General features: G+C 42.4%; 1 protein-coding gene and 1 long non-coding RNA gene across 2 annotated transcripts; both read right to left on the bottom strand.

Annotated features, from left to right (window-relative positions):
• Positions 1 to 31,217: 31,217 nt before the first annotated feature.
• On the bottom strand, positions 31,218 to 99,073 carry si:ch211-163c2.3. Its single transcript, XM_087260162.1, has 15 exons — positions 98,850 to 99,073; positions 98,580 to 98,665; positions 89,600 to 90,685; positions 88,429 to 88,662; positions 88,127 to 88,348; positions 86,833 to 86,890; positions 86,449 to 86,595; positions 86,284 to 86,343; positions 74,083 to 74,259; positions 73,617 to 73,799; positions 68,706 to 69,079; positions 42,452 to 42,689; positions 41,858 to 41,991; positions 41,167 to 41,347; positions 31,218 to 34,164 (listed from the first exon to the last, which is right to left on the bottom strand). The coding sequence occupies exons 1-15, from the start codon at positions 99,004 to 99,006 to the stop codon at positions 33,884 to 33,886; spliced, it is 3,618 nt and encodes a 1,205-aa protein (XP_087116288.1). The 5' UTR covers positions 99,007 to 99,073; the 3' UTR covers positions 31,218 to 33,883.
• Positions 44,646 to 46,354, bottom strand: LOC110439926 (uncharacterized). Its single transcript, XR_015495248.1, has 2 exons — positions 46,170 to 46,354; positions 44,646 to 45,045 (listed from the first exon to the last, which is right to left on the bottom strand). It is a non-coding gene; the product is annotated as an uncharacterized LOC110439926 (long non-coding RNA).
• Positions 99,074 to 131,402: the final 32,329 nt, after the last annotated feature.

Here is a 131,402-nt window from a genome sequence, read left to right on the forward strand (position 1 = left end):
GACTTGACAAAAAATGTGACATTGGCTCACCCAGATTTTGACCAACCTTTTATCTTGGCTGTCGATGCATCTTTTGATGGTGTTGGAGCTGTATTGTCGCAAGTTTTGCCAGGTGAGGATATTGCCAGACCCATAGCCTTCGCTAGCCAAACTTTATCTCGCTCGCAAATGAACTATCCAACCCACAGATTGGAGTTCTTTGCTTTAAAGTGGGCAATCACAGAGAAATTTAGCCACTGGTTGAGAGGAAGACACTTTACGGCATGGACTGACAATAATCCTCTAACATATATTTTAACTAAACCACGACTTGATGCATGTGAGCAAAGGTGGGTGGCAAAACTTGCTTCTTACAGCTTTGATCTAAAGTATGTCCCAGGAACAAAAAATGTTGTTGCGGATGCTCTGAGCCGTGAGCCATTTGTTGAGTCTTGCATAGGACACCGCCTCATTACTGAACCATACTTATCTCTCTTGAAGGATGTCAGTGGTGTTGTTGATAATTCAGTCCAAGATGCTTTCAAGTGCGTAAATAACCATCAATCTGTAAAGAAAGTTGGTGAAAATTCATGTGACTCTACCAGTGATGAATCCTTGCATTCAGGATCTTTTGGAAGTCAGGAAGTTTCTGCTGTACTAGCAGCACATTCGACTGGTGGTTTGAGTGAAGTGATGGGGGCAGTTCCTCCTCTCTTTCAATCACAACAGGATAGTCCTCCTTTGCTACACAGTACCATCATTAGTGAGCAGGGGCAGGATACCACTTTGCATCGGATTCTCTATTATATTGAGCGACGTCGAAAACCATCTAAGAAAGAAAAAGCAAAGGAGACTAAAAGTGTTAGACAACTGCTAAAACATCATGACAAACTGGCTATTTGTAATGGAGTGCTTTATAAGGAGAAAAGAGATCCAAAACTAAACAAGAAATTGTACCTTGTTGTTGTACCTGCTTCATTGAAGGCTCAAGTTCTTCATGGAATCCATGATGCAGCAGGACATCAAGGGCGTAGTAGATCACTATCACTGGCAAGACAACGGTTCTTTTGGATCGGAATGAAAAAAGATATTGATGATTATGTGAAGACCTGTCATCGATGTGTAGTTGGTAAAACCTCAGAACCCATTGCTTGTGCTCCATTGGAAAGTATCCGAACATCTGAACCCTTGGAACTAGTCTGCATTGACTTCTGGTCGGCAGAGCTCAGAGATGGGAAATGCGTGGATGTGCTAATAGTGACTGATCATTTTACAAAAATGGCCCATGCGTTCCCATGTCAGAATCAGTCGGCCAAGCAAGTTGCGAAGAGGCTCTGGAATGACTTCTTTCTGGTTTATGGATTCCCCAAAAGAATTCACTCTGACCAAGGGGCTAATTTCGAGAGTAAACTAATCAAGGAACTATTGACCATGGCAGGTGTAGACAAGTCACACACTACACCATACCACCCCATGGGTAATGGCATTGCAGAAAGGTTCAATAGAACACTTGGAAGTATGATTAGGACATTGCCTCCTAAAACAAAGTCAAAATGGCCACAAATACTACAGCAACTTACCTTCTGTTATAACTGCACAGAACATGAGACAACGGGTTTTGCACCATTCTTTCTCATGTTTGGCAGAGTTCCTCGTCTCCCAATTGATGTTTTATTTCAGAATGTGCTTCTTAATGAGGATGTTGTGGATTACAAGGACTTTGTGTCCACACTGAGAAGTGACTTGCGAGAAGCAGCTCGTATAGCTCAGATGCACACTCTGAAAGAAACGGACAGACATGGCAGACTTTACAACAGGAAGGTGAAGGGTTGCCCATTAGCTGTTGGGGATAGAGTGTTGGTTGCAAACAGAGGTGAAAAAGGAAGAAGAAAAGTTGCTGACAAATGGGAGTCATCTCCATATGAAGTCATAACGGTGTATCCTAATATCAACGTTTACAGAATTCGGGAAATCAGCTCTGACAAAGTGAGGGTAGTTCATAGAAATCTGCTGTTACCTGTGAACTTTCTTCCAGTTGATGAACCCCAAGAACAGGATGCACAGGAGGATGACAGGAATGATGAAATTGTTGCCTGTGGAGAGGAATCTGATATTGATGGCAGAACGGCAAACTGGATATTGAGTAATCCAGAGGATTTTGTTGAGGACGTTGATCAATCAATGGATGCAAACTTAACCAATGTGTCGGACTGTTCTCTAGATATGTTGGACTCTGCAAGCCTTGATGCTGGGAATTTGAATGAAAATGATGTTGAAGAGATAAATACTGTTGAAAGGAGTGATGCAACTGTGACAGGTGATGTTGACTTACCTGAAGAAGGAGGTCAAAATCTCTGTAATTTGACTGAAAGAGAGCAGTTCACAAAGGCCACTGAGGAACTTGTGGTGTGCACTCAACCTAAGTGCTTGGACTCAGCAGTAGCTCAAACCAGAGTTGGTAGAATCATTAAGCCTCCTAAAAGACTAATTTGTGAAATGAATGAACAACACATGGACAGTTCTGACTCTACTGTGAGTTCTTTTGTTTATTTAGTTAAAAGCTTTTTCACATAGAATTGATACAAAATTTTTTTTTTAAAGGAACAAAGGAGAAACAGGTTGAAACAGATTTAGGGATCTAGCAAGGAGTTAGTATATGATGAAATATTTGAGGTGTAACAGGCATCTCTTTAGTCTGCTATAAGATTGGGGTTAGGCGCCTCCCTTATCTTATCGTACTCCTCATAGGAGAACATATTGATTGACAGAATCATACTCCATATGTTTTTCCCCTTCTTCCTTTATTGATTGAATATGTGAAGTAGATGTCCCATGTATTGAATTTTTTTTCTTTTCTTTTCTTCAATGTTAGTTTGTTTGGTTGACATACATATCCCCATTAAGCAGGATTTAAGGGGGGTGTATGTAACGAAATAAATATGTACCATGTTAATAGTTTATTATTAAATCCTGCTTTAATGGGAGTGCAGTTCCTGCTAGTTCGCCGGTGGCGCTATTGCGCACAGAGTCTGTGTATAGACTGCAGCAGAGTTAGGGAGTTGCTGTGGGTGAGTCGGGTTTGTGTTAGCTCCACACTAAAATATAAAAATATCATTTAAATTATTGATTGAATGCAGCTTTAAAAGTCTATCACACTTTATATACATTTATTGATCGACAGAGTGGGTTTTCTTGTCATATTTGTTTGATTTTGATACTTTTAATCTCATCTTGATATTTTCCCCCATGTGCTTATACAGCAAGCGCTAATGGAGTTATATGTGTTTTAGATGTGGATGCTAAGTTAAACCGTGTTGATCTCACTGTTACTGCTCTGTGTGCAGGTAATTTTCTATTATATTTTGTGTTAAGGTATTAAATGTGTTTATTCAGTGATATTAGTTAAGCATTTTCTGTATTTTTATATTTCTGTCTTTGTTTTATATAATAATAATATAAGCTTTCAGTATAGACTGCAGCAGAGTTAGGGAGAACTGCTGTGGATGTGGATGCTAAGTTAAACCGTGTTGATCTCACTGTTACTGCTCTGTGTGCAGGGCAAAATAAAATCCTCCTCATCCGAGTCCAGTGTGTGTGTATTGCTGAAGGGTGAATGAAGTGGGTTCGGGAGTGAAGTATAAAGGTCACATATGTAATATATTTTTGATTAAGGATTGAGAGAAAAAGCGTCATTTGTATATGAGAGTGAAATCTGCACACGAGTGCCACCTGGAGTTTTCCTGGGTTTTCGCTTTGATTTTGAGTGATTTCCTTGGTGAGTTTGTGTTTATTTTTGTTTTCATTTTAACATGATTTCAAGTAGTGTCAAAAATGTGGTATTTGAGGAATGTTATGATCAATGTGTGTATATATGTTGAGTAAATGTGCATATGAAGAGTGTACATATGAGATTTATTGTTAAAGACATTCTATTAATTGATATTTGCCTTGTGTTTTGCAAGGCTGGGTTTTTTGTGTGTGTCGAAGCATCTGTGATGAGTCCCTAATTCACGTTGGACTCGAGGAGAAACTTACAGCGAGCCACCCACGGAACCGACTCTCCTGTTAGAATGTGTGTTTGTGCCACCGGACTGGTAGGAGAGTTCTTTTGATTGTTTGGAGAAACGAGACTCGGACTCATCGCGACCTTCCGGTTTTCCTTCTTACTTTTCCTAAAATCCTCAACGGAAAACCTTTACTGGAACTGAGCTAAGAGAATCAACAGTTCTCTTTTACGAAATCCTTGGTATTGAACTGTGAACGGCAAACGGTGGAACGAATCATCTAAAAGCGAAACAAATCTTTTGGACAGCAAACCGAATCTTTTGAGTAGCGAACAATTCATTTGAACAGAGTAACGATCTTTTGAACAGGAAGGTGATTCATTTGAACTGTGTATTGATTCTTTGAACAGAGAGGTGATTTATTTCAGCAGATTAATGATTTATTGAGTTAAAAGTGTGAATATTGAATTATAGCCTGCATTTGAGTAGAGTTGGTATATTTATTATTGATTTATTGATTTATTTTCTTTTATTTATTACATTTGAGAATACAGAGTATTTTTTAATCACAATTTATTGCCTTCTTTACTTTGTTTTATACAAAGGCTAACACAGTGTTGTAGCTTTCTAAGATTTTTATTTTCATTTTGTACAAGTGTTTGAAATTTCTCAACTGTCTTGATCACAACTTTGTTTTAACTGTATATTGACTTCACGTTCATCTGTGTAAAGAAAAAAAGAGAAAATTATTTACTTTTCATTATTATAATTTATAATCGAACCTATATATACATAAATACTTATGCTTATTGGACAGAAATTCACAAACTTATAACATATTTCTAATTATATAAACTATATTGAAGGAAAAAACTGACTGTGTCTGATTATTCACTCACCTGCTGTGCTGCTTTTCTCTCTCCAGTAGCCGTTCTTTCTCTTCTGACTAATTGGCCCACATTGAAAAATACGCTATCGCGACAAATCAATCGTACTTGCTACAATCTTGGCGAGCCAGCCAGGAGCGAGAAAGCAGCAGCTTTTGAGGTGAATAATTATTGAAATATGCATATATAGTGAAAATATAACATTACAATGGATGTCATAGAACGAGAAGACGTTAAAATAGAAAATGCAGTGATTATTAGTGGTTTAACCCTAACTGAAACAGATGAAGTCGTAGAATCCTACCTTTTGAGATTTGGTTCTATACTGCAAAACTTTCTGATTGATGATCCGCAATCTGTATTTCATCATAATGCAGTTGTTGAGTTTTCACACAACTCCGCCATTTGCAACATTGAGCCTCAATTGCCTTTGACTATCGTAAGCCTTACTGATATGAGCGTTATATTCCGCATACACAAATTGAGTACTGCTTACAGCACCGCCACATCTAGCGACACAGCAAAGCAACTGAAGTCACTAGAGGATAAAAATGTAGAATCCCAACAAGATATCATTAAGCAAAATTCAATGAAAATGAATGGAGTGACACATTTGGATGATGCATCACACAGAGAAGATTGTGGACTTGAAATTTTAAAATCCAGCACAAAAGTCTTGACAAGTGTAACTAACACCCCTCAGCAAACTGGAAGTTTCAAGCCATCTGCTCTAAAAATTGATAATAACAACCCAGCCAAGGTGAACATGAGTACTACATTGCCCCATAGTTTAACAGAAGCCAATTCTGTATCTGTGAGAATTCCTATATCCTCTATGCACCCCCCAGACATTTAGAGAGTAATTATGGAACATGTTGTGAAGATGAGTGAAACAGTGCCCCAACACAGTGCTTCTTTCCGCTTAAAAGCCTTTTCTGGAAGGATGCCTCGTCCAGGTAATGAGCCTGACTTCGACACATGGCGGACAAGCGTTGACTATTTGTTGAATGAGTTATCCCTTTCTGAGTCACATAAAATGCAAAAAATTCTAGACAGCCTGTTACCGCCTGCTTCAGATGTCATTAAGCATGTGAGCCCCACTGCTCCAGCATCAGAGTGTCTGAGGTTACTAGAGTCTGTTTACGGTTCAGTGGAAGATGGAGATGAATTATTAGCAAAGTTCATAAACACTCTGCAGGATCCTGGTGAAAAATCATCTGCCTATCTTCATAGATTGTATGTGCTCTTGTGCACTACCATTAGGCGTGGAGGGATTGCGGAGAGTGAACGAGACCGTTATCTCCTGAAACAGTTCTGCCATGGCTGTTGGGACAATGCCTTGATAGTTGAATTGCAGCTAGAGAGAATAAAAGCTGATCCACTCTCCTTTGCTGAGTTAGCAGTACTCTTAAGAACAGCTGAGGAGAAGAAAACTTCAAAAGAAGAGAGAATGAGAAAGCATCTTGGTTTGGGCAGACCCTCACAACCCCACTCAAAATAAGAACAATAACTCACCAACAGTCTGCTCATTTTGATAACTCACTTGAAGTGGATGCTACTAATATTCCAGCATTCGACAATCCAAAACAGAAAGTTTCTAAACAGAAAAGTAAAACCCAGTATCCTGAAACATCTGAAGCTGATGCTTTGAAAAAAGAGATTATGGCTCTCCGAAGTCAAATCACTGCCATTAAAACAGCAGCTGACCAGCAAGTAAGGGAGAGAACTGAGGCAAGTGAGCTTCAGCAACTAAAAGGACAGATAGCAGAGCTTAAAGTCCAACTTGCCACTTCTGGAGCACAGAGAAAGCAGTTTGAGAAATCCCCTCAACAGAGTAATAATCCTAGTGATTTTGGTGTCAGTCGAGAGAGAAATGGAAGGCAAAAAACCACTGAATTAAGAACCAATCGACCCAGACCATGGTATTGCTTTCGCTGTGGAGATGATGGTCATCTTGCCATTTACTGTGAAAATGCACCAAACCCATTAAGAGTTGAAGAAAAGAGACAAAATTTAAGAGAGAAACAAGCTGAGTGGGATCTTAGAAATGGAGGAGCCACAGTGCCTTTAAACTAAAATCAGTCTCCATCGCAGGGCGGATGGGGACTGAGAGAAAACAAAGCCCAAATAATCAACAGGCACTTAATAAGCATACAGATACCAGGAACTCCTTAAAGTTACCAGCCGGACTAGTGGGAATGAAGTGTACTGCTAGAGTCAAAATTGAAGAAAAGGAAGTGAACTGCTTGCTAGACACAGGGTCTCAAGTCACAACAGTCCCCATGTCTTTCTACAACCGCTACCTGTCACGACATCCTATGCAGCCATTGAATCATCTGTTGGAGGTTGAAGGGGCAAACGGCCAAGCCGTTCCTTACCTTGGATATGTTGAACTGACTCTAAAGTTTCCACAAGAGTTTTTAGGAACTGAGGCAGAAGTTCCAACATTGGCCCTAGTTGTCCCAGACCTAACACAAACACCCCAAATCCTTATTGGCACTAACACCCTAGATGTCTTATATGCTGGTCATGCTCAAACAGTCAAGCCCAGAGTTATGTCACGTTATCAAGGGTATCAAGCTGTGATAAGAGTTCTAGAAGCAAGACTGCAGCAGGCTGGTATGAATGTCCTGGGCCAAGTGAAAGTAAAAGGAGACATGCCTGAAGTGATAGCAGCTGGAAGTACTGTAGTTCTTAATGGATGCGTCAAAGTTATTGGGCCACTCTCAGAGACTTGTGTTACAATTGAAACCTCAGTATCGTCATCTTTGCCTGGTGGATTACTTGTGGCAAGCAGTTTGCATTCTCTACCTGCAAAACGCAATGTCCAAATACCAATAGTGCTAAGAAATGAGACACAAATTGATTTAACTATTCCTCCAAAAGCAGTATTGGCCGAAGTACATGCTGTTCAAAGTGTGATTGAGGGAAGAAAACCAGTAAATGCTTCTGTGAGCAAAGTTACAAGTCCTGCACAAAATAGAATCATCCCTGACTTTGGTGACTCTCCGTTATCAAATGATTGGAAGGAAAAGATAACTGATCTTGTAAACTCCATGCAGGATGTATTTGCACTTCATGACTTGGATTATGGCCACACAAACAAAGTAAAACACCATATCCATCTCAGTGATAGCACCCCATTCAAGCAGCGTGCTCGGCCTATCCATCCCCAGGATGTCGATGCTGTAAGACGGCATCTTAAAGAACTCCTTGATGCAAACATCATCAGAGAATCTGAATCCTCTTTTGCTTCTCCAATTGTAGTAGTAAGAAAGAAAAACAATGATGTACGCCTCTGCATTGACTTCAGAAAGTTAAACTCGCAAACTGTAAAAGATGCATATGCCCTGCCTAATTTGGAGGAAGCCTTTTCTGTTCTATCTGGCTCCAAATGGTTTTCAGTTCTCGACTTAAAATCAGGCTTTTATCAAATTGAGATGGAAGAGGCTGATAAATCAAAGACTGCATTCGTCTGTCCTTTAGGATTCTATGAATTCAACAGAATGCCTCAAGGCGTCACTAATGCACCAAGTACATTTCAGAGGCTGATGGAGCGATGCATGGGTGATCTTAACAGAAAAGACGTCCTAGTTTTCATAGACGACCTTATTGTCTTTTCCAAGACATTAGAAGAGCACAAAGCCAAACTCTTGCAAGTCCTGACACGACTAAAAGAATACGGATTAAAGCTTTCTCCCAAGAAGTGCAAGTTTTTCCAAACATCAGTCCAGTACTTAGGCCACATAGTCTCTCAGAATGGTGTTGAAACAGATCCAACCAAAATTGAAGCTCTCAAAACCTGGCCAAGACCTAAAAACCTTAAAGAACTGAAATCTTTTCTTGGATTTGCAGGATACTACAGAAGGTTCGTTCAAGACTTCTCAAAAATCACAAGACCCCTTAACGACCTTACTATTGGATATCCCCCACAGCAGAAAAATCAGAAACGAAAACCCACAAAAAGTACACCTTACCTGGATCCTAAAGAACAGTTTGGAGAGCGATGGAACCAGGATTGTCAGTGGGCATTTAACAAAATCATAGAGAAGTTGACCTCTGCTCCAGTCCTAGGATACGCAGATCCTAGACTCCCCTGTGTTGACCACTGATGCCAGCACTGTTGGACTTGGAGCAGCTCTTTATCAAGAGCAGGAAGGTCGAATGAGGGTGATTGCCTTTGCAAGTAGGGGACTAAGTAAAAGTGAAGCAAAGTACCCCGCTCACAAATTAGAGTTCCTTGCACTCAAGTGGGCAGTCACAGCCAAATTCAGTGACTATCTGTATGGAGGAGAGTTCACTGTGATTACAGACAGCAACCCACTCACCTACATATTAACATCTGCAAAACTCGATGCAACCAGTTACAGATGGCTGTCCAGCCTGTCAACATTCAATTTTAAGATCCAGTATCGTGCAGGCAAAAGAAATCTAGATGCAGATGGACTCTCAAAACAGCCCCATGATGAACAGATTGATGACTTCGCCTCTCAGAAAGAACGTGAAAGAATCAAACAATTCACTCTCCATCACTTGGCTGAGACAGAACAACAAGTTATCTTGCCCGATGCAGTAAAAGCCCTCTGTGAACGACACCAAGTATATCAGAGCTGTGGTGATTCTAACCTACCATATTCTCAACTTACTGTGGTAGAATCACTGTCCCAAAGTGTTGATGCAGTACCCCAAGAATTCCAGCAGGAGGCAGGAGGCCTTCCAGTACTTCCCCAAATGTCAGAGGAAGAGTTAAAAGAATGTCAAAGAACTGATCCAGTGCTTGAAAAAGTAATTAGGCACCTTGATTCTGGAAAGAAACCTCATGGGAAAGTAGAGCCTGCAGAAGTAGCTTTGTGGCTAAAAGAGTGGGACTGCTTTGAGTTCAAGAATGGAATCTTATTTAGAAAGAGACAGGACCCAAGAGGCGTATTGTATCAGTTGGCCTTACCCAAAAAGCTCAGAGGAAATGTATTAAAAAATCTGCGCAATGACATGGGGCATCTCGGAATTGAAAGGACTTTGGACCTGGCTAGAGCCCGTTTTTACTGGCCAAAAATGGCAATAACTGTGGAAGAGAAAGTAAAGACCTGTGAGCGATGTGTAAAACGAAAGACCCCTCCTGAGCGGGCTGCACCCCTGGTTAATATCACAACCAGCAGACCCCTTGAACTAGTCTGCATAGACTACTTGTCACTAGAGCCTGATCGAAGCAACACTAAAGACATCCTTGTAATTACTGATCATTTCACCAAGTATGCTGTTGCAGTGCCCACTAGAAACTAGAAAGCTGAAACTGTGGCCAAATGCTTATGGGACAACTTTTTCATCCATTACGGGTTTCCTGAAAGAATTCTGAGTGATCAGGGGCCCGACTTTGAGTCAAGAATAATCAAAGAACTGTGTGGCATAGCAGGAATACAAAAAGTAAGAACTACGCCTTACCATCCCAGAGGCAACCCTGTAGAACGTTTCAACAGAACATTGCTCCAAATGTTAGGGACCCTGGAGGACAAACAAAAGACCTATTGGAAAGACTTTGTTAAACCATTAGTCCATGCTTACAATTGCACTCGTAATGACACAACAGGATTCTCACCTTATGAGCTGATGTTTGGGAGACAGCCTCGGCTGCCAGTAGACATAGCATTTGGTTTACCTGCTACTGGGTCATCCCCATCTCATTCCATTTATGTGAGAAATCTGAAAGATCGCTTAGAGGAAAGCTGTAGAATAGCTACTGAGAATGCCTCAAAATTAGCAAGAAGGAACAAGTAACGATTTGTTGAGCGAGTAGTCACCTCATTCCTTGAGGTTGGAGATCGTGTTCTAGTACGGAATGTCAAGCTAAGAGGAAAGCATAAATTGGCTGATAAGTGGGAGAAATAAATCTATGTTGTGTTAAAGAAGGCGGGAGACTTACCTGTTTATACTGTTAGTCCAGAAGGCAGCGATGGCCCACTTCGCACACTGCATCGAGACTTGCTGCTGCCCTGTGGATTCTTACAAGAAAGCATGCCTGAGCCAGTAAAACCTAAACCACCCCGCAGACCTAGAACTCGAGCAAACACTAGTGCAAGAGAACCTGATACTATGACTGAGAGTTCTGACTCTGAGGATGATTCAATGGATCACTACTCACGTAGACACTTACCAAAAGTAGAGAGCAGAATCCTCTTCAATCCAAGACATGTTGAGCCTTCAAGAGACAGGCCGATTGCAGAACTTTCTAGTAAAACAAGAGTCGTGAAAAGTAAAATCAATGACTGTCCTGCAATAGAGATACCACAAGAGAACTTAGCTTACTTACCTGAAGATGAAAACTGTCCAATGAGTGAACCTGAAAGAGGGAACACACCTGTAATGGATTCTGTTAGACCAGATATGTTGAGAAACGTACCTGTAGTAAATGATCAAGAACTATTGGAACAGAGAGATGAACTGGAAATATTGAGTGAAATAGATGATGAAGCTGATCAGAGAAATATTCACAGTGGCCAGGCAGTGATCGACCAGGTTGAAAGAAATACATTGAGACGTTCGCAAAGACACCGTGAGCCACCACAAAGGCTACAGTACTCTCAATTAGGGAATCCTCTTTCTCTGGTTATACAATCCTTACTACAAGGTCTCAGTACAGCAGTCACTGCATCTTTAGAGGAGTCTGATTGCCCCAGAGAAGCCTCTCTTTTAATGCAAAAAATGTTCCCTTCTGCTGCCGTTACGCAGCCTAAAAGATGCAGAGAGACCTGCATAGATTCCAGGCGGGGAGAATGTAACCCGGATAACCCAGGTTACTAGTTGGTAGTACACAGCAATAGAAAAAATAGAAATACCCTTATAAATATGAGAAAAAACACTGGCAGAATACTCGATTAAATAATATACATTAAAATTATTTATTTATATAAATAATTTATAAAAGAGTATTATACAGCATTCAAGGGAGTAGTGCTTTAGAATGACATCATCGTGCCTTACACTTTAGCAGCAGATCAGCTTTCCAAACAATAACAAATCTCGCTTGTCTGTTAGTTTGTGTTTACTGTTGCTATGGTGATACAGTGTTTGCAAGGGAGTGAGAGAAGTAAGTTGTTATTGTATTATCAGTAGAAAATTATTAGATTTATATCTTTTAATGTTCTAAATTCGTATTAACTGTGCAATTTTACCATTAATAAGATGCTGCAATGATTTATGTAATATATTTTTGATTAAGGATTGAGAGAAAAAGCGTCATTTGTATATGAGAGTGAAATCTGCACACGAGTGCCACCTGGAGTTTTCCTGGGTTTTCGCTTTGATTTTGAGTGATTTCCTTGGTGAGTTTGTGTTTATTTTTGTTTTCATTTTAACATGATTTCAAGTAGTGTCAAAAATGTGGTATTTGAGGAATGTTATGATCAATGTGTGTATATATGTTGAGTAAATGTGCATATGAAGAGTGTACATATGAGATTTATTGTTAAAGACATTCTATTAATTGATATTTGCCTTGTGTTTTGCAAGGCTGGGTTTTTTGTGTGTGTCGAAGCATCTGTGATGAGTCCCTAATTCACGTTGGACTCGAGGAGAAACTTACCGCGAGCCACCCACGGAACCGACTCTCCTGTTAGAATGTGTGTTTGTGCCACCGGACTGGTAGGAGAGTTCTTTTGATTGTTTGGAGAAACGAGACTCGGACTCATCGCGACCTTCCGGTTTTCCTTCTTACTTTTCCTAAAATCCTCAACGGAAAACCTTTACTGGAACTGAGCTAAGAGAATCAACAGTTCTCTTTTACAAAATCCTTGGTATTGAACTGTGAACGGCAAACGGTGGAACGAATCATCTAAAAGCGAAACAAATCTTTTGGACAGCAAACCGAATCTTTTGAGTAGCGAACGATTCATTTGAACAGAGTAACGATCTTTTGAACAGGAAGGTGATTCATTTGAACTGTGTATTGATTCTTTGAAGAGAGAGGTGATTTATTTCAGCAGATTAATGATTTATTGAGTTAAAAGTGTGAATATTGAATTATAGCCTGCATTTGAGTAGAGTTGGTATATTTATTATTGATTTATTTCTTTATTTTCTTTTATTTATTACATTTGAGAATACAGAGTATTTTTAATCACAATTTATTGCCTTCTTTACTTTGTTTTATACAAAGGGTAACACAGTGTTGTAGCTTTCTAAGATTTTTATTTTCATTTTGTACAAGTGTTTGAAATTTCTCAACTGTCTTGATCACAACTTTGTTTTAACTGTACATTGACTTCACGTTCATCTGTGTAAAGAAAAAAAGAGAAAATTATTTACTTTTCATTATTATAATTTATAATTGAACCTATATATACATAATTACTTATGCTTATTGGACAGAAATTCACAAACTTATAACATATTTCTAATTATATAAACTATATTGAAGGAAAAAACTGACTGTGTCTGATTATTCACTCACCTGCTGTGCTGCTTTTCTCTCTCTAGTAGCCGTTCTTTCTCTTCTGACTAATTGGCCCACATTGAAAAATACGCTATCGCGACAAATCAATCGTACTTGCTACACATGGACAACAGAAATGCCAACAAAAGTGATTTCAAGAGTTCACACTTAGCTGATGATTGGTAATAAGCTAGTTTGGCATGCTGTCCCGGGAGAGAGCCCCGAGCTCAAAAGATCCTCGAGCCCGGAGCTCCCTTCCGTTGCAGGGCGAGAGGGGAGTTTGAATCTAAGGTGATGTGTTGCTGACAGAATTGAATTTGGTGCTAATTTGGTTTAGTCAATTTACTTAGTCTCATGTTTTTGGGGGTGTGGGAGGAAACCGGAGGACCTGGGGAAAACCCACGCAAGCACGGGGAGAACACGAACTCCGCACAAAAATGCTGACCGGTTGGGTGGATACCCGAGTCGGAGGCATTTTTTGCTGTGAGGCTGCAATGCTAGCCACTGGGCCGCCGTGCTGCCCTGTAGAAAAGAGGAGGAGATGGGGTGGAAGGGGGGATTCTTCAAAACGAAGATGACTAAAGGTAGGGTGTTTGGTTATTGTTACGTAGCGGATGCACCCCGCTACGCACATAAGTTTAAGGATGACCACTATAAAAAGTGGTCACCCGGAGTCCCCATTCCTGTTCCCCAAGCACACACACACAGGCCAAGTTGTCAATAAGGGGTATCAGATTTATTAAACAAAAAGATCAAAATCAGAATCAAGGAACAAAAAGGCCAAAACAACAAACAAAACAAGGTACGCTACCTAATATTAAACCTCTTACCTATACCAAAAATAAAATTCCATAAATAAAGCATACAATTCTAACCTCCATAACTAACCACAAAACAGGAGAAAACTGGACAAAAGAAAAAGGGCCTTCCCGTTGATCATTCAGCATTAAGGTAAATATTAGCCACAGCTAACACATGATACCGTCCTAGTACCGTATTTAACAGAGTATCTCACCAGATGACTTTGAAACAGGGTTGGAGAAAGGCATTACACAATCAGCCACCGCTAATGCAGGTTACCGTCCTATTGCCGTATTTAACAGAGTATCTCACTGGATTAATTTGAACAAAAGGTTTCAGACAGATCACTGCCGCACAGAGAACTCAGAGCGAGCTGCTCAGACACACACAAAAGCGAGGGGAATCAGGAAGAGAACTCGATGAGGAGCGTCAACGGCGTGCCTTTATAGCTGGCGCCGCCCCTCTCACAGCTGCACCTGATCTCCCCTCATGTGGAGAGAGAGAGAGAGAGAGAAAGAGATAGATAATGGAGGAAACACACAGGAACAATACACACTTGCATTGTCACAATTAATGTTACTCAATATGTAACACTCCTCCCCACCCATAGTAAAAAAAAAAAAAAAAATTACACCAAATTTTTTTTTTTTAACTTTACACAGAGCTTTCAACACCAGGAGCTCTGGACAGCGCGTCCGCGATCACATTCTCAGTCCCGCGCTTGTACACAATTTCAAGATTAAATTCCTGCAGTAAAAGTGCCCAACGCATCAACCGTTGATTCGCATTAAACATGCGGTTTAGAAACACCAAAGGGTTGTGGTCGGTGTAAACTTTGATCAGGAAACTTGAACCACCCAAATAAACTTCGAAGTGTTTCAAAGCTAGTAACAAAGCAAGGGCTTCTTTTTCAATTGTGCTATAGTTACACTGGTTTCGATTAAATTTCTTTGAGAAGTAGCACACGGGTTTTACAATGCCAGTTTCAGCACTTTGTAAAAGGACAGCTCCCGCTCCCACAGCGCTTGCGTCTACCTCCAGCTGAAATGGGCGCTCAAAGTTCGGAGCAGTGAGAACAGGTGCGTTGCTCAGCAGAACTTTTACACCATTAAAAGAAAGTTAACACTCAGGAGACCAGCGAAATACGTTGGAGGGCCGAAGAAGATCAGTCAGGGGAGCCACCAGGCTGGCAAAGTTGCGGCAAAACCCTCTGTAATACCCGGCTATGCCGAGAAAACGGCGCAGCTCTCGCTTGTTAGAAGGCTTGGGAAAATTCATTATAGCCTCTACTTTAGCATTGACAGGGGAAACTTGGCCCTGCCCCACACGTTTACCCAAGTAGGTGACATAAGCTTTGGCAAATTCGCATTTAGCGAGGTTTACAGTCAATGACGCAGCTTTCAATCTTGAAAATACCTCACGTAAGGTTTCAATGTGCTCCTCCCACGTGGAAGAGTACACCACAATATCATCCAAATACGAGTCACAGTTTTTGATGTCTCGTAAGACAATATTCATAAGTCTTTGGAATGTGGAAGGGGCGTTCCTCATCCCGAACGCCATCACAGAGTACTGACCAAAGAAGTCTGGGGTGACAAAGGCAGAAATTTCAGCAGCGCGTGCACTAAGTGAGATTTGCCAATACCCTTTAAGCAAGTCAAGCTTTGTAACAAACTTTGCAGGTCCAATTTTGTCTATACAGTCATCCATCCTCGGCAACAGAAAACAGTCAGGTTTGGTAACTTTATTTACTTTTCTAAAATCAGTGCAAAAACGAAAAGATGCATCAGATTTCGGAACTAAAAGGCAGGGCGAACTCCATGCACTCTGAGATGGCTCTGCAAAACCATGAGCGAGCATGTACTCCACTTCCGTTTTCATAATTTTGCGTTTAAAAGGATTGACTCTATACGGGTGTTGCTTGATTGGAGATGCGCTGCCAACATCAATATCGTGACTCAAAACGTTAGTGCGGGACGGAACATCTGTGAAAATCTCTGGGAAACTGTGTATCAAGTTTATCACACTGTCTTTTTGACCATCACCTAGGTAAGACAGACGGGAATTCAGGTCCTTTAATATTACGGAGTTTTGTAAACTCCCCACACACACTGCGTCACAAATTTCCACATCCATATCACTCTCTTTTGAATCAGCTGGCACTGCCACTGCCACTGCAGATTTACCTTTCACTTCGCTAGGGTTTCTTGAGTGATAGAGTTTCAGCATGTTGATATGGCACATTTTGATTTTCTTACGACGATCAGGAGTTTTTATCACATAGTTTGTGTCATTGATTTTTCTTTTTATCACATACGGGCCCTCAAATTTAGTCTGGAGCGCGGAGCCTGGCACCGGCAGTAAGGCGAGCACTAAATCACCTGGCTCAAATGAACGGGTAACACTCCGTTTATCATAATGCTCCTTCATAGACGCTTGAGAATTGGTAAGGTGAATTTTGGCAAGCTCACATGAGCGCGACAAACGTTTACGTAACGAGTCCACGTACTCCGTTACTGGTACAGTAGAAGACTCACTCGCTAGTAACTGCTCATTTAAAAGCTTCAAAGGGCTGCGAAAAACATGGCCATAAACGAGCTCTGCCGGACTATATCCGAGCGAATCTTGCACGGTTTCTCTCACAGCAAACAATAAAAACGGGAGGCTCTCTGCCCAATCTTTGTCTGCATCGACACAGTGAGTACGCAACATTGTTTTAAGCGTTTGGTGGAAGCGCTCTAACGCTCCCTGTGATTGAGGATGGTACGCGCTGGAGACTTGATGTGACACTGAAATTGCCTCGAGCGCACGCTTAAACTGAGTTGACATAAAATTCGTGCCACGATTGGTTTGAATTACGCGAGGCAGACCAAAGAGGGAACAGAATTTAATCAGCTCCTTCACGATAGACTGAGTTTTAATGTTGCGTAAAGGTACAGCTTCGGGAAATCTAGTGGCCGCTCACATTAGAGTTAAAATGTACTGATAACCCTGTTTAGATTTTGGAAGGGGACCAACACAATCCAAAATCAAACGCTCAAAGGGCTCACCCATCACTGGTATAGGATGCAAGGGAGCCGGCCACATGACTTGATTAGGCTTCCCGGCGACCTGACACGCATGACATGAACGACAGTAATTCCCGACACTTGATCTTAGACTAGGCCAAAAGAAATACTTAGTGATGCGACTAAAAGTTTTATTAACACCAAAGTGTCCTGCCATGACGTGGTCATGCGCTAATTTCAACACTGCCGACCGGTAACAGGCTGGCAACACAATTTGATAGGTGGGCGGTGTGTCTGGATCAACCACAGACACTGATGTCCATTTACGCATCAGAATATCACCATCCCAAAAGTATCCAATTCTAACTCCGTCTAACTCCGACTTGGTTTGGACAGCAGAGTCAATACAATAAGACAATGACAGGTCGGATTTTTGCGCTTCACTCAATTGTTTACGACCAATTTTAATAATTTGATTGTTCAATTTTATTTCATTATCATTCACCACTTTGTCATCCACTGACAGAACGAACTCGGTAGGATCCGAGCGCAGCAAAAACGAATCAGACAAATTAACAGTATCTTCAAATTTCCGTGACTGCAAGCGTGTAATCGCACAGGCTGGGAAAAATTTAGACGTGTCGGTTACCTCAGCAATATTATTATCGGGGAAATCGGACACAATTGGACAGGGAAAAACACTACCTCCGGCCAAATCGTTCCCCAGATTAAAATCTACCCCTTCAACGGGAAATTGTGCGCACACCCCGACTTTAACTGCTCCAGTGACAAGTGCAGATTTTAAAAACACAGAATGAACCGGAATTTTCACACAACCCAGTTCAATTCCGCGAATTAAAACATCTGAACCAGTATAAGTCCTCTCCGACAAATGCAGAATGCTCTCCCGAATGAAGGAGTGGGCGGCACCAGTGTCCCACAAGATGGATACGGCTTTCACGGTCTCCCCTGGAGACGTGGAAACCCAGCCCTCTAGCAGAAAAGGCTTGAAGACATCATTGTGCAGCCCAGTGTTCGCAGCTTTCATCATTCGAGGTTCAATTACTGCATGTGCGACACTTTTAGTTCTACCGGACGCATTCTTTAATTTCCATGCCTTGCACTCCGCAATAAAATGATTCGGATCAAGGCAATAAAAACAAAGTCATTTTTCTGTACGACTATTCACTCCACCCACAGGTGCTCGCGTGCGGGCAGTCTCTGGCTTCACGGGACACGTATTTGTGAAATCTTTCTCACTATCCACTTTAAAATTTCGATGCGGGCGGGCTGCAGGAATGACAGCGCGGTGAGTGAGTAAGTACTCATCGGCCAGTGTAGCGGCTTTAGACAGGGTAGTGACTTTTTGTTCGTTCAAATACAACACCATATTCTCAGGCAAACCATTCTTGAAGTCCTCCAACAAAATTTTCAAGTTACAAAACCTTCAAAAGTGGTAACCTCAGATGCCGTGCACCATTTTTCTAACATGGTCTTTTTATCACGAGCGAACTCTAAAAAGGTTTGTTGCGCTTTTTTAATATGGCCCCTGAACTTCTGCCTATATGCCTCTGGCACTAATTCGTAAGCCTTCAATACAGCAGCTTTAACCACGTCATATTTGAGCGAATCTTGCATGGACAACGCGGAGCACACCTCCTGCGCCTTGCCCACAAAACTGCTCTGCAGCATAATCGCCCACATTTCTTTTGGCCAGCCCAATTTGCCTGCCACTATCTCGAAAGCAATAAAATAAGCATCCACTTCCGACTCTCTAAATTGAGGAACGAGTTTCATATATCGACTTGGATTGAAACGACTACTCTCAGCAGTTTGTACTTCTCTCGCTTCCTGGCGTAGTTCTAATTCGCGAATACGTAACAAGTGAGTCTCATATTCTTGTTGTTTAATTTTAAACTCGAGTTCTTTTAACTTCAGTGCCACATTCACGTCATAATCTGCTGCAGGGGAAGCAGCGGCTTCGAGCTCCTCTGAACAGACGCCTTGTGATGTCAGTTCAGAGAGAAGTTCGGCTTTAATTTCAGCTTTCGCTGCACCAGATGAAACGGATATTTTATAGATTTCTGCCACTTGCAGCAAATCTTTTTTTCGGAAGCGATCTAATTGCTCTAACGACGGAGAATCAATAAAAGCTTTCACTTCAGCTTCCATATTTCCTACCCCCACACCCAAAGTTTTAACACAATTCACGACACGATGTAAAGAGAAAAGTTTTACTCACCTAACTTGATGCGCAGACAAACAAAAGGCAGACGAGCTTTCACACGAAGTTTAGGACGAGCCCCCAATTATGTTACGTAGCGGATGCACCCCGCTACGCACATAAGTTTAAGGATGACCGCTATAAAAAGTGGTCACCCGGAGTCCCCGTTCCTGTTCCCCAAGCACACACACACAGGCCAAGTTGTCAATAAGGGGTATCAGATTTATTAAACAAAAAGATCAAAATCAGAATCAAGGAACAAAAAGGCCAAAACAACAAACAAAACAAGGTATGCTACCTAATATTAAACCTCTTACCTATACCAAAAATAAAATTCCATAAATAAAGCATACAATTCTAACCTCCATAACTAACCACAAAACAGGAGAAAACTGAACAAAAGAAAAAGGGCCTTCCCGTTGATCATTCAGCATTAAGGTAAATATTAGCCACAGCTAACACATGATACCGTCCTAGTACCATATTTAACAGAGTATCTCACCAGATGACTTTGAAACAGGGTTGGAGAAGAGCATTACACAATCAGCCTCCGCTAATGCAGGTTACCGTCCTATTACCGTATTTAACAGAGTATCTCACCGTATTACTTTGAACAAAAGGTTTCAGACAAATCACTGCCGCACAGAGAACTCAGAGCAAGCTGCTCAGACACACACAAAAGCGAGGGGAAACAGGAAGAGAACTCGATAAGGAGCGTCAACGGCGTGCCTTTATAGCTGGCGCCGCCCCTCTCACAGCTGCACCTAATCTCCGCTCATGTGGAGAGAGAGAGAGAGAAAGAGATAGATAATGGAGGAAACACACAGGAACAATACACACTTGCATTGTCACAATTAATGTTACTCAATATGTAACAGTTATTTATACTGGGTTAGGAATTGCCTGATTGGTGGTTCATTCGTTAGCTTGACTCTGGGCCAGCCGTGTCAATCATAAGCACGTGATCCTCTCCAAATTAGTTTATGAATAAATTTCAATTCAAGAGTTCACACTTAGCTGATGATTGGTAATAATCTAGTTTGGCATGCTGTCCCGGGAGAGAGCCCCAAGCTCAAAAGATCCTCGAGCCCGGAGCTCCCTTCCGTTGCAGGGCGAGAAGGGAGTTTGACTCGGGTAGATCTCGAGGACCCCCCAAGATGCTTTTTGCTCGGGACAGCAGCCGCGTATTGAAGAACCCCCCACAAGGCAAGAGATCGCTGCCATATCCGGCTGCTGGAAATAACATAGAGAAGATGAAAAACAGGGAGGTGGGGGGGTGGGGGGCGAGTCTAGCGGGGATTGCTCCTGCTGGAGTCAAGCTTGGGGAACTCCTGCGGAGTTAGCTGCGGGGTGAGTCTCCCGCTGGAGTCGATTTTTTGGGCAAGGCTGGGCGGGGCAGTGAAGACTCCGGCGGGGAGGGCCATGGGCTCCTGCGGGAGCCAAGCTCAGGGACGACACCGGCGGGTGTCGGAGCTGGGGAGTGAGGGTCTATGCAGGAAGGAGAAATGAAGCTTGAAGGCTTGCTAGAAGGTAGAGAGTTGCGAAGTAACAGTGTTGAGAAAAGAAAAGGGGGAAGCAGGGAAGCAAAGGGACTTATAGCTGTAGGAAGCAAGCCCTTGTTGCTGAGGGGGAGAAGCGGAGTACTTCTATGCTTAAAGGAAGCAGAGCATCACGCTAGAATAAAAGGAGCGGAGTACTACGACGCTAAAGGAAGCGGAGCATCAACGCTAAAAGGAAGAAAGAGCGGAGTACTACGACGCTAAGGGAAGCGGAGCATCGACGCTAGAAGGAAGAAAGAGCGGAGTACTTCAACGCTAAGGGAAGCGGAGCATCGACGCTAGAAGGAAGAAAGAGCGGAGTTCTTCAACGCTAAAGGAAGCGGAGCATCGACGCTAGAAGGAAGAAATTTTTTTTTTCTCTCTAAGGGCCGGGCGGGGGCAGTAACTGATTCCTGCGGGAATCGATGCTCGAGGGCACTCCTGCTGGAGTTAGAGCTGCGGGGCCAATCTCTCGTTGGAGTCGGGAAAGGGATGGGGTACTCTACACTGGGTACAAAGGGTACTCTACACTGGAGTGTAGCTAGGGTCGGTGTCCTGCAGGAGTCAGGAGGTTGGGGCAGTGAGGACTCCTGCAGTAGGATTAAGATGGGAGAGCAGAAAAAGGGGGGGGGGGGAGCTAGGAGAAGACAGAACGCTAATGGCTTAATGGCTTGTGGGGGTGTGTTAAGTGCTATTGCTTAGCTACTGGAAGGATGGTGGCGGCTGATGAGGGTCTGCTGGGCGGCTTTGAGGTGAAAGTGGCTAAATCGGATGTATGATTTGAAGGCGTCTGAGGACCATCGGCCCAGTGTTTGAATTTGCTGTTGTGAAAGCCCTTTGTGGGCTGCTGTGGTGGCGGCTCCGATTCTAAAGGAATGGCTTGAAAAGGAGTCTGGGGGGAACCCTGAAAGGCGGAGGACGTCTTTTAAGTGTTTTTGGAACTAGTAGCGAGTAGCTGGATGGTTATTTTCGTCCTCAAACAGCGGGGGCAGGGAGTTGGAATTCTGACTTTTCCTGTAGTGAGAAAAAGCTAGGAGTGTTTGGAAGGGGTTAGTGGGGGAGGGGAGGTCGAATATGTAGATGAAGTGTCCATTTCTGGACTGATCGGTTTTACTTTGTTTAATGAAGAAGGAGAAGGTTTCTCCGTCCAACAAAGTTAAATCTGAAATTGTGGGGTGGATGCTTGGGTTGAAACTGGAAGTAATAGTTATCTCAGAGCACCTGAGAAATCCAAAGAACGCTAGATCAAACATAGCGTCGAGCGTACGGGCTGTGTGTGGGGACTGATAGCCTTTGCGGAGGGTAGAGATGCATTTAGAAAGTATACTGAGGGTAATGGGCTGTCTGGGATCTGGGGAAGATGGATTGATTTTCTAAATGCTTTTTTTAAGAAGGCTGGTTTGTGTGTTAGTGATGGCATCAGAAGGGGCTCCGTGAATTAATTTATCGAAGAAATGTATGCCACTTAGGTAACTTTTAATAGAGCTTGCTTGGATATTCTTAATGGTGTGCAAGTAGGAGATAAATGAGGTTATGGAGAGAAGGGAAAAATCTGGAAATTGGGCTTGATACGTGGAGTGGAAGTACTTAAATGTATTCCATGCTGACAGGTATGACTGCAGGGTCCGGGGCGCTATAGCTTTAAGAATGAGGGACAGTGAAGTTTCACAGAGCTTGTAGAGGGGGTGGTTTATGGTAATATCAGTTGTGAATAGTGAGGGACTGGGGTTGGGTGAAGATCCGCTTCTGGTGCTAACAGCCGAAATTTCTGGAAACAAAAGCAAGACAGTGAGTCAGCAACTTGGTTTTTAACACCAGGAACATGTTTAGCAGTTATAATGAATTGTTTTCTGGCTGCTGTACAGATGAGCCGGCTTAATAAAGGCATTAGCGCCGTGGAGTGAGAGCGCCCTTTATTGATGCACTGCACGGTGGCTTCGTTATCGCAATGAATGAGGATGCTGGAAGAGGTCCATTTGTCTCCCCATAATATAGCGGCGACTACTATCGGGTATAATTCGAATAGAGCGGATGATTGTGCGTGTTGGTACTGTCAATCATTTCTTGGGGCCAGGTGGAGGTGAACCAGCGTCCCTGGTAAAATCCTCCAAACACGATGGAGGGAGTGGCGTCCGTAAATAAGTTAATATCTACGGGCGATGAGATTAGATTGCTGTAGAAAAAGGAGCAGCCGTTCCAGAGTTTAAGGAAGGAAATCCATAAACTAAGCTCCTCGCGGCTGGATTTGGATAGGGAAATGAGATCGTCTAGACCGGCAACTGAATTAGCGAGCTGAAGGAGATGAGTAATGAAGGGGCGACCTTGGGGAATTATGCGCATGGCGAAATTTAGGTGTCCGAGAATGGAAAGGAGTTCGCGTTTTTTGCTTTCTTGTTTATCGAGAAGGCAGGCTGAATCGGTAATAATGCGGTCGCTTTTCTCTTTGGGGAGAGAAGCTTGGAATTTCTTGGAATCTAGGTTGATTCCTAGAAATTCGATTGAAGTGTCAGGTCCGGAGGTTTTCTCTGTGGCGAGTGGGATGCCAAGCTCGGCGAAAACCTTTTGGGTGATCTCGAGGTTTTTAGCTGGAAGCGCGGACGGAGGGGAGATAATAAGAAAGTCATCCAACAGGTGGATAAGGTAGGGAATGCCGTAATTATTTGACAAGATCCAGCATAAGGCTTCGGATAGCATGTCGAATATTTTAGGGCTACTTCTACAACCGAAAGTTAAACAGACTGCGAAGTAAAATTTTGAGCGCCACTGAATGCCGAAAAGGTGCCAGAAGTCGGGGTGGATCGGCATTATTTTGAATGCTGAAGTGATGTCTACTTCAGCAAGCCAAGCGTTGCGACCGGCGGTTTTGATTAGGGAGATAGCTTGGTCTATGTCGTGGTAATTTAGAGAAAATTCGTCTGGCGGGATAGTGCTGTTAATGCTCGGGTAGTATGAATTATGGGGAGTTGACAGGTCGATAATTAAGCGTTTTTTACCGGAGAATTTGCGGGTGGCGATGCCTATTGGGCTAATTCGGTAAAAGCTAAATGGAGGAGCGGAGAAAGGCCCAATCATGAAGTTATTTTCTACTTCTTTTTTAATCAATTGATCAACGATTTCGGGCTCGGCTGTAGCGGAGAGCAGATTAGGGCAGACCAGATTGTAAGAAGGGAGAGCTGAAATGCCTGGGTTGAATCCGTGAGACAGACAGGAGTCGAAAGGTAATTTCTAGATTTTTTATTTGCTCTTGATACGGGGCAGACGGTGCGCGCGTGCGCGCCGCCGCAGTAGTTGCATGAGTGCAAGAATTTGCAAGGGTTTCTAAAGCATCTGCCTATGTTAAAATTTTGGCAGTTTTGAAAAAAAGAGAAGGGGAAAGGAGAGAGGGAATGTTAGAAGTGGTGGGGCGAGGGACGTAACTTGTGGATCTGGGAGCTGGGCTGGCTGAATCGGAAGAGGGAGTGACAAGCGGGCATGAAGTGGTGGGGTGGAGTAAGGAACGGCAGACCGCGCAGGTTAGATTGCGGCATCCTAAAAATACTCTATTATGTAGATCTGTATCAATAGCGCCCCAGTAAACGAGCTGTTTCCACTGGGTGAGGCGTATTGCACATTTTGCGGAGAAAAGTTTATGGTATGTATAGAAATGAGTTCCCCCATAAGAAAGTTCCCCCATCGTTCAGCTCGCGCCTCCTATGGGGGAATACTGAACAGATGGTTTCGGTGAAGCAAGAAAAGGCTATGATGAATTCTGCTAAAGATAAGGTTCATGATTGTGTGCTAGTGGGTGGTTTTAGTGTGATGGAAAATTCGCCGCAATCTACCTGTCGTTCTGCCGAGGGAGGTGTTATGGGTGAAAGGAGGGTGAAAAGGTCCACGTCAGCACCTGAAAGGATGTGAGCTCTTGCTGAACTGGAGACTGAGGGAGGTTCCAAAGCCAGTGCGTTGGGCGGGGTAGGGAGGAGTGAAGCTGTGTAGAGCGTGTATATGGGGCGTGCGACTGGAACGGGTGCAGGACACTGGGAAGCGTCTGTGCTAGGGAGTGCGGTGAGAGGTGGAGGGGGAGGAAAAGAAGAGAGAATATTAGCTGGAGGATGAGGACCGGTAGAGATGGAAGAAGAGACGAGGGGAGGGTTAGGAGAAAAAGAATGGGTTTGGGCAAGGGGGTTAGAAGTATAAGATACATTTTGTGTTTGTGGGAGAGTTAGAGTCGCAGGAAGGGGTGGGCTTAAAGAAAGGTTAGAAGGGGGTGCTGGTGGCCAGTTGAGAGATCTATTGTCCGGTTGGAAGTCTTGTAGTTGAGAGCTGGAAGGGTGAATGAATGTCTGAGTTTCTTGCTGGTTCGGTCCTGGTGATGTGCGGCTGGGGGCGTGGCTTCTTTTGGATGCTTTCTTTTTAGCAGTTTTCCCAGGCTGAGCGAGTGAAGGCTGCGGGTAAGGGGCGTGACGTGTGCTGCTACTCCGGGAATTTCCTCTTGGAGTTGACGTAGAAGGTGGGTTTCTCTAGCGACTGTGTGGTACAGATCTAGGAGTTGTTGTTTATGTAGTGTGTGGGGGGTGTTGATTCCGTTGTCGGCAAGGAGCTTCCGAAGTTCTGGTATGGTGAATCTTTTGTTTATGTCCAGTGATGATATTGCGGAGGCGTATGATGAAGCGGGAGAAGTGATGTGTTGTCTCGATGCAGATGGAGAAGGGGATCCTTGGTGGCTCAGTAATCGGGAGGAAGTAGACCGAGTGATTCTTCGGCCTCTAATCGGAGCCTCGGATTCGGCGAGGGAGCCTGGCGGGGCTGGATTAAGGATTCCAGGAGAGCGGGGCTCTAGGGGTTGGTGTTATTGTTATTGCTGCTGCTTTTGCTGCTGCTTTGGTTGTCCATTTTTGTTCTTCGACGGAGCTAGCTGCAATGGAGCTGCTTCTTCAAAACGATGATGACTAAAGGTAGGATGTTTGGTTATTTATACTGGGTTAGGAATAGCCTGATTGGTGGTTCATTCGTTAGCTTGACTCGGGGCCAGCCGTGTCAATCATAAGCACGTGATCCTCTCGAAATAAGTTTATGAATAAACTTCACTTAAAATGTACAAAAGTAGAAACCATATAAATGCAGAAATATACAAACAAAAAAGATAAATATTTACAATATAATTTTTTTTTAAATAAAATAGCAAGTTTAAAAACAAACAACATATTAGTATGAGTAAAGAGACAAGTAAAGTCAAATAAAAAAATACCAAAACTATTCTAACTCATGAATAACTCCTTACCTAGCAAGAAAGCATATGCAAATAAAAGAAAACTCTTCAGCACCGTGCGCCGTATTCTTCCCCATTCTCAACTGATGATTAAATAAAAACAAAAGATGGCTTTCACCTCTTACCTGGGGTCTCTAACAATAAATTTCCAACGTGTTTGCAAGATAGAAGTCGTACGGCATCTTCCATATCCACCTTGCTCTGCAAAAAGAGTTGAACTTGAGAGGTTCAGCTCAAGATGACTGGAAAGAGCTGAGCCATCAAAGTAACAAACAAATCAAACGAAATAAAAAAACTTTACAGAAATCAAAGAATTCTTAAAAGTGGGCAATGTGGTGCAAAGGAATTTTACACAAACGAAAGTTAATCAAAAACATCGAAAATCCAAATCACGTCAGCAAAAATACACACAAAAAAATTGAAAAATGCGCTTCCTTTCAGCTCTTCGCACCACGTAGAGAATTAGTCATCGGAACGATGGATTTAGGAAACGACAAATCAACGAACAATGTTTGTAATGATGCAACTTGCAACTATTTGGCAATCGGAAATGCACCACTGATAAGATATACGTGCTAGAGAGCAAATCAACCTTAAAGTATTAACACTTCTGCTGTATGTTGCGTGTGTGATTCTCTTGATCAGTAATGACAATGCTAGTCCAACAATTGATTAGTTTGATTTATTATTTCATTTAACAATCCAAATACTTTTATTATTGATAAAAATCATAATGTTCCCATACATGCAAGTAATATGTAACTGAAACAAAGTGCCCCAATAACCAACCACCTCCATCACCACCACAACAATAACAATCATAATTTATGAATTGGTTTTGGATTAAGGATAAACTTCATTTATATTCCCTCATTACAACATTAAAAACAAGTATAGCTGAGAATAAATGTGAATTATGAGTTTACAGTACATTCAGAATTACAAGAAAAAAAGTCAAAATTCATGATATGAATATGCAATTAACTTTTTTTTAATTCTGTGTAAGAAATATGATATGGTATTCTGAATTATATTGGCAACTCAGTGTAATAACTGCATGTAAAAACTTGACATAATGCCATACCTGTTACATTATAATTGTAATGATTATTCATTGACTGTTCATTGTTACATCCACACCGTCTTCCTTTATTTCGCCCTCACGTTAGTTAACTTTAGTCACTTTTTGTGACTCAGAATTTGACAATTAATTTATTGTCTCCATCCCTTCATCTTTTAGTCTGTTTGTTTTCCTCAATATATATGCCATTTTGTGTTAGTCTCTTGTTGTCTGTTGTTTTCGTTACCCCTGTGATATCTGTTAGTTTCCCCATTTCATTGGTTGGTTTTGTTTCTCTTGCATGGACTGTTTAATTAACATGTTTGGACAGCATTTGGATCTATCCTGTCTTTTATTCCATCAAACTACTCACATTTTGTAACATTTATAATGTACTAATTTTCTCAAAATGTAATCAAATCTTCATTATGTAATAATTTTTTTGTATTAACAATTTAATAGTCTATTTAATACTTTTTCAATGTATTAAATAAACAAATGTTAAAGATGTGTAAATGTGTAAAGATATAGGGGAGCACGGGACCGAAGTAATGCAGGGTAAAATGTAACACAGAGTTTTAGGGTATTTACTTGGGGTTAACCATGGCATGCTTCCAAAGTTTTTACCAGTGTCAGCAGATGTCTTCCTGCCAATTATTGCAAAAGTTTGCACAGGAGAAAGCTTTTTGCAGCATAATAGTATTTTTTATTACAGTCAATATATTTTTTATTTTGAAAAATCTGTAAAAGTAATATCTAATATCGTTGTGATAACCGCCTTCTAGGCTAAAAGATTAAACCATTTTGAAAGATGTAAAATACACACAGTGACTGCTAGGCAGTTTTGAGGAAAACATGACACAACGGGGTTAGTTGTAACAGGGTGTTACAAATAAGCCACACACAGTTGGACACAAATTAAACCAACAAAATAATTTTAGAATTTTGAGTGTAATGTTAAGAACTTATAATATTTTTTTACAGAAAAAAATGATATTTTAATGCTAAAACATGCAAATAAATGCATTGTGTAATAATGGATAATAATGCAAATAAATCCAAATGTGTTTATGCATAGATAAACAAATAAATAAGTAAACGTGCTGTGCTATGTAGAATAAAAAAGAGCCAAGTACTGAGGAAATATAGCTACTATTTAAAGTAAACTGAATTGAAATTAATTGTGTGAAATCTGCCTTTATATGCATGTTTTACCCTCTGTCTGTTACAACTTGCCCTGCAGGTGGGGTAAATAGTAAATTTTTTCTCCTGACACTTTTAGAGGTGTCTGGATGCAGTTCTGGTGCAGTGCAATTTGGGCTGCATTCAATGCTTCTTAATGGGCTCAACTAACCCCACTCCTAACCCTACCCCTCACAATGATGTCACTAGCTCCATTTGAGTGCATTGTGTCTGACATTGCATCGCTGAGTGATGCAATCTCAGCATGCACCATAAAGGCAGCATCCAGATACTATTGGGCACTTTTGGCAATACTGCACAGAAACCATAAGTCCGGCGATCATAATCTCAGTGCTCATTTGTAGGAGAGGCTTGTGTTTTGTTGGTAAAATAATAGGGTTTGTCTAACCCTATTACTTTATTATTTGGCCAAAACCAAAAAGTGTTACTTTGTGCCCCACTCTCGCCTATGTAGCTTTGTGTCCTGTTTTTTCACATGAATTTTCCCACATACAGTTTTAATTAAATTTTTCTGCATAATTAATAATGTTGTATTAAATCCTCACAGTCTTCCCCCTAAAGTTTGCAGTTTTACTTCCTCGCCATTGTACACGTGCCTTGTATATGTCTAGTTGTTATTATTATTAGAAGCATATTTATATCTGGTACTTAAGGTAGCTTAAAGAAAATGTTTAAATGATTGTTTCATTTTGATCTTGAGAGAAGAATTACATAATGTGCCCACAATAAAGCCCACAAAATCACTCATTAGTTAGTTCTTAAACATACAATATCTCCAAAAACTAAATCTAATGTAACTAACTAAACCTAGACTTTTAAATAAAAGTGATTATATTCAAAAATACACGCAAGTATATGACTATCAACATACAGTTGTCAGTCATCCTAACTCTCCCAGTGGCTGCCGCATATTTATAGTGGCTCCCAAATTAGATATAATGTTCCGGTAAATATATGGGTTTCAAGGGCCTTCCTCTTCAACTTAATATACAACCCTTCTTTCGATCTCATTAATTTTGTACCAACCCACCCTACGCCCCAGCCTCGGATGCTGACTTCACATAGAACAGCACCTACCTTCTCACCCCCTAACTACGTAACAATCCACGATTTGCCCCCGCACTTCTACCTCATGTCAAATCCACTATTCACCCCCAGCCTCAGACTTAGGCCCCGTTTACACTAGTGCGTTTTAGTTTGAAAACGCATAAGTTTTGCTACGGTTACGCCATCCGTCCACACTACGCCGGAGTTCTCGAGCGCCGAAAACGGAGCATTTTGGAAACGCTGGAGAGGCCGTTTTCATTCTAAAACGCTGCTGCTCCGTCTCAGTGTGGATGGGGAAAGATGGAGACATCTGAAAACGGAGGCGGGGCTGCAAACGTTCGCCTATCTGATTGGGGCTTTTCCTCAATATTAAGTAGCCCACACACAGTTCAGTCTCGCATCCTCTTCTTGTAAGTTAAGACTTCGCAAGTTTGATCAAGGCTGCAGTCTCCCCCTTCTCAGTTTGATATGGAAAACATACAGAGGACACGCGTAAATCTTCAAAGGGAACAGTGTACTTTATAACTTCATTCACATCACCTTGGCTACGTTGTTTCACTTTCTCAACAATAAAATGTAAACATGATTTAAGGAACTGCCTATTTTCTTTTTAATATTAGCAACTTAACAGACAGCAGACATGTTGAGGCGCCGTGCTATATATATGAGCGTCATCTTCACTGTGTGGATATTTATAACAAAACGGAGCCGATAACAACAGCCTCCTTTCAATTTCAGTGAAAATACGAAACGCACCCTCTTCTGCTGAATATCAGTTTTAATAATCGATAATTATAAAAGTATAACATACAATAAGTTTATACATTGTAGGAAATAAAGGCAAGCGATCAGTCAATGTACCTGGATTAATCATTAACTTATCTTTGCGCTTAACCAAAACATGTTACCCGTGAACAAGTAACTTAATAGATTCCAATGACCAAAGTCAGGGAATTGGCCTATGTCGTTAGATAAAGACAACAACATGAATGAAATATCACGTTTAGCAAATATAGTGAGATTAGATCCAGCGGGAGATGCGTGATGAGCAGTCCGACAAGCAGAGCTCTCATCTGGGTAGAAATGCTGGAGCGCTTGCCCGAGTGTGTCTGTGTGGTCACGTGATGTGCGTTTTCAGCGTTTTGGTGTGGACGGAGAGCAGTTCAGAAACGCTGGGTAAAACGCTAGTGTGGATGCGGATCGTTTTCATTCTACAACGCCGTTTTAAAACTAAAACGCAATAGTGTAAACGGGGCCTTAGACTTCATATAAAACACACCCTCTCTCTCACTCCCCAGCTTAGTTATTTGCCCTGGGTCCTGGACATCGACTTCAACCCACCCCATCCCTCCCTTACCCTCTCATACCCCAACTACGTAACAATACACTAACCCTCCACCCCCACCCCCCAACACACACACACACACACACACACACACACACAAACACACAAACACTTCTACCTCATATCAAACCCATCACTTGCTCTCAGCCTTGGGCTTTGACTTCATATAGAACACCCCCCCACCCTCTCATCTCCCAACTACGTAACAATTTACTACCCCCTCCCCCCACCCCCACCCGCACTTATACCTAAAACCCATCATTTGCCCCCAGCCCTGGACATTGATTTCTTATTGAACCCCTCCCCAATAAAGTTTGTATTGAATACACCATGCCTCCCCCACCCTTCAACTTTGTATAAACCAACCATCCCCCCTAGTGATCTCACCATCATGAAAAAAGTAGAAACTGACACAGGCTAGGAAACCTAAATAACCTATCCAAGACACTTCAAGAAATCTCCCTTTAATACATTACTTTTTAAAGTTTTAATATATTTTCTTGTTCACCTTTGAATTATTCTCAACCTTTATGAGTTTCTTTCTTCACTTGATCAAAAACTGCATAAATCTATATGCAAAAAAATGGTTTGAAAATGTAATCATAGGTCTCAAACTCAATTTCTGGAGAGCTACAGCTTTGCACAGTTTTGCTCCAACACTAATCAAGCACAGCTCATCCAACTAATCAAGGTGTTCAAGATTAATGTTGCAAATCATCTGAAATCCTCTACTACTTAGTAGGTAATACATTTGAAATTTACTACTCAACCACTAAAAAAGTGTGTTCTATACAGTATGAATGTGAGCAGTATGAATGGAAATCAAACATACTACACTGCCATTTTGTCATGATCACATTACCTGCCCACGTCAGTTGCGTTGATTCAATCAAACTCATGAATTCTCTCTTTTTGAATGTTATGAATTCGGACGTACTACTCAGCTTGCATACTGTTTTTATTGTAGCCTACTATTTATTATGTAAGTATGCGTTTACAAATGCAGCTAACGCCAAGTTCTGACTGCATGATTTTAGCCCCGATTTTGACTTGCTGACAGGTTTTGAGAAATCGCAGTTAAATGCCTGAAATCACAGGCAAATTGGTGCTTGTTCACGCGAGTAACAATCACACAGTATGAACTATCAATGACGCCATTTTACAGAATCGCAAACAAATCGCAGACGTCATGCTAAAAATCTAAAGTTGTCTGCCATGTGAAATGAGTTTTAACTGAATATAATATCAGCGACTACCTATAGCTATTGAGGGAGCAGAAAGCACTAGTGTGGGTATCTGCAGGCCAGCAGGAGTTTGAAGTTGAAGTAAAAAGTGCTCATTTTTAGTTTATTTGGACCCAATAAATGAAGAAAAAACTATCAGAAATTTGGCAGCAGCCCCCGTGTCTGTTTGACTTGAAATTTGAGCAATTTCACAACCGGGTCAAAAAAGAAAAAAGTTGAGGAGAAATGGCTAATTCCCTTCAAACCCAGGTGAGCAAATAAGTAAATTTTTCACCCCATTAAAGGCTTCTTTCTCGTTATGTAGTTAATGACAAAAGATATACTATGTTTTGGTTGTGAGACGTAGTTTAGACAATGTTGTCCGTGATTCTTCCAATTGTAAAGTCATGCAATGTGAAACCCTGTCGCCGAACCATCTTGCAATGTAAACAAAGCAGCGACAAAACGCTAGCCTAGATAGTCATACAGTGTGAAAACATCCATGACACGATTACTTTGAAAATCATGCAGTCTGAATTTGCCATTACTAGTGTCCAGTAGTCTTGAACAGCTCAATTATTTGGATCAGCTTGTATGGTAAGGGTTGGAGCAAAACTGTGCAAAGCTGCAGCTCTCCAGGAATTTTTTGAAGTTTGAGACATGATGTAAACTGATATTTCCAGACTCATTAAACCAATAGAAATAACTGACATAATTTTAGCTGCTGAAAAAACTTTTTTGTAATAAATTTGCTTTTCCTACTATGGAAGTCAACCGGTTTTACTAATTACCATTTTCAGCGTTTTTATAAATATATATATCTTCTTTTGTTTTTAAGAGAAGAAAAAAAACTCGTAAAGGTTTGATCCACTTGAAGGAGAATAAATAATTAATACATTATCATGTTTGAGGAAACTGTCAATTTACAATTTTCTCAGTGGCTTTGGTGCATTTATCAAAACACTATTTACATTTGCACAACAGTTTCTCATTCCTTCCAACAAATTGCAAATGCTTTTGGACGTGTCAATTGCTTTCATACAACTCTCTGCTGCTTTCTAACATTATCATCTGCTTATGTCGTGTCAGTCAAAATTAACTCAACTTTTGAAGCCTGAATAGTCATTTCATATAAAATAGTCCTCATTTCACTACTTGAGTCATTACATACAAAAATGCTGAACTAGTTGTCAAAATCTGTCAAGCAAATTTTATAAAACAAATTTTAAATATTTTTTTTTCCTGAAAATGGTTTCTAAGTTGAACAATTTGATGAATGATTTACAGACCTGTGTATGTTGTAGGTTCAGTTCAAATATGTACTGCAATATTGCATACAGTTGTGCACAGCTCTACCTAAAGGGAGTTTATGTTTGTTGTAAATAAGGGTGTGTTTATTATTTTGCACAATGCTGTGAGTAAATTAGAATGACAAAAAGCAAATGCAGTAAAAATGTGACACATACATATTCAGTGTCTTGTACTCAGATATCTCACTAAATGCAGTGATGTCTAACTTTACTGTAGTTTTCAAATGACTGTGCAAATAGTCTATAGTGCTGTCTTTGATCTCACGTTTTTGCATTGGAAAATTTTTAGAGTAAACTTTCATAATGAAAACATGACAAAGCCATTTGACTATCTTGTTTATAAACAATGGTGTCAGGACTTTTCATCTTGATGACACTTTCATTGACATCAAAACTTGTTTTTAGGAATGAGCTCTCCATTTTGAGCATCTGACACACTTTTGCAGGTTATCAACTAGGTTTTGCAGTTTGTAATTGTTTTGAGAAATACAATAACTGTTGTGCAAATGTAAGTAGTGTTGTCAGAAATGCACCAAAGCCATTGAGAAAAACTGTAAGCTAAGGCAGACTGTTTTAGAAGTTCATTTAAATGTAATGAGGTAGTCTGGATAAGCCTGACAGTCATGGAAAACCACAAACATTGTGGGATTCTGAGTGTAATCTACCACACTGTCATAGAACTGGTCTGGAACAACACGGACAGGGGCCGTCCTCATATCCCCAAAACCCATTGTATAATGACCCGTAAGCACACGAGCCACAAACATCTGCTGAGTCCCGTCTGCTGCAGGAACCGCATAGTTCACATTAGCAGAGTAGCTGGCGTTCACTGCAAAGTAGGTCCCTTGACCGTAGACAGTGCCTGTGGAATATATAAAAATCATCAGTGTCCATCAGACATCAGTATTGGTATATTATATATCATATAAGTATGAGTTGCTTATTCTACAAACTGAACAACCAAACAGACAATAAACAAAAGATAAGTTACAATATATACTGTCAATTAAATATGAAGAGTATATTTAGTGTAATGAAAGTCAAGTTCACCCAGAAATATAAATTATGTCACACCTTTTTGTTAAAACCCCAAAATTTTGGGGAATGTGTGTGAACAAATTTGGATGAGTATGAGTGACTATCACTGACTTTACTTTATAGTGCTTTTTGCCATTTTTGGGCCTTGAAGTAATGGTAAAACAGTCGAGGTTACAGAAGTAACCCTTCGTTCCCCGAGGAGGGGAACGGAAGTGCCATAAAGTGGATTGATTGAAATCCACGAATGGGAGATTCGGAACAGAAGCTGCTTGTCTGGAAAGTATTGAACGGGCCAATGAATGAAAATGAATTGGCAGCGTAAGCTTGCGCAGGTGTGCTGCATCGCCAATTATCCCAGCATATAAGCACACCTGAAGCGAGCAAACGCCATCCTTTTAAGCTGAAGAGACTTTCAAACAGCTAAGGGACAGTCATTATGGCGACGGAGTATGGCACTTCCGTTCCCCTCCTCGGGGAACGAAGGGTTACTTCTGTAACCTCGAACGTTCCCCTTCGGTTGGGGAACTTCAGTGCCATAGAGTGGATTGATTGAAATCCACGAATGGGAGAAGTGGAAAGCGCCATAATGACTGCACCAAACCAACGCCCCCGATGAGGGAATAGTCAAGCAAGCGTGACGCACCCACATCATGGGAGGCGCGGTCCTCCAACGTGTCCCTGGCCCTAATTTATCCTACTTCAACAGAAGTCTTACGGATTTAGATATATTTTTTGGGAGTCGTGAGCATCTAGATAATTCTAGGAAAATACGATAGTACGTTGGGAAGCGTGCAATCCCGATAGGGAGGATGCTGCGGAGGCCATCCGTTACCCAAGGGGGGATAGATGGCAAGATTACATATGGACTAGCCCTAAAAAGGGGGAGTACGCATAGCAAAAGAGTGGTTAGCGGAGAGGGAAGACACTGGTCCGCCCAGGGGGGGGACTTAACCATGGCGGAATAAGCATATGGGATCGCCTAGAGGGGATCACGCATAGCAGGCACCTATACCCAAAACGCGGGCTGACCAACGGGCAGACTTACAACGTAGTGGGCCAGCAAATGACTCCTCCGCTGAGTCAGTGCTGGGGGCCATGGAGGAATCTGCAGGGCTCACCTGACGGGGAACTTTACTGACAGATAAAAGGGTGCACGTATCTCCGTGTTAGGGGAAATGGCGCAGCAAGCGTGTACAACACCTACCGAGTTGTTTCCTCAATCACTAAAGGGTTACCTAATACCCTTGAGGAAACCAGCTCCACTCGCAGATTGTAAAACCTTGCAAATGTGTTGGGTGTCGCCCAGCCCGCAGCTCTACAGATGTCTGTTAGAGAGGCGTTGCGTGCACGCGCCCAAGAGGATGCAACGCTCCGAGTGGAGTGTGCACGCACTCCCGGGGGACACGTCTGACCTTGACTCGAATAAGCAAGTGAAATGGCATCCACAATTCAGTGGGATAATCTTTGTTTTGATACGGCACTTCCCTGCTGCCGACCGCCATAACAGACAAAGAGCTGCTCAGATGATCTAAAATTCTGAGTACGGTCCACATAAATGCGCAGAGCGCGAACTGGACAAAGTAAAGAAAGGGCTGGATCTGCCTCCTCCGGGGGCAGCGCTTGCATGTTCACTACCTGATCTCTAAAGGGGGTGGTATGAACCTTGGGCACATAACCCGGGCGAGGTCTCAGGATGACGTGAGAGTAATCCGGCCCGAATTCCAGGCACGAGTCACTGACCGAAAATGCCTCCAGGTCCCCGACCCTCTTGATGGAGGCCAACGCAACCAGCAGAGCTGTCTTCAGGGACAGATATCTTAGATACTGATTCGAGAGGCTCAAAGGGATCGGCTCGCAAACTCGTGAGAACGAGGGCGAGATTCCAAGAGGGCATGAGAGGGGGGCGAGATGGATTAATTCTAGCATCCCCAAGGAACCGGATGATGAGGTTATGCTTTCCCACGGTGCCGCCAGCTACCGCGTTATGATAAGCGGAGATGGCGGCCACGTAAACCTTGAGAGTGGAGGGCAACAGCCTGCTGTCCAACTTCTCTTGAAGGAAAGAGAGCACAACACTAATCTGGCAGTTTCGGGGGTCTTCTCTGCGAGAGACGCACCATTCAGTGAATAGACTTCACTTTAGGGCGTAGGCGTGCCTCGTGGAGGGGGCTCTAGCCTGAGTGATCGTATTAACAACCGCAGTCGGTAGGTTACCTAAGTCTTCCTCGCGTCTAAAGACTACACGTGGAGGTTCCAAAGATCGGGGCGAGGGTGCCAGATGGTGCCCTGTCCCTGAGAGAGTAGGTCCTCTCTCAAAGGGATCTGCCAGGGGAGGGCCGTCGCAAGGAGTGAGAGCTCTGATATCCAGGTCCGGTTGGGCCAAAGGGGCGCAACTAGCAGAACCTGTTCCTCGTCCTCCCTGACCTTGCACAGTAACTGCGCGAGCAGGCTCACTGGGGGAAACGCATACTTGCGCATGCCCCAAGGCTAGCTGTGGGCCAGTGCATCCGTGCTGAGAGCCCTCGGTCAGGGAAAAAAACAACTGGCAATGAGCGTTCTCGGGGGAAGCAAACAGATCAATCTGTGCCTCCCCGAATCGCGTCCATATCAGCTGAACAGACTCGGGGTGGAGTCTCCATTCTCCAGTGCTTAACAGCTGTCCTGAGAGCGCATCGGCTGCACGATTGAGCGTGCCTGGAACGTGAATGGCGCGCAGCGATTTCAGCCGCGGGTGACTCCAGAGGAGCAGAGGGCGGGCGAGCTGAGACATGCGGCGAGAGCGCATACCCCCCATGCGGTTGATATACGCCGCCGCCATACTGTCCGTCCTGACCAGCACGTGTTGCCGCTCCAGCACCGGTAAAAAGCGGTGGAGAGCGAGGAACACTGCCAACAGCTCTAGGCGATTGATATGCCAATGCAACTGGGCACCCTTCCACAGGCCTGCAGCCGCATGCCCGTGACACACGGCCCCCCAACCCGTGTTGGAAGCATCTGTTGAAACAACCACATGGCTGGATGCCTGTCCTAGAGGCACACCGGCCTGTAGGAACGAGGGGTCGTTCCAAGGGCTGAGGGCACGGTGACACAGCGCAGTAACAGAGACCCGGTGTGTGCCCGCGTGCCATGCGCGTCTTAAGACCCGATCGTGAAGCCAGTGCTGAAGTGGTCTCATATGGAGCAATCCGAGCGGCGTGACGGCGGCTGCGGATGCCATATGCCCCAGGAGCCTCTGAAAGAACTTCAGACCACTAGTTTGCTGTCGAGCTTCCTCAGACAGTTCAGCAACAGGCGAGCGCGTTCCTCGGAGAGGTGCGCTACCATGGTGATCGAGTCCAGCTCCATCCCGAGAAAAAGAGCTCCTCTGCACGGGGGCGAGTTTGCTCTTTTCTCGGTTGACCTGAAGCCCCAGTAGGCGGAGATGCCGAAGCACCTTGTCCCTGTGCACAATCAATTGCTCCCGGGAGTGGGCTAAAATCAGCCAGTCGTCGAGATAATTGAGTATGCGGATGCCCGCGAGCCAAATGGGCGCTAAGGCACCCTCTGCGAGTTTGGTGAAGACCCGCGGAGACAGAGAGAGCCCGAAGGGGAGGACCTTGTACTGCCACTCTCGACCTTCGATCGCAAACCGCAGAAATTGGCGGTGGCGTGGAAGAATGGAGACATGGAAATACGCGTCCTTCAGGTCTATGGCTGCAAACCAATCCTGAGGACGAACGCATTGGAGAATGCGCCTCTGCGTGAGCATTCTGAACGGCAGCTTGTGCAGACAGTGGTTCAAAACGCGCAGATCTAGGATTGGTCGAGACCCACCAATCTTTTTGGGTACGATGAAGTATGGGCTGTAAAACCCACTCTCCATCTCGGCTGGAGGAACTGGCTCGATTGCACCCTTCGCCAGGAGGGCAGCAATCTCCTCTCGCAAGACAGGGGCGGACAGGGGGTTGACCCTGGAGAAATACACGCCCGTGAACTTGGGGGGCCGTTTCGCGAACTGAATCGCGTAACCGAGTCTGACTGTGCGTATGAGCCACCGCGAGAGGCTGGCCCGCGCTAACCAGGCAGGCAGAGCCCTCGCTAATGGAGTCATCGCTACAATCGCTGACGTACCAGCGGTGGGGCAGCGCGGAGTGGGTGTGCTGATCCGGGGAGCACGAGGGTCCCGCGGAAGAGCTGGAGGAGAGCGATTCGCTCTGGCTCCGCACCCTGACTCCGGAGAGGGGGCTGGAGGGCTGAGGGAAGGGAGACCATCCCCCCCAGCGCTCGTGAGCCACTGGCGAAGCACGTAGAATCTGCGAGCCGGAAGGCAGCGCGTCCCGGACTGGCAGAATTTGTGCTGTCACATCCGGGGGAAGGGGAAAAGTGCTCTTTGATTGATGTTTTGGTGGCACTGAAAAGTACCTTTGTAATTGGGGCCCCGCCCTAAAGCGGGGAAAGAGCAAGTTTCCTCTTCTCCGGATGGCCTGTCTCAGGGACGCTTCGCGGTCCGTTTGCCGGTCTTAACGGCGCCCTGGGCAAGGGGGGCTGCCTGTTTTCGAGGTGTACGCCGCGCCCGCTTGGCCGGAGGCGCAGGCGGGGGCAGGGCAGCACATGTTGGCGGGCGCCCTCGGCGAGGAACAGCAGAGGTGGATGGCTCGGCCGGGGATGGAGCGGGCTTACGGCCACGCCGATAGATGACATTGCCCATCGCATCCGACTGCTCTTTCACCGCCTTGAATTCCTGGGTGAATTCACCGACGGTGTCGCCAAACAGGCCAGCCTGGGATATGGGCGAGTCAAGAGGGCGAACTTTGTCTACATCGCGCATATCGGCCAGGTTTAGCCAGAGGTGGCATTCCTGAACCACAAGTGTGGACATCGTCCTCCCCAGCGCACACGCGGCGGACTTAGTAGTCCGAAGAGCATAGTCGGTCACGGTGCGCAGCTCATGTAATAAGCTTGGGTTAGACCCGCCCTCGTGCAGCTCGGCCAGGGTCTGCGCTTGGTAGCGCTGGTAGGTGGCCATCGCGTGCAAAGCAGAAGCAGCCTGGCCCACAGCCTTATAAGCTCTGGCTCTGAGAGAGGCAGACAACCTACAGGCTTTGGACGGGAGGCGGGGCAAACCCCGCCACGTAGAGGCGCCGCGCAGACAAAGATTGACCGTGATAGCACGCTCCACTGACGGGATCGCCTCATACCCCCTGGCAGCTCCGCCGTCAAGGGCGGTGAGGGCGGAGGGACACGAAGCACGGGCAGAGAAAGGTGCCCTCCAAGACTGCATGAGCCTACTGTGCACTTCCGGGAAGAAGGGGACAAGAGGCTTCAAAGGCTTCACCTTCTGGTCCTCTACGTAGCACCCATCTAGTCGGTCCGGCTGCGGAGCTGGGGGATAAACTAGCTCCAACCCCACGGCCGAAGCAGCCCGGGAAAGCACAGCTAACATGTCCGCTTCAGGATCCGATTTGACGGTGCTCACCTGCCCGAAGGGGGCGAGCGGGTCCGGATCTTCGTCGGACAGTGAAAGCCCACCCTCCGATGCCGCGGAGGACATCTGATCTCCGGTGTCAGCGAGCGTGAGAGCTACCATCTGGTTAGACGGATCACTCCCACTACCCGAAGCTTGGATGGAGCGCCGTGAGGAGCGAGAGGTCCGCGAGCCCGTGGGCGGCGGATTATCTCCCACTGGAACCCTCAGATCTGCCCGAGCGCCCGCTGCTTTTTTAGAACAGGAGGCAACTGGGGTGGCTCGCTCTCTTACGAAAGTTAGCCGCGATCTTAGCTGTGCAACGGTCATGGCATCGCAATGACGACATGAACCGCCCGCGAGCACTGCATTAACACGCTGGACCCCAAACATGCAATGCAGTGATCGTGTCCAACATCCGGAGCCAGGAAACCCCCGCATCCAGAAACGCACAGTCGGAGCGCCATCCTGAAAAGGACGTGCTGCACGACTGTGTTGCTCTTTTAGGAAAGTTGCAACAATACGCACCGCTCTGAAGGACCGGACCCAAAGAACCGCAGGCAAGGGAGAAACCCAGCTCGACCGTCTGCCGCCGCGAAAACCCACTCTGGACCGGGAGACACTCGTTCGCTCTGAAGTGCTGAACAGCAAGAGGAACCCTCATCGACTCACTCAGAAAGGATCTGAAGGGAAAAGGATGGCGTTTGCTCGCTTCAGGTGTGCTTATATGCTGGGATAATTGGCGATGCAGCACACCTGCGCAAGCTTACGCTGCCAATTCATTTTCATTCATTGGCCCGTTCAATACTCTCCAGACAAGCAGCTTCTGATCGAATCTCCCATTCGTGGATTTCAATCAATCCACTCTATGGCACTGAAGTTCCCCAACCGAAGGGGAACTAACTGTATCTATAAGAAATAGCTGGAATGATTACAAATGAAGATAAAAAAAAAAAACAATAGTAAGTATGTAAGTATGTGTTTGGGTATGTGTTTGGAACCATGTGGAATTTAGTAGGATACATAACAATAAAAGTTCCCAAAAGCTCAAAGTGGCGAAACAAAACCACATACACAATCAAAAATTTAAAATATTAACCTTGCTAATATGCTAATCAAATGGTGACAGAAATTCTGGATCAGATTAACTATTAATTTTTACCAAAAATATAAAAAACATAAAAACATTTTCTCTGAGAATCATATAATGTCCAAAAAATGGCTGTAAAATAAAATCTTTTTATATGTGTAAGGCATGTTTTAAAAAAGCAAAGTATTGATAAAAGAAGCAAATGCAGCATTCATCAACAATTAAAGACAAAATATTTGACATTTATGGGTGATTTTTTTAAATCAAGGATTTTTGATTTTTTTTTTTTTTACCATTCTGCCCAGCAAAATTGCGGTTGAAGTTTGTGCTCATGATAGACGAGCAGGACGCCTGTGCAGAGCCGTGATAAAGGATTTTCTCTCCTGCTCCGACAGCTGGATCATTCTTGATCTCCAGCTCAGATTTACGTGCCTCATATAACCGCCGAAGATTGATGTTCTGGATGCGCTCGATCTGTTGAAATGTATTTGCACACAAACAAGATCAATTACAACTGAAAAACTTGTTCTTCACAAAGATATTACATTGTAACAATAAATAGGACAGTTATAATATTTAAACTTTCAAAAAAATTTAACCTAAATAAAAATTACAAATAAGTAATCTAATTCAGGGGTTCCCAAACTTTTCAGCTCACGACCCTCCAAAATAACAGTTTGTGACCCCCCACTATCCTCAGGGGTGGTGATAAACATACAAAAAGATAGTTTAATAATATATATGATATTTTTTGGCAATCCCCAAGTGATCCCTACTCATTGCCTCGCGACCCCCCAGAGGTTTCCAACCCCCACTTTGGGAACTTAAATCAACATCCATTCTCTTGTTGCTCTTTCTTTTTCTGTTTGTATAACGATGTAATTGCCAATGATGAATTTAATCTGGTTAATGTGCATTGCTGTGTACAGTTCTACTGAAACTTGATTATAAAACATCATTTAATAATGGTGATGAGTCTCAAACCTTGAGCACAGTCTTTAAGACGGTCCTCTGGAAATCTGCTTTTACAGTCTTGTACTCTGCTGATTGTGGATCTAAAGCAACCACCTTTAAACCTTTTTGATTCATGCTGTCCCAGTGGATGGGAAAAGAGAAATCTGAAATGCAGAATAGTGAGATTTGTGGTTAATTCATTTAATCCCAGATTTTTACAGTACTTCTTTGTCAAATCTGCACAGGAATTCAATCCCTTTAAGATATTTGAATGCATGAAGTATATAAACTGATCTGATCATGTGGCATTGATGCATGTTATTCAAGATATATATATATATTTATATATATATATATATATATATATATATATATATATATATATATATATATATATATATATATATATATTTGTCTTTATTTAAAAGAGGAATTTATTCCCTATAAGAGCTTCCAGAAAAATGAAATAAACAATTGGGATTAAAAATAGCTATGCTATTTCAATTACATAATAGATGGAGATGAGTGGTTAAAAGATTTCCTCTCCCACAGCAACAAATGTGTGATGTGAACAAATATTGTGTTTATAATAATTGTGGTGATATTGAATAAAAGCATCCTCACCTGAAAGGTTCTCCAGGCGTTTGAGAGCCGTCACCTGTCCTGAATCACATTCTGTGGCCTCCAGTTTTCTCAAATCCACAGTCCATTTCACACCCTGCGCATCCACAATTCCATCATTTACATCGGCTCTCTCAAGTTGATGATTTGCCTTTTTTGGGACCTTTTGCCAAATGCTTCGTGGTCCCAGAATGCACCACGCCACTTGAGTGAAGAGGTTATCCTGTTCCTTCTCTCTTACCTTAGGGTTTGTTAGGAGAAAAACAGTGTTTAGCTTATTTAGACACTGTGCAATGATCATAAAAAAAAATCCAGGACCAGGTCTAGGACATTGTATTGGTTTCAGTTTCAACTGGAATGATACCCTCGTAGAAAACTGTCATCATCTATTTCTATTCCCTGATGATGTTTGACCGTTGCCAAATTAGTGAAATAAATGTCCAAACTACCAAATAATGGGCTCTATTTTGACGATCCATGTGCAAAGTGCAAGCGCAGGGCGCAAAAGCATTAAGGGCGTGTCTGAATACACTTTTGCTATATTAGAGATGGAAAAATCCACTTTGCATCGCGGTGCATGGTCTAACAGGGTTGAGCTTATTCTCTTATTGAGTTATAGGTGTGTTTTGAGAATTAAACAAACCGGGTCTCATCATCCATTCCCTTTAAGAATCAGTTGCGTCTTGTCATAGAGCATTTGCTATTTACATGGCGGACCTTTTAAGTGGAAAAACTGAACACTTCTCTAGCGAGAAAACAGTTAAACAGAGCATCTGCAGCGCAAAAATAAGAGAATGAGCCTCCTCATTCTGTACTTTCACTTTTGCTCTCGTGGATGGGGAAACATGTTGTAAGCACATATATCTATTGGCCTTTACATAATTAATTTTGTTTGTTAAGCGCAAAGATTTCTTTCAAAACTGTTTCTAAATTCAGTTCTCATTTCCAGCAAACTAATAAATGAACAATAATAACCAAGTGTGTTCAAACAACTGAGTTATTTCCAAATACACATGCTGTGCCCCTTATGGTCTAAAACTTGACAGGTGGACAAATCTAAGCTTGTTTTTAATAAAGCAAATATAAATATGAATATGATAAATAATACTGCTAATAATGAAAACATTATACAAAAGCAAATTGTTATGAATACATTAAAAAAGCCCCCCAAGATAAGGAAAGCATGAAAGTAGGGTTTTTATATTTATGTAGGCTAGAAAATAATATCTTTTTCATTTGTAAAGATATTTGTGTATTGCTGTACACCCTGTGTGTATTTAGCAACGAGTAAGCGAGGGCGCACAAATAACATGCTCTGAGCTGGACAATAGACCTGCTTTGATCTGGTTTATAGAACAGTCTATTTTGTTCCTCAAAATAGCAACGCGCCAGCAATTCAGCATAACACACTTCCTTTTTTAGACTAGAACGCCTATGGGCGCACATATGAGCGCAAATGCATTTGTTATTTAAACAACGTGTCGGAAAACGTCAAAAAGACTCTTGCACCAAGCTAAAACTAGCAAACAACAATGGGCTCTATGCACGGCGGCGCGTGACGCATTTCCGGTAAAATTTAAGACCCCGAGCCTACTTCCGCCGATCGTACAGTACAGTGCTACAACAGGAGCGCTACTGATAAAAACGAGTTATGTTTTGGACAGTTGTCTTAATGTTTTATGCCATTATAGCCCACTTATATATGTTTATGTCAGCTACATAAATATGACATCTAAACGTTTAAAAGTGTCATTTCAAAGACGTGAGAACAGTACTTGTAGATACCACTGCTGTGTTCAGCAATGCACAGCGTCAAAAATTGAACTCTTACCTTAGTTTCCACACGTTTCCAAAAGACAAAGTCGTGCAGAAGAGGTGGGTTGGTGATATTTAATGTGAGAATTTTACAGAAACAGAAAAAAACAAGAGTGTAGCTGACAATTTCAGTCTAGAAAACTGATCGAGGCTCGAGTGCCAATCGGATGCAGACATTTAAAGAAAGGAGCTTTTCTGGCAAATAATAGTTTATTTTCATTGCCTTTGAAGTTAAAAAAAATGAACATTAATATACATAAACATTTCTTAAGCTACTTTCTAAGTGCAATTTTTTATTCAGAATAAAGACCTTTATTTTATTCACTGTACATATAAAATATAATTCACTGTATGTAATTTGAAATAAAAATTGTCAAAAAAATTTAACATTTTGAAAAAAATATTTTATTCAGATGAACAGAAAAAATGACATTGAATCAGTTGTTTTCTTGAATCAGGTGCTTCTTCTGTAACTTGTGCATAGAGAGGTATTTGGGCTTATACGTATTAAATGAATAAATAAATCACCCCTCTGTTTCATGGAACTTAACACATAATTGATCCATTCCAAACAATTGTTCATGTGACAACACACATTACACATTTTAGAGTAATGGGCTGTCTGGAAAAGCAAAGCAACCAAATGTTTGCATATCCCGCTCTCAGCCACACAAGAGCAGGAGCTATTAACTAGCAGACGATGGCATGGATCTTCTGACGAATGTCCACTCCAGGATGAAGTAACACATAAAATTTTCTAGCTCTGAATCTCATAATGTTACCTAGAAAACAGAAACAAGAATATTAATAGGTTTTTAAAAGAGAGTCATTAAAGGCAGTTCACTCAAAACTGAAAATTCTATTTCCTCATCCTTCACTTGTCCCAAACCTGTTTGAGTTTGTTTCTGATGTTTAACACAAACAAAAATACCTTGAAGAAAGCTGGAAACTTGCAACCACTGATATTCATAGTAGTTCTTTTTCCTACTATGGAAGTCGATGGTTACAGGTTTTCAGCTTTCTTCAAAATATCTTCTTTTGAAAGGCATCTGCAGCAATATCATCAGATTAAACTACACAGTAAATCATTAATTTAAATGATTTAAAAGTAGCTCCCTTAAGTCACACTTTCAAATAAGGTTTCATTAATTAATGTATTTGCTCACTATTAAAATAACTATTTAATATTTAATAGTTAGCATTGTTAAACTAATTTACTAATGAATAAAAATCCAAAGTCATGCTTGTTAACATTAGCTATTACATTGTGAGTTAACAAGCACAATGAATAAGCATTTGTTCATTAATGTAAAAAACTAATAAATATTAAAATAGACAAATTGTTGATGTGAAATTAACTAATGACACCTTATTGTTTTGGGTCACCCTCCCATTTAATTACAATGTTATCGACTAAATAGAAAGCATGCTATCTCCACTGTTACACTGCATCTGTCATCTCCACTGTTTCAGCAATAAATCTCAGCATTGACACAGTGCTATTTGTCTGTTGTGGATGGAACGGCATTGTATTATTTTATTCCTAATATATCTTGCTCAATAATCATGCTTACAAGCTAAGACAGCATCTGTGTTTCTGTAATTATCCGAACTGAACAGTGGTGGTCACTTTAGAACAGTAAAAGTATGAATGGGACAGAACTTCACATGTATGCTGTCCTGATGCTGTCCTACTCTCAGCTGGTGAGGAGACTCCGATTTCTTCATAGATCTATCGGTAGTAATGAGCTCTCACTGAGATCTTATTCCTGCCCTGTTTTTACCTGACACTTTGAGACAGAATTACGTACACATATGATTATTTTTACTTACGTGATAAAGCTGCAGATGGACGGATCGTAAGAGTATTAACGCTAAAGTTAGCCTTCAGGCTAGCTGAACTTACCTTCATAATTGCACAGGTAGGAAGATGCATACAACTTGAAACCCTTCTCAAGCTTTGCTCTGCGGTGTTGTAGAGCACATCCGGACAATCATTTGCACATCGTTGACCATAATTTACTCGCAAACAGCGAGTAAATATTGACGACTCTGCCATAATACTGTTCACCTCCGCTTAAAATCACCCAGACCGGAAGCTGGACCGCGGCCTTAGACAAAACGCGGAAGTAATGCGTGCATATAGCCCATTGTTTTGCACCTTGCACCACATTGCGCTGGGTGTATGTTAGGGCCCAATATCTGCCATGAGTATAACCGCATTTACCATCGAGATTATCACTCTCGTAGGAGAATTTAGCTTTCACCATCTAAAATAAATAAAGTAATCCAACATCAGTGCCTGAAAGTTCCACCCCTTCAGCCATGTGAGCAAAGCAGCGGTCAATGATCTGGGTAATTAAAGTGCACTTATTATTTTGTGAATGCAATACTAACACTATTTATACTACACAATGGGGTAGAATAGTGCATAAGTATGCAATTTGGGATGCACCTATAGTGAGTGTTAGGGAGTACCTAGTTACATGCAACTGTTACATAATTTAATTACAAAATAAAAGTAACAGTAATTTGTTACAGTTACTGAGAAAAATGTGTAATTAAAGAATGTTTAAATGTAAAAAATGTGTAAATGTTAAAGATTACAAATGGGGTTACATCTAAAAATATTATTAAAATTTCTGGGATATGTTGAATAATATTAATCTGTTGCTTTGCCTGTTTTGAATATGCACAATGCCATTTATTAAAGCAGTGTTATTCTGCACTGTGAAAAAAAAACTTATTTTACACAGAATATCTCAAAATTTTTACAGGATTTTTTTTTTCATTTCAAATTATAATCCAAACTCAGTAAAATGACAAACAATCCTCTAAATTAACATTTTGACTTCATCATTAAAGACAAATTACTGACATTTTTGTTTTTTATACAGGGAAGTTACTGTATTATTTATACAGTATTTTGTCCTGTTATTTTAAATTATATTCAAAACAATCTGTAGATTAACAGCTTGACTATTATTTTATGTATTATACATTTAATGACAAATTACAGCAATTTGTCTGTTTTATACAATAAAATTGCTTAATTATTTATACAGAGTTTTTCCTGTTTTTACAAGTACATTTGAAGTCATGTAAAATTAAAGTAGTAAATTGTAATTATTTGTGCACCTCGCTATAGAGATCTGCGCAGGACTAAATTTTGAATCCCGCTCCCGTCCGTCCGTCCGTCAGGTTTTAGCCTGAACCCGACCGCTCCCGCTTATATTCAGCATTTGTTGTCCCGCTGCCTGACCAACTTAATTTTCTTTCCGCCACGCCCGTTCCCGCTAACGGGAGGAGGGGAACGGAAGTGCTATAAGTGGATTTGATGTTAAAATCCACGTATGGGAGGTTTCGATTCAGAAGCCGATTGTCTGAAAGAGTATTGAATGGGCCAATGAAAACAATGAATTGGCAGCGTAAGCTTGCGCAGGTGTGCTTCATTGCCAATTATCCCAGCATATAAGCACACCTGGCACCAGCAAACGGCATCCTTTTTAAGCTGAAGAGACTTTTAACAGCTGAGGGACAGTCATCATGGCGACGGAGTATAGCATTTCCGTTTCCCTCCTCAGGGAACGAAGGGTTACTTCTGTAACCTCGAATGTTCCCCTTCGGTTGGGGAACTCCAGTGCTATAAGTGGATTTGATGTTAAAATCCACGTATGGGAGACCATGGAAAACGCCATAATGACTGCACCTTACCAACGCCTCCGGTGAGAGGGCAGTCAAGCAAGCGTGACGCACCCAAATTATGGAAGGCGCGGTCCTCCAAAGTGCCCTTGGCCCTAACTTATCCCCACTTCAAAAGAAGCTTTACGGAATAGGTATATTTTTTGGGGAGTCGCTAGCGTCTAGATAATTCTAGGAAATACGACAGTACGTTGGGAAGCATACAATCTCAGTAGGGAGAACGCTGCAGAGACCATCTGCACCCAATAAGGGAGACAAAATGGAAATACATATGGACTAACTCTAAGAAGGGGGAGTATGCATAAGAAGGTGGTTAGCGGATTGGGAAGGCACGGGTCCACCCAAGAGGGGGGACTGAACCGTGGCGGAAAAAGCATATGGGATCGCCAGAGGGGATCACACATAGACGGCACCTATACCCAAAAATGCGGGACCTAAAAGACCTAACGTAGTGGGCCAGCAAGTGACTCCTCCGCTGAGTCAGTGCTGGGGGCCTCGGAGGAATCTGCAGGGCTCACCTGACGGGGAACTTTACTGACAGACAGGAAGGTGCACATCTCTCCGTGTTAAGGAAAAAGGGCACCGCAAGCGTATTACAGCACCCCACCGAGTTCTTTCCTTAATCACCAAGGGTTACCTAATACCCTTGAGGAAACCGGCTCCACTCGCAGATTGTAAAACCTTGCAAATGTGTTGGGTGTTGCCCAGCCCGCAGCTCTACAGATGTCTGTTAAAGAGGCGCCACGTGCACGAGCCCAAGAGGATGCAGCGCTCCGAGTGGAGTGCGCACGCACTCCCGTGGGACGCGGCTGACCTCCGCTCAATAAGCACAAGAAATGGCCTCGACAATCCAGTGGGATAATCTTTATTTGGTCACGGCACTTCCCTGCTGCCGACCGCCATAACAGACAAAGAGCTGCTCAGAGGATTTAAAGTACTGAGTACGGTCCTGAGCGGAGCGGAGATGGCGGCAACGTAAACCTTGAGAGTGGAGGGCGACAGCCTGCTGTCCAACTTCTCTTGAAGGAAAGAGAGCACAACACTGATCTGGCAAGTTTGGGGGTCTTCTCTGCGAGAGACACACCATTCAGTGAATAGACTCCACTTCAGGGCATAGGCGCGCCTCGTGGAGGGGGCTCTAGCCTGAGTGATGGTATCAACCACCGCAGTCGGCAGGTTACCTAAGTCTTCCTCGCGTCTAGGGACCACAAGTGGAGGTTCCAGAGATCGGGGCGAGGGTGCCAGATGGTGCCCTGTCTTTGAGAAAGTAGGTCCTCTCTCAAAGGGATCTGCCAGGGGACGGGCCGTCGCGAGGAGGGAGAGCTCTGATATCCAGGTCCGGTTGGGCCAGAGGGGCGCAACTAGCAGAACCTGCTCCTCGTCCTCCCTGACCTTGCACAATAGCTGCGCGAGTAGGCTGACTGGGGGAAACGCATACTTGCGTTTGCCCCGAGGCCAGCTGGGGGCCAGTGCATCCGTGCCGAGAGTGCCCTCGGTCAGGGAAAAGAACAACTGGCAATGAGCGTTCTCGGGGGAGGCAAACAGATCGATCTGGGCCTCCCTGAATCAGCTGAACAGACTCGGGGTGGAGTCTCTATTCTCCAGAGTGAATTTGCTGCCGTGAGAGCGCATCGGCTGCACGGTTGAGCATACCTGGGATGTGAATGGCGCACAGCAATTTCAGCCGCAGGTGACTCCAGAGGAGCAGACGGCGGGCGAGCTGAGACATGCGGTGAGAGCACATACCCCCCCATGCGGTTGATATACGCTGCCGCCGCCGTACTCTCCGTCCTGACCAGCACGTGTTGCTGCTCCAGCACCGGAAAAAAACGGTGGAGAGCGAGGAACACTGCCAACAGCTCTAGGCGATTGATATGCCAATGCAGCTGGGCACCTTTCCACAGGCCGCAGCTGCATGCCCGTGACACACGGCTCCCCAGCCCGTGTTGGAAGCATCCATTGAAACAACATGACTGGACGCCTGTCCCAGAGGCACACCGGCCTGTAGGAACGAGGGGTCGTTCCAGGGGCTGAGGGTGCGGCGACACAGCGCAGTAATCGAGACTCGGTGTGCGCCCGCATGCCATGCGCATCTTGGAACTCCATCTAGCAGCCAGTGCTGAAGTGGTCTCATATGGAGCAATCCGAGCGGCGTGACAGCCGCAGCGGATGCCATATGCCCCAGGAGCCTCTGAAAGTATTTCAGTGGTACCACTACAGCTGGGGAGTCCAGCTCCATCCCGAGAAAAGAGATCCTCTGCACCGGGGCGAGTTTGCTCTTTTCTCGGTTGACCTGCAACCCCAATAGGCGAAAATGCCGGAGCACCTCATCTCTGTGCATAGTCAATTACTCCCGCGAGTGGGCTAAAATCAGCCAGTCGTCGAGATAATTGAGTATGCGGATGCCTGCAAGCCAAAAGGGTGCTAAGGCACCCTCTGCGAGTTTGGTGAGGACCCGCGGAGACAGAGAGAGCCCGAAGGGGAGGACCTTGTATTGCCACGCTCGACCTTCGAACGCAACTTGGCGAACCGAGGAATAAACCATCTCCAACCCACGGCCGAAGCAGCCCGGGAAAGCACGGCTAACATGTACATTTCATGATTCGTTTTGACAGCGCTCACCTGCCCGAAGGGGGTGAGCGGGTCTGGATCATCATCGGACAATGAAAGCCCACCCTCCGATGCCGCGGTGGATGTCTGGTCTCCGGTGTCAGAGCGTAAGGGCTACCATCTGTTAGATGGATCGCTTCCCCCGCCCGAAGATTAGATGGAGTGCTTGGAGGAGCGAGAGGTCCGCAGACCCGTGGGCGACAGATTATCTCTCGTTGAACCCTCAGATCTGCCAGAGTGCCCGCTGCAAAGCAGGGGACAACTGGGGTGGTTTGCCCTTTTGCAAAGACTAGCCGCGATCTTTACTGCGCAACAGTCATAGCATCGCAATGACGACATGAACTGCCCGCGAGCAGCGCATTAACATGCTGGAGAATGTAACGCAGTGCCCGTGCCCATCATCTGAGGACAGAAACCCACAGCATCCAGAAACGCACAGTCGGAGCGCCGTCCTGAAAAGACGCATTGGTGCATTACCTCTCTTTGTGAAGCTGCAACTTTATATGCACCGCTCTGGAGGACCGGACCCAAAGGATCGCCAGGCAAGGGAGAACCCCAGCTTGACTGTCTGCCGCTGTGTGTACACACTCTGGACCGGGAGAAGCTCTCGTTCGCTCGGCATCGCTGCATCACAGCAGGAGGAACCCTCATCAATTCGATCAGAAAAGTCTCTGAAGCGAAAAGGATGGCGTTTGCTGGCGCCAGGTGTGCTTATATGCTGGGATAATTGGCAATGAAGCACACCTGTGCAAGCTTACGTTGCCAATTCATTGTTTTCATTGGCCCGTTCAATACTCTTTCAGACAAGCGGCTTCTGAACCGAAACCTCCCATACATGGATTTTAACATCAAATCCACTTATAGCACTGGAGTTCCCCAACCGAAGGGGAACTGAAAACACCCAGCTATACAGTGTCCAGACAGCCTATAAGAAGCTGTCCATATAAACATATTGCAGTGACTCTCACAACTCCTGTAGCTCATAGATGAGGCCTTCTTCCCTTTTTGACTGAGCTGTCAGAAATGTTCTCATCAATGCCACTACATGGCTCTCCATACCTTTTGATTCAGGTTTAACTCTAGGGGACCTGGCTTCGGCACCCTCTGCACTGGCTGTCTCCTCTTCGTCCATAGTGTCCCATGCTACCTCTTCCAGCACAGGTTTTTGTGACCGCAGAACCTTCCTGGACTGTTTTCCTGAAGTCACTTTTCTACGACTGGCTATCCCACTTCTGACACCACTTGTCACACAGAGGCGTTTTTAGGGTGTGTGTGAAACAAGAAAAAAATAAATGATGGCTCAGCCGACGTAGCACTATGGTGCAAGGTGCGTTTATTTACAGTGCAAAAGTTTCCAATCCAAAAATCCCAAAAATAAAGTAGACAAAAAAAAAAAAAAAAAAAAAAAAATATATATATATATATATATATATATATATATATATATATATATATATTTATATATATATATATATATATATATATATATATATATATATATATATATATATATATATATTTTTTATTTTTTATTTTTTTTTTTTATTGCCTGAGTGATTGACGGTGCTGTGAGCTGTCACACTCTGAAAGTGAGATGTTTCTTTTACGGACAAAGCAGCCGTGTGACATAATCTGCAGCCCATTGGTTCTTTTCTTTATTGACATTGGGCTGACCCAATCACAAACTTCCATGTTGGGCTCTGTGTAACGTTGGTGTCTATTCGTCAAAATAGGAGAGAGTCCCGCCTGTTTCTTACGCGCCGGTCTGCGCCGCGGGAGAGAAGGCTTTTGCGTCTGTCTGCACTCTGCAGCGGGGCACAGATCAACATACTCCTGTCTATTCTATCTAGTTACCTATCTGTCCATATAAATATACTTTTTTTAAACTTTTAATCTGCACCACGGCCGTGGCAAATTCCGATGCTGTTTCCTTAACCTGCAAGTCTTTATTTTACAAATTATAAAGAATATCTGCTTCTTACGATCTACGAGGGGTCATTCATGTATTTTAAGATGCACTCGTTCAGAAGACAAGCGCATGAGATATCATGACATTGTGTTTTTGATCGTCAGCATGATGTAGGCTTATAGTGACAATAATATTTATACAATATGGATATTAGAATGATATTTATACATGATCAAACTAGTGTGCAACTTAAGCAACTTTTTTTTACATTTTTTTTGTAGTTCTACCCAAACAAATATTTGTTGCATTTTTTAATTGTTTATGTTCATTTGATTGACAATGTAAAAGCTGTTAGCTACGTTTGATGTTTCATTGTTGAGTTACAGTTTTTTAGGGTCTCTGACACATTGCTTTTATTATTTATCTTTATTTTATTAATTAACATTAACTGTGTGCGTTAGTAGGCAGTTTTTGTTATGTTCATTATTTATTAGGCTCCCTTAAAACACACAGGCACCCACATTTCCAGTGTGGATTATAATTTTATTTTAATAATAAATAAATAAATAAAGTAGTTTTTTAATTTGTCAACTCTCATTATTTCCTATATATGGCTTTTGTGCTTTTATAGAATGGGAGTTGGTAAACCTATTCAAGGGCATGCACAGATTTTCTATACTTTATTATTATTATTATAATTTTCCATATCTGCAATGCCTGTATTTTGGCTTTTTTTTTGCAGTCCACTTAGAATCCTACATGGAAATCAGTGTTTTCTTTATTGGAATTGATTGTTTTGAAATTCAAATGTCATTAACATGCCTGTGTTTTTATTTCTGTAATAAATATGGCTGTCAAGCCAGGATCTTAATTGTTTATTGTGGGTATGTTGTTTACATGAAGAAATCTGTGTTACAAGTTAAACAAAAATTCTAATAATTAATTATATTTTAAATTTTAAACAGTATTTTTCTTGCGTTTACATTAATTTTACACTCGAATAGCCAAAGTTACAAGTTTCAGTCTTTTAAATGCGATTAATTAGTTAGTTTTTTTTTATCGATTGACAGCACTAATATATATATATATATTAGTATATATACTAATATATATATTTGTATATATATACATACAAAAAATAAACAAACAACAAAACAAACAAATAAAGACAATAAATTAACAAAATAATTATATACAAAATGTTTGCTATCCAGAATTATCAAACCAACCATTTGCCACTACTCACACCTTCTATCTCCTACAACTCCCACCCTGAACTGTTCCTCTTCTTTGCTGTTTTATGGTAGTCGGCAACCAACATTTTGGTGCATTACCGCCACCTACTGTACTGGAGTGTGAGCCTGAGTTTGCTACCTCCCGGAGGAAAAAAAAAAAAAAACCCTATTAACATTTACCTACATCTTTATTCTTTTAAATCCTGTTAATTAATCCTGTTTTCCTTAGATATTTCACTAATCTTTCATTGTTATCGTTTCCAAGTATAATTGTTACGCTGATTTCTGAAAAGTTTTGTTTTATAATTTCTTTCTTTAATATTTCTCTTTCTATTATGAATTTCTTGCAGTAACATAAAACATATTCAACTGATTCCTCCTCCTGGGGTCGGTTCTTTGTACCTCGCTTAAATGATCTGAGATGATTTGGCAGATCCTGGATCTTTTAATCTTGATAACTGATCTCTCGCTAATTTGGTTCTTCAAACAAGTTCGCGAATCAGATTAGGATGTCTGGATAAACTGATCTGAGATCGCTGCGTGTGTTGTGAAGGACAGATCTATCGATCCTCGAAATCATGATCAGCAATGCAACGATTGGCTGACGGCACAGCAGCGTAATGACATCATCTGATTAATATTCAATTATACATGTGAGCAAAATTACATCAAATTAGCAGTAAACGGTTTGTTAAATATGACACGCAAGAACTTTCCACACACTTTCATTTGTCAAGACAAGAGTATTCATCAAGTATTTCAATGCAAATTAATGTATTTAGTTCTACATTTAGAAAATATTTTCTTTATTATTGTAGCCGTTTTTTAATCGGTGTAAAGAATAACTGGTTGTTTACAAAAGCATTTTCATATTGGTAAAGGCGTCTGCAACTTTTGTGAAGCATCAAATCACTGGCATATTAACAAAACATGTTTATGACTGCATAAATGTATTATTGCTTTAAAAAAAGTCACATATTGTGCATTTCTATTATACACAATTTGTACTAAAGCGATCTAAAAAGTTCATATCAATAAGTTTTGTCTTTGTACTTTCATTTCGAGGGTGCAGATTGCATACGTTTTATTAATATGTATAACTTTATTTATTTTATTAATGACTATAACTTTATATATATAGTTAAAAAATATGTACCATTTTCCCAAGTGTATATAACTACTACTGTAAGAAAATATCAGAACTCGGAACATACTTTCTGTATTATCTTTGCTTGAACTGAGCCGATCTAATCCTGTTTATATGAATTGAACCTGCTCCCGATCAGGTTTGACCTAGCAGAACTGTTGCTATGACAACAACTCTCAGATCAGCCTCGAAGAACGAAACGATCCTGGATCTTGTCAAATCGTCAATATCCAAATCCAGCTAACTGAGTAATCCACGTACAAAGAACGGACCCCAGACAATTATCACAGAATCCAGTTGAATTTTTTCCTATTAAATATCACCCTGAACTGAGGGCAAGTCACTCTATTTATAGTGAGTGACTCCGCCCAGTTTGGATTAAACTATATTGAAGGTAAGTATAAGGTAAGTATGGACATAAACAAATCTCTCAGGTAAGCATTTCACACTTTCATACACTTCATTTGTATTACTATATAACTTAAAACCAAAATTATTAAATCAGCATTTTCACATGTCATGAATACTCTTTCCCATTGTTTTCATCCCCCACATAAAACACATAGGCTGCGTCCGAAACCGCCTACTACTCAGTAGGTACTGCATTTCAATTTAAACGTACTACTCGGCCATTATAAAAGTATGTTCTATACAGTATGAATGTGAAAAGCATGAATGGAATTCGGACGTACTACATCCGCCATTTTATCATGGTCACGTGACCTACCTGCGTCAGTTGCGTCACTTTACTTCCATTCATGAATTCGCTCGCGGGGCATCATGGGATAGCGCAGCATGCATGGGATGCTCACTCCGAAATCTCGCCGGAAGTAGTAAGTCATCCGGGAACTTCTCGCATACTGATTTTCGAATTGTATGAATTCGGACATACTACCCGGCTCGCATACTGATTTTGGCGTACTATATAGTATGGAAGTATGCGGTTTCAGACGCAGCTATAGTCCCCCCCGGGTGCCCAACCACGCAGGCCAGTGACAAACTCCTTTGTCACACATGTGCAGTTCGGATGCGCAGTAACAAACCTTTGTGATCTCACAGGGGGCGGAAGTATTTTGTGTAGTCCCCAAAATTCATAATTGTAGGCTTTGCTAAGCTAACTCTGTAAAAAGTCTCAGGGTGCTTTCACACCTGTGAATCGATTCAGTTGTTCCGAAACAGAGATTACAATTGTTACATTGTTGCTCTTTGCTCTTGGTGCGGTTCGCTTTTACACTGCAAAGTTTCTAATCAGACCAAAAGAGCTAACACAAGTCACGTGTGAGTAAACTCTCCTTACATTGGGCAGAGTGTCAGGGTTTATTTTGCAGCGTCTCGCTCAGCTGTCAGGAGAGGTGGTGGTTTGATGGTGATTGACAGCGTGCGCGCGCGACGTGTCTGAGGAGAGACGCGGTGGGGAGGGGTGAGAAGGGTGCGCGATGATGCCTATTTGAGGACCGGGAGGGAGACGCGAGATTACCGGGAGATCATGCCTCGTTTGCGGGCATCCGGAGACTCGCGAAACTTCCCGCCCTACTCATAATTCTCTCTTCATATCGCCGTATTTCTATTACATATCCATAAAACACTGTGATATAACAGCGCTCGGATCGGATCACTTTCTCACTGCAATCGAACCGCTCCAGGGTTCGTTTCAATCGAGCCGAGACCACCTCATTCAAGCGATCTCGGAGCGAATACTTTGGCGTGGAACAGAGCGCAATTGCCCTGTTCACATATACCAAATGAACTGCGCTAACTGGGCAAACGAGATACGTTCCGAAACAAAAGTGTAGGTGTGAAACCCTCAATTTGCATTGAACTTAGAACTTTTTACATTTAGAGATGTTGTTTATGTTCACACATCTACATTACACATCAACTAAGCTTTAAAGGGCCATGAAACCCCCTCGTTTCAGCAGGGTGTTTTCACACCTCTACTTTGGAAAAAGTCAGAAAAGTGGGCGTGTCCAGCTCTGTTTAGGGGGGAGTGTCGGAGGAAGAAAAGTGGGATGGTGTGGGAGTGTCTATTTGGGCACATGCGAGTTTTAGAGTCAAAATACACACACACACACAGTAGAAAGTGAGTGTTTAACCTACATGGACATCTGTAGTCGAATTATTTGCCAAATTATTAAATGGTGGACTTTAACTGCAGTTTGGCTCTTTCATTCAGGGAATTCATTCATGCCCCTCGCGACAAACGAGATATTTGATTCGAGGAACTGCTCTAAGCGTGTATTTTTCATAAAGTGTTTGATACCGCACGGCGAATGAGAGAAAAAAAACCTCAGCATTTTCCGGAAACTTAGATGCACACGGCAGGTAGCGTCAGAGAACCGCGTGTGTTATTCCGGTCACTAAATGCGGTGAAAATCCTACACAAGGTTAAAGTTTGGTTGTGATGCTAACGTGTTTACACTGTGACTCGGTGCAATAGTTAACTTAGTTCAATACGAACAAACTGAATAAACAAAGAGCACTGGTCGCTCACTTACCAAATCTGTAGAGACAGGACAATCTCCAGCAACTAGAGCCGCGTCTTTATTTAGAGGAGACTACAAGCGAATCCGGATCTCTGCATTTGCAGATGAGAACAGCTCTCAGGTAAACAATGTTCCTCCTTAGACACGTAAGTTATTGTTGTCGAGCGTCGCTGTTATGATTTATGTTTTTCCTGTTTTTTTTTCACCCTCCTCTCCGTTTGTTCAACCCTAGGTTTCTTATTGGTTTATTATTCTGTCCATCATCATTATGACGCTCTCTGGTTCCACCAATCCCAGGACAAGCCACAAGTATTTAAAGCCCTGTCAGTCCAGTGTGTGGTGTGCGCCCTGCCTCGGCGTACCCTTTGTGCTCCACGCAATTTGTTTGTGCAAATGCTTCGTCTATTTTGTGATCGCTCAGTTACTGTGATAATTCGAGTTGCTTGTTGAACTTTGTTGGCTTTAAGTAACATATGATGATGGTTGTGTGATTCTAAACTAAGATTTAGCGGACTTATCCGTTTTGTTTTGTTTTAGTTTAGATTGATGTTTTGTTAGATTAGTTTGAGTGTTTTGCCACCCGTGTATTTTTGAGTTTTGTAGTTTGATTAGTTTAGTTCGGGTGTCGTACACACTGAAGACCTCGGTTTTTATTTGTGTTTCTTTTTGACGCCTAGTTTAGACATTAGATTTAAGGATTGTTTTGTTTTGTTAATTTCTTTGATTTGGCTTACACTCGTTTTTCTTGTTTAAAGATAATAATTATACATGTTTGTTTGTTTTTTTTGCTCCCTTATTTATTGTTACATGTTTCAATTCAATTATAGAGTAAAAGCTTTAAATGAGAGTTACTGAATCTTGCCTCATTATTGATCTGTCGCACACATTACACCTGTCTCACTTAAATGTTACAGCATCCCACTTTAACATCATAAAACACGTAACATTTAATTGGTGGCAGCGGTGGGATTATATTTAAATTTATCTCTTTATGGGATGAGGTGAGACGATGTGTGTTTGACGGCGGATCAATTTTGAGTTTTGAGTGAACGAAGATTAGTGATTGCGTGGAGTTTTAGAGCATTATATCAGTATGGCTGAGTTTGATTTAAACAGTTTCGTTAGTGCACCATCTGTTGAACAATTGGATACCTTTCGAAAAGATGATTTATTAAAAATTGCTGAGCATTTCCAAATTAAAATTAGTAGACAACAGTTAAAGCGTGAAATAAAAGGAGTCATTGTCCGACATTTAAAGGAGCTGGGTTTATTGGTGCTGGCTGAAAGCTCACCTGGCGCTGACTATGTGTCTGCTGACTCTGCTCACATAGGTGCGGAGGAAGCGAGCGAAACAGCTGTTGCGGAGGGCTACGAAGCTAAAGCTGTTTTGCCGCCTTTCGAACCTTTTTCACCCTCAGAGGTTGAATCAGGAGGTGATGTGCGCCTCAAAACTCGCATTGCGAGACTCCAAAAAGAAGAGCGTGAGCGAGAGAGTCATGCTGAGAGAGAGCTGCGACTTGAGATCCGCAGGCTTGAAATAGAGGCGGAGACGCAAATCAAGTTGCGAGAGCTTGAACTGAATGCAGCCAGGCATGCACCTGTTTCTCCTGGCCAACTAGCGCAGAATGCGGCTCTTTCATCTGCCGTGACATCATCTGTCGGGACGTTTGATGTGAGTAAACATATTTCTCTTGTACCTCAATTTAGAGAGACTGAGGTTGACTCCTATTTTAATGTATTCGAACGAATTGCTTGCGCTTTGAAGTGGTCTAAGGAAGTTTGGCCTTTACTGTTGCAGTGCAGGTTAACAGGAAAAGCACAAGAGGTATGTTCTGCGTTGTCCTTAGAGGACAGCTTAAACTACGACGTTGTCAAAGCGGCAATTTTACGAGCGTATGAGCTCGTACCTGAGGCGTATAGACAGCGTTTTAGAATGCATAAGAAAAATTCTAATCAGACCTATGTTGAATTTGCGAGAGAAAAAGGTATATTGTTTGACAAGTGGTGCACGGCGAATAAAGTTTCCGATTTTCAAGCGTTACGTGAATTAATTCTCTTGGAGGAGTTCAAGAATTGTATTCCGGAGCGTGTTGTAATTTATCTTAATGAACAGAAGGTAACTTCTCTGGCTCAAGCCTCCGTTTCTGCTGACGAATTCGCATTAACCCACAAAAATGTTTTTCTGTCAGCTCGTACTGAGAAAAATTCTGTTCCATCTGTTGAAAAAGATCAGTCTCGTTTGAAAAATAAAAATGCACAAATTCGAGAGGTAAGGGAGTGTTTTTATTGCCACAAAAACGGGCACATTATTTCTGAATGTTTATTATTGAAACGTAAGCAGCAAAACGCCGGCACTAAGAGTGTTGCGTTTGTAAAGCCGGTTAGTGTGGAAAGTCGCGAGACTTGTGATGTCGCTTATCAACCTTTCCTTTTAGAGGGATTGATATCTAATGATGACAAGCCTGAGAATCAAATAAGGGTAAAAATGCTTCGTGACACTGGAGCAGGTTATTCTTTTGTTACGGCTGATGTGTTGTCATCTTTGGAAAACACTTTCTGTGGTAGTTATGTGCTAGTTCGAGGGATTGAAATGAGCACAATCAAAGTCCCTGTTCATCAGATTTATTTAAAATCTGATTTGTTTACTGGCTTGGTTAAAGTTGGGGTACGTGAAAATCTACCTGTGAGAGGGGTTGATTTTATTCTTGGGAATGACATAGCTGGTGGGAGAGTTATGCCATTGCTTGAGGTTTGTGATAAACCTGACTTTTCTGTGTCCACTGATGAGCTGTCAGAGTTATCTGACGTTTTTCCCGTTTGCGCCATTACGCGCGCGCAGACTCGCAAATTTGATGATGCAGATGATTTGATCTCGACATTTATGGCTCCTACTATGTTGAATGATGAGTTGATTGATCCTGGTAAATCCGACGAAAAATCTAAAACGCCAAATGTTGAGAAAATAAAATTGCACGTGACTCGAGACAATCTGATTGCTGCTCAGAAAGATGATTTCTCTCTGCATAAATATTTTTCTTCTGTTGTTCCAGCAGATGCGGCGCGTGAAAGAAAAATCGCTTTCTATTTAGAGAACGGAGTGCTGATGCGTAGATGGTGCCCTGATGCATCTGAAGCTGAATGGTATGGCGCAAGTCAAATTGTCGTTCCTACATGTTACCGGCAAACTGTTCTTTCTCTTGCTCATGACCATGATTTTTCCGGACACCTAGGTATTAAGAAAACTTATCACCGGATTTTAAAGCACTTTTTTTGGCCTCGACTTAAGACTGACGTGACAAAGCACTGTAAAACCTGTAAGGCGTGTCAATTTTCAGGCAAACCAAACCAGATTATTCCAAAAGCTCCATTGAGACCTATTCCGGCTTTAGGTGAGCCATTTGAGCATGTTCTGATTGACTGTGTGGGTCCTTTGCCTAAAACAAAAGCTGGCAATCAATATTTACTGACTGTCATGTGTGCAGCAACACGTTTTCCTGAAGCGTTTCCGTTAAGGAAAATAACTGCTTCTGTAGTGATTAAATCACTAGTAAAGTTCTTTTCTTTATTTGGACTGCCCAAAGTTGTGCAGTCTGATAGAGGAACGAATTTTATGTCTAATCTATTCGAACAAGTGTTGAAAACTTTAAAGATTTCCCACAGAACTTCAAGTGCATACCATCCAGAAAGTCAGGGAGCCTTGGAACGATTTCATCAGACTTTAAAATCAATGCTCAGGAAATATTGCTTTGAAACTGGTAAAGATTGGGATGAGGGGACACCTCTAGTTTTATTTGCTGTGAGAGAAGCCGTGCAGGAAAGTTTAGGATATAGCCCGGCAGATCTGGTGTATGCTCATTCAATTCGGGGCCCGATTAAGATGCTGAAAGAGGATATGTTATCTCAGGAGACTAGTGAAAAAACGAATGTGCTTGATTACGTAAGTAGATTTCGCGAACGTCTTCACAATGCTTGCTCTGCTGCAAAAGAAGCCTTAGTGAGTGCACAAATTACCATGAAATCTCACTTTGATCGGAAAACTGTTGTGCGCGATTTTAAAGAAGGCGATAAAGTGCTGGTTTTATTGCCTGTTGTTGGCTCTTCACTATCTTCACGTTTTTCGGGACCGTACGAGGTAATTAAAAAATTGCGTTGCACAGATTATGTAATTGGTACTCCGGATCGCCGCAAGAAAACTCGCGTGTGTCATGTAAACATGCTGAAAACTTATCATGTTCGAGAGACATCTAATAATGAGGCGAAATTAGACCAGCCGCTCTCTGATGCACCTGTCACTTCGCTGGTCTGTGATGTAATGTCTGATCACGAAGATGATGGCGTGAAAGTTAGACACACGTACGAACAATGTGCACGTTTTAAAAACTCCGAAATCCTGGCTGATTTAGATTCTTCTCTGTTTCACCTATCTGATGCTCAGAGATGTGACATTAAAGCGCTTATAGAGGCATTTCCTTTACTTTTTCGTGACGTTCCTTCTTGCACTACAGTATTGCAACACGATATTGATGTGGGTAATTCAGCCCCTGTGAAACAACATCCGTACAGAGTTAATGCCGTGAAACGTTCTGTGATGCAAACCGAAGTAAAATACTTGCGTGAGAATGGTTTAGCCAAACCAAGCTGCAGTCCGTGGAGTTCTCCATGTCTACTGGTGACTAAAAGTGACGGATCGGCGCGATTTTGTACAGACTATCGTAAGGTGAATGCTCTGACTGTACCTGATTGTTTTCCGTTACCACGCATGGAAGATTGCGTAGATGCACTTGGAACTGCTAAATTTGTCAGTAAGTTGGATTTACTCAAAGGTTTCTGGCAAATACCGTTATCTGATCGCGCATCGGACATTTCTGCTTTTGTAACCCCTGATGACTTCATGCAGTACTGCGTCATGGCATTCGGAATGCGTAACGCACCGTCAACATTCCAACGACTCATCAACACTGTACTTATGGGAGTGCGTAATTGTAATGCGTATTTAGATGATCTTGTGATCTATTCCACTGACTGGTCGGAACACGTTTCAACGCTTCGTGAAGTATTTATGCGTCTTGAGAAAGCATCGCTAACTTTGAATCTTGCCAAGTGCGATTTCGGGAAAGCCACAATAACATATTTGGGTAAAGAAGTGGGGCAAGGACAAGTGAAGCCTATTGGAGCGAAAGTGAGTGCTATCTCTGAGTTTCCAGTACCTACCACACGCAAGGAGTTGCGTAGATTCTTGGGAATGTCTGGTTATTACCGGAACTTCTGTAAAAATTTTTCCACTGTCGTTTCTCCTCTAACTTCCCTCCTTAGCCCTTCACGTGTGTTCCTGTGGTCTGATGAATGCCAGGCGGCATTTGAAAGCGTCAAATCTTTACTATGCAGTGATCCTGTGTTGGCAGCACCAGTTTATGAGAAGGCTTTTACGCTGGAGGTGGACGCAAGCTCCGTGGGAGCGGGCGCGGTACTCATTCAGGAAGATACGCACGGTATAGAGCATCCAATTTGTTTTTTCTCACGCAAGTTTAATAAAGCACAATTAAATTATTCTACAATTGAAAAAGAAACATTAGCGTTACTACTGGCATTGCAGTACTTTGATGTCTATTTGAGTTCTAGTAATCTGCCCATAACTGTCTTCACAGATCATAACCCTGTGGTATTTCTGTCCCGTATGCACAATCAGAACCAACGGCTCATGCGCTGGTCTCTGATCGTTCAAGGTTACAACTTGATGATAAAACATAAAAAAGGATCAGAAAATGTATTGGCCGATGCATTATCTAGAGTGTGAAGAAAAAGTGGTTGAAAGTGAAATTTGTTAAAACTATATATTGTTTTGGAATTTCATCCATTATAGTTTTATCTTAAGCAGGGGAGTGTTATGATTTATGTTTTTCCTGTTTTTTTTTCACCCTCCTCTCCGTTTGTTCAACCCTAGGTTTCTTATTGGTTTATTATTCTGTCCATCATCATTATGACGCTCTCTGGTTCCACCAATCCCAGGACAAGCCACAAGTATTTAAAGCCCTGTCAGTCCAGTGTGTGGTGTGCGCCCTGCCTCGGCGTACCCTTTGTGCTCCACGCAATTTGTTTGTGCAAATGCTTCGTCTATTTTGTGATCGCTCAGTTACTGTGATAATTCGAGTTGCTTGTTGAACTTTGTTGGCTTTAAGTAACATATGATGATGGTTGTGTGATTCTAAACTAAGATTTAGCGGACTTATCCGTTTTGTTTTGTTTTAGTTTAGATTGATGTTTTGTTAGATTAGTTTGAGTGTTTTGCCACCCGTGTATTTTTGAGTTTTGTAGTTTGATTAGTTTAGTTCGGGTGTCGTACACACTGAAGACCTCGGTTTTTATTTGTGTTTCTTTTTGACGCCTAGTTTAGACATTAGATTTAAGGATTGTTTTGTTTTGTTAATTTCTTTGATTTGGCTTACACTCGTTTTTCTTGTTTAAAGATAATAATTATACATGTTTGTTTGTTTTTTTTTCTCCCCCATTTATTGTTACATGTTTCAATTCAATTATAGAGTAAAAGCTTTAAATGAGAGTTACTGAATCTTGCCTCATTATTGATCTGTCGCACACAATACACCTGTCTCACTTAAATGTTACAGCATCCCACTTTAACATCATAAAACACGTAACAGTCGCGTACACTGTTAATCCACACGTGAGTCCAGCTGCGCTCTCACAGAGAGAAAATGAAAACAAAACTTAACTGCAGCAAACTATAAAAGCAACACTTCACGCTTGTTTTGCCAACACAACGTGGCATCTCTGTCATCTAAACACTGTGAAAGTAATGCATCACACTGTAAGACGTAATAAGACACACTCTGGCACAGACGCCCAGTCTGCACGCTGCAATATTCATTATTTCATATATTCATTTCAAACCGGAAGTATGAATTTGCTTGAAATAACGCAAAAACAACCAATTTACACTTTTTTGTGAAATATAGGTGTCTTAATAATGTTTTTAGCAGTGGGGGACACATATACGACTGTCAACAGCTCAAAAATGTGTTTTGGTGTTTCGTGACCCTTTAAATATGATATCATAGTGGACCACCCCTTTAAGACCAAGAAAAATCCTATATTAAAATTAATTTGGATATTTTTGTTATCCTTGAATTTTTAATCAAATCAAATGTACTTTTTTACAAGAGAGGCTAGAAAAATTGTGAAGCTCTTTTATCATTATTACGTTTTCATTTTTTTTTATTCAAATAGCCAAATTTTGACTGAGGACAGTTGAATGTTCTGGCCAGTTTGTAGGCTAAAGCTACAATAGGCTACAGTTTTTATTTTAAAACTTTAACAGATTCCTATTTTTTTCTGATGATGATTTTTGACCTAATAAATTTGTATTTTAAAAATAAGTATTTATTCATTTTTCTTTTTCTAAATCTTGAGGAAATATTTTGGTACATTTAATGTTTCATTATGATGACGACCTAACAGGCTAATCCAGCTAAAAATAGTGGTTAGAATGTCACTAAAATACAGTATTTAAATCTCATACATTGTAAATGAGGTAATAACTGCAAAAAGGTCCACATTTTGAGAAAAAGATCCCTTGTAACAGGCTGGCTACGGACCTGCTTTGGTAAAACCAAGTAGCTGTTTAATGAAATAACAGATTATCCCAGTACATTTTTAACATAAAATAGTGTTTATATATATATATATATATATATATATATATATATATATATATATATATATTTTTTTTTATATATATATATATATATATATATATATATATATATATATATATATATATATATATATATATATAGTTACTTTTACTTTTACTTGAGTAAAAATTTCCGCAAATACGTATACTGTTACTTGAGTACAAATTTTAGATACTCTACCCATCTCTGGTTATATTTATGGAGAGATCACTTAATCCATGACATGCAGAAAGATAAATATATTTTAAATAACTCTATCTTACATAGATTGAAGAAGGGACATTTTTTTTATCTTTATATTTTATATTCAACTGAGCTGCATGTTTTTAGCTGTGGAAGAACATTAGCGTAAACACGCTAAAACAGAAGAAAATATGTTAACTCCACACAGAAAGGCATCCTGTGCTTGCTGGGATTCAAATTCAGGTTGGCTGCAGAGGCACTGAACCACTTTTTTTCAGATTGTGGAAGCTGTCCTCTGTGTGAAATGTTGAGCAGAAAGATGGATACATTTCATATAATGGTCTTTAAGGGAGTTAAGAATACATTTTAACTATTTCTCCTTAAATACAGTGTCCCTCTGATGTCAGTGAAAAAGCAGCATTCAGAAGGCTTATTTACAAGTGTTTTTTTTTTAAGTTTAGGCTCTACTTTGACGATCCATGCGCAGAGCACAAAACGCAGGGCGCAAACGCTTTCAGGGCGTGTCAGAATGCATTTTTGCTAAATTCAGGACGGAAAAATCCACTTTGCGCCGTGGCCCATGGTCTGATAGGGTTGAGTTTATTTTCTTAATGAGTTATAGGTGTGTTTTGAGAATAAACCAATCAGAGTCTCATCTCCCATTACTTTTAAGAACGCTGCGTCGCGCCATAAGCACATTTGCTATTTACATGACGTAAAGTAAGTCTTAGTGGAAAAACTTCAATTTCTAAATTCAGTTCTAATTTTCAGCAAATGAATAAATGAACAATAATAACGAAGTGTGCTCAAAAAGCAGTGGTTTTTCATATTTATGTTGGCTAGAAAATAATATGTTTTGTAATATTTTAATCCTTTATATTTCTATCCTATATATCCTAAATATTTTACAGTTCTTCTCAGTCGCTTTGGTGTGTTTCTCACAACACTAGTGCATTTTTGCACAACATTTAATGCATTTCTCAAAACAGTTAGTACAAACTGCAAAACCTAGCTGATAACCTGCAAAAGCGTGTCAGATGCTCAAAATGGAGAGCTCATTCCTCAAAAGCAAGTATTGATGTCAATCAAAGTGTCATCAATATGAAAAGTCATGACACCATTGTTTATAAACAAGATAGTTAAATGGCTTTGTCATGTTTTCATTATGAAAGTTTACTCTGGAAAATTTTTTCGATGCAAAAAAGGTCAGATTTTGGTGAACCTTGCTGAAAATGCTCAAGACAGCACTATAGACTATCTGCACAGCCATTTGAAAACTACAGTAGAGTTAGACATCACTGCATTGAATAAGTTATCTGAGTACAAGACACTAAATATGTATGTTTTGCATTTTTACTGCATTTGCTCTTTACAATCCTAATTTACTCACAGCATTGTGCAAAAGAATAAACACACCCTTATTTACAACAAGCATAAACTCCCTTTAGGTAAAGATGTGCACAACTGTATACAATATTGCAGTACATATTAGAACTGAACCTACAACACACACAGGTCTGTAAATCATTCATCAAATTGTTCAATTTTAAAGACATTTTAAGGAAAATAAAGATTTAAATTTGTTTTATAAAATTTGCTGGACAGATTTTGACAACTAGTTCAGCATTTTGTATGTAATGACTCAAGTAATGAAATGAGGACTTTTAGTTTTATATGCAATGACTATTCAGCATTCACAAGTTTAGATAATTTTGACTGACACGACATAAGCAGATGATAATGTTATAAACAGCAGAGAGTTGAATGAAAGCAAGTGATGCACGTCCAAAAGCATTTGCAGTTTGTTGAAAGGAATGAGAAACTGCTACTGTGATGTGCACAAATGTTGTAATTTTTTCAAATGTAAAGATATTTGCGTATTGCTCTACATCTTGTGTGTATTAAGCAGTGTGTAAGCGAGGCGCAACTCTGCGCTGGAGTTTAGACCGGGTTTGTTTTGGTCTAATGAAAAATCTATTATAGTTTCTCAAAATAGCAACGCGCCAGCGGTCCGCCTCAGAACGCCTCCCTTTTTATACCAGAACGCCTTTTAGGCTTGGGTACCAAAACTCATGCTCCGAATCAAATCAGCATATGAATTTCGGTGGCTAATTACAGTGCTGTAACAAGAACGTAAGGCAGGTCGCGCACCGGAAGCGCCACTCGGTGACGCGCAGCGCCATGCATTTAAGAATTTGCAAGTTTTAAATAACATGCGAATGTGCACGTCTGGTGTGTGATACTATCATCTGTCATGTGTGCGCTGTGCCGTGGCTCTGAGCGGCACATCCGCTGTGTGACGCACTTAAGAAGCATAAAGTGGTGCATTAAAGACACACGCGAGTAAGCATTGTGTCACATTATCTCTAAATGTTTAATTCTAAACAGCTTTGAGGGATACGGATGTCTGGTGTTTATTATTGTAGCTTATAGAAAGCAAAGCGTGCAGTACGGCACATGCGGCGAGCGACTAACTTCATCAACACGCATGATCGCATTCATCTAATTTGCTTAAACTAAGCATTCTACAGTATGCCCATATTTTACAAGCAAAGATTCTGACACACCAACATTAACAACAAACTTATAACATGTGAGGGTTCTTGGAATAACCTTAAAGCCCCAAACCCAGAAAAAAAAGGTGCTCCTGATTTTGATGACAGCCTTTCCACGGGTTAGTAGTAAGCTAATTTAATGTTAATGGCATAATACAAATCTTGCATTTATGCCAATAAACAATTGATCAAAAGAAATAAATTAATGCAATTCAAATAAATAAAATATGAATTGATGTTTACTTTAAACTTATTTTATATATATATATATATATATATATATATATATATATATATATATATATATATATATATTTTTTTTTTTTTTTTTGTCTATTCATTTTGTGTTTAAAAGGTATCGGTTCAGGCACCGTTTTGGCACCGGCACTGTTTTAAAAGTATCGATTTAGCACCGGTATAAAAAAAAAACCAAACGATACCCAACCCTAACGCCTATGGACACACATATGAGCGCAAATGCATTGGCTATTTAAACAGTGTAGCGCAACGCCTCAAAATGACTCTTGCTCCAAGCTGAAATTAGCAAAAGTCTATTGCGCCGCGTCTTGCGCCGGGTGTATGATAGGGCCCTAGATGTCGCCAATCTTGATATTTTTCATTGTAGTCCTTCACCAGGATTTTGCTATGCTAATTCTTTAAATACCAATTTCTCCATTTACTTTGAACTTTCAGTTTTGTAACCTTGCATGCTCGCATGGCAACATTACACACTACCTTATGTTGAAAAGGTGAAAATCCTTTTAATGAAATTACATGCATTATATACTTAGGTGACTGGCTTAAAATGATGTTTAATTATGTGTGAATTATGTTTAATAAAATAGATAACATTCATAAATTGTGATTATCTTATGAGTGGTGATTAAATTTGACTGTTTGTTTTCTCACCTGTCTGCGAAGTGCATCTCGCATCAGTCTCGCCACCTCATTCACACCATCTTTCAGCCCTTTTGCCACCCACTTTCCAGAGCTGTTGATTTCTAGCTGAAGGTGCAGTGAATGGACTTTAGTGCGCAGCTGGTTCAACTCATCTTTAGTTAGACGCTCCATCTCATCAGAGTAGAAAGACTCTTTTAAACACTGACTGTCGTACGCCCGCTGAAGCTCTGTACAGGCATCAAACACATCTTTATCACGGTCACCAATCACCAGGAATGCTGCCTTGTCCTCTGTTACCGGCAAAGATGCCAATAGAGAACTCAAGTCATAACAGACTGGTGAAGAAGGTGCTTGTGATCTGGACAAATGTAATGGTGCAGGAGCTGAAAAGAGTGTAAGTACAATATTGTCAAAAGAGTGCAACCGAAATGGTGTATTTTGATTGTAGAACCTTTTTATCATGTTTGCCGACTGCTCCAGCGATTGTAACACTAAGATGTTGGAAACTTAGTGGTGGTGATAGTAAAGTTCCCCTTCGGGGGGAACTCCAGCACTATAAGTGGATTTAATTTTCTAAATCCACGTATGGGAGGTTCGGTTCAGAAGCTACTCGTCTGAAAGAGTATTGAACGGGCCAATTAAGAATGAAGTGGCAGCGCAAGCCTGCGCAGGTGTGCGGCATATGCAATCAACTGAGTATATAAGCACACCTGGCGCCAGCAGACGCTATCCTTTTCGCTTCAGAGACTTTTCTAATCGAGCTTCATGAGGGTTCCTCCTGCTGTCTACAGCCACTTCGAGCGAACGAGTGTCTCCCGGTCCAGAGCGAGTCCACGCAGCGGCAGGTGGTCGAGCTGGGTTTCTCCCTTGCCTGGCGTCCCTTTGGGTTCGGTCCTCCAGAGCGGTGCGTATTGTTGCAAAGCATCCTAAAACAGCAACACAGTCGTGCAGCAAGTCCTTTTCAGGACGGCGCTCCGACTGTGCGTTTCTGGTTGCGGGGGTTTCCTGGCTCCGGATGATGGGCACGATCACTGCATTACATGTTTGGGGGTCCAGCATGTTAATGTGGTGCTCGGGGGCGGTTCATGTCGTCACTACGATGCCATGACTGTCGCGCAGTTGAGATCGCGGCTAACTTTCGTGAGAGAGCGAGCCACCCCAGTCGCCTCCTGTTCTGCAGCGGGCGCTCGGGCAGATCTGAGGGTTCCAGCGAGAGATAATCCGCCGCCTAAGGGCTCGCGGACCTCTCGCTCCTCCAAGCGCTCCATCCAAGCTTCGGGCGCTGGGAGTGATCCGTCTAATCAGATGGTAGCTCTCACGCTCGCTGACACCGGAGATCAGATGTCCTCCGCAGCATCGGAGGGTGGGCTTTCATTGTACGACGATGATCCGGACCCGCTCGCCCCTTTCGGGCAGGTGAGCGCTGTCAAAACGGATACTGAAACAGACGTGTTAGCCGTGCTTTCCCGGGCTGCTTCGGCCGTGGGTTAGAGATGGTTTATCCCCCAGCTCCGCGGCCGGACCGACTAGAGGGGTGTTCCCTTCTTCCCGGCGACGCACAGTAGGCTCACGCGGTCTTAAAGAGCACCTTTTTTCTGCTCGTGCTGCGTGTCCCTCCACCCTCACCACTCTTGGTGGTGGAACGGCCAGGGGGTATGTGGCGATTCCTCAGGTTGAGTGTGCTATGGCGGTTAATCCACGCAGCGCCTCTTCTTGGCGGGGTCTGCCTCGTCTCCCATCCAAAGCCTGTGAGTTTTCGGCTCCTGGCGAAGCGAGCGCGTCGAGCACCTCGGAAGCAGGCAACTCCCCCTGCCCAGAACGCCGCTAAGTCTGGCAACGGACCGCGAAGCGTCCCTGGGACAGGTCATCTGGAGAGGAGGGAACTTGCTCTTTCCCCGCTGGAGGGCAGGGGCGCCATTTCCAACGGCGCCATGTGAAAGGGCACTTTTCCACTTCTCCGGAGGTGATAGCCCGAAATCTGCCAGTTTGAGCTCAGCTCTCTAGCTCGTAGGTTCGGTGCACTCCGCCAGTGGCTAACGGGCACTGCAGGCCCTGCCAGCCTGGGACGCGCCGCCTCTCAGCTCGCAAGGTCTGCATGCTCCGCCAGCGGCTCATGGGCGCTGGGGGGACGGTCTCCCTTCTCCCAGCCCACAAGCCCCCCCTCCGGAGTCAGGGTGCGGAGCCAGAGCGAATCGCTCTCCTCCAGCTCTTCTGTGGGACCCTCGCGCTCCCCGGATCAGCACACCCGCTCCGCGCTGCCGCTCCGCGGGTACGTCAACGATTGCTGCGATGACGTCATTAGCGAGGGCTCTACCTGCCTGGTTAGCGCGGGCCAGCCCCTCGCGGTGGCTCATACGCACGATCAGACTCGGCTACGAACTACAGTTCTCCTAACGGCCTCCCAGGTTCACGGGCGTGTATTTCACCGGGGTCAATCCCCTGCCCGCCCCTGTCTTGCGAGAGGAGATTGCTGCCCTCCTGGGGAAGGGTGCAATCAAGCCGGTACCTCCAGCCGAGATGGAGAGCGGGTTTTACAGCCCGTACTTCATCGTACCCAAAAAGAGCGGTGGGTCACGGCCAATCCTAGATCTGCGCGTTTTGAATCGCTGCCTTCACAAGCTGTCGTTCAGAATGCTTACGCAGAGGCGCATCCTCCGATGCGTTCGTCCTCAGGATTGGTTTGCAGCCATAGACCTGAAGGACGCATATTTTCATGTCTCCATTCTTCCACGCCACCATCAGTTCTGCGGTTTGCGTTCGAAGGTCGAGCATGGCAGTACAAGGTCCTCCCCTTCGGGCTCTCTCTGTCTCCGCGGGTCTTCACCAAACACGCGGAGGGTGCCCTAGCACCTCTGCAGCTTGCGGGCATCCGCGTACTCAATTAGCTCGACGACTGTCACGCCGCTCGGATTGCTCCATATGAGACCACTTCAGCACTGGCTTCAAGATCGAGTTCCGAGACGCGCATGGCATGCGGGCACACACCGAGTCTCTGTTTCCCCCAGTGAGCCTGATCGCGCAGTTAATGTGCAAGGTCAGGGAGGACGAGGAACAGGTTCTGTTAGTTGCGCCCCTCTGGCCCAACCGGACCTGGATATCAGAGCTCTCCCTCCTCGCGACGGGCCCTCCCATGGCAGATCCCTTTGAGAAAGGACCTACTTTCTCAGGGACAAGGCACCATCTGGCACCCTCGCCCCGATCTCTGGAACCTCCACGTGTGGTCCATAGACGCGAGGAAGACTTAGGTAACCTGCCGCCCGCGGTGGTTCATACCATCACTCAGGCTAGAGCCCCCTCTACGAGGCGCGCCTACGCCCTGAAGTGGAGTCTATTCACTGAGTGGTGTGTCTCTCGCAGAAGACCCCCGATCTTGTCAGATCAGTGTTGTGCTCACTTTCCTTCAAGAGAGGCTGGACAGTAGGCTGTCGCCCTTCACTCTTAAGGATTACGTTGCCGCCATCTCCGCTCACCATGACGCGGTGGCTGGTGGCACCGTGGGAAAGCATAACCTCATCATCCGGTTCCTCAGAGGTGCTAGGCGAATTAATCCAACTCGCCCCCCTCTCACGCCCTCTTGGGATCTCGCCCTCGTTCTCACGAGCCTGCGATTTTGATCCCTTCGAGCCACTCGATACAGTATCTTTAAGATTTCTGTCCCTGAAGACAGCTCTGCTGGTCGCGTTGGCCTCCATCAAGAGGGTCGGGGACCTGGAGGCATTTTCGGTCAGTGACTCGTGACTGGAATTCGGGCCGGGATTTTCTCACGTTTTGGGTATAAGTGCCTGCTATGGCCGATCCCCGCTGGTGATCACCATATGCTTTCCGCCACGGTTAAGTTCCCCCCCTGGGTGGACCCGTGCTTTCCCTATCTGCTAACCACCTTCTTATGCGCACTCCCCCTTTCAGGGTTAGTCCATATGTAATTCCATTTGTTTCCCCCTATTGGGTGCGGATGGTCTCCGCAGCGTCCTCCCTACTGGGATGGCACGCTTCCCAACGTACTGTCGTATATTCCTAGAATTATCTAGATGCTAACGACTCCCAAAAAATATACCTATTCCGTAAAGCTTCTTTTGAAGTGGGATAAGTTAGGGCCAAGGGCACGTTGGAGGACCGCGCCTCTCATGATCTGGGTGCGTCACGCTTGCCTGACCGCTCTCTCATGTTGGGTGTTGGTAAGGTGCAGTCATTATGGCGCTTTCAATGGGCTCCCATATGTGGATTTAGAACATCAAATCCACTTATAGTGCTGGAGTTCCCCCCGAAGGGGAACATTCGAGGTTACTAAAGTAACCCTTCGTTCCCCGAGGAGGGGAACGGAAGCACTATACTCCGTCGCTATAATGACTGTCCCTTAGCTGTTAAAAGTCTCTTCAGCTTAAAAAGGATAGCGTCTGCTGGCGCCAGGTGTGCTTATATACTCAGTTGATTGCATATGCCGCACACCTGCGCAGGCTTGCGCTGCCAATTCATTCTTAATTGGCCCGTTCAATACTCTTTCAGACGAGTAGCTTCTGAACCGAATCTCCCATAGGTGGATTTAGAACATCAAATCCACTTATAGTGCTTCCGTTCCCCTCCTCGGGGAACGAAGGGTTACTTTAGTAACCTCGAACGTTATATGACTGGTCTAGTGTATTCATTTAGTATTATTTATTCTTTTATAATCAAAAGTTCCTGATTAAATTGATTCTTTTGAATCAAAATTCACAAAGTTGTAATCATTTATGAAGACTGTCATGATGAACAAAATGTGTGGGAATTAGATTTTTGTTTCTTACAGTCATTTAGTACAGTTCAAATACTAAAGATTTACTATAGATTTTTCAAGGGAAGAAGGGTGATCCAAACTTATTGGTTTGCAAAAAAGCATGTAACTTCAACACTCTATTAAGTGGACATATTTAAGAAGACTGTCACCTGTCATCTGTGTGCTGGCACCAAAGACTTGCCGTGCCACTGTTTTGAATGCCAGGAAAACATTAATCTTCAGCAGAATGATGCGTATATTTTTGAGATATTGAAGATTCGCTCCTTGAACACCCTCCTTCACTCCCTCTAGAATGGACTTGGCCACTACTTTTGGATCCAAACCTCCTTGTCCTGTAAAGCACACAAACAGAACATTGACATGATAAATATAAATTTGAAAGCTGACTCTAACCAAGTCGTCTATTAATGCATCTATGGTAGAGATGTTAATTTATGCAATAAGAATCAAAATTTACAATGATGGTGATTCAGATATACAATGATAGTGATTGACAACTGGTTCTTTTATTTAAAACACTTATTAATTTTACAATTTTGCACATTGCACTTTTATCACAAATGTAATTATTATTTCATGCAAGCAAAGACAAAATCTTGAAGCTACCATACTGACCAGCACAGATAGCAGGAATAGCCACAGACTGGTAGCGGCCATGCTCACACTGTACCACTATTTCTTTTGCTAAGGTCTTGATGACGCTGGGGCTTCTCTCTCCACAAACATGCATGATGATCTTACATGGTAAGCCTCCTGGTGGGGTTGTAAAGATTTGCCTCCATGCTACCGAAGCTGATATAGAAAGAATTTTAGATGACAATCTGAACCTGGATTTCCCCTTCCGGGGAACTTTGACGTGTCTCTTCACACTTTGGTAGATCGCTAGATGACCTATCACTCTGAAGAGTAAGAAAATGGACCAATGAATGCCAATTACTTGGCAGAGCTTGGCCCCGCAGGTGCTGGAGATTTATAATTAGTAGAGTACATAACCAGCACATGCAGAGCAAGCAATTAGAATATACGCTTCAGACCCTCACAGTAGCGATCTGCGCAGGACTGAATCCCGCTCCAGCCAGGTTTTATTCCACACTCCCGCCATATATTCAGCCTTTGTTTACCCGCTGCCCGACCCACCATGTTTTCTACCCAACCCGACCATTTCCTCTAAATTTAGATCTGGTTTTCAAAATCTCACTTTAAAATTGGATACTACCAAAAAAGAGAGATGACAGTTCTAACAGGTTTGTAAGCTAAATGTCATTTTGTTTGCTCCTTTATGAAGAGACATGAGTGCCACGTGACATGCGGTGAGGTTTGTGGCTGGTGAGGTACTGACTCTTTTAAAGTCAGATTTACAAAAATATTCACTCAATATATTTGCCAACTACCAATTGTGTTTCATATATCATGTCAGCATTATTTCTATACACATAGCAGGTACATATTGGGCCAAGGAAGAATGTAAAATGTATAATGATTAAATATGTCTTTCAAAAAATATCCAGCTGGATGCTACAGAGTCCAGACAGCCAAAACACTGCACCACGTGCACTTTCTCTCATTCACACTTACAAACACACACACACACACACACACATACACGCCAGAACATAACTAACAGGGGCTGTGGGTGGTACAAATGTGAGTTTCGTACATTAAATTGCTGATCCATTTCTGCAACCACTGAATTTACAGTGTTCTAGTACAGTCTTTTGAGTTCAGTTTCTACATCACCCTCTCGTTGACCTGTCGTTTCTTCCACCAAGTAATCATCCATAATCTTGTTCCTCTATGCTTTGGAGTCATGCATTTTGGCAGCACTGGTTTCTTCAACAGTTGTATAAATTCCTCATCACAACAAAGTTTTTGCACGCACACTTTTGCACTGGTCACAATGTCTAGACCTGTCCAAAGCTCAGTGTCCTCCCTCTGCAAAAGCTTATTTGGTGGATCCAACAATGCCTAAACATTGTGCACAAGGTTTGCAATGACCAAGAAGCTAGGTGCAGTTATCTCTTTCAACAGACCAACAGCTTCCATTTACAGCTCTGGACCATGGGCTATCGCAGAGATATTTTCAGTCAGAAGAGATGTGATCTCTTCGGTAGCTAAATGGCCTGTCCACCTTTGTTCAAGAAGCTGTTTGAGGTGTTTGCCCTTGTAGTGCACAGCAATTGTAGGCTTCTCACAACATTTGTACAATACATTACAAACATAAAAAAAAATCCATTACAGCTGCCTAGCTGACATTGTGTGCAGGGCCAGCGCGTCTATAGAGGCGACATAGGTGGTTGCCTAGGGCGGCAGAATAGAGAGGGCGGCGTCCGTGACACCTCCCTCACCACCCGCATCCTCAGTTATGTCTGCGACACCTCCCTCACCACCCGCGTCCTCAGTTATATCCGCATCTAGAACGGCAGAATAGAGAGGGCGGTGTTCGGGACACCTCCCTCACCACCCGCGTCCTGAGTTATGTCCGCGACACCTCCCTCACCACCCGCATCCTCAGTTATGTCTGCGACACCTCCCTCACCACCCGCGTCCTCAGTTATATCCGCATCTAGAACGGCAGAATAGAGAGGGCGGTGTTCAGGACACCTCCCTCACCACCCGCGTCCTGAGTTATGTCCAAGACACCTCCCTCACCACCCGCGTCCTCAGTTATATCCATGACACCTCCCTCATCACCCGCGTCCTCAGTTATATCCATGACACCTCCCTCGTCCTCAGTTATATCCATGACACCTCCCTCATCACCCGCGTCCTCAGTTATATCCATGACACCTCCCTCATCACCCGCGTCCTCAGTTATATCCATGACACCTCCCTCATCACCCGCATCCTCAGTTATATCTGCGTCTAGGGCGGCAGAATAGAGAGGGCGGTGTTCGGGACACCTCCCTCACCACCCGCGTCCTCAGTTATATCCGTGCCTTGGGTGGCAGAATAGAGAGGGCAGCGTCCGCGACACTTCCCTCACCACCAACGTCCTCAGTTATATCAGTTACATCCGTTAAGAATAGTTGATGGGTCAAGTCCAGCTTGGATTAGCTCTGCTAAAATGGTATCTGTCAGTTTGGGCATCGCCCATTTTAGCAGTAGCTACGGTCGGTTAATAGTCACTCCGCTACTTTGTAGGACTCGTTCTCATTCACAAACCAAATGACAATTGATATATTTTCGCAGCCTGTAGGGTCATAGGTACCATTTACTTTAATGTGTAATATGAGTGTGGTGGGAAAGGCATGATCAAACACCCAGAAAGGAAGGAGAGCAAGCGGAGACACCGGCGGCTGGTCAGTGGTCTAATCATGAATAATTATTAACACCTGTATTTTCTAGTGATTGGGCCGGAGAGACACCTTCATAAGGGGAGGAGAAGGAGAAGCCGGGAGAGAAAGGAGAGCCTGACCATTCATAGACTCGACACACACAGACAAGCACACGAGTGCCCAGCACAACACAGTAAAAATAAAAAGTTTGTGCTTACCTGATATTGCCGACCCTGTCTTCTTCTTCCCACCCAACAAATTTATTACAATGAGTCACCCACATCTTTCAAGCCTCAGTAACCACTTCACTCAGTAAACTTATGATCTCATTTTAAGTATCACAACAGTTATATGTTGCCTTTTAAGGAAGCGTTTTCACTGTGTCAGCCAAAAGGGATACTTTTTTTAATTGCATGTTGTCAAAAGCATCCTTTTTCCTTCGTAAAGGTAGCTGATTTTCCATAAGAAAGCCAGTAACGTTCGAGGTTACTAAAGTAACCCTTCGTTCCCCGAGGAGGGGAACGGAAGCACTATAAGTGGATTTGATTTGTAAAATCCACGCATTGGGAGGATTCGGATCAGAAGCCGCTTGTCTGGAGAGTATTGAACGGGCCAATGAATGAAATTAATTGGCAGCGTAAGCTTGCGCAGGTGTGCGACATCTGCAATTATCTCAGCATATAAGCACACCTGAAGCCAGCAGACGCCATCCTTTTAAGCTGAAGAGACTTTCAAACAGCTAAGGGACAGTCATTATGGCGACGGAGTATAGTGCTTCAGTTCCCCTCCTCGGGGAACGAAGGGTTACTTTAGTAACCTCGAACGTTCCCCTTCGGGGGGAACTTCAGCACTATAAGTGGATTTGATTTGTAAAATCCACGCATTGGGAGCCCATTGAAAGCGCCATAATGACTGCACCTTACCAACACCCCCGATGAGGAGATAGTCAAGCAAGCGTGACGCACCCACATCATGGGGGGCGCGGTCCTCCAACGTGTCCCTGGCCCTAATTTATCCTACTTCAACAGAAGTTTTACGGATTTAGATATATTTTTTGGGAAGTCGTGAGCATCTAGATAATTCTAGGAAATACGACAGTACGTTGGGAAGCGTGCAATCCCGATAGGGAGGACGCTGCGGAGGCCATCCGTTACCCAAGGGGGGGATAGATGGCAGAATTACATATGGACTAGCCCTAAAAAGGGGGAGTACGCATAGCAAAAGAGTGGTTAGCGGAGAGGGAAGACACGGGTCCGCCCAGGGGGGGGACTTAACCGTGGCGGAATAAGCATATGGGATCGCCTAGTGGGGATCACGCATAGCAGGCACCTATACCCAAAACGCGGGCTGACCAGCGGGCAGACCTACAACGTAGTGGGCCAGCAAGTGACTCCTCCGCTGAGTCAGTGCTGGGGGCCACGGAGGAATCTGCAGGGCTCACCTGACGGGGAACTTTACTGACAGATAGAAAAGGCGCACGTACCTCCGTGTTAGGGAGAATGGCGCAGCAAGCGTGTTTCAACACCCTACCGAGTTGTCTCCTCAATCACCAAAGGGTTACCTAATACCCTTGAGGAAACCGGCTCCACTCGCAGATTGTAAAACCTTGCAAATGTGTTGGGTGTCGCCCAGCCCGCAGCTCTACAGATGTCTGTTAGAGAGGCGCCGCGTGCACGCGCCCAAGAGGATGCAACGCTCCGAGTGGAGTGTGCACGAACTCCCGGGGGACACGGCTGACCTCGACTCGAATAAGCGAGTGAAATGGCATCCACAATCCAGTGGGATAATCTTTGTTTTGATACGGCACTTCCCTGCTGCCGACCGCCATAACAGACAAAGAGCTGCTCAGATGATCTAAAATTCTGAGTACGGTCCACATAAATGCGCAGAGCGCGAACTGGACAAAGTAAAGAAAGGGCTGGGTCTGCCTCCTCCGGGGGCAGCGCTTGCAGGTTCACTACCTGATCTCTAAAGGGGGTGGTAGGAACCTTGGGCACATAACCGGGGCGGGGTCTCAGGATGACGTGAGAGTAATCCGGCCCAAATTCCAGGCACGAGTCACTGACCGAAAATGCCTCCAGGACCCCGACCCTCTTGATGGAGGCCAACGCAACCAGCAGAGCTGTCTTCAGGGACAGAAATCTTAGAGATACTGATTCGAGTGGCTCAAAGGGATCGGATCGCAGACTCGTGAGAACGAGGGCGAGATCCCAAGAGGGCATGAGAGGGGGGCGAGATGGATTAATTCGCCTAGCACCCCTAAGGAACTGGATGACCAGGTTATGCTTTCCCACGGTGCCACCAGCTACCGCGCTATGATAAGCGGAGATGGCGGCCACGTAAACCTTGAGAGTGGAGGGCGACAGCCTGCTGTCCAACTTCTCTTGAAGGAAAGAGAGCACAACACTAATCTGGCAATTTCGGGGGTCTTCTCTGCGAGAGACGCACCATTCAGTGAATAGACTCCACTTCAGGGCGTAGGCGCGCCTCGTGGAGGGGGCTCTAGCCTGAGTGATGGTATTAACCACCGCAGTCGGTAGGTTACCTAAGTCTTCCTCGCGTCTAGGGACCACACGTGGAGGTTCCAAAGATCGGGGCGAGGGTGCCAGATGGTGCCCTGTCCCTGAGAGAGTAGGTCCTCTCTCAAAGGGATCCGCCAGGGGAGGGCCGTCGCGAGGAGTGAGAGCTCTGATATCCAGGTCCGGTTGGGCCAAAGGGGCGCAACTAGCAGAACCTGTTCCTCGTCCTCCCTGACCTTGCACAGAAACTGCGCGAGCAGGCTCACTGGGGGAAACGCATACTTGCGCATGCCCCGAGGCCAGCTGTGGGCCAGTGCATCCGTGCCGAGAGAGCCCTCGGTCAGGGAAAAAAACAACTGGCAGTGAGCGTTCTCGGGGGAAGCAAACAGATCGATCTGGGCCTCCCCGAATCGCGCCCATATCAGCTGAACAGACTCGGGGTGGAGTCTCCATTCTCCAGGGCGTAACAGCTGTCGTGAGAGCGCATCGGCTGCACGATTGAGCGTGCCTGGGACGTGAATGGCGCGCAGCGATTTCAGCCGCGGGTGACTCCAGAGGAGCAGACGGCGGGCGAGCTGAGACATGCGGCGAGAGGGCATACCCCCCATGCGGTTGATATACGCCGCCGCCGCCGTACTGTCCGTCCTGACCAGCACGTGTTGCCGCTCCAGCACCGGTAAAAAGCGGTGGAGAGCGAGGAACACTGCCAACAGCTCTAGGCGATTGATATGCCAATGCAGCTGGGCACCCTTCCAGAGGCCCGCAGCCGCATGCCCGCGACACACGGCCCCCCAACCCGTGTTGGAAGCGTCTGTTGAAACAACAACATGGCTGGACGCCTGTTCTAGAGGCACACCGGCCTGTAGGAACGAGGGGTCGTTCCAAGGGCTGAGGCCGCGGCGACACAGCGCAGTAACCGAGACCCGGTGTGTGCCCGCGTGCCATGCGCGTCTCGGGACCCGATCGTGAAGCCAGTGCTGAAGTGGTCTCATATGGAGCAACCCGAGCGGCGTGACGGCGGCTGCGGATGCCATATGCCCCAGGAGCCTCTGAAAGAACTTCAGTGGGACCACTAGTTTGCTGTCGAGCTCCCTCAGACAGTTCAGCAACAGGCGAGCGCGTTCCTCGGAGAGGTGCGCTACCATGGTGATCGAGTCCAGCTCCATCCCGAGAAAAGAAATCCTCTGCACGGGGGCGAGTTTGCTCTTTTCTCGGTTGACCTGAAGCCCCAGTAGGCGGAGATGCCGAAGCACCTTGTCCCTGTGCATAATCAATTGCTCCCGCGAGTGGGCTAAAATCAGCCAGTCGTCGAGACAATTGAGTATGCGAATGCCCGCGAGCCGAAGGGGCGCTAGGGCACCCTCCGCGAGTTTGGTGAAGACCCGCGGAGACAGAGAGAGCCCGAAGGGGAGGACCTTGTACTGCCACGCTCCACCCTCGAACGCAAACCGCAGAAATTGGCGGTGGCGTGGAAGAATGGAGACATGGAAATACGCGTCCTTCAGGTCTATGGCTGCAAACCAATCCTGAGGACGAACGCATTGGAGAATGCGCCTCTGCGTGAGCATTCTGAACGGCAGCCTGTGCAGACAGCGGTTCAAAACGCGCAGATCTAGGATTGGCCGTGACCCACCGCTCTTTTTGGGTACGATGAAGTATGGGCTGTAAAACCCACTCTCCATCTCGGCTGGAGGAACCGGCTCGATTGCACCCTTCGCCAGGAGGGCAGCAATCTCCTCTCGCAAGACAGGGGCGGACAGGGGGCTGACCCTGGAGAAATACACGCCCGTAAACTTGGGGGGCCGTTTCGCGAACTGAATCGCGTAACCGAGTCTGATTGTGCGTATGAGCCACCGCGAGGGGCTGGCCCGCGCTAACCAGGCAGGCAGAGCCCTCGCTAATGGAGTCATCGCTACAATCGCTGACGTACCAGCGGTGGGGCAGCGCGGAGTGGGTGTGCTGATCCGGGAAGCACGAGGGTCCCGCGGAAGAGCTGGAGGAGAGCAATTCGCTCTGGCTCCGCACCCTGACTCCGGAGAGGGGGCTGGAGGGCTGAGGGAAGGGAGACCGTCCCCCCAGCGCTCGTGAGCCACTGGCGAAGCACGTAGAGTCTGCGAGCCGGAAGGCAGCGCGTCCCGGACTGGCAGAACTCGTGCAGTCACATCCGGGGAAGGGAAAAAGTGCTCTTTTACTGATGTTTTGGTGGCACTGAAAAGTACCGTTGTTATCGGGGCCCCGCCCTCCAGCGGGGAAAGAGCAAGTTTCCTCTTCTCCGGATGGCCTGTCTCAGGGACGCTTCGCGGTCCGTTTACCGGACTTAACGGCGCCCTGGGCAGGAGGGGCTGCCTGCTTTCGAGGTGAACACCGCGCCCGCTTGGCCGGAGGCGCAGGCGGGGGCGGGGCAGCACTCGTTGGCGGGCGCCCTCGGCGAGGAACAGCGGAGGTGGATGGCTCGGCGGGCGGAGCGGGCTTACGGCCACGCCGATAGATGACATTGCCCATCGCATCCGACTGCTCTTTCACCGCCTTGAATTCCTGGGTGAATTCACCGACGGTGTCGCCGAACAGGCCAGCCTGGGATATGGGCGAGTCAAGAAAGCGAACTTTGTCAACGTCGCGCATATCGGCCAGGTTTAGCCAGAGGTGGCGTTCCTGAACCACAAGTGTGGACATCGTCCTCCCCAGCGCACACGCGGCGGACTTAGTAGTGCGAAGAGCATAGTCGGTCGCGGTGCGCAGCTCATGTAATAAGCTTGGGTTGGACCCGCCCTCGTGCAGCTCGGCCAGCGCCTGCGCTTGGTAGCGCTGGTAGGTGGCCATCGCGTGCAAAGCAGAAGCAGCCTGGCCCGCAGCCTTATAAGCTCTGGCTCCGAGGGAGGCAGACAACCTACAGGCTTTGGACGGGAGGCGGGGCAAACCCCGCCACGTAGAGGCGCCGCGCGGACAAAGATTGACCGCGATAGCGCGCTCCACTGACGGGATCGCCTCATACCCCCTGGCAGCTCCGCCGTCAAGGGCGGTGAGGGCGGAGGCACACGCAGCACGGGCAGAGAAAGGTGCCCTCCAAGACTGCGTGAGCCTACTGTGCACTTCCGGGAAGAAGGGGACGAGAGGCTTCGAAGGCTTCGCCTTCTGGTCCTCTACGTAGCACCCATCTAGTCGGTCCGGCCGCGGAGCTGGGGGATAAACCATCTCCAACCCCACGGCCGAAGCAGCCCGGGAAAGCACGGCTAACATGTCCGCTTCAGGATCCGATTTGACAGCGCTCACCTGCCCGGAGGGGGCGAGCGGGTCCGGATCTTCGTCGGACAGTGAAAGCCCACCCTCCAATGCCGCGGAGGACATCTGATCTCCGGTGTCAGCGAGTGTGAGAGCTACCATCTGGTTAGACGGATCACTCTCACCACCCGAAGCTTGGATGGAGCGCCGTGAGGAGCGAGAGGTCCGCGAGCCCGTGGGCGGCGGATTATCTCCCGCTGAAACCCTCAGATCTGCCCGAGCGCCCGCTGCTTTTTTAGAACAGGAGGCAACTGGGGTGGCTCGCTCTCTTGCGAAAGTTAGCCGCGATCTTAGCTGTGCAACGGTCATGGCATCGCAATGATGACATGAACCGCCCGCGAGCACCGCATTAACATGCTGGACCCCCAAACATGCAATGCAGTGATCGTGTCCATCATCCGGAGCCAGGAAACCCCCGCATCCAGAAACGCACAGTCGGAGCGCCATCCTGAAAAGGACGTGCTGCACGACTGTGTTGCTCTTTTAGGAAAGTTGCAACTATACGCACCGCTCTGGAGGACCGGACCCAAAGAACCGCAGGCAAGGGAGTAACCCAGCTCGACCGTCTGCCACCGCGAAGACCCACTCTGGACCGGGAGACACACTCGTTCGCTCTGAAGTGCTGATCAGCAAGAGGAACCCTCATCGACTCACTCAGAAAGGATCTGAAGCGAAAAGGATGGCGTCTGCTGGCTTCAGGTGTGCTTATATGCTGAGATAATTGCAGATGTCGCACACCTGCGCAAGCTTACGCTGCCAATTAATTTCATTCATTGGCCCGTTCAATACTCTCCAGACAAGCGGCTTCTGATCCGAATCCTCCCAATGCGTGGATTTTACAAATCAAATCCACTTATAGTGCTGAAGTTCCCCCCGAAGGGGAACGTCCATTATTGAGGACACATAGTACCTTTTCTTTTGAACTTCGTCCGTGTTTAAAAGAATGTATTGAGTACATCTATTGATGTATTGATGAATTTCTGATGATCACATTACTTTCAGTTGCATTATTATTATTATTATTATGCTTTTTATGTTAAAAGAGCAGGATGTGTAACGTAATGGGAACAGATTTATGGAAGGTCATGAGGGCACTTGCATTCTATTTCATGTAAGACTCATGCTCAGGCACACCTGCACACTCAGACATGCACCCACGCTCAGTTGCAATGACTTTAAAAGTACGATGACCCTAAAACTACCCATGTGAACTTCAGCTGAACTCACAGTTGACAAAATATATTGTTGAGCAATGTTTTTGCTGAATTGCCATATTTGAAGTAGGAAGGAAAGACCTTAACTGCTCATTGGTAGGATCCTTAAATAACCTGAGATCTTTTTTTTTTTTTGGTAAAGAAATTACTCAACTGGGCATGCATCACACAGGGGATTTTAAATTCTATTAATGGAGAAACTAATGGAGGTGTGCTAATGTGTAAATTTGGGTGGAGTGTTAAGACAAAGAAGTGTATTTAAACTGTGTGCTAGCCTATACTAATCAGACACTTGAATGACCTGTCTCTGTTGTTACTGATGCTGTAACAATAAACTGCTTTGCCTAAAGACTTCAGCGATCTCAGACTTTGTTATTTTTTGAAAACTTTGGCTTAAGCTGCCTTTCCACTGCACACGTCATTTGGACACGACTGTCAGAATATGCCTCCTTGTGGCAGTCCCACAGAATTTTCAGTTCTGATGTGCACCATGGGAGAGATGCTGTTCTCAAAGTGTCCAAGATAAAGGAGTGCAAAAGCAAGAGCCTTTATTCTCTGTGCGTTCGCAGTGGTTGAATGAATGAATGAATTAATGAATACTAGAAACTGATAGACCGCTTAAAATATTGAAGGGAATGTGGAGACAACATAAAACATTATTGTTGTTACTTTACTACTTACATTTATAAACAGAAATGTTTTTTTTTTATTTAGACTTTTTTGATTAAAAAAAATAAACAAATTTTTATTTTTTTTCATCTCACGCGCACGGACCTGCTTGTACAGCACTGGAATACATCACATACGGTCAGCCGGTCGCATATGCTCTAGTCGCAGGACTTCAAATATTTTAATGAATCCACAGCTCAATTCAGATTCGATTTTCCGCATAAGGAGACTATGGGAACTCACAAACTACTCTCCTTTGTAAATGAATGACTTCCGGTCAGTTGTTTGTCATTGTCATGTGCAGTAGAAAGGAGGCTTTAGAAACTTGGAAGATATTTTGCAGACCAGAATCTTTTTTCCACAACAAGTAGAGATCTCTTTTCCGCTGCTTACACGTCTTTCTGTTTCCTTTCACATTGCACATGAAGAAAGGTGCTCTTTAGAAGTTTGGTGTTTTTACAATCATCGGTCTGTTTCATTGGCAATCTTCCATTAGTAGCCAGCATACACAAACGCATCCATACAACTCATGCCTGCAATAAATTTCGGTCATCAATAGCAAAATGCAGAATAAGCTTTTTACGCTGTACTCAAGACAGTCTCCCAAGGATCTATCCAAGGATCCTGAGTGCTGCCTAGTCTATCGTAGTAGCTCATTCGGACGGTCAGACTCCGCTATGCAATTAAATTTGCCATCAGCCTCTCGAGATCCCGGGTGTGTGTTCAAAGCTGTCATTAGCATGCCATCCTGTGGAAAGTTTTTTAGAGGCTCCTGGGGCATATAACATTTGTAGCCACTATCATGCCTCTCAAATTGTTCATACAAGACTATTTTCAGCGCTGGTTTTACGATCGTAAACAACAGGTCCACAGATGGGAATGGAATGGGGAGAGGCACCGGTTGACCATCACCTTGCTGTGTCGTCGCACCTTCAGTCCCTAAATGGAACTTGTCTGCTTTGGGCCTGGGTGCCCTTTGAACAAGTGTCCTCTCGCTGTGGGTATCAAGCATATAGCTGCAGGTTCATAAACTGGACTTCAGTTGCGTTGTCATATCAATTGCCTGGAGCTTTTGACAGTGTTCCTTGCTCTCCACCAGTCCCTACCAGTGCAGGAGCGGAACCATGTGTTGGTTAGGATGATCAGCACGGCTGTGATAGTGTAGATCAACCTTGTGATGTGCGCTCCCACAGCATGTCTCAGCTGGCTCGCCATCTGCTACTCTGGAGTCACGTGGCTAAATCGATGCAAGTCGTTCATACCCCTGTGCCATCTTACACTCTCTCACGACAGTTACATTCCTGGGAGAATAGAGACTCCACTTTGGCATGGTCCATTTTGGTATTACGAGTACACTTCAAAGAAACCCAGGTCATCCTGCTGCTTCTCCCGAGCTGCCCTTTGACAGCTACTTACCTTGCTCTACACTAATGCGCTGGCTCTCAGCTGGCCCTGGGTTTACGCAATATGCATTTTTTTGGCTTAACAATATTCTGCTCACTCCACATGTGCTGGTTATATACTTTACTAATAATTAATCATCAGCACCTGCGGAGCCGAGCTCTGCCAACTCATTGACAATTATTGGCCCGTTTTCTTACACTTCAGAATGATTTGGGAGTTGTTTGCAAACTCCCAAAGTGTGAAGACACACATCTCCATTCCCAACTTAAGGGGGAAATGGGTTATGTTAGTATCCAGGACATTTCTGAATATATGGTTTTTCCAGAATCTTTGTGACAAAAATACTTTTGACATTAACAAAGGCATTTTATAGTGCACTTGATACTACAGTATAAGACAACTCTAATCATACTTTTAATAAATCAAAAGAGATTTTTTGGAGGTAACTTTACTTACCTCCTTTCAGCAAACTTTGGACGGAAGGACCTGCTTTAGTGAGAATGTCCTTACAGGCTCCTATGAAAGCAAAAAAAAATAAAAAATCAAGTACCTTCCTATGGTCTAAACCTTTAAATATTTTAAGACATTTGGGTTATTATATTAAGAAGTTTGAATGCATACCGTTTGTCTGAAAGTCATTAAAGTCTGTGGTGTTCACGATGGCATCAGTCATCTCATCAGTGATGTCACCAAACACTAGATGGAGTTTAATCCTGTCTACTGCCATGATGACCTCATCAAGGTCAGTGGTCAGTGAGTGAAACAGTGCTGTGGGGACAGGGGAAGGTGGCAGGTATAAAAACTCATTTATTCTATTTACAGATTCTTTGTTGTATTTTCTATAATTTGCAATTAGTATGTTTATATTATATATATTTTTTTAATGCTCATTTTCAAAAACTACTCATTTTATTCTCTTATATTTTTTAATGTGTGGTTTTGATAAAGATGTCAAAATAGCAACACTTAATGAACACAATTTTAAATCCCTCTTTAATCTCTTGCCTTGTCCTGTGCTGTCCACCATTAGTGCATGAAGAGTCCCAAGAACTATCTGAAACATCTGAAAAATATGGTTGGGATTTAAGGTCACATTAGTAAACTTCAGTTCATAGAGAAAGAGAGAGAGAGAGATGAGATGTCTGAACTGTCTAAGCTAACTGAGTGTATTAAAGATGTTAAAGACTGGATGACCAACCATCTCCTTCTCTTAAACTAAGACAAAACAGAATGATTACTTATTGGACCTAAATCCTGTACACAGCAGATCTCACAACTCGACCTGAAATTAGAGGGATAAAAAGTTAGCGTTAACTCTACTATAAAAGATCTGGGTGTCATATTAGACCTCAATTTCACTTTTGAAAAAAAGGTTCAGGGTTTCTAGTACTACCTAGAATAGCAAAGTTGAGTAAAGGAGGTCAAGCCTTCTTATTTATGGCTCCTAAATTCTGGAATAGCCTTCCTAATAATGTCTGAGGCTCAGACACACTCTCGCAGTTAAAAACTAGATTAAAGACCTATCTTTTTAGTAAAGCATACACTTAGTGCATCACATAGCGGTATGATGCATGAATGTGCTCCACACAGTGTTCTTCATCTCGTTTATATACACTATGAACAGCAGCTACAATAATTATTCTCTTTATTCTCTATTTCCACCTGGGGATACTCATCCCGAGGCTCTCAGAGAGTATGCAGCGCCACTGATGTGATCAGAGACCAGCGACGAGATGATCCCAAGGATTCCATAATCCTGGACCAGGCCGTATCCTGAGCAGCTGCTGTGGTGGTCATGGAAGAGTGGAGAGCATGAGACTGATTCCTGTGACGCTCCAGGGACAGACTTTCGTCAAGTTTTCGCTGACGTCCAGTGTTCTCCAGCCTCTGGCGCCTATAGACTGCAGCTCTGCACAAGATGTTTGGCCATAGGAGAAATGGTCTTGCCTAACTGAGCCTGGTTTCTGTCAAGGTTTTTTAATTCTTCACTTTCACTAATTGGTGAAGTTTTTTCCTCGCCGCTGTTGCTACTGGCTTGCATGGTTCTGAATCTGTAGAGCTGCAAATCAATGGATTTGCTCCTCAGTGTTTGGACTCTCTGTAGTGATTATTAAACCACACTGAACTAAACAGAACTTAAACACTGAAAACTGAACTGACACTGTTTCAATTTACTATAATATTTTATGTTAAGCTGCTTTGACACAATCTTTATTGTAAAGCACTATAGAAATAAAGGTGAATTTAATTAAATTGAGAGAGAGAGAGAGAGAGATAGAATAATACATAAACAGCTTACTTCCTCAGAATGGGAGTAATTAGGCATTATTGGGATACGAATGGTGTGCAGGAAATGAGTGGATTTAGATAAAAATGTTGAGATCTGCTGAGTGAGAATATTAACAGAATCTCTGACTGGTATGGACAACACATCTTCAGGTTCAATAATTGGAAGTGCAACTGAACCCCATAAATTCCGCTCACAAAGTGCAAAAATTTGACCAAGTCCACAGCGAAGTGCCTATGATAAAATACATATTAATAAAATATTGTAAAATCTTTTCTGTAAGCACCATATTTTCAGTTTTTTTTTTCTCTTACATTTTCACAGTTGTGGTTTATTCCTTGTGGTGCACATTCGAGGAATAAAACCTTTGAGCATCCCAATCCTTGTGGTGCATCCACCTCCAGCACTTCTCCAGATTTAAGTGTACGATTTCCCTTAGCAGTATTGAAGTTAGTTTGAAGCTGCTGTCCTGCTTTATTCAACAGTGATGATCCAATCAATGTTGAGGTCATGTTTGTATTGACCATTGGTACAACAAACACATCTGCCTGTATTCATGATGAAAATCACAAGAACTAATTGAATAATTCAAATACAATAAATCCATTTATATACAACTTGTAGTAGTGGTGCTCATGCATTTTTATGCAGTGCACTTACATTTTTGCTGAAATATTCCTATTTTTTTATTTGGTAGAACTAGTGCTACAAAGTAAAAAAGTTAATTTCAAGTCCTAGATTACCATTAATAAAACCTCTCTTCAACTCTTGTAGATGGACTTTTTAAAACATACACAATATCAACACAACAACATCAATCCAAATGACTTTAATTTATTAATCAATAGCCCTGGTTAAAAAAAAAAAAAAAAAAAAAAAAAAACTTTGTTCATATACAGCAGAACTGATTACACCACAATTTCTCATTCTGAAAACCGCCAGCACAAATTTTACAGTAAATAAATAATAATTTACAGTTAATAAAATTGTTTTAGACTATATTTTGCTAACGCTAAATTTTTTTTTTTTTTTTAGTAAAATATTAGTTTTTTTCAACTGAGGTTGAATAGATAACTGTGGGTTGATTGATTTTTTTTGTATTAAATTTGTATTAAACTGAACAGAATCATTTTTAATTTACAAGAACTACACCAGCATTCTATCACTACTCTGCTGTTTAAAATGCAGAACATGTTTTACAATCTGAGATATTGGTTGGGATTTTTCTGGTAATCTCTGTAAAGCAGCTTTGACGAAATCTACATTATAAAAAGTACTATATGAATAAAGATGGCTTGACTTATATTAGATATGTGTGATATTTTAAGCATTAGCTCCGGTGTCCTGATTCTTTAAGAAAATAATGACATCTACCTTAAAATTGGATGGCATAAAAACAAGTAAAAGAATGGTAGAATTAGTATTTATTGTGCTGTTTTTTCTTTAGTCAATGAAATAAAAGTATAGTAAGTTTACCAGCCATACCTGTTGTTGTTCAAGGCCAACCACAACTTTAATATGTAATATATTATCATAGTCCATTGAGTGATTCGTTGATGAAGCAGAGGATGATATTGTGTTTTCGGGCACATCAGTGGGCAGAATTTCAACCTGACAAGAACTTTTCACTGATCTCAAAGTTGTTGCACCATCACCTTGAAAAAATTGCTGAACTCCAGGTCCTTTCACCTCTAAATGTCTAGTGACAACACACTGGAGATATGACTCAAGGGTTTCAACTTCACATCGAGGTCCTGTAAGGTGGACGCATGGGGAAGATGAACATGTTGGCTTTATTTCCACACTGCACTCCTTCACACCAGCCATCAACAAGATCTTAGAGAAATGTTTTGCCATCTCTGGGTATTGAAGTCTCAGGCAGACATGATGTTTGCGATGTTTTTTTTTATATTCAAGCAAGATGTTCATCAGCTCAGTAACTTTAGTAGTGAAGCCGACCAGTTGCACTTCAGTGTCAGAATTTGAATCATTCTGGTATTTAAGCTCCACTTTTACACTTTCACGATTGGCCTGCTTGACTGCATTACTCAGTTCAAACGCTAGCGTAGCAAAGTCAGATGACTTTTTCAAGTGTATAGTCTCTGAACACAGGTCTGTCTCAATTGCATTGGCCGCCTCCTTAAGAGCTCCATCAGACAAACTCAACAGAAGCAGATCTGATCCTGAAATTTCAATCATTACTGGACTCTTGAGACTCTGCTTAAATCTTTTCTGAAGGTGATTTATACTGTCACTTGAAACCAAGAAGTTCATAAAAGCATAATTTGATAACCTATTCTCTATGATCCCCTGTTTAAGTGTTGAAAGCTTTTGATAACATTTTAGAACCTCTGTCTTTGGACCCTTTAAAAGGATTACATCGGGTTCCTGTTCAATCTGAAGTGTAGGTAAATCAGAGTTTTTGTATAGCTCAAACTGTTCTTTGATGAGAGCAAAATGTTTCTCAGACACAGGAAATGTTTGTTGAACCTGCTGTTGTTCCTGCATGCTGCTTGAAGATTCTAAATTCCTGTCCACTTGATTGTGTTGTTCAACCACAGCCACACATGTCTAAAAATAAAAAATACAAATATAAGACATGTATTTACCACAAAAAAAAAAAGTTTAATAAAGAAAATGCATGATAAGGGCATAACAATAAGAGTATTTCCTGGAGACAATGAAGTATTATACCTGCCATAACCTGTATTTAGCAGCCCAGCAACAAATATAAAAAAAATTATGTAAAATATAAACAATTCCCCTTCGAGTGGGGAACTTCCATGCAATGCTATGTGGAAAACGTCCACTATGGGGATTTAGTCAGAATCCAAATATATGAATGAGTATAAAAATGGGCCAATGAAATTCCAATGACTTGGCGGCGTCAGCGTGCACAGCTGTCATCAATGACATTGAATTTTGCATAAAAGCACTGCATGTGCTCAGCTGAGACATCCTTTTCGCTTTCAGAGCCTTTCACAAGTGTCTGAGAGAGTCGTTGAGGGTTTCTCCAACCTGTGTCTACAGAAAGAAAGATCGAGAAGCAGCTTCTCCTCGTCCAGAGCGCGTATACGCAGTGGCAGACGGTCGAGCTGTGTTCCTCTCCCCTGCCTGGTATTTTTTGGGTCCTCCAAGAGCAGTTTGTATTAGGAAGCAAGTTTCCAAAAAGAGCAAAGCTGCAGCTCAGCTTGTCATGCAGGTTATGCAGCACGTCTTTTTCAAGATGCCGTTCCAACCGTGTGTTTCTGGATGTGGTTGTTCCCTGTCCCCGGATGATAGGCACAAGCTCTGCGTTGCATGCCTGGGAGTCCAGCATGTTAATGTGGTGCTCGCGGGCAGTGCATGCCATCATTGTGAAAAGCAAAAGAGAAATCCACCCCAGAGTTCCCCTTCAGGGTGGTGAGTGCATTGCCGGATCCAGAAGTGGATATGCTGGCCGTGCTTTCCCGAGCTGCTTCGGCCATGGGTCTGGAGATGGTTTATCCCCCAGCCCCGCGGCCAAAACAACTAGATAAGTGCTACGTAAAGGATACTATGAAGGTATTTTTCCTAGAGGTGCACATTAGGCTCACGCAGTCTTGGAGGGCACCTTTTTCTGCATGATCTTCGTGCGCCTCCATCCTCAACACCCTTGATGGTGTTGCAGCCAGGGTGTGCAAGACGATCCCCCACATCAAGCGCACCATTGCAGTCAATTTACAGTAGGTGAGAGTTCAATGTGACCATTACCACCGCACAATCTACTGCCGCCGCTTTTAAAAAAAAGAATGTGTTTTTTAGGTATGACTGCAGTTTGCGACTATGCCGCCAGATGGCACAAAGGGGCGGGATGCGAAAGGACAGAAATAGACTATACATTAGCTGTAAATACTCTGCTACTTGTAAATAAAGATAAACATTGAAACAGAGCATTATAAGTCCTTCATTATTCACTAAAAAGACAACTAGGCTACATTATTTAAAGGAATAAAGAATAACAAATAACCTTTGGGGTGAAGTACTTAAGTCCGCTATATTCAGCACCAAATACTAGTTGACGTGAGACTGTGTTGGTTTGTTTTATAAATTAATAATAATCTAGCCTAAATAAAATAAATAGAAGTTTCATAGAAAGCCTATATTAATATATTTCCGGTCACAGTTTGACACAAAGGAGTTGACAAACCAGCGCTGAGGCTGTTTGCCTCTGTGCTGCCTGGGGCAGTGTCATAAACTCAACAAATAGGCAATTGGTGATTTAATGTAGGCTGCAACCAACAAACCAACCTTTTTCCATTTGTAAAATTACAGTTATTGACAGTTCTTATATAATATTTTCAATAGCCTACATAGCCTAATCTACGAATCAAACTAATCCAAATTTTTTTGATGTTAGCATAATGATAACTTCACACCAAACAAAGGCTTTCGTTTTAGAGCTTATAAAACATCTATGCAAATTAAGCATATTATTAAGCATAAACATATTATGCCTTAAGGCTCATTGTCATTGTCTTTCATTACATGCAGTGCGCACACATGGATCACGAGTGAGACAGACAGTCATAATCATAAGACATAATCTTTAAACTAATTACTTCTATTAAAAATGTTGACAGGCTTTGTAAAAAAAATAGCAGCGGAGCATTAATTAAATGCATATTTTCCATGAAGCAATCTAATCTGGCCAAATGTTTTTTTTTTTTTTTTGATGGAAGATTAAAACTTGATTTGACAAGCATATGCCGGTTCTTAAAAAAGATTCAGTCAGTAGTTTTGTTTTGTAATCCAAATTTGTCATTTAAGTGTATAAGATCTAGAGCAGTATTTATTTATTATTTTTTGTTAGTTTATTCAGTTTTTCTATGCTGCTGTAAACACTGCAGGTGCGTGAAGATGCTCTGTCAAGTTCTGTATGCTGTTCGCATGTTAAAATAAATCAGTATTTAATACAATGCAATATTTATTGTGTCACACAAAATAGGCATGCCAATTATTTTTTTAAAATTAAATTATATTTTATTATGAGTCTTTTAAGGGGTAACTGTTACATTCGGTTTACAAGCGGAGGTTGGCCGTTGGCAAAATTAACCCAAATTAAAACATAAACCTGCATTTTAATGACGGATGTGGGTGTCACAAAATACTTTTTTGAAAAATTTTTTTTTTGTATTATTATTATTTAATGTAAACAACACTTAATAAAAAATTTTATGTATTTATTTCACCACCTTATTGGAAAAACTGCATCAATTACAGTGCTTCCCGCACTTGCGGTGGTAGCCGGATTGAAACACACCATTTACCCACATCACATAAATAGTTAACTATATGCGATAAACAAAACACAATTCCATTTTTAATCATAATAATTGTATTTATTATGACACTTTAATTTAATAGGTTAAAGTAAAGTCTGAAATGAAAAAGAGCTGCTATTCAGGAGCAATGTGCTCACACTGACAGGTCAAATCAGCTTCTTTCTTTCTTTCAAGTTCAAAGCAAATTTGAAAGCCAAAGGATTTTAGATAGCCTATGTATATAAAATAGCCTATGTAATATAATAACATCAACAAGTTAATACAACAAGTAGCAAACGAGAAATAAATGACAGAGAAGTTGATAAAAACAGACATTATCTCTAAAAATTATCTTAATTGCAAGATTTAAACGAGTAGATTTTTTAAAATAAGGAAAATGCGTTGTTTAACTACTAATGGTGTATATATTTTGTAGCCAGTTTAGATGTCATTTCGTCATCTCTGAGTAGACTCCATAGACAAAGATTTTCTGAGTTGTTTAGATTACAGAATATATTATTTAGCCTACGTTTTCTCTCAGTATCTTGGCTGTGCATGCCCTGTCAGCTGAATACGGGCCTAAAATAAATAAAAAAAAAACAACTAGACGGCGCGCTAATATTTCTTCTTCTCCTTCTTTTTTGTTTTTGTTTTGAATAACAAATAATTTCATGAGATACTGACAGCTTGATTTGCAGTATTTTCTAACATGTTATTAGCTTGGATTAAAAACAATTCACAAAAATTTATTTAGTTTGTTTTTCTTTCTTTAAATAAAAGATTGTATTGAATTAACCTATGGCAGTATGTAAACATTAGAAATAATACTAAGGCTGAGATACAGATTCCCTCTTCATTTGTAAGTGTATTGGGGGAAAAGAAAACATTTTAATTACTTGTTAATAAAATAGTGCAGGATTATACTCAGTCATTGGCTAAAAATATAAAGATTGCCAATGCTGCGCACATTTATTTTCAAGTAGCCAATTCATTGCTACGACGCGCTCTTTTACGGAGGCAGCATGAGAGAAAGCACATGTTTTTTATTTTTTTATTTTACAAATACGCAACTTTGGTGTTATTGTGTGTACATATATTTCCATGGTTAAGTAGATAAGGTTCTATATTGCATGAGTGGGGGCATTATTTTACAATGGTAAATTGAAGCATTTCTTGGCAAGTTAATGCTTTATTGTATTGTAATTAAACTCTTTAGAAATTAAACTGACACTCTAAACGGAATGGAGTAACAACTTTTTTAGAGAAGAACCCCTTCATTTCTTTGTGCAAATTATATTGTTTTACACGCACATGCATTTAAAATGAAATCCAATGATAGATTTGGTAAAAACATACACTCGCTATCCATATTAAATGAAATATATAACACATACAGGGCCTGTGTTTCCTTTACAAATATTATTGAGAATGACATATATTGTAAAACATAAGTGGGAATAGAACACAGCCAGGAACTATGTTTCTAACGACAGCTCCAGAGCTGGGGGCTGTTGCAGAAAGCAGGTAATGTGACATACCCGGGTAAGTTTGAGAGTAAGTAGGTGGAAAACCTCAGCTTTGGTTCAAAAATCAGAGGTAACTTCTGGGTATGTTAAGTAGGAATAGCAACTGACTCTCTGAAGATGCTATGAAGAGGCCTGCTGGTTAGAACTTTCTGCAGTGGTTCACAAGTGTCATATTTAAAAATTTTATAAAAAAAAATAATAATTAAACAATATCCTACTTAATAATGATAATAATAACAATAATAATAATCATCATCATCATTAATATTATTAATGAAGTATGATTTTTTTTATTTCTAATTCATAATAATTATATAATTTCATTTCTTGATAAAGCACCTCATTTATTTATTCATATAATTCATATATGATATTATAATACGCTATGTAAGTTGCTATGTTGAGTTTGTCTGTTTCAGAGAGTTTACTGAGCATTGAGTGCTCTTTTGATGAGAATATTTATGGACGTAGAAGCACAGATACAAGTTTTTTTTTTCACTGTAAGAGGGTTATAAGTGCATAGTTCTTTTTATAACCAAATTTTTAATGTATATTTTCAAAAGAATCATTAATGTATTTAACAAAACTTTTAAAATGAACTGTGACAAACCACAGGTCTGCGCTTACCATGGAAAACATTAAGTGCAGCTCTTTGTATTCACGTCAGGGTATTTTAGGCAACTGTACAATGTGGCAATATAGCGTGTAGGACCATCTGTACTGTACTGTATGCGGCAGCCGCCAATAGTTAAGCTTAACTTTTCTTAACTTTTCCCATTCATTCTCTATGGTAGTGCTTAACACTACGGATGCAATATACTTTTGGCCACACGTAGATTATTTGGCGCTGTTTCTTCATTTCCGTCGCGAGTAATTTAAAAAGCCCAGTGTTGATGGTAGAAAAGGTGTTTTTCTTAATTGTCAGGTAAAAAAAAAAGTTTTGTATTGTACAACAAATAATTGCTGTTTAAACAATCTTGACACAAACTTTGCATATGGTGTTTGCTGTTTTAACTAACCTGATCAAACAGAAAAGGTAAATATAGAAGAATTAATGTTGTATAATATATAAATAATATTGCATAATGAAACCATAGATTATTATTCAATAATAGAATGTGAAATGGGATATTGATTAATATTAAATGTTTAAATATAATGGAAATTTAATTACATAATAATAAATATTTTGTTTTCAAGGAATTTTACTAAGTAAATATACATTTATTTATTGATGATTTCACTGATTCTGTCACCGACTCGGTCCCAGTCATTCCCCTCGCTGGGCAGCAGAGACCGCCATCCCCGGATTTCTAAGAATTACATCATCCACCTAGACTGATTGTGCACACACCTGAACTGAATCCAGTTAATGACCCATGCTCCCTATATAAGCCGCACTCAAACACCAGCTCATTGCGAAGTCTTGTTTCAGCCATGGCCAGCATTACTGAGTGTTCTTTCCTGCCTGATCTCCTGTGCATTAATCTGGGCTGCGTTTCCCGATAACGATTGATCTTAGCACTTAAGAGCGTTTTCTACGAGTCATTTTGCGAACGTTCGTTATTGTTTCACGTGCGTTTCCCAAAAATGCACTTAACACAATTGCACGTAGCCCAGCTTTAAGTGCAACTTAGGAGTCGCTATCCGTTTGTTAAGTGCTGAAATGTCACGCTATAGAATGGCTCGTTATTGTTGCACATGTTATAGCAATCCATATAATTCTTCTTCTACTTGTGTGAATGTATATTCAACTCGAATAACATAAAAAAAAAAAATATTTTTGAGCCAGTTTAAAAACATAAATTAACTGGAAATGTCGTACTGTAAAAACACTGTCTTGCTCCAATCTCGCATAAAACTAATTCTAACAGTCCTTGCCGGAAATGACATCAGCATCATTTTCGATATTTATATGAAACCTTAATTAAGTAGAATTATTTATCAATTTCTTTCTCAAAAATTGCTTATCTCACATCAAAATAAATAAATAAGTAAATAAATAAATAAATAAATAAGCTCTTACATTTATTTTTGAAAAGTTTAGCCTAATTATTAATTATTATTATTTGTATATTGAATTGTGTAATGTGTAGAAAATATAAATGAATAGAGATATACGTACAAATAAAATGAATAATGACTTTGAAGAGAAGTAAATTGTAGGTGCAATTTGCCGGTTGTCCAGCAGGTGCCCTCATAACTCTGTCTCCTTACGATGCACTTAAGGCTTTACGATTACTCCAGAGCACTCGTAGATCCACGAAGATTTTCAAGTGCTACTTAAGTTACGATGCTTTTGGGAAACAGACCGTAATATTAAGATCAGTCGTACGATCATTTCTACGAACTTCTTAGGCTTACGATGCTTTTGGGAAACGCAGCCCTGGACTGTTTCTGACTCTGAGTTGCCTTCTGCCTGCCCTTGACCCACGCTTGTTATACGGACTCTGAACCACGCTGCCTGCCCTCGACCCACGCTTGTTACACGGACTCTGAACCACGCCGCCTGCCACTGATCTATGCCTGGTAAACCACTCCGTGTCTGTCAGCCGCCAGCCCCACGATCTTTATTGATTGCTGTTGATGTGTGTTCGCACTTTAGTGCGTGTTGGATGTGTGTTTGAACTGTGTCTAATAAATACTGCAAAATGGATCCCTCCGTGTCAGTCTCCCCGTTACAGATACATTCATTATTTAATTATTATCTATTACAGTTGTTATTTAAAAAATAGTTGCATTAATTGTTTATTTAAAAACTACAGCCGTTATTAAGTATTTTTGTTTGTAAAGGTTAATGTTTAAATGTTATTTTCTTACGCATACTTAACATGTTCATAATACAATAAATGCTAAATTAAAATATATACTGTATGTTAACAGTGCAATAGGATGTAGAACATGCAATTAATAACTTGTATTACACACCGGAAACATGCCCCATAACTCAAATCCTTTTTTGACAAAACTGACAAGGTCTGTCCTGACTCATTAAACCCTCAAGATTCGCAAGCAATTTTTCTCAGTCGCTTTGGTACATTTCTCAGATCAGAACTGAAATTAGCAAAACAGTAAGTGCATTTCTCAAAACAATTCATACAACACCATGGATTACCTGCAAAACCCAGTCTCTAGCTCAAAAACCTGAGAAAAACTGTAACAGATTTTTGTGTGTTAAACATCAATTAAAACAATGTTAGTATTTTTTCAGCTTTAATTTTAGAGGGAAACTAGCCAATTTCTTCTTCTGGGTGTAAAATGGACATCAGGTTGTAACGTGTCATAGGGCTGCAATTACTTAGATGGCATGTTGGTGTCTTGTTATTTTTAATCAGACGGAGCATTTTTATTGTTTGAGTTTTTTGTTTGACCTGCACTGCATACGGCTGTACTATATAAAAAATTCTTTGTAAAAAATTGAGAGAGGCTAATAATAATGACCTGTAATTTCCATCACATTGAGAGACTTATTGCGGCACAAAATATAAAGATTTTGCCTAATTTAAACCAAAACCAGTCTCTTTACTCTGCGTAAAGACTTAGTCTCTGTTTTGGCTTATTTTGTTCGCAGAACCATATATTATTTGCAGAAAACACTGTACAACAGACTAATACATATAAGTTAAATATCTATTTGTTTCTGACTGTGACACTTACCTGATTTGCAGATGCTTTCACACGGACTGTCCTTTGTCCAGGTATGTTGATGAAATGATCCCTCTGGTCTAGCACATTTTTCTGCTCTGTGAACACAAAAATAAGTATCATAACTAGAAATAGAATATTATAATATGTAATATACGTTCTCTCTCTCTCTCTCTCTCTCTCTCTCTCTCTCACACACACACACACACACATATTTTGTTTAATTTTTCTTAAAGACTTTTATTTCATTTGAAAAAAATCAATAAAAACTAGCATGCTTACCATTTTTATTCGCAAAACTTATCTTGTAGATATCATTACCCTCATTACTGATCACGCACTCTCTATATCTTACTTCAAAATACCTTTTTATGTGTTTAAGAGCCACATCAGAGAGATTACTGGCCTTAAAAAACACATCGTACAGGTAGTTCTCCATCTTTCATCTGTTGATTTTATGGGGTTTGGCATGTTTATTTTGTAGCTGCTCTCATGCTTTCATTTTTGTTTTGGTTCATATTACAGGGCGTTAACAAGGATACAGGGTGTTACTGGGGCGTTAACAAGGATATCTTTTGTTGAGAGAGTTTTTGAAAATATTCAACCAATGGGGTAAGCAAAGTAAACTTGCTTTTGCTATAAGATAATATTATTTTGCTTAGCTATATATAAATGTATATATAAATGTATATATATATATATATATATATATATATATATATATATATATATATATATATATATATATATAATAAAGTAAATTATATATGTATAAAATAAAGAAAAAAATACATAATTCAATTATGAAATACCATAACTCAAAATGCAGCTAAAAGAAACATCAATAAAATTGAAGTAAGGAGTCCAGACTTGATGAAAAGCCTCAGTGAACATATGAATGACAGAGGTATGGAATTCTAAGGGAGTTGTTTCCCTAATAATATTGTGCCTCCCCACTTCCACATTAAGCCTGATTTATACTTCTGCGTCAGGTGACCGTCGTAACCCATCGCGCATGCAACGCACGTAGCTGTGCATTTATACTTCTGCACGTTGTCTCTCTTGGTCTGCATTAACACTTCCGAAACGCTAGTTGGCAGTGACGTGTTAATGTTCCTCCGTGTCAAGTTTCTTCGCTGCTGTTTTGTTTTTTCTGAACGCTTCCTGAATGTATAAGTGGTTCACACTCGCTCATTTTGAGGCAGGCACTGGCAGACATGCAACAACTTTAACTATGAGGTAAACACAAAACAAAATTTTCTATCCGGACCTTCTTCACGGGACTCCACACTTGTAAAATGATCGCTCCATCGGGCTCGTGCCATTCGCACGACTCTCAGTCCCGCCCATACTCGTCAGCGCTACCTAGCCAACCAATCACAGAGCTTGCGCTACACGTCGTTGCAACGTGTAGTTACATTTTTTGAGAGGTGCACATCAGCGACGCCGACAGCCACGGCGAAGGGCTATGTGTCAACGCGTAGGCTGTGCCGTAGCATACGGCTTAATGTGCTTAATGCAGGAGTATAAATCAACCTACATTTAACATAAAGTGGTGAATTACATGAGTTAAACTTGCTTATGAGAAGTGGTGTGATGTGTAAAATAGTTTGAATGTAGTTTGGCTGTAGGCATAATAACTGGATGTGAAAACATGTTGACCGCCTCACGAATAAATAGCGCAGTTGTAATTTTTGTTAAAATTATCGATTTGGCAAATAAACTAGTTGAGAGGGGTTGAAATAACAGGATATTCACGCAGGTCCTCCTTTTTACTCCATTTAAGTGTCATGCTTTTAAATAAACCTCTGTTTATAAAAAAACGTGGTTTTAGCAGATATGTTATCATGTTATGGAAAACTAGTTTTGACAGTTAAGGTGATCCCGATCGGGAGTAAATCCTCCCTTCTGAAATATGTGGTGTCTTTCAGACGGTTTGTGTACATGATCCTTAAAGATAACATAGATAACAAGATAACAAAGATAACAAGATATAGATCTGACTTTTAAATTTTAGTCACGAAGGAATTTATTACGTGATTTATGTCACAACAAACTCAATGAAGTGTTTTGGATGCGGGGAAAACACACACATCTTATTCCTGATTGTCCCAAAAAAGTGCCCCAAAATGAGAAAAGACATGAGTCTGCCGCTAATAAAAGTCCCCGCGTTTCACAGAGTGAAGTTGCGGTTGCCGAGCAGTGTGTGCTGCGGCTTCAGTTGAGAGAGAACAACATGACGAAATTATACTGACAGAAATACAAGTCGATGGAATAGAAAAAGTGCTTGATGTTAATAAAGATAAGAATGCTGCAGAGAGTGAACTGTTGATAGCTCCTGTACGTTAATCCGATGATGAGGATAATGTATCGAAATCTGGAGAACAGATGTTGATAGAACCGTTTGTGAAGGAGTCTGCACTTGAGCTGGATGATTATTCATTTAAAAAAATGCAAAAATAAAGAAAATTAAAAGAGAAATATACAAGGAAACCAACTAAATAAGGGGAGGGTAGGGAAAGCAGTCAAAATGAAACTGAAAGTGAAGGCGAAGTATCTGATTATAGCCTTACAGGCAGCCTGTAGTGGTTTTTCCAGTAGAGTGTACACGGCAGATGACATTAAGCACTTTTTAAAAGTGACAAAAAATGTCAGAAGAGTAAAAATTAAAGAGTTTTTCCCTGACATTACCCAGTTTATAGACAAAGTTAAAGTGTTCTGAAAGGAGAATTTTTTTCTCTGATCAAGAAGTATTCCGAAATATGGAAAAGGAAATATGTTACCAAAATAAATGCACAATCAGAATTAAGTGATAGCAGTCAAAATGGCTAAAGCTTTTAATTATCTTACACGAGTATATGTCTTATTTTTTTTACGTTGCGTGTTGACTCTCTTCCTATTCATGGGAGTGGTAAATTTTGCCTCATTAAATATCAATGGTGCAAGAGATATTAGTAAGAGAGCACACATTTTTGAAACTGTTACAGAAAAAGATAGATGTTTTATTTTATTTTTATTTTAACAGGGACCCCCGGAAATCACTGCTTAGTGCGGTGCATACTTACCGTGCGGTGGGTGGGGGGTTGTGACGGTCATTGGGGGTGGGACCCTGATCGCTACGCCTCTGGTCAGGGTTTCGTCCATGGCACTACAGCATTTCCAACATCTCCTTCATTATCTCCAGCACACTGCTGTGCTTCTTCATCCTCAATGCACACGGCACCAGTCTGAGGACATTTCAGATTATACAAAATAAAGAAGTCATTTTAAAAGACTAAGGTCATTTTGTGTTCGAAAATAAAAATAAATAAATTCCTCATCAACTATACAAATAAGCAGATAAAACAAATGAATTATGACTTATCAATATTATATGTAACGTTAGTTTAATGTAAACAGTGTCGACAACAGTGAATTCTACATCAGCACAAACACATCACTCAATCAGGTGTCTGTTTAATGTTGTCATTTGCTGATCTGCAACACTTATAATGAATAAATGTAATGTTACTATAAATCATCCTTACTCTTTCAGCAACTCTACAGTTCACTATACACTAACGTTAACTCAACACATGCGATTTAACTGAGGGAAGCGTCTTTTTGCTTTCCAATTACTTACATTTCAAAGCGCTCGCGTCCCGTTTTTCCTGAAAATTATGACATAACCTCTTCCCCTGCTTCTTCTTTTCTTGCCGAATGCTTTCCCATGGCCTCCTGGGATAGATAAGTAACCATCTGAGAATACTCTGGAGTCTGGGCAGAAGCATTAGGGAATCCGGGGATTTCTCACCTACACCTTTTTGATTACTGAAGTTTCAAACGTACTTCTTTCTTCACGTATTGTTTTCTCCTATTGTGTTGTAGGTGAGTATGCACATATCTAGGCAAAGTGAGTATATGTATGGCTAAATCTCACGAGGATTGAGGTCATTCTCGCCTACTCTTTTTTTTGAACATTGGGGTATCAGACATACTCAATCGCTCGCCTACTACTTTTTCCATACCTAATAGTAGAGAAGCATGCTGTTTCGAAGGCAGCCATAGTGACTTGACAAATGCAGTAGAATGGGAAATGAGTTTTGATGGACTATCAAAACACGACAATGAGTCACTGTACGTCACTTAGTGGTGGCGTTGCTATATATTGTTTTCAAAAAAATGTTATACCCACACACTATGATGTTAAAGAAGTGATCAAAGGTAGACTACTGAAAGTCAGAGCTATTTATGATAATAATTTTTCTTGGTAACGCTTTCTTTTACAACCTGCAAAGTACAGTGAAATAACAGTGTACTTTTCTGTACGTATAGTGTAAGTATAATGAACGTATGTGTAGGTATACGGAAACAAACTGTAATGCTTGGGTAATAAGGGGGTAACAACCAGATATTCAACATGAAAATTACCGCGTAAGTACAGTGAAATAATAGTGTACTTTTCTTGAAATTACAAAGGTACAAACCATAATATTTGCGTAATAGGGGGGTAACAATAAGATATTCAACACACAAAGAACCGCATAAGCATATTACGTTTATGATGTACTTTTCTTCAAGTATTGTATAGATATAAAGAATTATGCAAGGGTGGTGACAACCTAATGCAACCTGCAAATGTACATGCACCTGCGTAAGTACATTAGTACTCTTATTGTCACGAAAATTAGACGGAGCGGATCCAATTGCAAGTATTCAATGAAAAAAAGGAAAAATGTAGGCAGGGCTCGAAATTGCGACCATTTTGGTAGCATATGCACCTGAAATTTTATCTATGCGACCTCAAAATATATTTGGGAGCATTTGTGCGAGTGCAAAAAATTATTGTGTGCGACCAGTTTTTACTGCAAAATGTTCAGCACATGCGCGGATTCAGGAGACATTCACTCAGAATGCATCTCTGCACTTGAAACGCGAAACGCAGCGCTAAGGAATGGTTTACAACAGTTGTCGTGTCAACTTGCTCTAGTAAACAAAGCCAAGTCCGTAATACTTGCCCTGCCTTCTCGCTCTTCTTATTGACCCACCACTGCTCTAGCACTGAAATGTCAGCTGTCAATCACTCAGCCAGTGCCTTCTGGCTTCGGATGACAAGGAGAGCTACTGCAGCGAAAAATTGTATAGCGCTGAAGAAGGGAATGAAGATAACACTGACAGATTTTGTTTTAGAAACCATCTAGTTACAAATAGTGACACATCTTAGTAGTGATCATGTGCTGAATGTTAATTATATTTAGTCAAAAAATATCCTAAAAGTGTCGAAAAATGTATATACTTAAGAAATGATCTCAGTATAATCATGAATAAATAACAAGCTTGTGTCATATTTATTCTGTGAATGATCAAAAGTTCACATTTCTCAGCAAACAGTCCATTCAAACTGAAGAAATGCATGATATGAAAACATTAGTTTTGCTTTTTTACCATGAAGTGACAAATCAACCATTTGGTCGAGCATGTTTTTGAAAAATTAATACAAACACACTAAATATTTTTCATGGCACCAAGTAACAGAACTTTGTAAAGTTAGGGCTCTTAGAGGGTAATATGTCAAAAAATTATGCTTATCTTCCAAATTTTTACCAAGAACAGTTCACATGATCTCAGGACTTATTCCCTTTTGTGATGGTGTAGTGCAGCTGATTGATATGAGTAACCAAAATGTGATGGTGCTGTGCAGCTGATTGGCATTGACATCGGCCAATCGGCACGTAGCACCGCCTTTTTAAACCTGATTGGTCGGTGCTTGGGATACGTCACGTCCGACTCCGACGCACTGGTTTGGGTGTCTGTAGCCGCGGCTACAGGTAGAGGCTCTGCGCTCGTTCTGAATTTTGTAAGTTGTTTGAATCGACCCACGTTAAGCTCTCTTTTGGCATTGTTCTAGTGCATCGTGTGGCGGTGGCTTTTCCCTTGGCTGTGGTGGCTGGATGACTGTTCAGTTGCAGGTATGTGATGGCTTTGAACTGGCTGATGTGATGGGGTTTAGCCGCATTTTTAACCTGCGTGTTTCATGCTGTACAGCTATTAATTCCAGCACCTCGCTGTATTGTATCGACCAACGCGTGATTAGAACGTGTCTGAGTGTGCGCCCATTGGTAAGTGAAGCACGTATGATATGGTGTGATCATTTAAAGGACCATGTTAATGGGCTTGTTTGCGCTTTTCCTCCTTAGGATCCTCCCTTTTCCCCTTTCTTTCTCTCTTACGTCGGATCTTCCTCTGGTATCATTTGCTTACTAGCTCCCGTGTTCATCGCTATTGCCGTGGTTACCGGAGACCGTCTGCAACTGCTGCCAATGCTAACGGCGGCGTATTGGCTGCCGCTTGGACACCACCAATGCAGCTGCTAGCGGGGACTGCCTGCAATAACTCTTAGCGTGCTGCTTTGTGCTCCCCTTCATTCTTTCATTTGTTTATTTGTGTTGGATAATTGATTTGTCAACATAAGCATTCTTCTGTTTTTTTTTTGTTGTGTCTTTATTCATGCAAAGTATTGATTTTGTTTTTCGTTATTAAGAGTATTCTTTTGTGAGTTTAGTCTTATTTCTAGTAACAGTTAATGTTGGGTCTAGTGTAGGTCAGATGGTGTAAATACAGCTGTAGCTATCTTTCAATTAGATCATGTAAAGTAGGTTTTAACCTGATTGACCCACTTATTTGTGTTTTGTTGGTTATTGATTTTTATTTATTTCAGGAACTGAGGTTTCCCTCAGAAAGTTTCAGAAAGTGGATGACGGGTCACTTTCCACTGGTGGTGGTGTTTCTCTATCGTGTGCTGTGGACACTGAGTGCGTGATGGCGTGATTTTTGAGTGCACTGTGGTGTGTGCGTGTGCTGGGGTAAAGTCTGTCCACTCGTACCCAGTCAGTGAGAACCTCCAATCCTGGTTTGGTTTTGTTTATTTATTGTTTCTTGTGTTTAATAATGAAGTGGGAGTTTTTGATGTGTTTTTAAGAACCGTACTATTTGATAGTTTTATTCCAAATAAATATTTTTGTACTTTTTCATTAACTCACGTCTCTGTGCCTTTCTGGGAGAAACGAACCTGTGTCCTTTTCTAATAGTTGTTTCCCTGGGTAACTCCTGGGGTGGCGTAGTCGGTTATTTTTATTTAAAGAGATTTAAACCCTACTCTATACCCTCGTCACACTTTGTTTTTGATTTCAATGTAGAATCAATGTTGTGACGAGTGCTTTTGATTGAGTTAGTGACAACTTGTGAATTTTTTTTTTTTTGGCATAACATACTTTAACCAAGTGGTAGAGATGGCTCAATCAGGTTTAGTTAAGTTAGGCACTAACTTAACTAAATTTTTGTGTTGTAAAGAGAAAAATCTATGTATGGAAAGCATCATCAATGCTTAGATATCGAATTGAACTGAATCGATGGCATGATAATTGTAACCAAACCAAAATTCAAAGGGGTGTAAATTCACACCCCTACTCCTTACAATTATAGACCTTTTTCTTGGCTGCTGCATGGAGGGCACCATAGCGACCAGCGTTTTCCTGTAGAATGTTTAGAACCTGTAGTTGCTCAGGACCAACCACAAGTTTAATGTGTAATATATTCTCATAGGCTGGAGAGTTTACTGTCGATGGAGCAGATGGTTGACATGAAAAATGTGTGTATTTGGGGACTTTATCAGTAGGCAGAATCCTAACCGTACAAGAATTCTTCAGTAAATCCAAAGTCTCTGCACCATCACCTGCTGAACTGCTGAACTCCAGGTACTTTCACCTCAATTTTTTTAGTCACAAAACTGCGGAGATATAACCCAAGTGTTTCCTTTAGGGCCCTATCATACACCCGGCGCAGTGTGGTGCAGGGCGAGGCGCAATACTTGTTTGGTAGTTTCAGCTTGGCGCAAGTGGCGTTGCACTAAGTGAAGTTTATGTATAAACAAATTTCGAGAGGATCACGTGCTTATGATTGCTAGCAGCTGACCTGCATTATCCAATTCACTACGATCCAATCAGATGACTCCTAAACTACTATAAATACCCTGGGGTTTATTCCATTGCTATCTTCGTTTCGAAGAGGCAGCTTCACCGTAGCTAGCTCCGTTGAAGAACCTACTCTAAACCAGCATGGACAACCAAAGCATCTACAAGCTATCACCTACCAGCTATCACCTACCAGCTACAATCTACCAGCTACCATCTACAAATTACCAGCTATAATCTACAAGCTACTAGCTATAATTTACAAGCTACAATCTACAGCAGCAACAACAACTGCAGCATCAACAACTGCAGCAACAACAACTGCAGCAACAACAACTGCAGCAACAACAACTACTACTTCAAAACAACTCCAACAATCGCATCAACGACTTCAACAAACATCAAACCTTCCACTTCAATGCATCTGCTGTGTCTTCAACCCTATTCTCCAGCAAATGACAGCCAAAAACTCCAAAGCCATTGCAATGAAACTGAACCATTACCTTTTTCCTAGCGGTGCACATGCTATGCACATGAGGGGAAGCTTTGCAAAATAACTTTACCAAACATTTAGACTAAAACATTTATAAATCTTTTGAATAACAAGACTAGTGTAAACAATGATTTTAACTAAAGATACTTGCCTCTTGCCCGTCCACTGATCCATAACATTTAACAGCTTGTTTGCTGGAATGTTCAGCAAGCAACAGCTCAAGTCATAAACAATGGTGAACTTGATCAACAAAATGGCCGCCGGGCTTTTTCACCTTTGGCACGCTTGACTGGCTCTCCTTTAAGCCAATAGCTGTAAGGAGAAGCGTCACCACCCAATAAGCTCTCTGGAGAAGGTCCTGCCCTCTCTCTTGACTCTGTTGCAAGTCTTATGAATGAATTTGGACCAGACAAGCTTGTGAATGAAGTTAAGATATCAACAAATGTTATTCATGGATTAAAGTAAAGCCAATTACTAACATTCCATTCACAGTTTTACTAAGTGGTGACATCGCCCTCGAAGTCTTTTAGAGTTCAGAGTTTGATGTTAGCAATTAAAAAAAAAAAATAAATAAAATAAAAAAAATTATTATACACAGAGCACTGGGGTCCAATTACACTAGACCAGTGACTCATTTATTCATACACTAGTGTCTTATGTAAGCTTATAATGGCAAGTCAGTTGGATGTGAAACAGCAACAAACAACTTCCTGATTGGCTGCTATGAATAGGAGGACATTTCTGACAACGGATCTTCAATAAACACTTCCAGGACCACCAGACAAACCATACCCCTTATCCTCAGCTCTCCTTCCAGTTGCCATTCTGTGAGGGGATGAATGCTCACCTCTACCATCCTTGCACGTAGCGACATCAAGCTATCAGACCATGCATTAATAAAAAGACCATGACATTTGGCTGCAGAACCTGACCCTCATCCAACCCATTACATTTTATATGCTCTTCAAATACAATCACACTCTACATAAAGGATGCATTTCCACTCACATAGCTCACATCCACGATGCCATATTTCTCAAATTGCTTGAATTGCGTTGTCACCCTGATAATAACTTCTGATTTCAGGTCTAACCCAAGGATCTAACCCGGGCGTTTCAGCTCTCCCTTCCTTAACCTTATTCTGCTCCAATCTACAATCTGCGACTACCGAACCTGCAACAGTGAATTCGTTAATCAAAAAGAATCGATAATAAACTCATGATAGTACTATTCTTGCCCCACTGTTCAGCGTTCTTGTATTAGTCCTATTGACATTGCGACTTGAGAATTCTCTAGCAAAAACCCTTGATTATTGGTCTCCGCTCCTCACAATTCTATATTCCTAGCATTAACAGCACCATTCCATCAGACGAATACTCGCTGAATTATCATGATATAGACCAAGCAATTTCGCTCATCAGTTTAGCCGGTCGCAATGCTTGGCTTGCAAAAATCGACATTTCATCCGCCTTTAAAATCATGCCAATTCACCCAGACTTCTGGCACCTTTTTGGCATTCATTGGCGCTCACAATTTACTTCGCAGTCCGATAAACTTTCGGCTGCAAAAGTAGTCCTAAAATTTTCGATATGCTTAAGAAGCATTATGCTGGATTTTATCTAATAACTACGAAATCCCGCATATCATCCATCTCCTCAATGATTTTCTCCTTATTTCCCTACCTTCTTCACCCCCAGCTAAACACCTATCGATCACCCAAAAGGTTTTCGAAAATCTAGGCATCCCCCTCGCAGAGGAGAAACAGCCGGTCCCAGCACTTCCATAGAATTTCTGGGCATCAACTTAGATTCGAATAAATTTCAAGCATCCCTTCCCAAAGAAAAGATTAACCATATAATCTCTTTATCTCAAATTTTCCTCGAGAAACCATCATGCACCAAACGCGAACTGCTATCTATTCTCGCGCATTTCAATTTCGCGATGCGCATAATTCCCCAAGGCCGCCCGTTTATTACTCACCTCCTTCAGCTCTCCTCCTCGGTCCCCGGTTTAGAAGATACCATATATCTTTCTAAACCCAGTCGCAATGAACTCAGCTTATGGATCTCCTTCCTTAAGCAATGGAACGGCTGTTCCTTTTTCTATAGCGACCTAATTTCTTCCCCGGTGGATATTAATTTATTCACTGACCCTGCCCCCTCAGTCGGGTTTGGCGGCTTTTACCAAGGTCACTGGTTTACTTCAACATGGCCCCCGCAGATGCTCAGTCTACCCAGAAATCAGCAATCATCTGCGCTTTCGAACTCTACCCCATAGTCGCAGCAGCGCTTTTATGGGTAGATGAATGGTCCGCCTCTAGCATTCTCGTTCATTGCGACAACGAAGCCATCGTTTATTGCATTAATAAAGGACGCTCGCACGCACTTCCAATTATGCCCTTATTAAGGCGCCTCGTTTGGACGGCAGCCAAAAGCAATTCATTATGACTGCTAGACACGTTCCAGTTTGCAAAAATCAAATTGCTGATTCTCTCTCTCACTTTCTTTTCCAGAAATTTCGGCTCTTGGTACCGGAAGCAGACCAGCATCCAACACCTGTTCCACTCTATTCACAAATGATATTGCCATAAAACTTCCATATCTCTGATCCTTTACGCTGTCGCACCAAGGACCCTTGAATCATATTCAGAAATGGCTATCACATCCAATTTCAATCCCGCAATACACCCCACTATATCTGATCTAACACTGCTGAATGCTGAAACACTCGCATTTTTCATTAAGCAAAGCAAAACAGATCAGACAAGCAAAGGGCATTTTATTTACATATTTAACATTTTTCCCCCACACAGCCATTCCAAACTCTCCTAGCCTTTCTCCATTCAAGGAGAGCAAAGGAGTCAGACCCACATGCCCCACTTTTTACTGATGACGCTAACCGTCCAGTAACCCGTTTTTGGTTTCAAAAACATCTGAAAGAAGTCCTTCGCCTTTCGGGCGTTCCCCCGAATTATATTCCAGCATTCATTTAGAATTGGCGCAGCCACCACAGCAGCTCACAAAGGTCTATCCTCGCACCAAATCCAGACCCTAGGCCGCTGGTCCTCCGATGCCTTCAAAGCTTACATTCGCCTCAGCCGATCCCACCTCAAGACAGCCCAGCTAGCCCTAATCAGCTAAATTCCAAACTCCAACTAGGGGTACGAGCTCGACCCTAAGTAGGCTGGAGTACGTGTGTGTGTGTGCTTGTGTATGGGTGCGCATGGGAATGTGTGAGGTTGCTCGCGCAGATACAGCGTGTGTTTGCACACGTATACATGCTTATTTGCACGTGGATATGTATATGGGTGTGGGCGTACGTCTAGGTATGCATATGCACGTGCAAGCAAATGAGTATGTGAGCCTATGGGCATTACATGTTGTGCAGCTTGCATGTATGCTATTAACTTTCCTTTCAATCTGCTATGCTCCTTCCCTCACCATGCTCTGACCCCCGCAGGGGTCCAATCTGAGCTTCGACTCTCGCGAGTCACCCCTAGCCCATCCCCGGCCACCCCTTCACTACCACCTCCAGTAAGAGCCTGCACTACCCCCTCCCTCTTACCGACTCTTACTGCCCCCCCATAGGCCATCAATCCTCAGCTCTAACTCCCGCAGGAGTGACTAAAACGAGCTTCGACTCTCGCAAGAGTCCCGCCCCGGCCACCTCCTGCTGCAGTCTCCACCACCCCCTCCCTTTCCCAGACTTCAGCAGGGGAAATGCCCACAGCAGCTCTGACCCCCGCAGGGGTCGCTCCGAGCTTCGACTCTCGCAAGAGTCAATCACCACCCATGCCCGGCCCTTACCATGTAATAACCATATATATTCATATATATTTATATATGCATATATACTTCTATATTCTCCTTTTCTTCTTTCTGGCGTTGAGATTCTCCGCCTGGCAATTATTTGCCCCTTCTTTCTTCCTTACAGCGTGAGTGCTTCCGCTACTTTTACCCTTCTCTGATCTTCCCCCTTATCTCCTTACCCTCCTATTTCCTCAATTCTTTTCCAGCGTTGAGTTCTCCGCTAACTGTCTTTCTTTCAGCGTCACTCTTTCGCTATGTTCTTCCTTACGCTTAGGCCCTCAATCCTCAGCTCTAGCTCCCGCAGGGGCGACTAAAACGAGCTTTAACTCCCGCCGGAGTTCAGGCCCTGGCCACCTCCCACCCTCTCATGCAAGAGTCTCCACCGCCCAAATCTTCCCGACTCTTGCTTGAGCAAACTAACCCCAGCTCCCACCCCCGCAGGGGTGTATATATTTGAGCCTTGACTCCCGCGGAGTCAATCCAGCCCTGCCCTCACCCCGCCTAGGCTCTAGCAGTCTACTTTGCTCTGCTCCCTTAGAAGCTTCTCTTCCTAAGCTATCAACGCTATATCCAGCAGCCGGATATGGCTTGTTACACCTGCTTTTTGGGGGGCTCTTCAATACGCGGCTGCTGTCCCGAGCTATTCAAAGGCATTTTTGGGGAGTTCTCGAGATCTACCTGAGCTCAAACTCCCCTCCCGCTTTGCAACGGGAGGGAGCCCTGGGCTCGAGGATCTCATGAGCTCAGGGCTCTCTCCCGGGACAGCATGCCAAACAAGCTTATAATTAATCATCAGCTAAGTGTGAACTCTTGAAGTAAAGTTTATGTATAAACAAATTTCGAGAGGATCACGTGCTTATGATTGCTAGCAACTGACCTGCATTATCCAATTCACTACGATCCAATCAGATGACTCCTAAACTACTATAAATACCCTGGGGTTTATTCCATTGCTATCTTCGTTTTGAAGAGTCCCCCCTTCCTCCCCTACGCCTCCTTCTTAGACGGGTGACACGGTGGCCCAGTGCCTAGCACTGTCGCCTCACAGCAAGAATGTCTCTGGTTCCTGGCTTTACCAAAACTAGCAGACATTTCTGTGCGGAGTTTTGCACTTCTCCCCGTGCTCACGTGGGTTTCCCCCGGGTTCCCCGGTTTCCTCCCACCACCTAAAACATGCAATTAAGCCAATTGAACAAGCCAAATTGTCAACATAGACACGCTCCTAGTTAGTAATTAGTTTCAAGAGCATTCACTTGCTACAGCAGGGGAGTTCTCGAGATCTACCTGAGCTCAAACTCCCCTCCCGCTTTGCAACGGGAGGGAGCCCTGGGCTCGAGGATCTCATGAGCTCAGGGCTCTCTCCCGGGACAGCATGCCAAACAAGCTTATAATTAATCATCAGCTAAGTGTGAACTCTTGAAGCTGTTTAAATAGCAAATGCATTAGCACTCATATGTGCGTCCATAGGCGTTCTGGTCTAAAAAGGAAGGCGTTCTGAGGCGCCTTCTTCATCTCGGGAGGCTTTTTCAGTTCATTCATAACAATTTGTTTTTGTATAATGTTATTATTATTAGCAGTATTATTTATTATATCCATATTTATATTTGTTTTATTAATAACAAGCTTAGATTTGCCCACCTGTCAGGTTTTAGACCATATGGGGCACAGCATGTGTTTTAGGATATAACTCGGGTTTTTGAACACACTTCGTTTTTATTGTTCATTTATTCGTTTAGAAATAGTTTTGAAACAAATATTTGCGCAATTAATTATTTATAGGCTAATTGATGTCTGTGCGTAAAGGTTTCCCTATCCAAGAGCGAAAGTGAAAGTGATCGTTTATCTCTCATTCTCACGCAGTAGATGTTCTGTTTAACAATTTTCTGTTAAACAAAACTGTGAACTGTTTGCTTGTGAAATGCTCAGTTTTTCCACTTAGACTTACTTTGCGTCCTGTAAATAGTGAATGCACTCTTGGCACGACGCAGCTGGGTCTTAAAGGGAATGGGAGATGAGACTCTGATTGGTTTATTCTCAAAACACACCTATAACTCATTAAGTAAATAAACTCAAACCTTTTAAAACATGCGCCATGGCGCAAAGCGGATTTTCCCGTCCTTAAATTAGCAAAAATGCGTTCTGACACACCCTGAAAGCGTTTGCGCCCTGCGTTTTGCGCTCTGCGATTTTCACACCGCTCCTGTCCCGCCCACATTTTCCCATTATAAAATGTCCCCTTAAAATTTTTGCTGGCAATAGCGTGCAGATAACATGTACTTTATTTTGTCCAGAAAGGAACAATAAATGTAGAGGCATTTGTGTAATGTGGTACACAACAGAGATGCAAATCAGCTTTTTATAATATGGATATAAAAATGTTAACTTTTGGTCACAGCTAGAGAAGTTGGTCATTTTAGACTTTCAGAATATTTCTAGAATATCTTTACATTCTCACTACTGCTGTAATCTTTCTCCATGCTACAATGCTTGCTGTTACCTAATTTTGATCACCATATGTTCCACGAAATAGTTTGCTAAAATGCCTTTTTTAAATTTACATTTACTAGCATGGTATAGCTGTCATGAGAGTAAACTCTTCATTCGTTTCACAGGTTACTTTTTATTAAACAGACACGCATGAACAACGCACTTCCTAACAACTCTCTCATTAACTTTCCGGGTTAACCCCTTTGACCCCCACGGGGTGGGGTTACACCAAACAGGTACAATATGATTGGTTAACATAATAAACTGGTTTCCCACATCTTCCCTCTTTAGAAAAGAAGATCATGTTTTCCACTTTTAACACAAACACCTAAACATTGGTTTATGTTTAACAGCATACCCAAATTAAAGTGCAACATCAAGCCATGATATTGTTTTTTTTTCATTAACTCAAATCTTAATTCCTTTCTATAACCTGAAACAGTCCATTTAGTCTAAGTAACATTTGGGCATTTTCACCACCCTTCCACTGGAAGTCGTAACTGGTGGTTTAGTGTCCAGTAAAGGTGTTGCTGGGTCAACTGTGTGAGTATTTGAATGTTCAGTCCCAGACAGAGCTGGTTCTTTTTCTTCCTGCAATTCTGCTTGAATTTTAGCATCTGGTTGCGATGGCATTGCTTGCAAATGCTTCCTGTTTCTACACAGGACAGCTCCTTTTTGAGTTTGCACCAAGTACGATCTTGGTTCTGATGTTTTGTTTAGCACAATCGCTGGTGTTTTCCAGTGCTTTTCGCTGTCCAGCTTAAGAAGAACCTTCTCACCAGGATGTAACTCGGGCAGTGTGCGAGCAGAGTGTCTCCGGTCATAATAGAACTTGTAAGACTCCTTTGCAGCTTTAACTTTCTTCTCCACTGCTTTAAGATCATTGGGTTGAGGTTGATATTTTTCCTCAAGCATTGGCAGTTTGGTTCTAATCTGCCGTCCAGTCATTAATTGTGCAGGGCTAAGTCCAGTTGCAACGACCGGAGTCGCACGGTAACACATCAATGCCAGGTGAGGATCAGGTTGGCAGAGAATCCGTTTTGCAGTTTGAACTGCTCTCTCTGCAGCCCCGTTGGCTTGGGGAAAATGAGGACTTGAAGTTGTATGATGGAAATCATAGTCTGTACAAAACTGTCTAAATTCAGCTGAGGCAAACTGTGGGCCATTGTCAGATACAAGCTCCCTGGGAATACCCCATCTCACAAACATGCACTTCAATCTGCTGATAACATTGAAGCTGGATGGTGTTTGCAGGTGAGCTATTTCAATGTCACGTGAGTGGTAGTCTACAACTACTAAGTAAGTTTTCCCATTCAACTCATAACTCATAAATCTGCAGCAATCTTACACCAGGGACCAGTAGGCAGGGGTGTAGTGATCAGGGGTTCTTTTCTTTGTGTAGGTTTATGAGTCCTACAAAATGTGCACCCTGAAACAATCTTGTTGATGTCATTGCCAAGTCCTGGCCATTCTATCCTCATACAAGACTTACCCATTGACAAAAGACAATGAAGCCCTGGCTGTATGATAATGACTCAAGGGGAAGGGTATGTGCTTTGGCCAACCCATGCTGAGAAAACCTATCACTGCCTGGAGATCTGCATCTAACTCTGTAGCCTTCCTTAATGGAATCGAGCTTGGATTGTGATACCTCTTTAGATGCAACAACTGCTTCAACATATGCCTTCACCTCATCTTCCATCTCTGTGTGGAAGTGCCCACTCAAAGGTTTCCGAGAAAGCGTGTCCGCCACCACCAAACATTTACCTGGAACATGGACTGCCTTTGCATTGAAGCGCATTAGTCGCATTAGCAAACGCTGACATCTTAACGGAGCACGATCAATATCATACGAATTTATTAGTGGAACTAGCGGTTTATGATCTGTCTGCAGGCAAAATTCTTCCAATCCTTGAAGGTAACGAGCAAAACGCTCGCAGGCCCACACTCCCGCCAAGCACTCCTTTTCAATTTGTGAGTACCTGCGCTCTGCTTCAGTCAAAGTTCTCGAGCAGAATGCGACTGCTCGTGTCACATTACCATGAACTTGAAGCAGAGCAGCTCCCAACCCAAAACTGCTCGCATCAGCACTAACCATTGTGGGTTTTTCAGGGTCATAATATGCCAGAGTAGGAGCTGTGGCCAACATGGATTTTACCTTACTCAGAGCCTGCTCCTGGACCTCGGACCAAATTCAGACTGCATCTTTCTTCAGCAGAGCTGTAACTGGTTGCAGCACTGTTGAAAGCCCTGGCACAAATTTGCCTAAATAATTGATCATTCCTAAAATTTGCCTTAGCTCAGTCACATTAGTGGGACTAGGCATCTCAGTAATCGCTGTTACCATGGTTGCGTCCGGCTTGATACCGTTCTGACTGATGGTGTGCCCAAAATACCGTAGCCCAGGTTTGTTGAAGTGACATTTATCACGATTTAATTTCAGACCTGACTCTCTGATAGTTTTCAAAACAGCCCCAAGATTCTCGTCATGCTCATTTTGATCTTTACCCCAGACTAGTATTTCATCCATGACCACTACCGTGCCTTTGTGTCCAATTAGGAGTTTGCTCATTTCCCTTTGGAAAATCTCAGGGGCCGAAGTGACCCCAAACGGCAATCTATTAAAACAAAACCGCCCTACTGGGGTTATGAATGTAGTCAAATTTACGCAGTTTGGGTCTAAAGGAATTTGCCAAAACCCTGAGGATGCGTCTAGTGTGGAAAAGACACACGCACCTGAGAGCTTGGGGGCTATATCCTCCAACGTTGGGAGAATGTAACGCTCACGCTTTACAGCCTGATTGAGCCGTTTCAGGTCTACACAAATCCTAACTGAACCATTCTTTTTCACTATGGGCACCATTGGGGCACACCATTCGGTCGGTTCAGTCACTTCGGAAATTATCCCCAAGGACTGCATACGTTCGAGCTCTTTTTCCACTTTAGGCAATAGGGGAAAGGGAATTCTTTGAGGGGTGGACAGACTATAGGGAGTAGCATCTGACTTTAGCTCAATTTTTAACTGGTTCACATTTAAGCAAGCCAATGTCTCCATAGACATCACTGTGGTCTGTAATTTCATCCACTCTCTGTACTAGATCCATCTCACAGGCAGTGCTACGACTTAGCAAATTGTTGGCAAATGGCCCATCAATTACAAAAACCCAAAGTTCAAAATTTTTCCCTTTTCTTTCAGTGTTTGCTAGAAATTTCCCCATGCAATTCACTTTTCCCCCTGGGCTTCTCACATTTATACTTGTTTTAACCAGCGGGGAGCGCTCTTGTAAGCTTTCAAACACTGAGCGTGACATGATGCTGATGTCTGCTCCGGTATCAATTTTGAATTGGACCGACCTGCCTTGAATAGGCAGAGTAACACACCACCTGTCTTCTGCAGCTGATTCATTAAACGCTTTGAACTTTTGTAATGTCCGTGCTGTACGGCGCTCACATCAGCGGCTGCTCCACCGCTCGCATTTTGCGTCTTAATAAGCTCCGACTGCCGGGCGATCTGGACCGCTTTATCCAACTTTAGTTCGAGTTCCATTTGTAACTTCTGAGAAACGTCACGATCTGCAATCCCTATGACAACTCTGTCCTGTATTTGTTCAACTTTGCTCGCGCCAAACTCGCAGTATTCTGCCAGTTCATAAAGAACTTGACAAAAGCTTCAACAGTCTCTCCCGATCTCTGTGTGCGCTGATGAAAACAGGCTCTCTCATGAATAACATTCCTCCTGGGCACAAAATGTTCATCAAATTTGCCGACTACAGTCTCGTAATTATTTGCGTCTGAAGCTTCGGCAAACGTGAACGATCCGAATATCATTTCGGCATCCCTGCCCATTGCATACAACAGAGAGTTAATTTGTACTTCACCGTCTTCCTTGTTCAGTTTCGTCGCGATGCGGAACCGGGAGAACCGCTGGATCCACGTGGGGCAGGTTGCAGGCTGCGCGAAATCAAAGGCTTCTGGTGGGTTGAACTTGGACATTGTCAGTTCCAAAACTGGGCGAGCTTGCTCGTGGGTATAACGTACACTTCAAGAGTTCACACTTAGCTGATAATCAATAAAGCGTATTTGGCATGCTGTCCCGGGAGAGAGCCCTGAGCTCGTAATATCCTCGAGCCCGGGGCTCCCTCCCGTTAGAAGGGCGAGAGGGGAATTCGAGGTCAGGTAGGTCTCGAGAACTCCCCTGCTGGTCACCGTGAGAAGTGTAAACTCAGGTTGTATTGGGTGATAATTTGTTCTAGTCGATTGCTATGGTTTATGTTTTTGGACGGTGGGAGGAAACCGGGGAACCCGGGGAAAACCCACGCGAACACGGGGAGAACATGCAAACTCCACACAGAAACACCAACCAGCCCGATGGGTTGGACTAGCGGTGTTCTTGCTGTGAGGCAACAGTGCTAGCCACTGGGCCACCGTGTCGCCCGATCAGAAAAAGTGGGAGGATGTAGGGGTGGAAGGGGGGGAGCTTCAAGACGAAGATAACTGGAGTGGAAAACTCAGGTTATTTATAATGCTTCCGTAATCATCTAATAGGGCTGATTACGGAGCTAACAAGGAGCCAGCCGTGTTGATTATAAGCACGTGATCCTCTCGAAATTAGTTTATGAATAAACCACACTTCAAGAGTTCACACTTAGCTGATAATCAATAAAGCGTATTTGGCATGCTGTCCCGGGAGAGAGCCCTGAGCTCGTAATATCCTCGAGCCCGGGGCTCCCTCCCGTTAGAAGGGCGAGAGGGGAATTCGAGGTCAGGTAGGTCTCGAGAACTCCCCAAAAGGCAAAGGTTTTCATCTCGGGACAGCAGCCGCGTATTGAAGTGCCCCCCAAAAGGCGAGAGGTCAGTGCCATATCCGGCTGCTGAATGTAAATTGAAGTGAGATAGGTTACTGCAGGAGAAAAGTTGAAACTGATTCTTAGGAGAGGCTGGGGACTCTGTTGGAGTTGGGTTCGGGGAGGCAGGGTTGGGGAGCCTAACGGAAGAAAGGAGAGTAGCAGAGGGATTTGGTGCTAGAAATAGGAAAGTAGCGGAGTAACTCAACGCTGAAAGAAGAAAAGTAGCGGAGGAACTCAACGCTGGGAAAGGGGAATGTAGTGGGTAGGGGAGAGGGGTTGTAGAGGGGGTGGAGAGAAGAGCGGAAGCATTCGACGCTGGAAGGAAGTAAAGAGGATGCGGAGGAACTCAACGCTGGGAAGAAGAGAGCATGAGATGCGGAGGAACTCGACGCTGGAAAGGTAAAGAAAAGAAACCTATGGGGATCAGAGCTCTGGGTCAACTCCGTGGGAGTTAGAGCTGTAGGATTGGACTACTACAGGAGTCTGGGAAGGGAGGGAGAGGTGGAGACTCCTGTAGGTGGTGGGCTGAGCAGGACTCCGGGGGAGTCAGAACGTGGGAAGACTCCTTGGGAGTCAGATTGGTGAGTGATGTTTTTGAAATATAGAAAGAGTAGCAGAGGAACTCAATGCTGAAAATAGTAAAGTAGCGGAGAAACTCAACGCCGTAGAAAGAAAGTAGCGGAGAAACTCAACGCTGAAAGGGGGATTGGGAGTTAAGGGTGGGGAGAGGAGAGAAGTTGTAAGAGGGGGGAGAGGAAAGAGCGGAAGCATTCGACGCTGGAAGGAAGAGAAAGAGATGCGGAGGAACTCAACGCTAGGGAATATAGGACAGGAGATGCGGAGGAACTCAACGCTAGAAGGTAGGAAAGATGCGTATTTGGCCGGGGAGAGAGAGAGAGGGGAGGGGGGACTCCGTGGGAGTTAGAGCTGAAAGATTAGGCTCCTGCAGGAGTCTAAATGGGGAGGGGGTGGTGGAGACTCCTATAGGAGGTGGGCTGGGCAGGACTCCGGGGGAGTCTAAGCTTAGACTGGAAAGGTAAGAGTAGCGGAATACTCAACGCTAGAAGGAAGTGATAGTAGCGGAGCAACTCGACGCTGAAAAAGAAAAGAAGCGGAGAAACTCGACGCTGGAAAGGGGGTAGGGAGTAAAAGATATTGAGGAGGTGGGGGGAGAGTGGGAGGGGATGGAGGAAAGAGCGGAAGCATTCGACGCTTGAAGGAAGGAAAGGAGGTGCGGAGGAACTCAACGCTTTAGAACATAGAATAGGAGATGCGGAGGAACTCAACGCTAGAAAACAAGAAAGTTGTCGATTGTGGAGGGGGAGGGGGGGGGGGTTGGGGTAATTGATTGACTCCGGGGGAGTCAGGCCTTGAATGGTGATACTTAAGCTGAAGAGATGAGAGTAGCGGAAGAACAACACTGGAAGGAAGAGATAGTAGCGGAGCAACTCGACGCTGAAAAGAGAAAAGTAGCGGAGAAACTCGACGCTGGAAAGGGGGTAGGGAGTAAAAGATGTTGAGGTGGTGGGGGGAGAGTGGGAGGGGATGGAGGAAAGAGCGGAAGCATTCGATGCTTGAAGGAAGGAAAGGAGGTGCGGAGGAACTCAACGCTTTAGAACATAGAATAGGAGATGCGGAGGAACTCAACGCTAGAAAACAAGAAAGTTGTCGATTGTGGAGGGGGGGGGGGGGGGGGGGTTGGGGGTTGGGGTAATTGATTGACTCCGGGGGAGTCAGGCCTTGAATGGTGATACTTAAGCTGAAGAGATGAGAGTAGCGGAAGAACAACACTGGAAGGAAGAGATAGTAGCGGAGCAACTCGACGCTGAAAAGAGAAAAGTAGCAGAGAAACTCGACGCTGGAAAGGGGTAGGGAGTAAAAGATGTTGAGGTGGTGGGGGAGAGTGGGAGGGGATGGAGGAAAGAGCGGAAGCATTCGACGCTTGAAGGAAGGTAAGGAGGTGCGGAGGAACTCAACGCTAGAAAGGAGAAGAAGGAGGTGCGGAGAAACTCGACGCAGGAAGGAAGTGAAGACTGAAAAGATTTTATACTGGTAGCCTTGGGGAAAAAAGTTTTGCTCCTGTTGGGGTCGGGGTTCAGGCACTCTTGGGAGAGAGATAGGGGGAGATTATTTGCTGAACTGGGAGCGCTGAAAGAGGGGGGGGGGGGATGGGGGGGGGGGGGTTGGGGAACAGGCAGAATTAAATTTCTGTCCTTGTATTCAAGATAGTGGATGTCGTGAGTGCGAGCTGTGAGGATGAATTGGTATCCTCTCCAAATGTATACATGCATCACGCTGAGGCTGTTACGTGTAATTGAGCTAGACGATAACAACGAGTAAACGCTTTTATGGAGGCGTTTAAACTGTTGTGAAGTGTCAATAGTGGTATGTTGAATGGAAGTGTATGTGAGCTCAGGCAGAGCGTCACTGCTGCGACAGTGAAGCGGGGGGGAAAGAAGCTCTGCAGCTTCTCTGCTGTTGCAGAGGTGTGGTGGAAGTCAATTTCGGGAGGCGGGTACACTTTCCCGAAAATGTATAACTGCTGTGCAGTGTTGGGGAGTGGGAAGGAAAGGAGCTGCGCTGTGACAGTGGTGCAATGGGAGAATAAGGCTTGGCTGAGCATCTCTGCTGTTGCAGGTACGGTGGTAGTCAGTATTGGAGCATTATAGGTGCTTCCACAAAAATATTAAATATCAGAAGTGATGTGTGGAGATGAAAGTAAGTAGGGGCTCAGGTAGAGTGTCACTGCGGTTGTTGTGATGCTATGGTGAGTGTAGCTCAGCGGAGCGCTACTGCTATTGGATAGGTGCAGTAGTGATCGGTATTGGAGAGTTTTGAATGCTCTCGCAAGAATATTAAATACTGTTAGTAGTGATATGTAGAGAGGAAGTGAATAAGGGCTTAGCTACAGGTGCAATGGGTGAGTATGGCACAGTGGAGCGATTCTGCTGCTGCAGAGGATCAGTATGGAGACAATGTGTGCTCCTGCAGAAGCATTTACTGCTAAATTAGTGCAGGGCTGTGTGACGAGTGTTATTGGACTTGTAAGTGTATAGAGCTTGCTTCGAGCATCCCTGCTGCAGTAATAGAAAAATTTAGGCAACCCCTAAATAAGTTGGAACTGTGGTGAGTGAAAATGTATGGGTGTATGGGATAGTTTAAGTTGTGCTTACACTTAAAACATTTGAATTGTGTGAGTGGGGGAAGGGATGTCGAAAATGTATGTAGGACATGCTTTGCCGAAATAATCGGTTTGCTTGCTTAATGGAGAGAGATAGTGTTCCTCCAGTCAGATCAGATATGGTGAGGTGGATTGTGGGATTGCAACTGATGGTAATTCAGAGAATCTCAAAACCCGAAGACTAGTGTGAATATGGCATTATGGATGTGGGCTGTATGATTGGAAATGCATCCTCGTGTAGATTGCGATTGCATTTGGAATGGATGTGGAGTGTAATAGGTTGGATGAAGGTCAGCTTCTGGGCCGGCTGTCCTAATGTCTGGAATGAGAAACAAGAAAAAAAAAATCAGAAATTTAATTTACAACATGATACATGTATAGCAAACATGACAAAATTGTTTTAGCTGATATCTTAATGCAAGGCATCTTAATAAGAGCATGGACAATTGTGAGCTTCGTTGTCGCAGTCTGCGAGGATGATCGAGGTGGGCATTTGTTCCCCCACAGGATAGCAGGTGGATGCAGAGCTGGGGATATGGGGTGTAGCTTGTCTGGTGGTCCTAGAAATTCTTCTTGAAGATTTATTTAAATGTCCTATTCATGCAGTCAAGCGAAAAGTTAGTTTCTTTACCATTTTCACCTCCAGCCGGCGTGCCATTATAAGTTACATATGGCACTGTATATGCAAGTATGGGTCATTGACGTATTACGATTGGACTTTTGTGTTAAATTCTCACTGGTTGGGTAGTAGTCTTTACAGAAGTTAAATGCTATCAGATCTGGCAGAGGTTTTTATTTATTTTATTTATTTATTATTTTATTATTATTTATTATTATTATTATTATTATTAATTCATTCATTTATTATTATTATTATTATTATTTGTCAATTTATTATATCAAATCCCAACATCAAACGCTTAATTCACTACTTAGTGGAAACTGTCTGAATGGAATGTTAGTTATGGGCTTTACTTAATTTGTTTAAATACATGTTAGGAATCTTGACTTCTAAAATTCTTAATCTTAACTTAATTTGCAAGCATGTCTGTCTCAGTTCATTCACGAGTCTTTTATGGCTGGGTTCATTCATGAATTGTTGAGAGGGCGGAACCATATCGAGTTTTAAAAGCGCATTGGATGAGGGCGCTGCTTCTTCGCTATTGGCTCGATGGGGCGTCAATCAAAATCGGAGGCCAAGTTTGTTTACCAGTGTTGTGTGAAGACACTGCGGCACACCAGCGACTAGTTTGGATGATAACAGCGCGGTCCATCGACGTATCAATATGTCGTGGATTAATGTCGTGATCTTTGCAGTGATTTACTTATGGATTTGTGGACGGGCTTGAAGGGTGAGTTCTTATGAATCTTCTAATCACGCAAGTCTTGTTTTTAAAAGATTTGTAAATAGGTTTAGTCTTTGATGGAGATTAGTTGTTTCCGCGATGCTTCCCCTTAAAAGCGTACTATACTTTACCGAGGGTGCACCACTAGGAAGCAGTGAGTTAGGCTTTTGCGATGTTTTGGATCGTCGACGCCTAGAGAGTTTAGGTGGAGTTGTGGACTGCGTTTGCGTGAGGCAGTTTGAAGTGGAGATGGAAGAGCTGGTGGGCAGCACCGGCGTTTTTGCGGGAATTCAGGCTCGATTTTGGCGAGGCTGCGGCTGAATTCTCAGGGAGAGTGGAGCTCTGGCTGGAGTTGTTGTTTGTTGTTGTTGTTGTTGTTGTTGTTGTTGTTGTGTGTTCTTCCGTATCGATAGGTTAAATGGTGCGATGCTGGAGCGTTTTGTAGCGGGAAGCGAGCTTCAAGACGAAGATAACTGGAGTGGAAAACTCAGGTTATTTATAATGCTTCCGTAATCATCTAATAGGGCTGATTACGGAGCTAACAAGGAGCCAGCCGTGTTGATTATAAGCACGTGATCCTCTCGAAATTAGTTTATGAATAAACCACACTTCTGACACCATGTCATGAGAGTAAACTCTTCATTCGTTTCACAGGTTTTTTTTTATTAAACAGACACGCATGAACAACGCACTTCCTAACAACTCTCTCATTCACTTTCCGGGTTAACCCCTTTGACCCCCATGGGGTGGGGTTAGACCAAACAGGTACAATATGATTGGTTAACATAATAAACTGGTTTCCCACAATAGCTACAAGTAAAATTCCTTTAAATACAGTTAATATTACAGTATTTGTCAGAACAATCAAGTATTTAAAAATTATTCTCAATTTAACTAAGTATTTAAACATGTAATTTCAGCGTTACAGGGCCACAGTGGGTAGCACGATCGCCTCACAGCAAGAAGGTTGCTGGTTGGAGTCCCAGCTGGCTCAGTTGGCGTTTCTGTGTGGAGTAGGGATGGGAAGATTCATCGATATGTATCGATACGCGGCCATGTGCGTGCACGATGCGAGTGCATCGGTTGAGCAGCAGAGGATGAATGAAATTTTGGAAGCAAATCGAGATGCATCGGTTTTTGCGAGATGCATCAATTTTTCCGAGATACAGCTTATATTTTTAATATAGAATGTATTTTTTATTTATTAACAAGTGTTGTCAACCTGTTTTTGGTGCATAATTTAATCGACCTACATAAAGTAAGCCTTAGCAATGGATTTGCGGATGTGTACACACACTACAACTCAGTGTATCAGGTGTGCGGATGAAGCTAGTGGTGCGCCCTCAGAAAGCGCGAGAAGCAAAACAAACATTTTATTCCTCACTGAGTTTTAAATCTAAAGTATGGCAAGCAACATTATGGATTTAAGGATGGACGACATGACAGGACAGATGCAATTTGCAAAATGTGCCGCGCATCTGTAAAATACGTGGGCAGTATGACTAATCTGAAATCTCACTTGAAGCGGCGCCACGGTGTTGTTGTGAAAGAATCTTCCAGTGTTCCTGCATCCCCGGCTTTCGCACTGCTTCAACCAGCTCCAAAAGTGGTCAGAAAAGCATTGCAAGTTTTTTTTTCCGTGCGCAACAATTTTGTGCGCTCTACGCCAATAACGAATGCTATTGCATTGTTCATCTGCAAAGATATTCAGCCTAGTGTCACGGAGAACGAAGGTTTTAAACACCTCCTCCTGTAAATTTTTATTTAATTATAATAATAATAATAATAATAATATTAATAATAATAATGACAAAAATAATGGGTGTCACGGTGGCACAGTGGGTAGTTTGACCACCTCACAGCAAGAAGATTGCTGGTTTGTTATATTTTTATTAGCCTGTTGTTTACAGTGACAGTGATGTTTCAAAGCAGCATAACACTGATAGTTCACCACCTTAAGTTTTGAATATTCAGTGGCAAAATATCTTTGTAAAACTTGTTTTCATAGTTGAAAGGTTAAATCACAATTCTTGTTGTGCAATGGTAAACCTTTATGTTGAAAGAGTGCAAATATATATATATTTTTAATATATATTGCACTTATACATTCTGTTTATCTTGAAAATACTTAAATAATATGTGCTATATGTTCTAAAATGGCCCTCTACTGTAAACTGACACTCTGGCTCTGAGAGAAAAGCCAGTTTGTAAAAAAAGTCTTGGTTTTGCTTGGTTAATAAATAATCAAACTCATTCAATGGCACAGCATCCTCTTTTACATAATCTCATTAACTTGATCTAATTAGTTAGTGCTGAAATATCGCATTGTATCGTGATATGGGTGTGAATCGTATCGTGTTGCATCGCAATGTCACAAATGTATTGCTAATATATCGGATCGTATTCTTTGTATCGAGATGCGTATCGGATCGGCATTATAGCTTAGATGCCCAACCCTAGTGTGGAGTTTGCATGTTCTCCCTGTGTTGGCGTGGGTTTCCTCCGGGTGCTCCTGTTTCCCCCAGAAGTCCAAAGACATGCGGTACAGGTGAATTGGGTAAGCTAAATTGAATGTTATTTCTGTTTTAAGCACTCTTTTCACCTATAGCGCAAGTGTTTGGACTGTAAGGGAAACCGGAGCACCCAGTGGAAACCCACGCCAACACGGGGAGAACATGCAAACTCCACACTCAAATGCCAACTGACCCAGCTGGGACTCAAACTAGCGAACTTCTTGCTGTGAGGCAACAGTTCTAACCAGTGAGCAATGGTGCCACCCTCGCTATAATTATTAATATGAAAAAGGGCCCATGTGCTAACTTGAAATGTCATTAAATTTTGCATGTGCTATATGATATGTAACACTTTAATAAACAAGCGGTTAAAAGGTGAGTTAAGGTTGGGTAACCTGTAGAACCTGAAGAAATGCTGTGGGGAAAATCCAGTCATTCCACTGCGTGTTTACATATTTGTTTGCTTGTATCAAGAACAAAAAAATCCCCTGGGCAGATTTCCCTTTCATTAAAGATAAACAACCGAAAGTCACTTGTTTGAAAAGGACTTCCTTGTAAAAGGTAGGGCTGGGCTGGTATCACTCAGAAATCTTCGACAACACCGATACTGATACTTTAAATTTCCTAATGGTACTGTTTTCACAATGCCAATTTTATCAAGATTCTATAACAAAGATCTTTTTTTCCCACAGTTTGTAGTTTTTTAACTAAATAAATATCTATGGCAAAAAAATTTATACTAAAATATATCCAGATTTCTCTTAAGCCTAATGTCAGTATGTGAGGTTCTCTGCTGCATCCTTATTCTTAATAACTTAGCAGATTTTCTTGAAAAGTTGCATATAAGCATGTCTGTTTGCTACAAAATGAGACAAGTCTAATATCAGAGAGACTTTTGGTTAATAAAGTAAAGATTCATTAAAGTGACAATGCATTCAGATTAATTAACTTAAAACATTATTTGAAAAAAAAAAAAGATTCCTATAATTTCTGATGAAGAAGCCATGTCTGAGCTCCTTTGTGATTTATGAGTCATTGAATATAGGGGCGACATGGTGGCTCAGTGGTTTGCACTGTTGCCTCACAGCAAAAAGGTCACTGGTTCGAGCCCCAGTTGGGCCAGTTGGCATTTCTGTGTGGTGTTTGCATGTTCTCCGTGTTGGTGTGGGTTTCTTCCAGGTGCTCCTGTTTCCCTCACGGTCATAACACATGCACTATAGGTGAATTGAATAAACTAAATTGGCCTTAGTGTATGAGTGTGTGGGAGTTTCCCAGTACTGGGTTATGGCTGGAAGGGCATTTGCTGTGTAAAACATATGCTGGAACATATGCTGGATAAGTTGGCGATTCATTCCGCTGTATAGCGACCCCTGACCAATAAAGGGACTAAGCCAAAAAAAAATAAAAAATGAATGGGTCATTGAATAATAGGTATCTGAACACAGCAGACTTCATAAAAAGTGAGCATAACCAAAGATATAACAAAGTTGCACTTATGTACATCCTTTATTAAGATCCATTAAATGATTTGGCCTTCTAAACCAACTTATCAGAACCTAAAGCAGCACTTGATTATTACTGTGCAAACAGGTGTGTTTGGTCAGGGTCGGAGCTACATTCTGCAGGAAGGTACATTCTACTACATTCTGCAGAAAGGGCTGGAGACCTCTGCTATAGAGCAATATGACAGAATACTTTATCAACCAGCACTTGCAGAACATTTGGGGACATGTGGGGAGAGTAAAAGCATCTCAGCAGGGGTGGGATTTGGTGCAATGCCTTCTTTTAAAAATCATATAATTTTGTATAGTTTAACTAGTATGAATATGTACAAATCAGCCACTAAAAAGACAAAACTTAAAATAGTTATGTTTCCTCGTGAGATCAGGCTGGATTTATCCATATAGGTATCAAAACTTGATCCCGTTTGATAAGATATAAGTTTATTTACAATTGACAATGCATCAGCATAACACCCAGTCCTAACTCCAAGCAACACTGTACGGCAACGTGTTATAAAACCATGAGAGGTGGAACCATTGTATGTGGGACAGGACCCCCCACTTTTAAGACAAAAGAAACTAGACCCACCCAGTTTTACATAAAAAGGTATAGTAGGTATACTTTCCATATTAAAAATAGTTTTTGTCCTAAGCTTCCACTATGACAACACCATTTTAGTTTCTATTTCAGCGACAACAACATAACACATTCACTGTGTAAAACATATGCTGGATAAGTTGGCAGTTCATTTCGCTGTGGCGACACCTGATGAATAAAGGAACTAAGCAGATTATCTAAAATATCAAAAGCAAATATAGCCAATTTGTGATCCTAAGATCCATGGCTCATTCATGAGCAATTATGTAATAAGTTAGCTAAATTTCAGCCAAGGCAATGTTTCGTGGTTAACTTAACCCTCTACTGCACGGCGTAACTATATGGTAACATGATACTCATGTTCATTTCCCTGCCACTGTTTCTTTAAGACCAACATATCATTTTTTTTGTTTGAAACAGAAGACCTTAGAGTAGCCAATGATGGGGTTTGGTTAAGTCACATGACATCCAGTGTTTTTCTGTAGCACGATTTCTGACAGACTGCCATTTATTGTGATTAGTTGCTAAATGCAAATGTAAACGTCAATAAAAACAAAGGATTAAATAATGTCAGACCCTCAAAAAAAATCTGAAACATAACCTCCAGTAAGTTATGATGACATATTCACAACTCAATTTTTTTTAAATCAAATTATTTTTTTGTAAATCGATCAAATGTGTGTGTTACCAAATGGCAAACTGTGCAATAGTGGAATGTGCAAGTTGTAACAATAACAACATGAGTGCTAGTAATATAATGTTAATTATTCATGTGTTAATGACATTTGCATTATAGATAAAATCTAGTTTTAATGACAATACTACTTTTGAATAGATATGAATACAGGGCACAGTGTATTAGCGAGCACCACCATGTTCTATGGTAATTTAAAGAATAAAAGAACAGAACTGCCCCTTCCTGCAAATAAAGGTAAGGATGAGATGGATTTTAGTGACAATGAGAATGATGCAGACTGGACATTTGATAAAGACAGTTCAGGTAAGGTAGCTCAGATGCAGATAAGACAGGTGTAGTATAGTATATATTAGGGATGCACGATATATCGACGACCATATCGTTATCGGCCGATAAATGCTATTTTTAAGATTATCGTTATCGATCCAATGTCTTAATTAGGCCGATATATTTAAGCCAATAAATTATGTAATTGAACAGACCTATCCACCGCGCTCGCGTAGGCGGAACATGTTCAGACTTGCCCAGTGCACTCCAATGGAGCTCTCCTTACACAGTTTATTCCTTCAAAGTCTGTCATTTCTTTACGTGGCACTGCTGTGCGTTAATAGCTCAGTAAGTAACCATGTTCCTCATCATTGTAGATGTGTTTGATTGAGTGTCATTGTGTATTTTGCTTTTAATCGCCTCAAGAAAAATATTGCATGTGTAAACATTTCCTGCTCCTTCTCTTTGTTGTGTTAAAAAAATATCAGGGAGATTCACTTATTACTCCAGGGCCGAATAATATTAGTTTCGGGGTGAACTCTTTTAGTTGTCGTGTGGTACAACAAATAAGTCACCAAAGAGGGAACATAACAGAAAATGGTCTCATCGCGAAAAACCGCTACTCTTTTCTCTCTCCCTCTCCCTCTGTCTTACACACACTCCAAACTGCAGCCCAGACCCTTAAAGGATCCCAACATTTTACAACATGTGTAAACATAACAGTTGTTTGTGATCTGATTATTTGTTATTATCAACGCGTTGCTGGTCATGTGTTGTTGATGTAAGATTGTATTCAGTTTGAATATTCATATTGATTATAACGAGCTCGCGTGACAGCTGTCACCGTGCACGCGCACACACACACACACACACACACACACACACACACACACACACACACACACACACACACACACACACTGTAGGTTTTGTATCAAAATCTGACTCTGACAGCAACTCTGCCTCTACAGTTAAATAAAACTTACAGCGGTTTATCATAAACTTTTCATCGATCATTTTCCAGCGATTGACGGCAAGAACGAGCGCAGAAGCGTTGTCTGATTGACAATCAGAAGCCACATGTGACATGTCAAAATGACTAATAGGATGAATCTGTGCCGCATTTTCTAAACGTACTAAAACGTACTATCTGTATTTAGCTGTTTGCTTGTACGGTGGCTCTGAACTGTCAAAACACCTCTAAAAAAGGCTTTTTCGGACATGACGTATTTGTACATGTGTACATCACTGTAACACGTTTTATTCATTACCATTTGAGCTGGTTTCAGTCCTTAGCTCTTTCATTTTTATTTTATTTAAATAAAATATTTTTAAAAATTTATTTATTTGCTTGCTGATTTATGTGAAATCGTGAATAATATAGGTCTATAATCACCTTGCAATTTTGAAGTTAAAGCATTTTTGCTTTGAGTATAAACTATTCAGTTCATAAGAGCAGTTCAATCTTTTATGAAGTTTGCTGTATAAAGATATAACAATTTAAAATATTTATAATTATCGGCCTATACATATCGGCTATCGGCCTCCAAGTCTGAAGAATTATCAGTTATCGGTATTGGCCAAAAAATCCATATCGGTGCATCCCTAGTATATAGTATAATATATAAGCATTGTTAGCTAGTAGCTACATTATTCTAATGCATCTGGATATACTAGACTTATTTATTTGTTATAATATTTACTGGAGAAAATATTTATATTTACTGTATGTTGTATTCATGATAATACAATATTAATATTGTTTTCAATAATATTCAGCAAAAAAATATATATATTAAATGAAAGCTGATGGAATATGAGTTGTGGTAAAGTATGTATAAGGTGTTATTTCTGTGTTAAAGCTCATATAGCTGCAGCACCAATTAAATTATTTCAAACAACAAAAAAATTAATTATAAGAAAAGTTTTAAATTTGAAATTTCTCAGGTAGATCCACTGTTGGACGTTGTTGCCATATGGCAACATTTCATAAAGTACTTTAAAAAAATAAAATTTAAAAAATTAATTTTTACAGCACTTAAAGAAAAGAAAAACAGTCAAATATTTTTTTTATTTTACACGTTTATCATAATGCGTTCAGTAGAGGGTTAATGAAGAAATATTAAGTTAAATAATGACAGCTGAATAGGGAAAATTTACCGCATCCCTCTCTTTTGTGCAGTCATGTATACTGAATATCATGTTACTTCAAATAAGTAGCATAAAAACATGCATATTGTATCTTAGTGTGTTTTAATAACAGTGTATTTTAATAACATTTCTGAATGCATTCAGTTTTATAAATTGATAATTAATAATTACTTAAAATAAAATAAACTAAAATAAAATAACATGAAACAATCCTGTAAGTGTGAGGGATTTTAAAAATGGCATGTCAGAGTTGTGTTAAAGGGACAGTTCTTTCAATAATTTAATTCTGCCATTGTTTACTATCCACAAGAAAGGTTTCTGTTAGAAACAGCTTCTATTTCTTCAATGTCACAGCTGCTTAAACAGCATTCTGTATTCATCTTGTATGAGCAGGCGCAGCTATCTTAATGTTTTTGGCTCAAGACTTTTCATTCAGTGGTTTCATTTGCTTTCATTTTTAAATGTAAAAAAACAGCTCGTTCTCCTGCTTGATGTTGCAAACTGATATTTTCTTATCATTTTATTCTGCTTAGTCTGTATAGTCATGCAATTGCTTGTTTGTAGAGCAAGTAGTTTGACTGTTTTCTTTAATTTATTATTCACAGTCATTTCTCCCATAGGAAACTGAACTGGAAGTTGATAATTACCTCACATCCTGATTATGTGCTTTATTGTTAAATGTCACCAGTGTGAGATTTGTACGGTTATATACAGTTAGTCCCAACCCAGATTCTACTCCACAATAAGTCTAATAATCCTCATTTGCCAAAATGACTAAATGACTACAGAGAAGATGAAGGTCAACAGTTTTTTAGTCTGTATGTACTGTAACTAATTTTCTAAACATTTTAATATTTTAATAGATTTATGTGTTGAACATCAATTAAGACAATGTTAGCATGCTAGCATCTTTTACCTTTAATTATAGGGAAATGTTTTAGCTTTTTTCCTGTAATTTCATTTTCTGAGTCTAACTTTTTTTCAGGTGAAGTGTT

This window comes from Danio rerio, chromosome 7 (assembly GCF_052040795.2).
Source record: "Danio rerio strain M-AB ecotype USA chromosome 7, GRCz13ab, whole genome shotgun sequence".
NCBI lineage: Eukaryota > Metazoa > Chordata > Actinopteri > Cypriniformes > Danionidae > Danio > Danio rerio.

Coding starts and splice junctions, on each gene's coding strand:
- si:ch211-163c2.3 (XM_087260162.1), bottom strand. CDS start 99,006: ATGGAGAACTACCTGTACGATGTGTTTTTTAAGGCCAGTAATCTCTCT. Junction 86,344..86,448: donor TAATGACTTTCAGACAAACG/GTATGCATTCAA, acceptor TTGCTTTCATAG/GAGCCTGTAAGGACATTCTC. Junction 34,165..41,166: donor CAATTTTGCTGGGCAGAATG/GTAAAAAAAAAA, acceptor TATATTCCACAG/GCACTGTCTACGGTCAAGGG.